Source organism: Musca domestica, unplaced genomic scaffold, assembly GCF_030504385.1.
Source record: "Musca domestica strain aabys unplaced genomic scaffold, Musca_domestica.polishedcontigs.V.1.1 14, whole genome shotgun sequence".
NCBI lineage: Eukaryota > Metazoa > Arthropoda > Insecta > Diptera > Muscidae > Musca > Musca domestica.
The window spans coordinates 11,439,970-11,584,148 of NW_026712192.1; the positions used below are offsets into that span (position 1 = coordinate 11,439,970).

Below are 144,179 nucleotides of genomic sequence, written 5' to 3' on the forward strand. Positions count from 1 at the left end.
TAAGATGTAAAATCACACTATTGGCGAAGTCGTCGGCCAAGTTTTTTTTTTTATTTAAATTGAGAATAAAGACTTTTCGTGGAATTTCAATACACTTTTAATAAATTTATTAAAATTAAAAGAATTTAAATTAAATTAAAAATTGATTTTTATAGCAAATCTTTTTTAAAAATATTTATGGAGATTTTTAATAAAAAAATAAATATTTTAATAATCAAAACTTTCAATTAATTTTAGTATATTGAACTTCATTCAATTGCAGTTTATTTTAATTTACTTTATTCTCTTTTTGGTTTCACTTTAAAATTGTTGTGTTCCATTGCAAAACACAGGAATCTATTTTTTCTCTGTAATGTATTTGAAATTTGTTAATAAAACTATTTTGGAAGTATCATCATCCTCGTTCTTAACATCATCATCATCATTATCGTTTGCATGATTATAATCAAGGACAACGATATCGTAGAACATAGAACAGAAATTGACAGAGTGAAAGACAGACAGAGAGACAACATTGTTTGAAGTACCACTACACCACACAATACTTGATTCATTTTCTATGATACACATACACATACATGCTAACATCGATTTCAGGGTAATAAATTTTAGGTACAGTGAACGAAATTTAAATGGGGACACAATACAATAATATTTTATTTTAACTCAACTCCAATCAGTTGTCATGAAAAATCCATCAACTGTAACCTTTTTCGATTGAAAAGTTGTCAAAATATTATTTGTTATTGAAACAATAACCAAACAAACAAATGAAGTTTTTGAAAAATACACAATGAGTCAAGTTTTTAAAAAGCTACAGAATTGGGCATTCTCAAAACGTTAAAACACCTTTATAAATAAATTTTAAAATACAGTCTTTAATTAAAAAGAAAAAAAATTTTAGTATGGGTTATAGAATTGACCTTAAAAGTGATTGTGGGCCTATGACCGGTTCGGGAGACATATGACAAATTTTTCAATTTTATTTAAAAAAATTAAAATTTTGAAAACCACACTTTCTTTTCGCATGCTTTTCTTTCACAATATTCATTGAAGACCCCATAAATCATGTATATTTTTGATTAGCGTGATATTTTAAGTAGAATTACCGATGTCCCTCCATATAACAACTCAGAGTAATTTTCGGCCCTAAATGTTGGATAAATCGGCATAAAATTTTACGTTGATCATAAATATATATTTTATGGGGCCTACAAAAACCCAAACCGGCTGACCATCAACAACATGGTGTCTTTGTGGGTAGGGTCCTTGAAATGGATAACAATTTTCCAAAACTTTATTAAATTTTGAGAGGAGATAATCTATCTACGAAGTACCCAAATTATCAAATTAGCTTATTTGGTTGGAATTTGAGGCAAATCCCTTCAAAATTCCGAAAATCAGTGGGTGTCGCTGTGTGTTGCTATATCTAAACGAGGATCAATTTATTACATTTTCAATACCAAATGGATGAAAATTATCCGAAATTTCATCGGATAAAATCATCTCGACCGATGAGGTCCATTTCCACCTCGAAGGCTACATCAACCAACAAAATTGTAACATATGGGGCTAGAAAACCCAAAGGTTATTGTTGATATGCCTCTCCATTCTCAAGGTGAGATGGTTTATGGTTCGGTGCGGACATATGCCTTAAATATTGAATTCGTTAAGTTATCAAGTTATACGCACACCACAACAATGATATTTTTACCTGATATCAGATACAGCTCAGAAATACCTCTATATATCTTTACCCGATTTCAATAATATTCTGCACCAAATGTGTAATGTCAGCTAAAATTTACTGGATTTTGGCATATTCGACCGAAGTCAGCCTAGAAGTAAGTATGTCAAATATGGTGAAAATCGGTAGCGAAATATTCAAACACACGTTTCATCAGAATTGGTGTTTAAGTCCCTCACGTTCGCAATATCCCTCACATTCGCAATAAACTCTAAAACCACGATATTTGGTAGAATCATATAGCTCAAAAATACTTTCAGATTTGGATATAGTTAATATATATATCTTTATCCGATTTAGGATTTTTGTACACCAAATGGTTAATATTATCCCAAATGGAATGGATTTTGGCACATACGACCGAATGCAGTCTAGAAGCAAGAACTATTAATTTCGTTACAGCTCCCGTATATATGTTTCATACGATTTGGTGTTTAAGTCCATCACATTCGCAATACACACATCCAAAACGATGACATTGAGTACAGATACAGCTCAGAAATATCTCTGCAAATGTTATCGAGACCGATTTAGATTTGCATATAGCTTCCAGAAATATCTTCACGGTTATTGTTCACCAAATCTATTAAAAAATAAACGTTATTTCAATCAGACACATCATGACCTTATCAAATGAAATATTCCTGTTGCCAGAAGGCTGAGGATATGAGAGACCTTTTTATGTGGTCTTCAAAAATATAAGATTTTTATACCTCAACCATACGGCTACAGAGGGTATATATCATTTGATACGGTCAAAAAGTGTCTCATCGAAATAACGTCCTTAGGCCCTAAGTCTCATTGGACCAAATCCATTTCAGGATATTTGGAGTCGATCTAAAGGTGCCTTTTTTTCTGTCCGGCTGGTGCGCGCGATAACTCTCGATGGAGTATTCGATTTGGTACATCGTAATATTATCGTCAAACTTAGATCGAGTTCCGAAATGGGCAATATCGGTCCACTCCTTCTGGTACCTCCCACAATAGGTCGAAATTTAAAAAAATAATAACAATATTTTACCACACAGAAAGGGACAGGATACTCCGAATTTGCTCCAACTTTGCAAATTCTAATATTTGGAGCAGTTCTAGGTCAGGTGCTAAAATAGACAATATCGGTACTTCCCCACAAAGGGTCGAAATATGGAATAATTAAAACACTTATAAAATATGATGTAAGAGTCTGATTGCCTTTAAATGACGAGGTATTAAATTGCCTCGAAATATACATTTTAGACCCCACAAAGTATATATATTCTCGAACAGCATAAAATTCTATGCCGATTTAGCGACTTCCGCCTGTCCGTCTATCCGTCTGTGGAAATCACTCTAGCTTCCGAACGAAATGAAGTAGATTGATAAAATTTTACTCAAATGATTATTATCTGCTGGACTTTTGGTATTGAAAATGGGCCATGTATTTAGTATAGCCCCCATCTAACGGTAGCTCCCGATATTCGGTATTTTGATGATTTCATCGACATTATTCACCGGAATTGTTTCAAATTTAGTATTTGAAGTTCGTAATGGATACTGCAGCCCAAGGCAGAAAATTGTCTGTGCAGGTCCACATTTTGGTATAGCCCTCATATAATAGTACCTCCCCATATTGATGATTTTAGTTACATTTTTCACCGTTTTTTTTTCTTCAAATTTCGCATTTGAATATTGTAATGGCTTATGACAAAAGTTGCTTATGCAGGTCTACGTCGTCGTTTAGGCCATAATGGCTATATTTGGTATTTTTAAGATTTTAAGAGAATTTTTAAGGGATATTTCTTTCAAAATTGCTAAATTTGTTCCAAATGGTGGAGGGTATTCAAAGTTCGGCACGGCCGAACTTACAGCCTTTGTACTTGTTTTTTAATCGTACACACCATCCAGGCAAGCTTTATTTCAATTAAACTCCTCTCGGCCTTAACAAATGATGTATTCCTACAGTTATAGGCCCGGGGGTTTAAGGACACCTTTTTATGTGGCCTTCTAGAAAAAAGTTTTTTTTTTGGTGTATTCTAAAAGAAAATCTCCTTTTGAAAGAATTGTGTGTCCCTATTGAAATTTCGTTGACTGTACCACAACTACTGTTCATTTGATAAATGTACTTAAAACTGTATAAAAGTATATGTATGTAGTATATCCATGCATGTAGCTATATATGTTTGTGTATGGATGGATATATGTTTGCATGTCTCTTCTAAAGGATTTTTGTATCCGTTTTGTAAACACTTTAGCCGATGCTGTTGCTGCTGTTGCTGTGTTGTTGCTGCTGCTACTGCTGTTGGTTTAGTTTATTTTGATTGCTGTTGTTAATGCTGGTTGACAGCTGCAGCAGCAGCAGTTGTTGTTGCTACTGTTACTATTATTATTACTGTTGTTGTTGTTGCTGCTGTTGACATTTTTAGGAAATTGCACAGGAATTACGTTTGCTACCCAAACTGCGTTCCTGTATTCGCTGCAAATGCTGCAACTGGGCCGCTGTTGGGGCATGGGCTGCGGCTGCACCACCATAGGCGGATGACGACGAGGCAGATGAGTGCGCTGACTGATGATGCTGGTGATGATGTGACGATGGATGGTTGTGGTGTGTCGGTGTGCCGGGGCCATTATTGCCCACTTGTTGTGGTAGCGATTGGCGGCGTCGACGTAATGCTGGACTCAAATTGTACGTGATTTTCGCCTGTGATAATAGCTCTTTGAAGACCTTTGTTTTGCAAACCAATGCACAGCCACACGCACACACATGGACAATTGGATGAATGTTTGTTGGGAGGGAGAGGCAATATTGAAAAGAAGAGAAACCAACAGTTAGACATGTGTTTGTTTACATATTTTATTAAATAACAGTAATCGCTATTATGTTGTCAGTTTAATGTCATTGGTGTTGGTGTTGTTGTTGTTTTCGTTTGTGTCATGAGCTCTACTTACTTGAGTGATATTTTCATTTCTTGCCGCCGACACTTCAGCGAAACCATTTTCCCAGTCTACTGTTACAACCGATTCTGTGGTGGCATATTCAACCTGCAACCAAACAAAACGAAGAAAAAAAAGATAGACGTTGAGTAGGAAGAAATTGATTTATGATGTTCTGTTATTCGACATGATAAAGCTATTATAGTCGAACACATTATAGGAAATTGAATATTCAGATTTTGTTTTTTATGATACATGTTGTCAGGCGGCTTTATGTACGTACGTTAATCCATACAATTTATATGGGAGGTGTGGTTTTTATACCCTCAGCCATATGGCTAAAGAGGGTATATATCATTTGATACGCCCAAAACGTGCCTAGTCGAAATAACGGTTTTAGACCCTAGGTCTCTTTGGACCAAATCCGTTTCAGAACATTTGGAGTCGATCTAGCGATGTCCGTCCGTCCGTCCGTCTGTCTGGCTGGCTGGCTGGTGCGCACGATAACTCTCGAAGGGAGTACCCGATTTGGTCCAAATTGGGTACATCGTAATATTTTTGTCAAACTTAGATCGAGTTCGGAGATGGGCAATATTGGTCCACTCCTTCTGGTACCTCCCCCACAAAAGGTCGAAATTTTCAAAAATATATATATTTTGCACAGAATGAGAATGGATAATCCGAATTTGCCCCAACTATGCAAATCCTAATATTTGCGTCAGTGCTAGGTCAGGTGGGAAAATGGACAATATCGATCCACTCCATCAAGTACCTCCCCCACAAATGGTCAAAATTTTGAATAATTACAACTCTCATAAAATCTGATGTAAGAGTCCGATTGTCTTTAAATTTCACACATCCCAATATTTATATTAACTCAAGGTCTGGTGTTAAGACGAACAATATCGGTCCACTCCTTCTGGTACCTCCCCCACAAAAGGTCGAAATTTTCAAAAAATATATATTTTGCACAGAATGAGAATGGATAATCCGAATTTGCTCCAACTATGCAAATCCTAATATTTGCGTCAGTGCTAGGCCAGGTGTGAAAATGGACAATATCGATCCACTCCATCAAGTACCTCCCCCTCAAATGGTCAAAATTTTGAATAATTACAACTCTCATAAAATGTTATGTAAGAGTCCGATTGTCTTCAAATTGCACACATCCCAATATTTATATTAACCCAAGGTCTGGTGTTAAGATGAATAATATCGGTCCACTCCTTCTGGTACCTCCCCCACAAAAGGTCGAAATGTTCAAAAAATATATATTTTGCACAGAAAGTGAATCGATAATCCGATTCTGCTCCAACTTTGCATATCCTAAAATTTGCGTCAGTACTAGGTCAGGTGTGAAAATGGACAATATCGGTCTACTCCATCAAGTACCTCCCCCACAAATGGTCAAAATTTTGAATAATTACAATCTCATTAAATGTGATGTAAAAGTCCGATTGTCTTCAAATTTCACACATCCTACTATTTGTTACATGGTTGAAATTTTGAATACCGATGAAGCTCATAAAAGGCCAAATTAACATCCGATTCCATTTAGACTTGGCACATCTGTCGCAATATTTATATCATATTTTTGGGTCCGATAGGAAATGGGCATCGGACCCAATCCTTCAGGACCTGCTCCATAGAGGGTCAAACGTTTGAATAATCTTAACACTAACAAAATATATTTAAATAATCGAACATAGGCTGAGGGTATATATCTGGCGGCAATACCGACTGATACTTTTTAACTTGTTCTTAATGGAATAAGTATTTGTGGATATTAAAGTCAAGTGTATTGAAGTCGGTATAGGTGGATAAAAAGTGGCAGGCTATAAAGGGGATTTACAACAAAAACGGATCGGGGTAATTCCCTGAAATAATTAAACAAATTTATATACCCTACAGGACATAGTGGTAAGGGTATTATGTCTTTGTGCATTTGTTTGTAATATGGAGAAGGAAGCGAGATTGACCTAAAGTTAATTTTGAGGATCTTCATAGAAACACTTTCTGAGTCGATTTATGCATGTCAGTCCGTCTGTCAGTCAGGTCGCATTTATTATCCGATTGAGATGAAATTTTCTAAACAATATTTGAAACCTATTGAAGCTCCCTGCTCCCATATATTTTCAACCGATTTCGGGTTAATTGTGCACCAAATGGCCAATATAAGTCCAAATGACCTGAATTTTGACACATCCGACCGAATTCATTAGTCGGGAAGAAAGTACATCATATTTGGAGAAAATACCTTCAGATATAGCTATAGCTCCCATATATATGTTTCATCCAATTTGGGGTTTTACGTCCCTCACATGCGTAATATGCTTTTCGCAAGAATTATATTTGGTACTGAACATCAGATACTGCTCGAAATTATATCAAGATCGGTTTAGATTTGGATATAGCGATATCACGTTATTTGTGCACCAAATGGCTAATATCAGCCCAAATAAATTGAATTTTGGCAATTCCGACGGAATTCATTCTGTAAACTTGAACTTTTTTTTAGCTATAGCTCCCATATATATTTCATCTGATTTGGGGTTTAAAGTCCCTCACAGATCATTCCACTGATCTGCTACAGCTCTAATCTGTCTATCTGTCTAGATCGGTTCAGATTTGGATATAGGTCCCATATATATCTTCAACCGATTTCGGGTTCATTTTGAAAATAATGACTAATATCAGCCCAAATTGTGAATGAATTTCCGGACGTACGTTACCATTTTGTGAAACTCGGTTCCGATATATATTTTTTAATATAATCCTTCTCGTAGTGATATTATGTGCTCTATAGCTGTATTTTTATTAGTTCCCTCTGAATCCAAATTATAAATTGCTCTAAAGCCAAAGGTCGATAGGTGGAGCTCCACTAAATATGCATAGTGGTGTAGGGTATCATAATTATAGTACGCATTTCCAAACCCACCTACCTATCTTAAGCACGGACACCAACAATGAATTGGATATAGATTATCGAATTTCAGGATTTCAGCTGTATTCCATTACTCACTTTTCGTAAAATTATGGTACACATTTCCAAAATCACCTCCATATCTCAATTCCAGATACCAACAGAGACTTCTATATGAAATTTTGGGATTCTAACTCTATCCCTTCACACACAACCAAATTTAGTACCCCATAATACTTTTCGTACTCATGGATTATATCATATCGAGCGGTTTCAACTAAACGGCCTCCACGACGACTTAACGAACAATCTCGGCCTGGCAAATAAACAAAGAGTGACCCGAGTCAGTTGGAACTTTAGGAGGAGGAATGTTTGAGAAACCAAGTTGGGATGATCTCTGACCTAAGGGGTCCTGTATCGGCAGTAGCCGATAAATCGAAGATGAAAATAAGTCGAAAGGTGAATCATCATCCAACGCAACCAATGGCATTGACGCTAAGCAAGTTTGATATACAAAAATCTTTAAGACTTTACCCTGGTTTAACCAAATGCGAACATTTGGCAGACAAATATCCGGAAAATAGGGCTGCTCGCACCACAGTATAAAGCAAATCCGGAAACTCAGGAGAGTAAACCGGCTGCGTGTACGCCTTAGGGGTCGGGATTGCTAAATAGTATATGACTGCTTTTAATCCGACGATCAAAAGAGGAAAAAAAAAACGCACGAGATGACGGCTCCAATAACATCAAAAGACAACTTTCGACTAGCAAATCATGTGAAACCTTGAAACCAACTGTTATTTCAGGATTCTTCTCTCAAAGCTTTATACCAACCTTTATATCAAATTTCGGGATTCCAGATGTATGCCTCCCCATTTAGTACCTCTAAGTACTTTTCGAACAATTATAGTACGCATTTCCAAACCCACCTACATATGTTTCCCGCAGACACCAACAGTGACATCTATATCGAATTTCAGGATTTCAGCTGTGTTCCATTACTCACTTTTCCTTAAATTATAGTACACATTTCCAAAATCACCTCCATATCGCAATTCCAGATACCAACAGAGACCTGAATATCGAATTTGAGGATTCCAGCCTATCCCTAAGTATTACCAAAATTAGTACTATTTAGTACTTTTCGAACAATTTTAGTACACATTTCCGAAACGACCTCCATATGTCCAGGCTACACATAAATACCTTAATACCAATTTCCAGATTTCAAGCACTATCTGTTTCCCCAATGCCAAATTGTTCCGAATATAGAACTATATAGTACTTTTTGTGCAATTATTGTACATATTTCCAAAACACAACATTCATATCTCAATGCTAGATACCAACAGAGACCTCAATATCAAATTTCAGCATTTCTTACCTATTTCTTCAGTATTACCAAAATTTAATCCCATTTAGTACTTTTCGTACATATATGGAGCGCATTTCCAAAACCACCGCCAAATCTCAAACACAGATACAATCAGTAATCTAAATATAAAATTTCAGAATGTTATCTCTACTTCCTCGCCCAGTACTTCCTCACCCAATACAGTATCATTCAGTATATTTCGTACAATTTTGCTACACATTTCAGAATAGGCACATAATAAGAAATTTTAGATTTCAAGCACTATCTATCACCCAATACAAAATCATACCGAATATAGCAATATTTAGTACTTTTCGTATAACACATACACATTTCCAAAACTACCTGTATATCTCAATTCCTGATACCTGATACCTCAATATAAATTTTCATGATTTCAGCTCTATCCCTTTATCCAATCTACCCAATTTAGTACCATTTAGTACTTTTCGTACAACTGTAGTACCCAATTCCTCCCATTCCAAATTAAATCAGAATTCTGTCTCATTCCGTTTGTCCAAACAAAGTATTAAATTTGTAGTACATTTTTGTACTTTTCGCACCATTTTAGTATCTTTTCAGACGACTACGCACTAAGACTCGTGCAAAATTTCAAGATTCTAGCTTCAGCTGTTTCATTCAGGCGTTAATTCTAGATCAGTCGTATCGGGAAAAAAACGCAGTCATCTACGAGAACTCCTTCATCGGGCCTATTTGAAAGGATCAAAATATTCTAACAAAAGTAAGTAGTTCTGGTAAAGTAAAATGCATTCATCTACTATTTATTTCTTAAACTTATATTATTTATTTATCTTTTGCAGGAACTTTAAAATATGCAAATATTTTAATTGAAATTTGAGTTCTTGGATATTGCTCACTTTCAATACTCGAAATAATACCAACAAAGCCGATTATATTCTCTCTTCTGCTTGTTGCTACTTCACTTTATTTGTTACTTTATTAAAATGCCTTCGAGTAGTTTGTAAATAAAATATCGCCATTATAATCTTGATGCTACGATATTGAAATATTAATTTCGTATTATTTACAATTTTCTTTTAAAGTATCTTGAGAAAGGCAAATAAGAAAATCCCATTTTATTGGTTCGCCTACAAAATGTTTGTCAAGTACTTTGCTCGATAGCGCCCAGTCCATAGACAACTTGGCTTAATATTGGAAATATTAAGCTTTGTAGTTGCCATTGAGGTTGTTTTTGTTGTTCTTGTTGCTTTACTAAGGACAAAAAAGTCAAGATGTAAAATTAAAAATTGTTGTTATATTTAGATCAGAGATATCAAATGATTTCTTATTATTGGAAGCAAGAAAATCCTGCTAACACACTTCAGACGTTTTGTGATTGGATAACAAGAAATGGGAAAATAGAGAAAATGAGAAAATCGCGAAAGCAATTGACAGATGCGTAAAACGACACGACGACACGACAAAGTTGTTTCAATCAACAGATGGACAAGAAGAAAAAAATGAAATTTTTTGGTCCAGAAAATTCGAAAGAAAAAAAACAGAAATGCAAATGTAGGGTGGGGCATGCAATGTTTTTATGGGGAATTTGTGAGAATTAAATCATATCAACTATGATTATAGTTATAATTTAAAGTGCAAAGGCACTAATATATGAGAGGAGTATCCTCCTCTGAATAGATTTCTACTAAATTTGCCGAGATATTTGCTCCTTTTCAATTCGGGCTTGCATTACCCATTTGGTGCGCAATTAACTTGAAATCGGAAAGATATATATGAGAACTTTATCCAAATTTGAATCGATCTCGATAAAATTTGACAAATATATTTCTGAGCTGTATTTGATATATTTCCCTGAATATCGCTGTTACAGAGTGCATATTACGGTTCTAGGTAAAAAATATAACAAATCGGATGAACAATATATATGGGAGCTTTAGCTATATCTGAACCGATCTTCACCAAATTTGACATACAAGCTTCTAGACTCAATTCGGTCGTAAGTGCTAAATTCCATCCTATTTGGACAAGTAGCACAATAAAAGTTAAATCGGACGAAGTTATATATGGGAGCTATATCCAAATCTGAACCGATCTCGATTAAATTTGGCAAAGATATTTCCGAGTTTTATTTGATATATTTCCCTGAATATCGTTGTTGCGAAGTGCATATTACGGTTGTGGGTAACAAATATAACAAATCGGATGAATAATATATATGGGAGCTGTAGCTATATCTGACCGATTTTCACCAAATTTGACATACTTGTTTCTAGACTCAATTTGGACGTAAATGTAAAATTTCATCCCATTTGGGCAAATATTAGACGTTTGGTGCATAATAAAAGGCAAATCGGACGCAGATAGATATGACAGCTATTTCCAAATTTGAACCGATCTCGATAAATTTTGGCAAAGGTATTTCTGAGTTTTGTTTGATATATTTCCCAAAATATTATTGTTACAGGGTGCATATTACGGCTGCCGAGGACTAAAATAACAAATCGGATGGACAATATATATTGGAGCTATAGCTATATCTGAACCGATTTCGATCAAATTTGGCATACTTATTTTCAAGCCTAATTTAGTTGTATGTGCAAAATTCCATACTATTCGGGCTGATATTATACGTTTGGTGCACAATAAAAAGCAAATCGGACAAAGATATATATGGGAGCTATAACTAATTTTTTACCGATTATCTCCAATTTAGGATCGTCGATAGGGATCTTCCTTGGGCTAAACAAATGTTGTTTGGAAAATTTCATCTCAATCGGATAATAAATGCGACCTGCATTTTGTTCACAAGAATACATGGACAGACGGACGTACAGACGAACTGACATGCATAAATCAACTCAGAAAGTGATTCTATGGAGATCCTCAATAGTAAGTATGGGTCTATCTCGCTTCCTTCTCCATGTTACAAACATATGCACAAAGACATAATACCCTTACCACTATGTGGTGTAGGGTATAAAAAGCAGATATGCAAACGTAGTTCAACGGTTGGGTGGGGGACACAGTGTAATAGGAGTCGCCAGTTCGAATCTCCAAAAAAGAAAGTACGAAGAGTGTTCCCAGTATTTATTTAATCGACTTTTTGTTGCTGGAAAATAACTACTCACTACTCATTAGTTTATTCAGAGTCATTGTAAGGCATCGGCTGCCGAACTCCAGCTAACCCCTTCGGCGTCAAATATCGATGTCACCATCGTTCAGAAGCCTATCTGTTTACAAATATGGTTAAATGGCAAGAACTATACGGTATCCTCAAATTGGGACAAAATGAGGACGGTGTATATTTGCGAAAAGAATCTTATATCTACTTCTTCTATCCGATTTCAGAAAACGAGACTAAGTGTGGATGGAGGTAGTAGTAGTAGCAATTGGAAGGTATCTGAAAAACGCTCTTTCTCAGAACATGAGATAATATTCTTTCAGATGGCTAAATGCAGTGCCATATAGAAATCTTATGTGAATCCAAGAAGAACAGACTCTAACGACAGAGTTGAAACGCCCAGAAAATAAATAAATAAACTGTCCGAGTTTGGTCCGATTTTGAACCGAAAATCGGATGAAACTTCCGATTTGGGATGAGTATTCAGCCCGACTTTAGATTGAAAGTTATATGGAGTGGTTGATGTGTTGTCGGACCGAAGGGTCAGATGAATGTCTAAAGTTTTAGCCGACTTTCGAACTGAAGTCGGATCGAAATTCATGGGAAATTCGGAAAGAAAACAAGTAAAAAGCAGTAAGTTGGGTTGGGCCGAGCTTTCATCATTTGGAAGAAATTTGGAAATTTTCATTAAAAAGCGTTGAGAAATACTGTTAAAATCATAAAAATGCCGAATAACCTTTATTCGGAGTTATCCTTATATTGGGGTCTATACGATAATGCGGACTTACATAGGCTCATTTTCTCATATGCCATTACAATATTCAAAAACGAAATTTGAAACAATTTAGGTAAATAATGTCGTAGTTATACGAATACCTGGACCTGTCACAGGCTGTAGTACCCGTTACTAATTGCAAACACGAAATTTGAAACAATTCCGGTGATTAATGTTGCTAAAATCATAAAAATATCGAATATAGGGAGGTACCGATATTTAGGGGCTATTGGAAGACCTGGATCTGTAGTACTCATTAGGAACTTCAAGTATTTAATTTAAAACAATTATATCTGTCAAATTTTATGGAGATCGGCTCAGATTAGAATATAGCTCCCATATGTCTTTATCTGACATCAGGTTTATTGTGCACCAAATGGCTAATATCAGACGAAATGGACAGAATTTTTGCAATTACCACAGAATTCATCCTATAAACCAGTACTTCAAATTTGGTGTAAATCGGCCCAGATATAACTATAGCTCCCATATACATGTTTTAAAGTTCCTCATAAGCGGAATATGCGTTCCACAACAATGATCTTTTTTACCAGATATCAGATACAGCTCTAAACTAAGTGTATCAAAATGTTGTCAAGATTGGTTCCGATTTGGATATAGCACCCATATATATCCGCAACCGATTTCGGGTTAATCGTTCACCAAATAGCCAATATAAGTCCGAATGACCTGAATTTTTGCAAATTCGATCAAATTCAGCCCAGAAGCAATAACTTCAAATTTTGGTGGAAATCGGTTTAGAAAAAGAAGTAGATTGATAAAATTTTACTCAAATGTAAATTATGTCTGGAGGATTTTTGGTATTGAAAATGGGCCATGTAGGTCCACGTTTTGGTATAGCCCCTATACAACGGTACCACACGATATTCGGTATTTTGATGATTTAAGCGACATCATTCACCGGAATTGTTTCAAATTTGGTATTTGAAGTTCGTAATGGGTACTACAGCCTAAGACAGAAAATTGTTTGTGCAGGTTCACGTATTCGTATAGCTCCCATATAACGGTACCTCCCGATATTCGGTATTTTGATGATTTTAACGACATTATTCACTGGAATTGCTTCAAATTTGGTATTTGAAATTCGAACTAGATACTACAGCCTAAGACAGAAGTTTGTCTGTGCAGGTCCATGTCTTCGTATAGCCCCCATATAATGGTACCTTCCGATATTCGGCATTTTGATGATTTTAGCGACATTATTCACCAGAATTGTTTCAAATTTGGTATTTGAAGTTCGTAATGAATACTACAGCCTAAGACAGAAAATTGTCTGCGCAGGTCCACGTCTTCGTATAGCCCCCGTATAGAGGTACCTCCCGATATTCGATATTTTGATGATTTTAGCGACACTATTCACAGGAATTGTTTCAAATTTGGTATTTAATGTTCGTAATGGATGTTACAGCCTATGACAGGAGATTGTCTGTGCTGTCTTCGTATAACCCCCCCACCCTCCCTACACCGGTACCTCTAAAAGCTCATGACAAAAGTTTCCTATGCAGGTCGACGTCGTCATATAGACCCTAATATAACGGCTAAATTCGACATTTTTAAGATTTTAAGAGAATTTTTAACGGATTTTATTTTTTTTGAAAATTGTCAAATTCGTTCCAAATGCTGGAGGGTATTTAAAGATCGGCCCGGTCGAACTTCCGGCTTTTTTACTTGCTTAAAATGAAATCCTTCTCGAAGTGATATCATGCACTCTATAGCAAAGTTTTATATAAATGTTAGTTTCCTCTGAATCCAAATGATCACTGCTCTAAAGCCAAAGGTTGATAGTTGATCTACTAAATATGCATAGTGGTATTGGGTATCATATAGTCGGCCCCGCCCCACTTTTGACCTTCCTTTACTGGTTACTATGTACGAACTCCGTTTCAAGGGAGTTTTTAAGCATGTCTCAAAAAAAAAAAAAAGACTAAAAAGACCCCATTGCCGACTCGCTTGAAGATTAAAATTTTCGACCAAATAATTCTCGTGTTTTTATCTGCAATAATGCCGAAGACACCATGTGCCTAAAAACAGCAGATTCCAAGGAATCGTCATCCGAATATTTCAAAAAATGTGGAAAAGTGAGGATCTCGTCCCCTCTATTTAGTTTACGCCGATACAGGTGCCTTTTATGTGTAACTTTCATATTTTGCTGGATTTTCCCTGTAATAATTGGGAAAAAAATCTGCATTTTGTCGCACATTGAAGGTATAAGTCTCACAAAAATTCAAGAAAATTGGTCGATTACTTTCTTTATCTTCGCACAATGCCTTAGGCTTAATTTGTCAGCAAAACGGACTGATAGTTTTAACTTTTTTATATGTAGCCTATACACAGAAGACCTCCTGTGGGTTTTGGAAGAAAAATTCTACATATATTGGGCCTTCTGTGGATCTCAACTTTTTCACAAGGCTATGCTCATTTTTTTTCAATATTTTCAAATTTCATTATTTTTATTTTTTCAATATTTTCAAATCTCTAACACGAATATTATTTCCAAGAAAATGTCATATTTTTTCGAATCACATTGACACAAATACAAGTAAAGTGAGTTTTTAGTTCACTTGTATATGTATATATGTGTGTGTATATCGTGTGATTGTATTATTATATTATAAGCGAAAATATTTTATAATAAAAATGCAAATTCTCGGCACTCCCGCTCAGCCCCTTTCTTTGCCTCGGCTCGTCTTTATTAGTTTGTGTAGAATCACAGCATCAACAGACATAAAAGAAAATATGTATTTATGTGTGTGTGTGCGTTCGTATTTACCACCACCAGGATAAATGGTAACCTATTGTAATCCTGCTTGATTTGCTCGTTCCACAAAAAATTCAGATTTTTTTGGGTTATAAAAAAATATATTAGAATATAAATTGAAATGCTGGAGTATGCCTTTCAATGGGCGGGAAATGCGGCAACGAAAAATGCAAAAGAAAATCTCTTCAAGTGTCAGCATGGCATGGGTAAAAGTAAATGACCCAGATGTTGAAGAACATTTAAACTTTTCTGACATGTTTCCCCTTTTTAGTGTTGGTGATGGTGCTGCTCCGCTGCTACTTTTATTTGATAGAGTGCCAAAAGCAACGCTTATTTCTTCAAAATGGCGTCAACAATAAAATGAGTCGTTGAATATGGAAATGAAGTTTGTGCTGCTGAGTGCCTGATGTCTTCGTGGAGTTTTTTGGCTTTTTAGGTGAGACGACTATCAAAGAATTCAATTTACAATTTAACAGATCTAAATATGTAACCCCCAAACTTTAAGGAACTTTGGATGTTTTTGGAAGGGGTAAAAAATTCCATTTTCAAACAATTTGCAATTCGGGAATCTCATTTCACGCTATTTGCATTAAAATACTTCAGTTTTCAAAGTAAGCGGCTTTGTTGAGGTTGTCAGTGTGTTCTGGAGTTATTTACCTTAGAGGCAAACAGGCGTAATATGCATTCCACAACAATGATTTTTGGTACCAGATATCAGATACAGCTCTGAAATAAGTGTATAAAATTTTTTTAAGATCGGTTCAGATTTAGATATAGCTCCCATATATATATTCAACCAATTGCGGGTTAATTGTGCACTAAATGGCCAATATAAGTCCAAATGAACTGAATTTTGCCAAATCCAACCGAATTCAGTCTATAAGCATTCAGAGAAGAATTTGGAGAAAATCTGTTCAGATATATCGAGAGCTCTCATATATATGCTTCATCCGATTTGTTATTTTTGTCCTCCGCAATCGACTCAGAATGTGATTCTATGCAGATCATCAAAAGGAACTATGGGTTTATCTCGTTTCCTTTTGCCTGTTACAAACAAATGCACAAAGACATAATACCCTGACCACCTTGTGGTGTAGGGTATAAAAATATAAAAAATACCGGAGTATACATCCTAAGCATACGATATTTATGTTTATATACCAACCATATAGGTCCAAAGATATGGTTTGACCATGTGTAAAGTTCTGGCTAAATTGTCAATTTTTATTTCAATATTTTCAGGATGAGATGAAAAAACTGCAATCAACTTCAGACTGCTGTCATTTCTAACGCACTCGTCCGACAGCTGTTAAAATTATTCCAGTGACAGCTCATTATATTTACAAGCGTACAAAAGCATTGCTTCGCTTGGGCGAAAGTGGTGAACTGCCGAATTTGGTTTTCTCCGATGAGAAAATATTCATGGTCCAGCAGTTTGTAAACAAACAAAATGATCGTGTTTACTTGCCAAAGAAGTCAACTGAACATGTGCACCTTCGGTTGGCCACCAGAACTCAAGTGCCGGTCATGGTGATGGTGTGGGCCGCCATAAAAGCCGATGGTCGCTCTCCGCTCGTTTTAATCGACCGTGGCATCAGAATAAATGCCGAATATTATCGGGAAATTATTTGGAGGGTGTATTAAAGCCTTGGGCACGCAAAAATTTTAGCCGCAGACCTTGGACATTCCAACAGGACTCAGCACGTGCCGCCCAAGAATGGTTACAAAATGAGGTTCCATCAAAATCTCCGGATACCAATCCGTTGTACTATTGTGTCTGGAGTATTTTGGAAAGCAAGGTTGGCACTAAAAAATACCTAAGTGTCGATCACCTCAAGCAAGCACATCGCCGGGAATGGGTCACAATACCGCAGAGCAACATTCCGGCAACGTGTTGGCCGTTTGGCCGTTTGAAGGCCATAATTCGTGACAAAGGTGACCAATTCGAACAAATCTAACTTATTCTACAATTTGATACTATTTCCTACAATTTTTGACAATTGAGCTGAAATTTTCCAAACAATATTTCTTTGGCCCAAGGACGAACCCCATTTAAATTAGCGTTAATCGGATCAGATTAAGATATAACTCTCATAAATCTTTAACCGATTTCGGGTTAATTGTGCACCAAATGGACAATATATGTCCAAATGACCAGAGTTTTGGCATATCCGACCGATTTCAGTCTAGAAGCAAGTACATCAAATTTGGTGAAAATCGGCTCAAATATGCCTGTAGCTCCCAAACATATGTTTCATCCGATTGGGGGTTTAAATCCCTCACATGCGTAATATGCATTCCAGAAGAATGATATTTGGTACCGGACATCAGATACTGCTCGAAAATGCCTCTGTCAAATTTTATCGAGATCGGTTCAGGTTAGGATATAGCTCCCATCTTTGGTACCACATATGAGATACAGCTGTGCATCAAATTTTGTAAAGATCGGTTTAGATTTGGGTAAAGCTCCCATATATATCATCAACCGATTTCGGGTTAATGGTGCCCTAAATATCCAATATCAGTCCAATTCACCTGATTTTTGGCACATCCAACGGAATTTAGTCTAGAAACAAGTACATCGAATGCGGAGAAAATCGGTTCAGATATAGCTTTAGCTCCCATGTATATGTTTCATCCGATTTGGTGTTTAAATCTCTTACAATTGTAATATGCATTCTACAATAATGATATTTGGTACCAGTTATCAGATACATGCCTTAAATACCTCTGCCAAATTTTATCAAGATCGGTTCAGATTTGGATATAGGCCGAGTTCCGATTCCGATTTAATTGTATACCGGGTTGATTGTACACAACATTGCCAATTTCAGTCCAAAAGTCCTGAATTTTGGTACATTCGACCGAATTCAGTCTAGAAGCAAGTACATCAAATTCGGAGAAAATCTGTTCAGATATAGCTATATCTCCCTTATATATGTTTCATCCGATGTGGTGTTTAAGCCCCTCACATTCGTAATATGCAATGATATTTGATACCGATCGAAAATACCTCTGTCAAATTTTATCGAGATTCAGATTAGGAAAGAGCTCCCATACATATCTTTATCCGATATCAGGTTTAATATCAGCCCAAATGGTTTGAATTTTTGTAATTCTGACTAAAATCATCCTAGAAGAAAGTACTTGCAGTTTGCTGTAGATCGATTCAGATTTAGCTATAGCTTCCATATATATGTTTTATCCGATTTGGGGTTTAATGTTCCTCACAAGCGTAATATGCATTTCACAACAATGGCCTTTGGTCCTAGATATCAGATACAGCTTTTAAATAAATGAATCAAATTCTTTCAACCGATTTCCGGGTAATTTTGCACTCAATTGGCCAATATCAGTCCAAAAGTCCTGAATTTTGGTACATCCGACTGAATTTAGTCTAGATGAAAGTACATCAAATTCAGAGAAAATCGGTTCAGATATAGCTATATCTCCCATATATATGTTTCAGCCGATTTGGTGCTTAAGTCCCTCATATTCGTAATATTGTCCATCAACTAAATGCTCTGATAATCCCAAAATTTCATGAACTACTACCATATACGTCGAATTTAGCTTTCCCTGAATATTTTTAATCCACCCAGAGAATACTCCTTATATGTTGACCGGCCGCCCTCATGTCCTTGAAATTGATTGAATAGCCTATCATATGTAAAGTCACATAATACTTCCAATATTTTTTTCATTTTTTATTCTGGCTTCTCGTAGTCCTCGTATGAAACCACATAACTATTGCGACACAAAAATGTCTCCTTGACATTATAAAACAAATAAATACAGTTACCCCCTTCCTTCCCCCCATACACCCAGTGCGGTTAACCGTTGTTTGGGTAACCGCTGGTTTTCCATTCAGGCGTGTCTTTTTTCGTTTCTGGAAAATGTCATTTTTGATGAAAAAAATTAAAAAAAAAAAAAAAACTCATGGACCCTTGTCAAACCAAAAAAAGGGAATAGCTGAGACGACAAGAATCAATTTTCTTTCATTTAAAAATTGTTGCCATAGTTATGTTGTTGTTTTTTTTCTTGTTGCTGGTGTTCCATAATGGGATTGGTGGTTATGGATGATATTGAGTCGCAGATGAAAATAAAAAAGCTCCCATTCGAACACGACACGCTCTCCATCCGTGTGGAAAGTTATTTTCCCCAATTTCAAGTATGGACTGGTCATGCAAACAGAATTTACATCCAAAAAGAAAATCAACAACTTTTGCAAAAAGGACATTGGATTGGCTGAGTAGGCTTGAGTTTATTCGGTGTGAGATGTTTTTTTCCTATGAAGACCAACATTTTTTTGATTTTTGTTGCTTTCTTTTGCGTTGGAATTCTGCAAAGGTAAAATACGCAAAAAATCATGATCCAAATGGTGATGGAATGCCTAACACATTCTAACGTCCATTTCTTGTTTGTTTAGTGATTGTTGTGTTGGTATTTGTGTGAATGTGTGGGACGACGTTTGCAAAGGATCCAAAGAGGTGTTAATATTTGTCTTGGGGCAGAGTTTTTTTGTAGCTGGTTTTTTTCCCATTAATTTGACTAGAAAGACGCTTAAGTAAATTGCGACCAGGGAGGGCAATACTGACGCACTTGAAATTGGAGTTAAGGGCTGAAATGAAGTGGCATTCACTTTAAGGCTATAGTAAAGTACTAAGGAAAAATAGTTTTATGGCATTTGGATTAATGGTGGTGTTTGGTCAATTTAAACCTTCATTTTCGTCAAGTCATTCATTTTTATTGTTTGTATCCATTAGATAAGAAATCTTGCTTTTCTGCTTTTTCTAGGAGATATTAAAAACACTATACGATATAAGTCTACGTTTTGAAAAAAAAAACTCGACACGATATACCGCCTAAGTGTCTGTAATTTAAGATTTTAAGGTTTCAATTGGTAATGTACCCTGTATCAAAAACTCTTCAAAATGGAACCATTTTGATAAGAGAACCTGAAAATTCTGGTTAGATATTGAAAATTCTCTTATTTCACATTTTATAAAAAATATAATTTTTCAAAATTTTGAGCTTTTGTGGGGGAGTTACTTGATGAAGTGGGCCAATATTGCCCATTTTCGCACCTGAACTAGCACTAAAAAATATATCATTTTATACGTCATCGAAATAACGGTTTTAGACCCTAGGTCTTTTTGGACCAAATTCGTTTCAGGACATTTGGAGTCGATTTGGCGATGTTCGTCCGTCGTCTGTTAGTCTGTCTGCCTAGCTGGTGCGCACGATAACTCTCGAAGGGAGTATCCGATTAAGTCCAAACGTGTTCGGAGATGCACAATATCGGTCAATTTCTTCTGGTATTTCCAACATAAAAGGTCGAAATTAAAAAAAAAAAATCTGCACAGAAAGAGAAAGGATAATCCGATTTTGCTCCAACTTTGCAAATCCTAATATTTGCATCAGTGATAGGCCAAGCGCGAAAATGGACAATATCGGTACACTCCATCAATTACCTCCCCACAAAACGTCAAAATTTTGAATAATTATAACTCTTATAAAATGTGATGTAAGAGTCCGATTGCCATCAAATTACACACATCACAATAATTTTCAATAATTACAACTCTCCGATTTTTTTCAAATTAAACACATCCCAATATTTTATTACCCAAGGTCTGATCAGTGTTGCCGTTTTGGGCATTTCCGTCCAAATTTGGGCGGAAAAAAGATAAATTTTGTGGTTTGGGCGGATTTTTTCCATATTGGGTACAAATTTATTTTTCATTGTTTATTTTTACGTAATTTATTTTTTTTTATTACTAACTGAATTTTATATTTTTTATTGAGATGAATCATTATTTATTTTATAGATTTTTGTTAAGTTTTCTAATAATATATATATAATACATTAGGCTATAGTCGTGCGGGGCCGACCATGTGATACCCTACAACACTACAATATGTTAGAAGCCCCCTCATGTCCAAATCCATTTTGGAAGATTTCGCTTTTGAAATTATGTCACGGAGCACTGCCCAGATATTACCCTTAGCATTTTGACCAGGGACATTTTGCTGTTAGTATTTGTGGTTCATTTTACGGCTAAATATATTCCAATTGTCATCCAAAATGCCAGAATTCTTTGAAAACAATAGGCTAAGCCCTTCTGAGTCTAACCCTACCTTTTTGTGAGGATCGAACGATAATTACAATCTGTATATAAATAATAACCCTAACCTGTGTTGTAAAGTGAAAAAATATTATAAAACAAATACTTCAATATCAAAAAATAAAAAAATGTCACAAAATACTACAAAATCTATATGAACATCATTATTGGTATCTTTTTATGGGATTTTTTAGTATTTATACTTTAATGCCACAAGGGCATTCTAAATTGACAAAATTTGTCAAAATCGCTCCAGCCATTCTGAAGATATAAGCATTCTAGCTGACATCCCCTTCCTTTGTCTATATATATTGTATATATATTTCTCTATATATATCCGATATTTTTACTATCGGCATCTATGTAACGGTCAGAATTGACCTGTTCGTCTATTTGAGATTTCGCCGGCAGTAAAAATATTCGCGGAATAATGGAAAATTTGACTTTTATTTATCGCAAATGCTATGGTCTACTAAACCACTAAATATTACCCGATGACCATCGAAATCTAGCCCCATGCTAAATTTCGCTTCGATTGGTCTATAATTGTGACCTGTAGAGCAACTGCAAAATCAGGAAATTTTTCAGTTTTTGGTCCATTTCAACCCCTAAATATTATGCGATAATCTCCAAAAGAAATAGGGTTCTATTCTGACCTTAACCCCAGCTACATTCTAAATTTCGTGAAGCTCGGGCCATAATTGCGATCTATAGAGTGATTACGAATTAACATGAACAGACGGACGGACGGAAATACATAGCTAGATCGACTCAGCTCGGCGAGATAGGAAGATCAATATATGCTTTCCTATGTGGGAAACCAATATTTCGTGATGTTACATAATTTTTGGCCCAATCAAAGTTATAATACCCCCAACACATAGTGTTGTAGGGTATAAAAACCTGGTTAATAATAATTACTTTAATGTATTTAATACATTGAATTCTTGTATTATGTTACTTTTTCAAATATTATATATAATATATATATATAAAAAAACTTGAAGAAAAATGACATAAAATTTTTATTTTCTCTAATGTATTTAATACATTGAATGTAATAAAACTTGAGTACCTTTTTTATGTATAGTGTAAAATTTTCAATAAAATTTACTTGAATACAAACTACATATAAATTATTCAACTTTTAACAGTTTGGGCGGATATGGTCGATTTTGGGCGGTTTTTAGAAAAAATTTGGGCTGAAATAAAAATTTCAAACGGCAACACTGGTTAAGATGGAATATATCTGTCCACTCCTTCTGATAAAAACGTCGAAATTTTCAAAAAAAAAAAAAAAAAAAAAAAAAACAAAAAGAGTATGGATAATCCGATTTTGCTCCAACTTTGCTCCAAATCCTAATATTTGCATCATTGATAGGCCAAACGCGAAAATGGACAATGTCGCTACACTCCATCAATTACCTCCCCCACAAAGCGTCAAAATTTTGAATAATTATAACTCTTATAAAATGTGTTGCAAGAGTCCGATTGTCTTCAAATTACTCACATAACAATATTTATATTAGCTCAAGGTCTGTTGTGAAGATGGAATAAATCAGTCCAATCCTTCTGGTAGCTCCCCCACAAAGGGTCAAAAGTTCAGAATATCCATGAACCTAATATAACGCGAAATTAACATCCGATTCCATTCAGATTTGGCACATCTCAATATTTCTGTCAACAAAAGATCTGTTATAACGTCAGTAGAGATCGGACCATTTCCTGTGGTACCTCCCCCACAAAGGGTCAAAGTTTAGAATTGCCAAAACGATTACAGGGTGAGATAAAAAACTACAACAATGTTTAAAGCCATAATTTCAACATTTTTTTAATTTTATTAAATGATAGCAAAAAATGTCGGAAATAGCATCAAATTTTAGAATAAGTTTTGAATAAGATTTGTTCGAATTGGTCACCTTTGGCACGAATTTGGCATTCAAAGGCCAATGAAACCGCCACACGCTGCCCAAATGATACTCTGCGGTATTTTGGCCCATTCCCGCTTGCTTGATCGGGATCGACACTTAGGTCTTTTTTAGTGTCTACCATGCTTTCTAAAATACTCCTGACACAATAGTCCAACGGATTTGTATCCGGAGATTTTGGTGGCCATTGTGTGCTGGAAATGATGCGAGGAACCTCATTTTGTAACTTGGGTGCTGAGTGCAATGGTGCTGACTCCTATTGGAATGTCCAAGGTCTGCGGCCAAAATGTTTGCATGTCCAAGGCTTTAATACACCCTCCAGAATATTTTCGCGATAATACTCGGCATTTATTCTGATGCCACGGTCGATTAATACGAGCGGAGAGCGACCTTCGGCTGTTATGGTGGCTCACACCATCACCATGCCCAGCGCTTGAGTTCTGGTGCCCAACCGAAGGTACACATTTTCAGCTGACCTCTTTTTCAAGTAAACATGATCATTTTGTTTGTTTACCAACTGCTGGACAACAAATGTTTTCTCATCGGAGAAAACCAAATTCGGCAGTTCACCATTTTTGGCCAAGCGAAGCAACTCTTTAGCTATTTTATGTCTATTATTTTTCTGTTGCGGTGTAAGTTCTTGGACTTTTTGGAATTGTAATGACTCGGGGAAGGAGCTCATTTTTCAATATTTGCCGAATGGAATATTGCGATATGTTCACCTCACAAGCCATTTTTCGGCCACTGCGACGCGGGTTTCGATCAAGTCGCTTCTTTACTTTTCGAACCATTTCTGCTGATGTTGCTGTTTTCTTCCGTCCACTTCCTTGACGTCGGGCTACGCTAGCAGTATTACAGTAATGAGCGATGGTACATGACACTAAAGATTTATTCACATTTAAATGCTGGATTGTTCTAACGATAGCCACTTGTGGTTTTCCAGCCAAATATAAAGAAATCACACTATCACGCTTGAATTCCATCAGGAATAACCTTTTTTCTGGAAAATTCTCATCAAAATGCTTTTGTACGACAATGCACCATATACACTTCATAAATCTCTTACAGTGGTTAATAATTTAAATATTTCAGGTTTGAGTAACTTCAATCTTTTCACTCATACCCCTGAAATGACATAGACAACATCTGCCGGTTCGAATTTTTTCGGTGGTAATTGGTGAGAGCAATTCTTCGTCTATATTCTTATTAGTCTATGCTATATATATATATATATATATATATATATATATATATATATATATATATATATATATATATATATATATATATATATATACCACTTACCACCGAAAAAATATATATACATATAAATTTCACCACTTACCACCGAAAAAATATATATACATATAAATTAAAATTTATCAAACACTTACCTCTCTGAGATCACTGTTTTCCGTTAGTAAATCTATTTTATTACCCACAACCACAATTGGGACAGCTGAGGTGCCCTTAGTCTCATGAATTTGATCACGGATCATGCGTACTTCTTCGAACGTTGTTGCATCTGTAACATCATAGACCAGAATGAAAGCATCTGCCGAGGATATGGAGAGGGCTCTCATGGCGGGGAACTGTAAAGAAACAAATAATCAAAGGTAAAGGATGAGTTGATATCGAATTATTCTTATGACCACACAGAGTATTAGCATTATTAAAAAGTATACGTCAGAACATTCCGTGTTATTTTCAGATACACCCAAGTATTTTTGTTGTTTAAAAAATCGGGTTATTTCTAATATTTAATTACAGTGTAACACAAAAAAACAAGTAAAAACACATTAAGTTCGGCCGGGCTGAACTTTTAATACCCTCCATCCTAGGGTAATGGAAACATTAGATATAAATTTGACCGTCAAATACCAATTTTTACACATATTCGTGGAAAACGTGGCAAAAATCATCAAAATACCGAAAATCGGGAGGTACCGCTATATAGTGCTATACAAAAACGTGGACCTTTACATACAATGTTTCACCATCCCATTATGACCAACTAATTCCTATTTTTAGACAAATCCGTGAAAAAATGCGACAAAAACCATCAAAATACCGAATATCGGGAGATACCGTTATATGGGGGCTATACCAAAGCGTGGACTTAAACATACAATGTTTCGCCACACGAACTAGGACCCATTATGACCCACAAATACCAATTCTCAGACAAATCCGTGAAAAAATGTGGCAAAAATAATGAAAATACCGAATATCGGGAGGTACCGTTATATAGGGGCTATATCAAAACGTGGACTTATACATGCAATGTTTCGCCACCGGAGCTAGAACGCATTATGACCAAAAATACCAATTTTTAGACAAATCCGCGGAAAAATGTGGCAAAATATGGGGTCTACGGCGAATATTTAGACATGTTACAATTGGAATGACAATCCAATTGATCCTTTCCAAGGTGGAGGGTATAATAATTGCAGCGGAAATTTAGCAGATTATGAAAGTAGAGATTTACATCGAATTTTTACATCGCAAAGTAACCCTAATAGTGGGAAAAAAATCCTCTTTTGACATTTTTTGAAATTTTCGAATTAAGATTCCTTGGAGATTTTAGGTACATAGAGCAGATAAAACCGAGTTTTATTTTGTTCAAAAATGTTAACCCTCAAGCCAGCCAATAAGAGACTGCTTTATTGGCCTTTTTATACCCTCCACCATAAATAGGAGGGTACATTAAGTTTTCCATTCCGTTTGTAACACCTCAAATATACATTTTAGATCTGTCTATCCATCTGTCCATTTGTGGAAATCTAGCTTTTGAACGAAATGAAGTAGGCTAATAAAATTTAGCACAAATGTATACTATGTCTGAAGGATTTTTGATATTGAAAATGGGCCATGTAGGTCCACGTCTTCGTATAGCCTCCATACAACTGTACCCCCCGATATTCGGTATTTTGATGATTTTAGCGACATTATTCACGGGAATTGCTTCAAATTTGGTAATGGATAATACAGCCTAAGACAGAAATTTGTCTGTGCACGTCCACGTTTTGGTATAGCCACGGTACTTCCCTATATTCGGATTTTTCAATCAAATTTCAACTCTATCTCTTCACCCAATATCAAATTTAGTAACATTTAGTACGCATATCCAAAACAATCAACATCTCTCCATCCTAGACACCAACAGTGATTCAAAATTGGTAGCATTTAATACGTTTCGAACAATTATGGTACTCATTTTCAAAAACCACAACCAAATACAAACCAACCTTTACACAATACCGAATGCAGTACCATTTACTACGTTTCATATATAATACCAACAAAGCTCCAATTTCAAATTTCGTGATTCCAGCTCTATACCTTCACCCAAGACCCACTTTTGTAACATTTAGTACTTTTCGTACAATTATGGTGCACATTTCCAAGACCACCTAAAAAAACTCAATTTCAGATACATAAAATTTCGGTATTCCAGATCTATCCCTTCATCCAATACCAAATTTAGTACAATTTAATACCTTTCTTAAAAATATAGGACACATCTCCAAAACTACATCTATATCTCAATTCCAGATGCCAAAAGAGACCTCAATATCTAATTTCGGGACTCCAGCTCTATTCCTTCTCCCAATACCAAATTAAGTACTATTTAGTATTTTTCGTACTATTACGCTCTACATTTCCAAAACCATCTCCATATATTAAACACAGATACCAACAGTGACATCAATATCGAATTTGAGGATTTCAGCTCTATTATTTCGCCCAATTCCAAATTGTACCAAATTTAGTATCACTTGGTATTTTTGTACACATTTCCAAAACTGACTTACATGTTAACTTTATGTGTTCACCCAAAACCAAACTGCTCCATATTTAGTACCATTTAGTACAGTTCGCACATTTCTAAAATAAGAATTTCGAAACTTTATAAAATTTTGTCCAAGTTCAATGTTCCGAGTTTATATGTTTTGGAAGCATCACTTTAATAATTGAATTGTATCTAAGTGGTCGTTGACTTTATCAGCATAATGTAGCAGACTATTACATATATATATATATCGCATACATGTAAGTTTAACTTACCAAAAGGGACCATTTCATATTTGTGAAATATGTGAGAATACTCCTGTTCAACAAGTTATGACAATTGTCTCTTGGGTTTAGTGAACAGTTTAAGAAGTTTACAAACATTTTTTGACACCATACTAAAATACATAAAAAACACAGACAGGAAAGGTCAAAAGTTGGGCGGGGCCGACCACATAATACCCTACACCACTATGCGTATCTAGTAGAGCTCCCAACTATGAACCTTATTTGAATGCGTATCATGGCTTTAGAGTAGTCACAATTTGCGAACAATATTCAACTCTGAATCTATGTTCAATAAATTTGAAGGAGGTTTTTGTTTAACTTTGCTGTATAGTGCGGCTTTGATAAGAATTATATTAAAAAATACTTATTGCAGCAATAGAGATCCCGGACCGAGTTTCATCAAATGGAAAAATTTGGTTGAATATGAAACAAGCAAAACAGCTGTAAGTTCGGCCTGGCCGAAATTTGAATACCCTCCACCATTAGAAAAGAATTTGACAATTTTCACAAAAAAAAAAAATAAAAAAAAAACAAATAAATAAATAAAAAAAAAAAATAAAAATAAATAACTAAATAAAAACGGTTGAAAAATCTATTAAAATCTTAAAAATACCGAATGTAGCCGTTATATTAGGGTCTATTCGACGACATGGACCTGCATAGGTAACTTTCCGGTAAATAATGTCTCTGAAATCATCAACATACCCAATATCGCGAAGTACCGTTATTTGGGGGCTATACGAGGACGTGGATATGCACAGACAATTTTTTGTCTTAGGCTGTATTATTTATTGCGAACTTCAAATGCCAAATTTGAAACGATTCCGGTGAATAATGTCATTATATGGAGGTTTTACGAAGACGTGGACCTGCACAGAGAATTTTCTGTCATATGCTGTAGTATCCGTTATGAACTTCAAATAACAATTTTGAAACAATTCCGGTGAATAATGTCGCTAAAATCATCAAAATACCGAATATAGGGAGGTAGAGTTATATGGAGGCTGTACGAAGACGAGAACTTTCATGGCCCATTTTCAATACCAAAAGTTCTGCAGATACAATATACATTTGAGTACAATTTTATCAACCTACTTCATTTCGTTCGGAAGATACAGTAATTTACACAGACGGATAGAAGGACATACGGATAGACGGACGGACATCGCTAAATCGACATAGAATGTTATGCTGATCAAGAATATATATACGTTGTGGGGTCTAAAATGTATATTTCGAGGTGTTACAAACGGAATGACAAACTTAATATACCCTCCATACTATGGTGGAGGGTAGAAAAATCTATCCAGTTTGGGCTGATATTACATATATGGTGGATAATATCCGACCGATCTTGACAAAATTTGAAACAGTTATTTCTGAGCTGTATCTCATATCTGGTACCAAATATTACTGTTGTGGAGTGCATATTACGCATATGAGGGACTTGAAGCCCAAAATCGGACGAAACATATATATGGGAGCTATAGCTGAAACGATTTTCACCAAATATGAAGTACTTGTTTCTATGATGAATTCAGTCGGAATTGCCAAGATTCAGTTTATTTGGTCTGATATTAGCCATTTGGTGTACAATAAACCTGAAATCGGGTAAAAGGTATACATGGGAGCTACATTCAAATCTGAACAATCTCGGTGAAGATTGGCAAAGGTATTTCTAGACTGTATCTGATATCTGGTACCAAACATCGTTCTTGTGGAGTGCATATTACGCATGTGAGGGACTTAAAACCCCAAATCGGATGAAATATATATATGGAACCTATAGCTATATCTGAACTGATTTTCACCAAATTTGATGTACTTGCTTCTACACTGAATTCGGTCGGATATGCCAAAATTCAGAAAATTTGGAGTCGATCTAGCGATGTCCGTCCGTCTGGCTGGTGCGCACGATAACTCTCGAAGGTAGTATCTGATTTGGTCCAAACTTGGTACATCGTAATATTTTTGTTAATCTTAGATCGAGTTCGGAGATGGGCAATATCGGTCCACTCCTTCTGGTACATTCACCACAAAAGGTCGAATTTTTCAAAAAATAAATTTTTTACACATAAAGAGAAACGATAATTCGATTTTGCTCCAACTCTGCAAATCTTAATATTTTCGTTAGTGCTAGGTCAGGTGTGAAAATGGACAATATCGGTCCACTCCATCAAGTACATCCCCCACAAAGGGTGAATAATTTTACAACTCTTATAAAATGTGATGCAAGGGTCCGATTGTCTTCAAATTTCTCACATCACAATATTTATATTAACCCAAGGTCTGGTGGTATGACGGAATATATAGGTTCACTCCTTCTGGTACCTATATTTTCTGCACAGAAAGGGAAGCAATAATCTAATTTTGCTCTAACTTTTCAAATCGTAATATTTACATTATCGGTCCATGCCATCAAGTACCTCCCCCGCAAAGGGTCAAAATTTTGAATAATTACAACTCTTATAAAATGTGATGCAAAGGTCCGACTGTCTTCAAATTTCACACATCCCAATATTTTTATAAACCCAAGATCTAGTGGTAACACGGAATATATCGATCCACTCCTTCTGGTACCTCCCCCACAAAAGGTCAACATTTTGAATATCCATTAGGCTCATAAAACACGAAATTAACATCCGATTCCATTTAGACATGGTACATCTGAATATTTCTATCAACACAGGATCTGTTGTAAAGATGGTAGAGATCGGATCATGCCTACCCCACATAGGGTTAAAGATTTTAAAAAACCAAACGCACAATTTTCAATACTTGTATCTATCATAACTTGCGAAACAAGTTAGCGATTTTTTACAACTATATCTTAATATTTTTCTCAACCAGAAACCTGCGAAGAATATAGAATTTATGATTTCTTTTAACATTTTTTAAAAATTAGCAAATACCTCATTTAAAGTGAATGAAGCAGTCGATATACAGGGTTGCCCATATTCGACGGACCCATGACTCTTTGGGCCCATTCCAATCGAGGACGAGGCTTGTCCGCAGGCAACATTCTTTGCGTCAATTGAATTTTGTACGGGAACAAATGCAAATCAATACGAATAATCCGTTGTAAAGTGGACCGAGCCATGCCCAACTGCTGAGAACGGCGTACGGCAGCGATATTCTCGGCCGATCGCCTTGGTCGACTTTTATATGGCCTCTTCGGATTAGAAAGAGCCTTACCAGTCGAAAATTTTTCGTATAAACGCTTAATGGCGTTCTTAGAAGGCGCACTTCTCACATTTTTATACCCTCAGCCATATGGCTACAGAGGGTATATATCATTTGATAGGTCAAAACGTGCCTAGTCGAAATAACGGTTTTAGACCCTAGGTCTCTTTGGACCAAATCCGTTTCAGGACATTTGGAGTCGATCTAGCGATGTCCGTCCGTCTGTCTGTCTGGCTGGCTGGTGCGCACGATAACTCTCGAAGGAAGTACCCGATTTGGTCCAAACTTTGTACATCGTAATATTTTTGTCAAACTTAGATCGAGTTCGGAGATGGGCAATATCGGTCCACTCCTTCTGGTACCTCCCCCACAAAACGTCGAAATTTTGCAAAAATATATTTTCTGCACAGAAAGAGAAATGATGATCCGATTTTGCTCCAACTTTGCGAATCCTAATATTTTTCTCAGTGCTAGGTCAAGTGCGAAAATGGACAATACCGGTCCACTCTATCAGGTACCTCCCCCACAAAGGGTCAAAATTTTGAATAATAACAACTCCTATAAAATGTGAAGTAAGAGTCCGATGGTTTTCAATTTTCACACATCCCCATATTTTTATTAACCAAAGGTCTGGTGTGAAGGTGGAATACATCGGTCCACTCCTTCTGGTACCTCCCCCACAAAAAGTCGAAATTTTCCAAAAAAAAAAATATATTTTTTCTGCACAGAAAGAGAAAGGATTATCCGATTTTGTCCCAGCTTTACAAAACCTGATATTTGCAACAGCGCAGGGTCAGGTGCAAAATTGGCCAATATCGGTTCACTCCATCAAGTGCCTCCCCCACAAAAGGTCGAAATTTGCAAAAAATATATTTTCTGCACAGAAAGAGAAAGGATGATCCGATTTTGCTCGAACTTTGCGAATCGTAATATTTGCTTAAGTGCTAGGTCAGGTGCGAAAATGGACAATATCCGTCCTCTCCAAAAATGGCCAATATCGGTTCACTCCATCAAGTACCTCCACCACAAAGGGTCAAAATTTTGAATAATTATAACTCTTATAAAAAGTGATGTAAGGATCCAAACTTCTGGTACCTCCCCCACAAAATGTCGAAATTTTGAATGCCCATGTGGCTCATAAAACGCCAAATTAACATCCGATTCCATTTAGACTTGGCACATATGAATATTTCTATCAACACAAGATCTGTTATAAAGATGGTATAGATCGAACCATTTCTTCTGGTATCTCCCCCATATATAGGGTTCAAGATTTTGAAAAACAAAACGCTCAAATAAAGCGAAATAAGCATCCAACTCTCTGCAAATTTCAAACATACAAAAATGTTTGTCGTACAAGATTTGTCGTGAAGTTTATATATATCTTCGAACACCTTCAGGCACTTCACCCACATAGTGTCACAATTTTCAATAATTTTATCTGTCATAACTTTCGAAACAATTTAGCAATTCTTTACTAATTGCTATGCCCAAATATTTCTCTCAATAATAAGCCTGATATGAATATGAAATTTATCGGAATTTACGATTTCGCATAAAATTGGATATAAATATACTTTCTTGTAATTTTGCCCAATATAAAAATGGAATATTTCGGTAGACTATATCTGGTACATCGCGCACATTTTAACAATTTCTACAATCATTACATTTTTTATATAAGGTGAAGGTGTAAGTCGATATAATCCATACCAGGAACGTCGCAATATTTAGATCATATTTTTGGGTCCGATACGAAATGGACAATATAGGCCCATTCATTCGGAATCTGCTGCATAGAGGGTCAAACCTTTGAATAATCGTAACACTAGCCAAAATATATTTAAATAATCTAACGTTGGCTGAGGGTATATATCTGTCGGCAATACCGACTGATACTTTTTAACTTATTTAATGTTTTAAAAGCACGTTGAGTTTTCACAATTGACTTCTTGTAAATTTCAACTATTTCAGACCGCTCGCGTGGCGTGTATTGGTTCATGGTAAAAATCTGCTTGGACTGACGCTTCAAACGCGGTATGTCATTAAGCGATGTGACATCTCTGTCAAAAGTTATGGCGTTGCCAGATGGGTGCGCCGAATATGGACAACCCTGTAGTCCAAACATGGCACGTCGCAATATTTATATCATATTTATTTAGATCCGATACGAAATGGACAATATTGGCCCATTTCTTCGGAACCTACTCCATAGATGGTCAACAATTTGATTAATGATAACAAAAGTGAGAATATATTTAAATAAACAAACATTGGCTGAGGGTATACATCTGTCGGCAAAACCGACTGAAATTTTCTAACTTGTTTTTTCTTTTTTTTTAATTTTGCCTTATTATTTTTTTATTTGAATTTTAATAAACTTCATTGCATCAACATTCTGCAAATATAAAGTGTCCCATCTACAAGAGAAAAAAAAAGTAGTTCACAAAATGAAAAAAAAAAACAACAAATTGCAAAATATGTTCGCAAGGACATGAAGAAGAAAAAAATGTTGTTGTTGTTGTTCTTCTTCTGATCTACATTTGTTTTCTTCGCCTGCAGTTGTTGTTCTTATTGCTGCATTTATTGTTCTTATTCTACTCCACACAACGATATACCGCTGAGAAATCAGCATGACTTTGCCTCCACACTTCATCCACATCCTTGTTCGGGCAATCCACTTGTGATTGCCAACCCAACAAAGGAGCAATCTTCAAGCATTGACACCAAACCGAATATGGTGAGATATGAATTGGTTTTGTTTTGCAGCATGCCAAGGCTTATATATCCAAATAACCCATAAACGATATGGTGCATAAGCGCACACAATGGCGAACATATTCATGTGAAAACTGGTATTCGTATTGAAATTGGAAATTGTTGGTAACGGCTATTCCGTTGCGAGAATTAAAGTTCAAAACTCAATGTCAAACTCGGCTGTGCGTGTGTGTGTGTGAGTGAACGAAAAAACATCATACATAGTTTTAAAACTTGCAACACAACAATATTTTTCCCTTGGGTAATTTGCGAGATTATAGCTTGTCACTCAGCTTCTTATCTTTGTTTGGAAACAAAACAAAAAAAAAAAACAACCGTTCGAGTTCGAATGAGTTGTCAGTAATAATCCAAATGGCAAATTGTATCGCAAAGTGTCATGTGAGCAATATTAATTGGAAGAGTTGAAAATCAGCAGGAACTCTCGTTTTGATCCTTTGAGGTCAGAGGAATTTTATTTTTATGAAACTAAATTTAAAATGGAATACGTTTGCTGTAACACCAAATTTGAAACAATTCCGGTGAATAATGTCGCTAAAAATACCGAATATCGGGGGTTCCGTTTTATGGGGGCTACATGAAGACGTGGTCCTGCACAGAAACATTTTTGTCATAGGCTGAAGTATCCGTTACAAACTTTAAATACCAAATTTGAAACAATTTCGGTGAATAATCTCGCCAAGGTCATCAATGTTCCGAATATTGGGAGGTACCTTTGTATGGGGGATATACAAAGACGTGCACATAAAATTTTCTGTCGTAGGCTGTAGTATTCGTTACGAACTTCAAATACAAAATTTGAAATAATTCCGGCAAATAATGTCGCTAAAATCATCAAAATACCGAATATCGGAGGGTACTGTTATATGGTGGCTATGCGACGACGTGGACCTGAACAGACAATTTTCTATTATAGGCTGTAGTATCCGTTACGAACTTCAAATACCAAATTTGAAACAATTCCGATGAATTTACTAGTACACTATTGGTGTCTGTGGTTAAAATATGGACGTGGTTTTGGAAATGCCTGCTATATTTGTACGAAAAGTACTAAATCTTACTAAATTGGGTATTATAGCTGGAATCCCGAAAATTTACATTAAGATATCTGTTTGTATCTGGAAATGTGATATGGCGGTGGTTTAGCTGATGAAGTAGCGGGGCACTTACGATATTGTGGACTTATAAAGACGAATCTATGTCTGCGTGTAAAGTACTCACAAGGAACTCCTTGTGTGGATTTTCAGATAATTCCATTCCAAAAAGTGGCTAAAATCATCAAAATAACGAATATAGGGGAGTACCGTTGTATTGGGGATATACGATATTGTGGACCTACATAGACAATTCCGTTTCAAGGGTAAAGTGCTCACAAAGAACTCCGTGTGTGTATTTTCAGACAATACGATTGAAAAATGTGGCTAAAATCATCAAAATACCGAATATCGCTGGGTACCGTTATATGGGAGCTATATGTTATCGTTAACCTATATAGAGAATTCTCTGTCGGGGGGTAAAGTGCTCACAAAGAACCCCTTGTGACCATTCCGTTGAAAAATATGGCTAAAAACATCAAAATACCGAATATCGGGAGTACCGTTATATGAGGGCTATACGATATCGTGGACCTATATAGATAATTCTCTGCCGAGGTATAAAGTAACCACAAGGAACTACTTGTGTGGATTTTCAGACAATTCCATTGAAAAATGTGGCTAACATCATCAAAATACCGAATATCGGGGGTACCGTTATATGGGGGCTATACGATATCGTGGACCGATATAGCCCATCTTCGAACTTGACCTGCCTGCAGACAAAAGAGAGATCTGTGCAATATTTTAGCTTCCTATCTTAATTCGTTTAGACTGTAGCCTGATTACAACAGACGGACGGACAGGGCTAAATCGTCTTAGAATTTTACGCTGATCAAGAATATATATACTTTGTTGGGTCTAAAACGATTATTTCGATGAGTTACAAACGGAATGACGAACTTAATATACCCTCCATACTTTTTTTGGTGGAGGGTATAAAAGGCCTAATATGGGAACTAAATTAAAATTTTTAGTTCTTTTATGTACAGATGGGTTGAGGTGCCTTATTTAAATATAAAAAAGGGAAACTGATTTTTTTCTTAAAATTCTCCCACTGTGGAAAAGTTCAATGCTGACCACATTTATGGCATTGCATGAAAATATATTTGGTAAATTGAATTATGGACTTATGTTCGTTGACTTTATCAAAGGCAAGCGTGTACTGGTACATACACCACATGGTGTTTACTCGCTATCCCCGACAACATAAATCATAACAGCTCACAAAGCATAGTTACAACTACAGTTCAAGGAACAGAATAAAACACCGACCATTGGCGTTGGTATTTAGAGAACAGTTAGAACAAATTTAGAACATTTTTCGGAAACTTTAATAAATCATCTGAGAAAATAGGTTACAAAACGGACAAACTTTCGTTTTATTTTTGTTTAAGGACATTGAAGAAAGTGATATTATTTTCTGGAGTTTAACAGTGAGTTGAAAGTTTTCTGGGAATTATTAAGGTAACATAGGGCGTATAAATGTTGGCGTAATGTATACGCCATCCGTGGTTGGAGGAAGTGTCATATTGATATGTAATATAATTTAGTGTTTTAAATTCGGAAAACGGATTTTTACATTTTGTTGTGAGTATTCAACATCAATAAACATTTGACCTGCTATAGAATAAAAGTTTTGCTAAAAAGAATGAAAGAAAATTCACATAATTAAAAGAAATATTATTCCCATATTGTGGGATATTGCCTGGTCCAGGTTTGGACTATATCGACTACTTCCTTCACTTTATATGAGATATGCGATCATTTTTATAGAATGTTAAAAGGGGCGTGAGGTACCAGATATACTCGTTTCCGTCCTTCATCTAATACAGATAAAACCAGTAAATAAAGTCTTAAAGTCGGTCGGGCCAACTTTATGATACCCCACAACACTTTGCATATTTAGCAGAGCTTCACATAAAAAATTTTATGGGCATTTTGTAAAAATTATATCATACCAACCATTATTGTTATAATTTTAAGACGATTAAAAAAACAAGTTAAGAAGCAGTAAGTTTGGCCGGTCCGAACTTTGAATTCCCTCCACCATTTGGAACAAATTTCGAAATTTTTAAAAAATAAAATTTTAAGAATACCAAATATAGCCGTAATGTTGGGTTCTATACGACGTGGACCTACATAGGACTTTTTTGTCATAAGCCGTTATCATATTTAAATTCGAAACTTGAAATAAACGGTAAATAATGTAGCTTAAATCATCAAAGTATCGAATATAGGGAGGTACCTTATATCGGAGCTGTGCGAAGACCTGGACCTGCATTCGATCACAGGCTGTAGCATCCATTACGAACTTCAAATACGACATCTCAAACAATTTCGGTGGGTATTGTACCTAAAATCGTCAAAATACCGAATATAGGGAGGTACTGATATCTGGGGCCTTTACGAAGACCTGAACCTGCATTGACAATTTTCTGTCGCAGACTGTAGTTCCCATAACGAACTGTAAATACGTAGTTTGAAACAATTCTGGTGAATAATGACGCTAAAATCATCAAAATTCCGAATATCGGGAGGTACCGTTATATGGGGGCAATACGAAGACGTAGACCTGCACAGACAATTTTCTGTCTTAGGCTGTAGTATCTATTTTGAACTTCAAATACCAAATTTGAAACAATTCCGGTAAATAATGTCGCTAAAATCATAAAAATACCGAATATTGGGAGGAGATATACCTAAATTTTTACCGATGATCCCTAATTTGAATGGGGTCGCCGTTGGGTCAAACAAACGGTAGGACAATAAATATGACTTGTACTTTGTTTATAAAAATTCATGGACAGACGGACGGACATTCTAAAATCGACTCAGAATGTGATTCTATGCAGATCATCAAAAGGAACCATGGGTCTACCTCGTTTCCTTTTGCCTGTTACAAACAAATGCATAAAGACATAATACCGTGACCATCATGTGATGTAGGGTATAAATATTGGTATTAAAAAAATACAGGAAAATCGAACATTTATATCCAATTTTATGCGAAATCATAAAATCCATATGAGCTTCATGGATATTCAAAATGTTTACCCTTTGTGGGGGAGGTACCAAAGGGAGTGGATCGATATATCCCATCTTCACTGCAGATCCTTTTTGTTAGCAGAAATATTGAGATGCGTGAAATTTGAAGAGAATTAGATGCTCATTTCGCAATTTATCAGCTTCAAGGCTATTCCAAATTCTTACCCTTTGTGGGGGAGGTAACAGAAGGAGTAGATCGATATATTCCATCTTTACAGCAGATTTTATATTAATGAAAATAATGGCATGTATGAAATTTGAACAGAACCGGATGCTTATTTCAGGTTTTATAATCGTTTTGGTAATTCAAAATTTTGACACTTTGTGGGGGAGGTAGCAGAAGAAATGGTCCGATTTCTACCATTTTTATAATAGATCTTTTGTTTATAGAAATACTGAGATTTACCAAGTCTGAATGGAATCAGAAGTTGATTTCGCTTTTTAGGAGCTTCATGTATATTCAAAATTTTTACCCCTAGTGGAGGAGGTACCAGAAGGAGTGGACTCATCTTCACAGCAGATCTTGTGTTAGTAGAAATAATGGGATATGTGCAATTTGAAGAGAACCGGATGCTTCTTTTGGATTTTATAATCGTTTTGGTTATTAAAAAACTTTGACCCTATGTGGAGGAGGTACCAGAAGGAGTGGTCCGATCTCTATCATCTTATTAACACAACTTTTGGTGATGAAAATAATGAAATGTACCAAGTCTGAATGGAATCGGATGTTTATTTCGCGTTTTATAAGCTTCATGGATATTCAAAATGTTAATCCTTTGTGGAGAAGGTACCAGAAGGAGCGATCCGCTATACTCCATCTTTACACACGATTTTATAATGGTAAAAATATTGGTATGTGAAATTTAAAGAGAAGCTGCATTGCATTTTAGCGTTTTAGATATTCCAAATTCGTACCCTTTGTGGGGGGAGGTTCTAGAAGAAGTAGTCCGATCTTGTCGATTCTTGCACCGAATTTTGTGGTAATGTAAATATCACGATTTTAAAAGTTGGAACAAAATTAGATTATCCGTTCTCTTCATATGCGGTAAATAATTTTCTATGAAATTTTTGACCTTTTGTCGGGGTGGTACCAGAAGGTGTAGACCGATATTGTTCATTTTTACCACTAATGCAAATATTAGGATTTCCAAAGTTGGAGCAAAATCGGATTATCCTTTTGCTTTTTGTACAGTTAAATATTTTGTGCGGGAGGTACCAGAAGGAGTGAGCCGACATTGCCTATCTTCGAAGTCGATCTAAGTTTGACAATAATATTGCGATGTACCAAGTTTGGACCAAATCGGATAATCCCTTCGAGAGTTATCGTGCGCACCCAGCCAGGAGATAGACAGACAGACGGACGGGCGAACCACGCTAAATCGACCCCAAATGTCCTGAAACCGACTCCAAAGAGACCTAGGGTCTAAAACCGTTATTTCGATGAGACACTTTTGGTCGTATTAAATGATATATAGGCTCTCTAGCCATATGGCTAAGGGTACAAAAAGCAATTGAGCTAAAATTGTAAAATAGTCATCAAAAATCAATCAATTCCAGTTCAAAATATTTTCCAAGATCTTCAATTGATTTTCGATTTTTATACCCTACACCACAAGGTGGTCAGGGTATTATGTCTTTGTGCATTTGTTTGTAACAGGCAGAAGGAAACGAGATAGACCCATAGTTCCTTTTGATGATCTGCATAGAATCACATTCTGAGTCGATTTATGCATGTCCGTCCGTCCGTCTGTCCGTCCGTCCGTCTGTCCGTCCGTCCGTCTGTCCATGTATTTTTGTAAACAAAGTACAGGTCGTATTTATTGCCCGATCCAGATGAAATTTTGCACAGATCATTTGTTTGGCCCAAGGACGAACCCTATTGAAATTGGAGATAATCGGTCAAAATTTAGATATAGCTCCCATATATATTTTCGTCCGATTTGCCTTTTATTGTGCACCAAACGTGTAATATCAGCCCGAATTTTATGGAATTTTGCATATACACCCAAATTAGGCCTGAACATATGTATGCCAAATTTGATCGAGATCGGTTCAGATTTGGATATAGCTCCCACATATAACTTCGTCCGATTTACTTTTTATTGTGCACCAAACGTCTAATATTTGTCCAAATGGGATGGAATTTGGCACTTACGACCGAATTGAGTCTAGAAGCTAGTATGCCAAATTTGATGGAAATCGGTTCAGATATAGCTATAGCTCCCATATATATTGTTCATCCGATTTGTTATTTTTGTCCACTGCCGCCGTAATATGCACTCCGTAACAACGATATTCAGGGAAATATATCAAATACAGCTCAGAAATATCTTTGCCAAATTTTATCGAGATCGGTTCAGATTTGGATATAGCTCCCATATATATCTTTATCCAAATGGCAGTACAATTCCGAATTTAAAAGATACATATGCTTCGGCATATTTAGTCTTTTGAACTTTAAGTTATAATTATAATCATAGCGTGTATGATTGAATTCTCCCATAAAAACTTTTAATTGTTATGTGTAGCTCTACTAAATTAGCAAAGTGGTGTAGGGTATCATAAAGTCGGCCCCGCCCGACTTTAAGACTTTCTTTACTGGTTTCTTATATTTTCCTTCCCTAATGGGCGTTTCAGTTATTTTCTCATCATGGCCATGCTATGGCACAGCAGTTGCACTTTGGAATAAAAAGCAAGCAATTTTGCGAACGTTAACTACAAAGTGGCTTTTTTAAATTTATGCACAGTTGGTGGCTGTTGCCAGCTTGGGTTTTTTTCGAGGAGCAAAACTTAATAAAAACATAAACTGTAAAACTTTCTAAATGACCCATGAAAATGATGCTGCCAAGAGTGGCATCTATAATTTGTAGCGTAAATTAGCATTTTATAAAGATATATCACATGGGTAGACTAATGGTGTCTGTAATGGTTTGTTGCTGTTTTATTTCCATTTATTTAGGAGTGAAAAAGGTAAAATGAATTAAATCCTGCCGCAAAATGTTTCTTCAACACCGGAATTTGTGAGTTTGTAAACAGATGCCCCCAAACAGTCATTATGGCGGTTTAAATGACGGATATATTAACCTTTCTATTAAACTCAACTCAGTGTGCCATGTGACGAATACGTAATGACACAAGTTATACGTCACAAGGGTCTAATGATTTATAGTAACAAAGGGTAAGTTATATCTTTGGGCTACGACGGACAGTGATTCAGAAAATCTTAGACATTTTTATATTCTCAGCCAAAAGGCTACAGAGGGTATACAATATAATTTGATACGGGAAAAAGGTGTCTTATTGATAAAACGGTTTTAGACTCTAGTTCACTTTCTACCAAATTCGTTTCGGGACATTTGTAGTCGATCAGACGATGACCGAATGTCTGTATAAGTCTGTGCTATTGGAGGGGTGCTAGTCTCGTAAAAATTTTGAACATGCTATTATTGCCATCAAGCTTAGGTTGGGCTTGGACATAGGCGAATGAGTGTGCCATTCTTCGCTACGTCCCAACAAAATGTTTTTAATGAAAAATTAACACAACAAAAATAATTATGGGAAAAATTCGATTTTGAAAGTAGAGCTTAAAATAGAAGACGTGATTTGAGGATAGAGGAGCCAAATCTTAATCCGAAAATAAACAAAGTGAGATTTTAATTAATATTAACAAGCAAAAAAGGCCGGACTGAACATTTAATACCTTCTAAATTTGGAAGGAATTTGAAAAAATTAAAAAAAAAAACAGTAAATAAAGTCTTAAAGTCGGGCGGGGCCGACTTTATGATACCCTACACCACTTTGCTAATTTAGTAGAGTTCCACATAACAATTAAAAGTTTTTATAGGAGAATTCAATCATACACGCTATGATTACAATTATAATTCAAAGTTCAAAGGTCTAAATATGCCGAAGCATTTGTATGTTTTAAATTTGGACTTGTATTGCCCATATGGTGCATATTTAATTTAAAATCGGATAAATATATATATGGGACCTATATCCAAATCGGAACCGATCTCGAAAGTTTGGCAAAGATATTTCTGAGCTGTATTTGATATATTTCCCTGAATATCGTTATTACGGAGTGCATATTACGGCTGTGGGTAACAAATATAACAAATCGGATGAAAACATATATGGGAGATATATCTACATCTGTACCGATCTTCACCAAATTTGACGTACTAGCTTCTATACTCAATTCGGTCGTAAGTGCCAAATTCCATCCCATTTGGACAAATATTAGACGTTTGGTGCACAATAAAAGGTAAATCGGACGAATTTATATACGGGAGCTATATCCAAATCTGAACCGATCTCGATAAAATTTAGGAAATGTATTTCTGAGCTATATTTGATATTTCCCCAAATATTGTTGTTACAGAGTGCATATTACGGCTGCGGAGGACAAAAATAACAAATCGGATGAACAATATATATGGGAGCTATAGCTTCATTTGAACCGATTTCGATCAAATTTTCATCTGGATAGGGCAATAAATGCAAACTGTACTTTGTTTACAAAAATACATGGACAGACGGACGGACAGACGAACGGGCATGCATAAATCGGCTCAGAATGTGATTCTATGCAGATCACCAAAAGGAACTATGGGTCTATCTCGTTTCCTTTTGCCTGTTACAAACAAATGCACAAATACATAATACCCTGACCACCTTGTGGTGTAGAGTATAACAATACCTTGAAAAATACCGCTTTAATGAAAACCGTTATATAGGAAATATACGACGTGGACCTGCATGAATAATTTTCGGCCATAGGCTGTAGTACCCATTCCGAACTTCAAATACGAAATTCGAATCAATTTCTGTGATAATGTTGCTAATATCATCAAAATATCGAATAAAATGTGGTACCGTTTATGTAGTTTATACGAAGACGTCGACCTGCATACCAATTTTTGTCATATGCTATAGTTTTCCAATGATTCTAATATAAAATTTGAAATAATTCCCCCGGAATATAATGTCGCTAAAATCATCAAAATACGGAATATCGGGATCTATCGTTTTATGGAGATTATACAAAAATGTGTGTAAGTTTGGATTTGTTCGAATTGGTCACCTTTGGCACGAATTATGGCCTTCAAACGGCCAATGAAACCGTCACACGCTGCACGAATGTTGCTCTGCGGTACTTGTGTCCATTTCCGACGAAACGCTTGCTTGAGGTGATCGACACTTTGGTACTTTTTAGTGCCAACCTTACTTTTCAAACTGCTGGACAACGAATGTTTTCTCATCGGAGAAAACCAAATTCGGCAGTTCACCACTTTCGGCCAAGCGAAGCAACTTTTTAGCTCTTTTGAGTCTATTTTCTTCCTTTTGCGGTATAAGTTCTCGCACTTTTTGGAATTTCAATGGCTTTACCCCGAGCTAATTTTTCAATATTTGCCAAATGGAATATTGCGATATGTTCAGCTCTCGAGCCATTTTTTGGCGACTACAACGCGGGTTTCGATCAAGTCACTTCTTTACTTTTCGAACCATTTCTGCTAATGTTGCTGTTTTCTTCCGTCCACTTCCTTGACGTCGGGCTACGCTACCAGTATCACGGTAACGAGGAAAGTTACGAGACACAAAAGATTTATTCAGATTAAAATGCTGGAGTGGTCTAGCGATAGCCACCTGTGGGTTTCTAGCCAAATATAAAGAAATCACACTATCACGCTTAAACTCCATCACGGAACTCCATTCTGGAAAATACACCAAAATTTCGCTTCTCCAAAATTGTACGCTTCTTAACAATATAATGAGCTGTCACTGGAATAATTTTAACAGTTGTCGGACGAGTGGCTTAGAAAGAAACAGCAGTCTGAATTTGGTTGCAGTTTTGTCATCTCACCCTATACGTATAGGTTGTGAAAGTTTATAATCAAAGGAACCTAAATAGAGGAGTCGAATCTTTATCCGAAAATAAACAAAGTGAGAAAATTAATATAAACAAGTAAAAAGTAGCTAAGTTGGGCCAGGCCGAACTTATAGTACCTTCCAAAATTTGGAAGAAACTTAATAAATTTAAAAAAAAATCCGTCGAATAATACCGCAACTTTCTACAATATGCTGTAATACCGATTCCGAACTTCAAATACGAAATTTGTAACAATTCTGGTGAATAATGTCGCTAATGTCATCAAAATACCGAATATCGGGAGCTATCCTTGTAAGGGGACTATACGAAAATGTGGACCGACATGGTCCATTTACAAACTTAATGTGCAAAATTTTTGCCTTAAGGATATCGTGATAACAGACGGATATCGCTAAATCGACTTGGAATTTTACTTTGATTCAGAATATATTTACTTTGTAGGGTCTTACATGAGCATTTCGAGGAGTTACAATTATGAAAGTCGAGTTAAAAATCCTTTTTTCAAATTATGAATGAAAACTCTCTTAAAACAAGTCAAAATATTCTACAAGTTTATCAAGCACGTCTGATTAAAATATCACAACGTGCCAGATTTGGACCATTTCGACTATTTCCTTCACTTATTATAAGGCATGTGAGAATTATTTATATTTTTATCTAGTGCTTATAAATAATATTAGGGTGTGCAAAATTATAGAAAATCGAGCATTTATATCCAATTTTTTGCAAATAATATTTAATCACAATGGTAACCATTTGTCAAGAAGGTACGAGTGGGCCGATAAATTCCACATTCGTATCAGATCTCTGGTTGAGAAAAATATTTTGATATGCCCAGTTTGAGTAAAATCGCTGACTCGCTGGTAGGCCGATATCTTTTATCTTTACACCTGATCTTGAGTTGATGGAAATATTAATATTATAAGAATGTTAAATATTCTAAATTTTGAGGGGAGGTACATACCGGAGTCCGATATTATCCATTTTTATAACCTACACCACATAGTGGTAAGGGAATTATGGCCAATATCAGTCCAAGTGACCTGAACTTTGTCATATCCGACCGAATTCAGTCTAGAAGCAAGTACATACAATTTGGTGGATATCGGTTCAGATATAATTATATCTCCCATATAAATGTTTCATCCGATTTGGGGTTTTAAGTCCCTCACATGCGTAATATGCACTTCACGAGAATAATATTTAGGACCAGGTAACTTATAGAGCTCAAAAATAACTCTATCAAATTTTATCGAGATTGGATCAGATTTGGATATAGCTACCATATATATCTTCAACTGATTTCGGTTTAATTGTGCGCCAAATGGCCAATATCAGTCCTAATAACCTGAATTTTGGTACATCCCACCGAATTCAGTCTGGAAAAAAGTACATCAAATTTGGTGAAAATCGGTTCAGGCTATAACTCCCATATTTACGTTTCCTCCGATTTGGTCTTTTTAAGTCCCTCACATTCGTAATAAGCATTCAACAGCAATGATATTTGCTATCAGATGTCTTATAGAGCTCGGAAATACATTTCCCAAGTTTTATCAAGATTGGATCAGATTTAGATATAGCTGCCACATATGTCTTCAACCGATTTCGGGTTAATTGTCCTTCAAATGGCCAATATCAGTTCTAATGACCTGAATTTTGGTACATCCGACCGAATTCAGTCTGGAAAAAAGTACATTAAATTTGGAAAAAAACCAGATTTTTAAGTCCGACCGAATTCAGTCTAGAAGCAAGTATATCAACTTTGGAGAAAATCGGTTCAGATATAGCTTTAGCTCCCATATATATGTTTCACCCGAGTTGGTGTTTTAAGTCCTTCACATGCGTAATATGCACTCCACAACAATGATATTTGGTACAAAATATCTTATAGAGCTCCGAAATACTTTTTCCAAATTTTATCGAGAACGACTAAGGTTTGGATATAGCTCTCATTTATATCCTTAATCCGATTTCAGGTTTATTGTGCAAATAATGACTAATAACAGCCCAAATGGAGTGAATTTTGAGACGTACATTTCCATTTTGTAGAACTCGGCTCCGATATATATTTTTTTAATATAATCCTTTTCGAAGTGATATCATGCACTCTATAGCAATGCTATTGGGTATAAAAGATTAAAATGTATCCGTCAAATTTAGTGAAAATCGATTCCGAATTGGATATGCCCTCCATATATTATTTCCCTCTGAAAACAAACTATAACTGCTCTAAAGCCAAATGTTGATGGGTGGCATAATCTACTTCAAAAAATTCTTTTGTTACGAGAGCTCTACTAAATCCGCATAGTGGTGTAGGGTATCATATAGTCGGCCCCGCACGACTTTTGAACTCTCCTTTAAGTTTTTTTGTCATCATCACCCAAGGTCAAAATTTGCATCCCAGACATATCTCATTAAAAGTTCATATGACATGTCATATGACGTGTAAAGGTTTCTTAGACGTGGAGGTGAAATCATTAACGTTCAACAAGCATTTTTATATCCTCCACCCTTGGTATGGTGGAGGGTGTATTAAACGTAACTTGTGGCATAATTTTTTCATATTTGCACACCTTCATTATCATTTCCAGAAACAGATAATAAGTTTTCTGAAACTTTATTCGATGTTTCTCTTACATTTCAATTGCAGCATTTATTGTGTGATGTCAATATTATTTTTTTGTCTCATAAGAAAAAAAATCGGAACTTTGTAGACATGGATTTGACACTTTTCGAAAACCCAAACAACTTTTCTTGTTAATTCGTGAAAAGTATTTGATAAAAAAAAAATTAAATGCGTTTTTTGGATTTTTTTTGAACATGAAGTTTGGAATTATTTTCAGCCTTCCATTTTATTATATTCCATCCAAAGGAGAGGTTATATAAGAATTTTTAAAGACTTGACTTTGTGACAGGTAGGTAATATTAGGCCCAGCGCTTCAGCGTTAAAATTAAAGAAAATTAATTTTCTTGTATCCATGGAGGGAGAAGGTGATTAGAATACAGATTAAAGGTGGTAGTTAATAGTTATGGTCCAATAGTCATGGGTCCCTAAACCAACGACCGACAGGAATTGACCATGTGCGGAATAATTATCCTCCACCATAGTATATAGGGTATACTAAGTTCGTCATTCCGTTTCTAACCCCTCGAAATATACATTATAGACCCCACAAAGTATATATATTCTTGATCAGCATAAAATTCTATGTCGATTTAGCTGTGCGCGTCCGTCTGTGGAAATCACTCTAGCTTTCCAATGAAATTAAGTAGATCGATAAAATTTTACTCAAATGCATATTATGTCTGCCGGACTTTTGGTATTGAAAATGGGTCATATATGTCTACGTTTTCGTATAGCACCCATACAATGGTACCTCCCGATATTCGGTATTTTGACGATTTAAGCGACATTATTCACCGGAATTTCTTCAAACTTTGTACTTGAAGTTCGTAATGGATACTACAGTCTATGACAGAAAATTGTCCACGCCTTCGTAGAGACCCCATATATCGGAACCCCAGATTTTCGGTATTTTGACGACTTTAGCGACATTATTCACCGGAATTGTTTTAAATTTGGTATTTGAAGTTCATAATGGATACAACAGCCTATCACAGAAAATTGACTGTGCAGGTCCACGTCTTCGTATAGCCCCCATATAATGGTACCTCCCTATTTTCGGTATATTGACGATTTTAGCGACATTATTAACCGGAATTTCTTCAAACTTTGTACTTGAAGTTAGTTATGGATACTACAGCCTACGACAAAAAATTGTCTGGGCAGAACTACGTTTTCATATAGCCCTAATATAATGGTACATCCCGATATTCTAGAACAGAAAATTGTCGGTGGAGGTCCACGTCTTCGTATAGCCCCCATATAATGGTACCTCCCGATATTCGGTATTTTGATGATTTTAGCGACATTTTTCACCAGAATTGTTTCAAATTTGGTATTTGATGTTCGTAATGACAGCCTATGACAGAAAATTGTCCGTGAAGTGTCCGTATAGCACCAATATAACGGTACCTCCCGATATTTGGTGTTTTGATGATTTTTGCGATATTATTCATCGGAATTATTTCAAATTTTGTGTTTGAAGTTCGTAATAAATATTACAGCCTAAGGCAGAATATTGTCTGTGCAGGTCCACATTTTATAACTCCCATGGTACCTCCCTATATTCGGAATTTTGATGATTTTAGCTACATTATTCACCGATTTTTGTTCAAGTTTCGCATTTGAATATTGTAATGGTTTATGACAAAATTGCCTATGTAGGTCCATGTCGTCGTAGAGGCCATAATATAACTGCTACATTCGGTATGTGATTTTAAAAGAATTTTTAAAGGATTTGATTCCTTTTGAAAATCGCCAAATTCGTTTCAAATGGTGGAGGGTATTCAAAGTTCGGCCTGGCCGAACTTATAGCTTTTTTATTTGTTTTTTTACTTAACTTGTTGAAGCAATGATTTGCCTTTACAGAATAAGAATTTTTTGGATTTTCAAACTGCCTTAAGTATTTCCACATACATTCGCAAAGTGTATTGCATGCCTCAACATGCGGTCCTGCATGCCTACATTTTATCCTTAACCAAAAGCATTTCCTTTTCGAAACTAAAAATAACAACAAATGTAGCAACACAATTTTGCTCACCCCTAATTCGATTTGTCAAACCGAAAACGAACTAATCATTCCTATGACATTCCTTTCGGATTGATTTTGTTGGACATCTTTGTGTGTGGGTGTGTATGTGAAAGCCTATATGAGTTCGAATCAACTCTCCTAAGGCCATTCATATGATTTTCGAATCAAAAATAAAAACATCAAAATGTTGGCAATATTAAATACAAAATTATTTGCAGGCCTGTAGTTTTGGGTGGCTTATTTGCATCATAATTCTATTTAATAACTGAAGCAGAAAATATTCACCGGACCTAATGTTAAAATTGAAATACTTGTGTGTCCATGCCCACGCCCAATTAAATTTAAATGGGGATTTTCGTTGTGAACCAAAAAAGGATTGACCATAAGTTAGGTTTGTATGTGTGCCTATGTGTGTATGTGTGAGCTAAGCTGTTTTTATTTCAATTATTGACGGTTTTTATTTTGGCATTTAGGCAGCAATCAAATGAGGAGATATGTAACGGGGCTTTTATTGGATTTTAATAATTTTTTGGGAAACGTTTAGCTGATACGATTACCCTAACCACTAAGATGGTCAGAGGGGAAAAATAAATAAATTAATTAATAAACATATTACTAAATAAATAAATACGTAAATAAATCCATAAATGAATAAGTAAATATGAATAAATAAATTAATAAATAAACAACAAAAAAGTCAAAAGTTGGGCGGGACCGACTTTATGATATCCTACACCACTATGTATATTTAGGGAAGCTCCATGACAAAATAATTTATTTGAAGTATCATACCATCTATTAATATTTGGCTTTAGAGCAGTTATAGTTTGGTTTCAGAAGCAACTAATATATGGGAGGCATATTCAATTTTGAATCGATTTTCACTAAATTTGACGGAGATATTTTAATCTTGTATACCCTCCACCATTTGGAACGAATTTGGCAATTAAAAAAAATAAAATCCTTTGAAAATTCTGTTAAAATCCTCAAAATACCGAATGTACCCGTTATATTAGGGTCTATACGACGGCGTGGACCTGCATAGGTAATATTTGTCATAAGCCATTACAATATTCAAATGCGAAACTTAAAAAAATCGGTAATAATGTAGATAAAATCATCAAAATTCCCAATATCGGGCGGAACCGTTATATGGGGGGCTATACGAAGACGTAGACCTACATGTCTGTCTTAGGCTGCAGTATTCATTACGAACTTCCAATTCCAAATTTGAAACAATTCCGGTAAATAATGTCGCTAAATCATCAAAATACCTAATATCGGGAGGTACCGTTATATGGGGGCTATACGAACACGCGGACCTCCTTCCAATACCAAATTTGAAACAATTCCGGTAAATATGTCGCTAAATCATCAAAATGCCTAATATCGGGAGGTACTGTTATGTGGGGGCTATACGAAGACGTGGACCTACATGGCCCATTTTCAATACCAAGAGTCCTGCAGAGATAATACACATTTGAGTAAATTTTTATCAACTTACTTGATTTCGTTCGGAAGCTGGAGTGATTTCCACAGACCGACAGACGGATAGATGGACATACGGTCGACATTGCTAAATCGATTTAGAATTTTATGCTGATCATGAATATATATATATTTTGTGAGCTCTAAAATGTATATTTCGAGGTGTTACAAACGGAATGACAAACTTAATATGCCCTCCATGCTATGGTGGAGGGTATAAAAAAACACTAAAAAAGGTCAAAATTAAGTGGATCGACATTATGACACCCTACGCCACAATGCATATTTAGTGGAGCTACACGTTACAAAAGTTTATATTGGGAATTAATGAATCGTACCACTTATGAACTTTTACATACCCTACACCACATAGTGGTAAGGGTATTATGTCTTTGTGCATTTGTTTGTAACAGGGAGAAGGAAGCGATTTAGACCCATAGTTACTTTTTAGGATCTTCATAGAATCACTTTCTGAGTCGATTTATGCATGTCAGTCCGTCCGTCCATGTATTCTTGTGAACAAAATGCAGGTCGCATTTATTATCCGATTAAGATGAAATTTTCCAAACAATATTTGCTTGGCCCAACGACAAACCCTAGCAAAATCAGCAGAAATGGTTGTAAAAGTTAAGAAGCGACTTGATCGAAACCCGCGTCGCAGTGGCCAAAAAATGGCTCGTGAGCTGAACATATCGCAATATTCCATTCGGCAAATATTGAAAAATGAGCTTTAGATACAGCCATTGACATTCCAAAAAGTGCAAGAACTTACATCGCAACAGAATCAAAATAGACTCAAAAGAGCTAAAGAGTTGCTTCGTTTGGCCGAAAGTGGTGAACTATTGAATTTGGTTTTCTCCGATTAGAAAACATTCGTTGACCAGGAGTTTGTAAAAAAACAAAATGATCGTGTTTAATTTCCAACGAGGTCAGCTGAAAATGGGTACCTTCGGTTGGCCACCAGAGCTCAAGCCGATGGTCGCTCTCCGCTCGTATTAATCGACCGTGGCATCAGAATAAATGCCGAATATTATGGCGAAAATATTCTGGAGTGTGTATTAAAGCCTCGGGCACGCAAAAATTTCGCCGCAGACGTTGGACATTCCAGCAGGACTCACCACCATCGCTCTCAGCACGCGCCACCCAAGAATGGTTACAAAATGAGGTTCTTCGCTTCATTTCCAGCGCACAATATCCATCAAAATCTCCGGATACCAATCCGTTGGACCATTGTGTCTGGAGTATTTTAGAAAGCAAGGTTGGCACTAAGAAATGCCAAAGTGTTGATCACCTCAAGCAAGCGCTTCGCCGGGAATGGGCTGTAGCATCCATTACGAACTTTAAATGCCAAATTTGAAAAATGTCCGGTGAATAATGTCGCTAAAATCATCAATGCACCGAATATCGGGAGGTACCGTTATATGGGGGCTATACAAAGGCGTGGATCTGCACCGACAATTTTCTGTCTTGGGCTGTAGTATCCATTACGAACTTCAAATACCAAATTTGAAAAATGTCCGGTGAATAATGTCGCTAAAATCATCAAAATACCTAATATCGGGAGGTACCGTTATATGGGGGCTATACGAAGGCGTTGACCTGCACCGACAATTTTCTGTCTTGGACTGTAGTATTTATTACGAACTTCAAATATCAAACTTGAAGTATTTCCGGTGAATAATGTCGCTTAAATTATTAAAATACCAAAATCGGGAGGTACCATTATATGAGGGTTATACCAAAACTTGGACCTACATTACCCATTTTCAATACCAAAATTCCTGCAGACATAATATACATTTGAGTAAAAATGAAGTATTTAATATTCTTAAAATTTAAAAATTAGTATATCAGGTTATTAGAACCTATCATATTCTTAAAACCTAAATAAATAAAACCTTTCTTCTAACACTACCTGGCTATAACCAAACACAAAAAAACTTAAATTCTTCTCCACCTTCTAATATTCTCTATAAAAACACTTTAACAGATATTCAGTTTTTTCCGTATCAAATTTTCACCTTCCGTGACTATAGCCTTTAATTGCCAGCTATTTTTTCTGATTTTTATACCCTACACCACAAGGTGGTCAGGGTATTATGTCTTTGTGCATTTGTTTGTAACAGGCAAAAGGAAACGAGATAGACCCATAGTTCCTTTTGATGATCTGCATAGAATCACATTCTGAGTCGATTTATGCATGTCCGTCCGTCCGTCCGTCTGTCCATTTATTGTCCGATCCAGATGACATTTTGCACAGATCATTTGTTTGGCCCAAGGACGAACCCTATTGAAATTTTAGATAATCGGTCAAAATTTAGATATAGCTCCCATATATATCTTCGTCCGATTTACTTTTTATTATGCACCAAACGTGTAATATCAGCCCGAATTGTATGGAATTTTGCAAATACACCCAAATCAGGCCTGAAAATAAGTATGCCAAATTTGATCGAAATCGGTACAGATATAGCTATAGCCCCCATATATATTGTTCATCCGATTTGTTATTTTTGTCCTCCGCTGCCGTAATATGAACTCTGCAACAACAATATTTGGGAGAATATATCAAATACAGCTCAGAAATACATTTGTCAAATTTTATCGATATCGGTTCAGATTTGGATATAGCTACCATATATAACTTCGTCCGATTTACCCTATATTGTGCACCAAACATCTAATATTTGTCTAAATGGGATGGAATTTGGCACTTACGGCCGAATTGAAGCTAGAAGCTAGTATGTCAAATTTTGTGAAGATCGGTTCAGATATAGCTATTCCATATATATTTTTCGTCCGATTTGTTGTATTTGTTACCCACAACCGTAATATGCACTCCATAACAAGGATATTCAGGGAAATATATCAAATACAGCTCGGAAATATCTTTGCCAAATTTTATCGAGGTCGGTTAAGATTTGGATATAGCTTCCATATATATTTTTATCCGATTTTAAATGATTTGTGCACCAAATGGGCAACACAAGTCCGAATTTAAAAGATACAAATACTTCGGCATAACTTTAAATTATAATTATAATCATAGCGCGTATGATTGAATTCTCTCATAAAAACTTTTAATTGTTATGTGGAGCTCTACTAAATTAGCAAAGTGGTGTAGGGTATAATAAAGTCGGCCCCGCCCGACTTTAAGACTTTCTTTACTGGTTAATTTTAAATTCCAACAGCAGCAGCAGTCATTGTAATTTCCTTTTTGTTGTTTTTTTTTTGTCGTAATAACCGCAAGCCAGCCAATTGCCAGGTGGTTTTTGTGTATTGAATAACCTGAATTCTGGTTACAGGATTTTATATCCTGTAGCATATTGCAGCAGTGGAAATGTGTTTCTATTACGTAGCCGGTATCTCCCTCCCCCCTTATTCATCCCATTATTTTCGAAAGCATTTGTGTGTGTGAAAGCATTATACAATGGCCATTTATTCCAGTAAAAACACAGACAAAAAATGGAGGACAAAAAAACTTTTCAATATGAATGGCGAACATTAATTTCCGCTGCAGTGGTGAATTGAATTAAAAACAAAAATAGAGACGGAGACAAAAAAGGAATCTAAAACTGAATGTTTTTACAGTTACTTAGGCAGTAATGCGAAAAACGAGCGATGTTTCATAAGAAAGGCTATTGGAAATGAAGGAAGTTTTTTTTTTCTAAAGTCGTTACAGACAAGACAGTACACAGTAGGCGGTTTTTTGTTGAATACATTTGAAATACAAGATAGATTCCAACATCTGTTTTGTGCAATAACTAAACTAAACAGACTTCTACATAATTTAATTTTGGGGAAGGAAGAAGAATTGATCGATTCTCCGAAGTATCTAAAACTGGGGAAATGTCTTCAGGAGGAATAATATGCAAAGTTATATATATAGAGATATAGATGGGCGTGATCGACAGTGTAGTACCATATAACACTAAATTTTTATTAACACCATTTTCAATTCAATTTTGCAATTTTCAAAAAAAATAAAAAAGCTATAAGTTCGGCCGGGCCGAACTTTTAATACCCTCCACCATTTGGTACAAATTTGGCAATTTCCAAAAAATAAAACCCGTTAAAAATTCTGTTAAAATCTTAAAAATACCGAATGTTTATACGACGACATGGGCCTGCATAGGCAACTTTTGTCATAAATTATTACAATATTTAAATGCGAAACTTTAAAAAAAAACTGTTTATAATGTAGCTAAAATCGTCAAAATACCGAATATGGGGGGTACCGTTATATGGGGGCTATACGAAGACGTGGACCTGCACAGACAATTTTCTATCATAGGCTGTAGTATTCATTACGAACTTCAAATACTAAATTTGAAATAGTTCCGGTAAATAATGTCTCTAAAATCATCAAAATACCAAATATCGGGAGGTACCGTTATGTGGGGGCTATACGAAGACGTGGACCTACATGACCCATTTTCTGTCTTAAGCCGCAGTATCTATTACGAACTTTATATACCAATTTTGAAACGATTCCGGTAAACAATGTCGCTAAAATCATCAAAATACCGCATATCGGGAGGTACTATTTTATGGGGGCTATACCAAAACGTGGACCTGCACAGACAATTTTTTGTGATAGGCTGTAATATCCATTACGAACATCAAATGCCAAATTTGAAACTATTCCGCTGAATAATGTCGCTTAACATAACGAATATCGGGAGGTACCGTTATATGGGGGCTATACGAAGGCGTGGACCTGCACAGACAATTTTCTGTCATAGGCTGTAGTATCCATTACGAACTTCAAATACCAAATTAGAAACAATTCTGGTGAAAAAATGTCCATGAAATCATTAAAATACCGAATATCGGGAGGTACCGATACATGGGGGCTATACGAAGACGTGGACCTGTAAAGACAAATTTCCGTCATAGGCTGTAATATCCATTACGAACTTCAAATACCCAATTTGAAAAAATTTCGGTGTCGCGAATGACGGTAAAATCATCAAAATACCGAGTATCGGGAGGTGCCGTTATATGGGGCTATACGAAGGCGTGGACCTGCATATCGCTTAAATCACCGAAATAGCGAAAATTGGGAGGTACCATTATATAGGTGCTATATCAAAACGTGGAAATACATGGCCCATTTTCAATACCCAAAAAAACTGCAGAACAAACGCATGTTTGAGTAAAAATTTATCAACCTACTTCAATTCGTTCGGAAGCTAGAGTGATTTCCAGAGAAGAACAAGCGGACTACATAGAATTTTATGCTGATCAAAATGATCAATGCTGATGAACCTTTGACTGATGAGACGATGGCTCGGCACCCAAAAATAGTCAATACTCTGGGCTGGTACCCACATAAGAAGAACCGCCGAACGCTGGGGTGTTATGGGACTATATGGCCATCAGGGTAACGAATGCAGAACACAATATTATACCTCGAAATATACGTGTTGAGGTTAGTAGAATTAATGAAATATCTACAGTAATGTGGTTTCCTCGTCGGCTGAGGTAAGCTCAGAAGTATCTAGGGTCTCCATAAAGCTGTTCAATTGGCCATCGGGAATCCGACGATCGGAAAAGTCTTGTAGGCAAGAAGGTAAACGATTTGGGTTGTTTAAAACTGGTACTCAGTGTGTAGTGTGATTAGCCGACGATTCAACGGTACACATGGGTGACCGTCAGATGTAGATAAGTGAGGAAGATCAGGAATTACGTTTTTTTTGTGTTCGGCATTCACAATGTTGACGATTTTAAGGTAATCGGGTTCTTGTGGATGATCGACAGACGTTGATTAATGGGAAGATCGAAAATTACAATGTTGCGTTCGGGATGGAAGGGAACTTTTGGTCGTCGGCTTGAATGGTATCAGGAAAAATGAGGTTAGTGGTCTAAGTGACGTCGACTTTCGGGTGGGTGAAGATTTGAAGGAAATTGGGAACATCAGTAAATGATCATAGGTCTGATGAGTGGTGGATAATCGGGGCTTAAAGGCAGGTTGGCAACTAGTGGCATAATCGTTAGAGAGCGGCTGTCCTGGTCTTCTAAGATGGATCGGGATTCGTTCGGATTCGTTACTCACTGTGGATATGCTCGGAAGCCGATGTCTATACCTTCACAGATTTATCGGGGCTCATTCGGATTCGCCAGCGATTTTGTTAGTCAGAGGACAGAAAATGATTAATGAAATCACTAACTATCATTTGGCAAGCCTCCCTGCATTAACAAGCCTGTCTCATTTTGAACGGCACAACAAAAGTTTATGAGAATTATTTGCCCTTTTTCCTTGCCACTTCTTTAAACAAATTATTGTACTAGCAAGCTGTATATATCTTTGCATATCCTGTAGTCTTCCTTGAAGAATACGGTGTAAGTCCTTAGACATCCTTCGTAAGTCCAGTGCGTCCTTTTATTATCCTTGAATATCCCTGTAGTCTACTTGGAGTCTCTTGCAACCATAGCCTTGAATTTCCTTGTGTTCCTCCGTAATACCTATAGCTCAATTTAGATATAGCTCCCGTATATATCTTCAACCGATTTCGGGTTAAATGTGCACCAAATGGCCAGTATCTGTCTAAATGACCTGAATTTTTGCAAATCCGAATTGAGTTTAGAAGAAAGTACATAAAAGCAATTCAGATATAGCTTTAGCTCCCATCCGATTTGTGGTTTGTGTTTCATCCGATTTCTGGTTCTTCTGGTCCCTCACATATGTAATATGCACTCCACAAGAATGATATTTTGTACCGGGCATCAGATACTGCTCGAAAATACGTATGCCAATTTGTATCGAGATCGGTTCCGATTTGGATATAGTTCCCATGTATATCTTTAACAAATTCGGGTTGATTGTACTCGAAACGGCCAATATCTGTCAAAATTTTTGAAATTTTGGTACATCCGACCGAATTCAATCTATACGCAAGTGCATGAAATTTGGAGAAAATCGGTTCAGATAAAGCTATAGCTCCCATATATATGTTTCATCCGATTTGGTGTTTAAGTCCCTCATATTCCTAAAATGCATTCGACAACAATGATATTTGGTACCATTTAGTACCTTTGCCAAATTTTATCGAGAGCGGCTAAGGTTTGGATATAGCTCCCATATATATCATCAATCCGATTTCAGGTTTATTTTACAAATGATGGCTAATATCAGCCCAAATGGAGTAAATTTTGGGTCGTACGTTTCCATTTTGTGAAACTCGGCCCCGGTATATATTTAAACCCTACACCACAAAGAGGTCAGGGTATTATGTCATTGTGCATTTGTTTGTAACAGGCAAAAGGAAACGAGATAGACCTATAGTTCCTTTTGATGATATGCATAGAATCACTTTCTGAGTTGATTTATGCATGTCAGTCCGTCTGTCCGTCCGTCCGTCTGTCCATGTAGCCCAAGGATGGCCCAAGGACGAACCCTATTGAAATTGGTGAGAATCGGATCAAATTTAGATATAGCTCCCATATATACCTTCGTCCTATTTGCCTTTTATTGTGCACCAAACGTGTAATATCAGCCCGAATAGTATGCAATTTTGCACATACAACCAAATTAAGCCTGAAAATAAGTATGTAAAATTTGATCGAAATCGGTACAGATATAGCTATAGCTCCCATATATATTGTACATCCGATTTGTTATTTTTGTCCTCCGCAGCTGTAATATGCACTCTGTAACAACAATATTTGGGGAAATACATCAAATACAGCTCAGAAATACATTTACTAAATTTTATCGAGATCGCTTCAGATTTGGATATAGCTCCCATATATAACTTCGTCCGATTTACCTTTTATTGTGCACCAAACGTCTAATATTTGTCGAAATGGGATGGAATTTGGCACATACGACCGAATTGAGTCTAGAAGGTAGTATACCAAATTTGGTGAAGATCGATTCAGATATAGCTATAGCTCCCATATATATTGTTCATCCAATTTGTTGTATTTGTTACCCACAACCGTAATATGCACTCCGTAACAACGATATTCAGGGAAATATATCAAATTCAGCTCAGAAATATCTTTGCCAAATTTTATCGAGATCGGTTCAGATTTGGAAATAGCTCCTATATATATCTTTATCTGATTTCAAATTAATTTTGCACCAAATGGGCAATACAAGTCCGACTTTCAAAGATACAAATGCTTCGGTATATTTAGTTCTTTGAATTTTAAATTATACGTACAATCATAGGGTGTATGATTGAATTCTCCCATAAAAACTTTTAATTGTTATGTGGAGCTCAACTAAATTAGCAAAGTGGTGTAAGGTATCATAAAATCGGCCCCGCCCGACTTAAGAACTTTATTTACTGGTTTTTAATATAAATCCTCTCGAAGTGACATCATGCACTCTATAGCAATGTTATTTGATATAAAAAAGATAAAGATGTGTCCGCCAAATTTAGTGAAAATCGATTCAGAGTTGGAAATGCGTCCCATATATTAGTTCCTTCTGAAATCAAACTACAACTGCTCTTAAGCCAAATATTGATAGATGGTATGATCTACTTCAAATAAATATGCATTGTGGTGTAGGGTATCATATAGTCGGCCCCGCCCGACTTTTGAGTTTTCCTTACTGGTTTCTTGTTATTATTTTGACTGTTAGGGTGAAAGGACTCAATCGGATTCTCTCTTTAATAATAAATGTGCTCAGTAGTTAAATATCTCAAAATATATTTTGCCCATCGAGCCATTGGGTGCGACACTCATTAACAGTGGTAAAAGATATGTTCCCTAATTAGCTGTTGGCCTGAAAGTTTTTCTATTGGAGGAGAGGTTGGATTTTGTTTTTTGTCGCGTGCCTTAAAAGTGAGAATATGTGATGACTGCTACCTTGAAGCGACAGAAGATGTCAAAATATCGCTTACGTTTTTATGATAATCGTGTAAATGTACCAATCGCTTAATGTTAAAGCAAATTGAGTAAAAATGTCAAATGATAATGCCCAATTATTTTCAAATGTTTGCTCTTTTGCACAAAAAGATATAACCTGGAATTGGAGGAGAAAAAATCACCTTTTACTGTTCGCCATACCGACCCTCATTAATTTATAACATATATTTCCGCTGTTTGTCAGCATACACTTATTTGTGTCATTATTTTCAACGTTCGTTGATGGCTTATTTAAAAGCTTGTTATCAGAAATACTAATGGCAAGTGACCAGCATCAGCGACAGCATCCCGTTTCCGCATGGCCTGCTGATAGATATCCTGTGTTTCTCCTTTGCCATGAATTGTTATGACAGCTGACATAACAGGCCGGAGGTGGTTTTTAACAAGCAATAATTCTGTCTATTTGGAAAGATTTTACTCATTGTTATTTTTATATTCTTCCTCTCTTTCCTTTCTTTGTTGAGTATTTCTTTCACTTGTTCGAATGTAGCTGCCTGCCGCCTAGTTCATGTGGAGAACCGGCAAAATTTAATGATGGATGGCTCGACAACAAAAAAAAAAAGGTTGTAACGATTATTTTTATATTTTTATGTGGCGACCGAAATAAAATGAAATGCTTGAACATACATACATATATGCATATACTCTTTTTCACATATTTATCGGGAAGCTGTTTTTAACCTTTACAAGGGGTATTAATAAAACTAAGTTCATTAAAATGATACCAAGGTATGAAAAGAATAAAAAAAGTAAATGTGTGAGTGTGTGTGTGTGTGTGCAAGAACAGCAGGATATCATCATCATCATGACCTTCTTCTACAAATGATGCCGGAGCATTGGGAAACATTTCAATTTGTGTTAGAATTTTGATTTATTTGGCAACCTGTATTATTTGTGGTCAAACATTGGAAATCATTCAAATAATTGGAATGTTTGCGTTTGACAGTATTTATTTTGAATAAATCATCATATATTTCTATAATAACATTTTCTTTTGACTCGTAGGCGGGATCTTATCGTTTATTTGATTGTTAGCAATATTTTGGGAACATATGCTGTCTCAAGCGATTTTTCCGTTTTTTATAAGATGTGGAGACTGGAAGTTAAAAACTACCAACTATAAGAGCCAAACTGGTTATATCATAAGGTAAATTTTCATTATTTCAACTAAAACTATTAAAGAAAAGAAATGATAAATGTTGAGTCCTTGGTTATATACGTTTATATTGGGAATTTGCGTAAAGTAACTCATACCAACCAATTTTCAATCAAATTGCACTAAATTTGATTTGAGTATTTATAACCTACAACACTATGGTATTATAAGTTTGATTGGGCCAAAAAATATATAACACCTCGAAATATCCGTCCGTCTGTCCATGTTAATTTGTAATCACTCTACAGGTCGCAATTATGGCCCGATCTTCACGAAATTTAGAATGTAGATGGGGCTAGGGCCAGAATAGAAGCCTATTGCTTTTGGAGATGATCGCATAATATTTAGAGGTTAAAATGGACCAAAAAATTTTCCTGATTGTAAAGTTGCTCTACAGATCGCTATTATAGACCAATCGACGCGGAAGTTAGCATGGGGCAAGAGCTTAGGGCTGGGTAGAAGTCTTCTAATTTTGATGGTCATCGAGTAATATTTAGTTGGTGAAATAGACCATAATATTTGTGTTGAACAAAAGTCAAATTTTCCATTATAGACGAACGGGTCAATTCTGACCGTTGTGTAGATGCCGATAGTAAATATATCGGATACATATAGCGAAATATATACAATGTGCATATACAAAGGAAAGGGATGTAAACTAGAATGCTTATATCTCAAGAATGGCTGGACCGATTTTGACAAAGTTTGTCAATTCAGAATGGCCTCTTGGCATAAAAGAATAAATGATTTTAATATAGATTTTGTAGCATTTGTGACATTTTTTTTATTTTTTCATATATTTTATCGCATGCGATTTTTTCAATTTGACTTGGATGACCGTTGGATTATATTTAGCTGTAAAATGGACCACAACAACTAACAGCACGACGGAGTGCGTAAATATTAGGCAAATGTCCCTGGTCAAAATTCTAAGGGCAATATCTGGGCAGTGCTCCGTGATATAATTTAAAAAGCGAAATCTTCCAAAATGGATTTGGACATAAAGAGGCTTCTAACATATTGTAGTGTTGTAGGTTATCACATGGTTGGCCCCGCACGACTATAGCCTTTGCTTACATGTTTTAGGATGTATGCGATTACTGGTACCAAATATCATTGCTACACAGTACATATTCTCACCTTGGAAAGATTTTTGTATGCCAATTTGGCTTGGAAGTTGATTGCATGATTCCAATTTCCATCTTAAGTTCAAAAACATCACAACCAGAGAATCTCATAGCTCAATAATAAGTTCATTAACAACTTACACAACTTAAATCAACGTAGCAGCATCCTAACTTTATTTAAGCGCGACCATGTCATTAGAAGAAAGTTATGAAAACATTTGCTTTTAATTTCACCATTTTTATACCCTCCACCATACATAGTATGGAGTGTATATTAAGTTCGTCATTCCGTTTGTAACTCATCGAAATAATCATTTTAGACCCAACAAAGTATATATATTCTTGATCAGCGTATAATTCTAAGACGATTTAGCCATGTCCGTCCCTCTGTCCGTTTGTTGTAATAACGCTACAGTCAAAATGAATTTAGATATGAAGCTAAAATTTTGCATAGATCTTTCTTTTGTCTGCAGGCAGGTCAAGTTCAAGATGGGCTATATCAGTCCACGGTATCGTATAGCCCCCATATAACGGTACTCCCCGATATTCGGTATTTTATGATTTTAGCCACGTTTTTCAACGGAATTGTCTAAAAATCCACACAAAGAGTTCCTTGTGGGTACTTTATCCCTTGGAAGATAATTATCTATATAGGTCCACGATATCGTATAGCCCCCCGATATTCGGTATTTTGATAATTTTAGACACATTTTTCGATGGAATTGTCTAAAATTCTACACAAGGAGTTCATTGTGCGCACTTTACATCCTAAAAGAGAACTCTCAATATAGGTCCACGATATCGTATATCTCCTATATAACGGTACCCCCGATATTCGGTATTTTGATAATATTAGACACATTTTCCAATGATTGTCTGAAATTCCACACAAGGAGTTCATTGTGAGTATCTTATCCCTTAGAAGAGAATTATCTTTATAGGTCTACGATATTGTATGGCCCCCATATAACGGTACTCTCCGATATTCGGTATATTGATGATTTTAGCCACTTTTTAACTGAATTGCCCGAAATTCTGCACAAGGAGTTCTTTGTCAGTACTTTACCACCAGACATAGATTTGTCTATATAGGTCCACAATATCGAATATACCCCCCCCCCCCAAATATCGGCAACTTCCGATATCCGGTATTTTTAAGATTTTAACAGAATTTTTAAGCGATTTTATTTTTTGGAAAATTTCCTAATTCGTTCAAAATTGTGGAGGGTATTCAAAGTTCGACCCGGCCGAACTTACTGCTTTTTTACTTCTTTAACATGGGCATGTCATAGGAAGTGAGTATTTACCAAAAACCACCAAGTTGTTGGTAGGTTAGAAAAAAAAAACAGTAATTAAAGGTCAAATATTCTGGCGGGCCGACTATATGATACCCTACACCACTATGCATATTTTGTGGAGCTCCCGTAACAAAAGAATTTATTTCAAGTAGATCATACCATATATCAATATTTGGCTTTAGATCAGTTATAGTATGCTGTAGAGTGCACGATATCATTTGGAGAAGGATTATATAAAAAATTATATTGGATCCGAATTCCACAAAATGGAAACATACGCCCTGAAATTCACTCCATTTGGACTGATATCAGTCAAATAATGGCACAATGAACCTGAAATCGGATTAAGAATATATATTTGATCTCTATCCAAATCGGAGCCGATCCCGATAAAATTTGGCAAATGTATTTTCGAGCTCTATAAGATATCTATTACCAAATATCATTTTTGTCAAAGGCATATTACGAATGTGAGGGACTCAAACACCAAATCGGATGAAACATTCTGAACCGATTTTTATCAAATTTCATGGTCTTGCTTCTTGACTGAATTCGGTCGGATGTACCAAAATTCAGGGCTGATATTGGCCATTCGGTGAACAATTAACCCGAAATCGGTTAAAGATATATGTGGATGCTATATCCAAATCTGAGTCGATCTTTATAAAATGTGGCAGAGGTATTTCTGGACTGTATCTGATATTTGGTACAAAATATCATTGTTGTCGAATGCATATTACGAATGTGTGGGACAAAATAGTGGTCGACTTTATTCTCCGGTTGAAATGAAATTTATATGTTTGGCCCCAGGGCGAACCCTATTGTCATTGGTGATAATCGGATCACATTTAGATATAGCCCCCATATATCTTCGACCCATTTTGGGTTAATGGCCAATATAAGTCCAAATGACCCGCATTTTGGCACATCCAACAGAATTCTAGAAGTCTAGAAGAAGTCGAGAAGCAAATTCATTAAATTTGGTGGAAACCGGTTCAGATATAGCTATAGCTCCCATATATATGTTTTATCCGATTTTGGGTTTCAAGTCGCTCACATGCGTAATATGCACTTCACAAGAATGATTTTTTTGTACTGGAAATCAGATACTGCTCGAAAATACCTTTGTCAAATTTTATCGAGATTGGTTTAGATTAGGATATAGCTCCCATATATATATTCAACCAAATTCGGGAAAATTGGGCAACATCATGCATAATATGCATATCAGTCCAAATGACCTGAATTTTGGCATATTCGACTGAATTCAGTCTAGAAGCAAGTACATTAAATTTGTTGAAAATCGATTCGGAATTGGATATGCCTCCCATATATTAGTTCCCTCTGAAACCAAATTATATCTGCCCTGGCCATAGGTTGATAGGTGTAATGATTTACTTCAAATAAATTCGTTTGTAACGGCAGCTCTACTAAATATTCATATTGCTGTAGGATATCATATAGTCGGCCCCACCCGAATTTTGATTTTCCTTACTGTTTGGTATTACTCCCATGTAAAGTAAACCCCGACTCCATGTATTTTTTACGGTTTAGTTATATTTTACAATTTATTTACCTATAATCGGAAAACTGGTCAAAAATTCAGAAAGAGCCTTAAAGGACCTATACTTTAAAATGTCGAAGATAAATTAAAGAACTGTGAACCACATCAAAATATGAACCTGTTGTTTTAAATTCCATTTGGGGGAGTCCACTTTCAAAACCATCTCCGAACTCGATCTAAGTTTGATAATAATTTTGTGGAGAATTTTCCAGAAAAAAAGTTATTCGAAATGGAATTCAAGCGTGATATATATATATATATATATATATATATATATATATATATATATATATATATATATATATATATATATATATCACGCTTGAATTCCATTTCGAATAACTTTTTTTCTGGAAAATTCTCCACAAAATTATTATCAAACTTAGATCGAGTTCGGAGATGGTTTTGAAAGTGGACAAATCCCTATTGAAATTGGAGACAATCGGTCAAAATTTAGATATATCTCCCATATATATCTTCGTCCGATTTGCTTTTTATTGTGCACCAAACGTGTAATATCAGTCCGAATAGTATGGAATTTTGCACGTACGATCAGATTGGACCTGAAAATGAGTATGCCAAATTTGATCGAAATCGGTTCAGATATAGCTATAGCTACCATATATATTGTTCATCCGATTTGTTATTTTTGTATGATTGAATTCTCCCATAAAAACTTTTAATTGTTATGCGCAGCTCTGCTAAATTAGCAAAGTGGTGTAGGGTATCATAAAGTCGGCCCCGCCCGACTTTAAGACCTTCTTTACTGGTTTTAAAGTTGGCACAGTTAGAATCATATTAGCATATAAAAGCTACGATATGAAAAACGTGTAGCCAAGTTACTTAATTCGTGTGAATATATGATTTATTGCATTAACTCACCTCATATGAACCAGCTGTGTCAAGAATATCCAGCGTGAGACTGACACCGGCTATGGAGAAGTTGCCCTGATGCATCTCTTCGATGGTCCTCTTGTATTTGGTCGTAAATGTGTTGTAAAGGAATTGTGTAATTATTGAGGTTTTGCCGACTTTGGCAGCGCCCATGACAACGATTTTGTGACGGGCATTTGTCGGGCCGATGGCATCGTCCACAGCATTATTCCGGCCAACTCTGGAAAACATGACAACAAAATAAAGTTTGAATGCACATTGTTGTTGATGGTTTTTGGGGTTTTTCTAAAAGGGTGTAATGGAAATCTTCAGAATGTTTTTTTTTATTTTTTGTAGGATAATGTGAGACATAAGGATAACCAATGGGCTCTTAAAGTTTGACAATGTTTTTATACCCTCCACCATAGTATGAAGGGTATATAAAGTTTGTCATTCCGTTTGTAACACCTCGAAATATACATTTTAGACCCCACAAAGTATATATATTCTTGATCAGCATAAAATTCTATGTCGATTTAGCAATGTCCGTCCGTCTATCCGTCTGTCCGTCTGTAGAAATCACTCTAGCTTCCGAACGAAATTAAGTAGGTTGATAAAATTTTACTTAAATGTACATTATGTCTGCAGGACTTTTTGTATTGAAAATGGTCCATGTAGGTCTTTGTATAGCCTACATATTTGGTACCTCCCGATATTCGGTATTTTGATGATTTTAGCGACACTTTTTACCGGAATTGTTTCGAATTTGGTATTTGAAGTTCGTAATGGATACTACAGCCTATGCCAGCAAATTGTCTGTGTAGGTCCACGTCTTCGTATAACCCCCATGTAACGGAACCCCCGATATTCGGTATTTTGGTGATTTTAGCGACATTATTTACCGGAACTATTTCAAATTTTGTATTTGAAGTTCGTAATGGATACTACAGCCTATGCCAGCAAATTGTCTGTGTAGGTCCACGTTTTATAACCCCTATGGTACCTCCCAATATTCGGTATTTTGATGATTTTAGTGACATTATTTGCCGGAAATTTCAAATTTGGTATTTGAAGTTCGTAATAGATAATATAGAATAAAACAGAAAATGGGCCATGTAGGCCCACGTCTTCGTATAGCCCCCATATAACGGTACCCCCGATATTCGGTATTTTGATGATTTTAGCAACATTATTTACCGGGATTGTTTCAAATTTCCCAGTTGAAGTTCGTAATGCATACTACAGCCTATGACAAAAAATTGTCTGTGCGGGTCCACGTCTACGTATAGCTCCCTATAACGGAACCCCCGATACTCGGTAGTTTGATGATTTTAGCGACATTATTTACCGGAATTATTTCAAATTTTGTATTTGAAGTTCGTAATGAATACTACAGCTTATGCCAGAAAATTGTCTGTGCAGATCCACGTCTTCGTATGGCCCCCATATAACGGAACCTCCGATATTCGGTATTTTGATTATTTTAGCGGCATTATTTACCGGAATTATTTCAAATTTTGTATTTGAAGTCCGTAATGAATACTACAGCTTATGCCAGAAAATTGTCTGTGCAGATCCACGTCTTCGTATGGCCCCCATATAACGGAACTCCCTATATTCGGTATTTTGATGATTTTAGCGACATTATTTACCGGAAATGTTTCAAATTTGGCATTTGAAGTTCGTAAGGGATATTACAGCCTATGACAGAAAATTATCTGTGCGGGTCCACGTCTTCGTATAGCCCCTAATAACGGAACCCTTGATATTCGTTATTTTGATGATAAGTCTTAGACAACAATACCAATGGGAAACTGTTTTTACTGTTTGGAATCTGATCCAATTTTTAAGGCCATATGATCGGTCCACTAAATTTTTCCAAAGAACTACAAATTTTTTTTTCCAAATAACTCTTATACCCACACTCTCTCACACATATATTACTGTACAAGGATAACCGAAAAAAACCAGCTAGCTGCTGGCTGTCTAGGCACATCATCTGTTACATATGTCTGTATGCATGCATGTTTCCCGTCCATAATAGAGATTGATGTTCACTTGGATGAATGTCCTCCCGAGTTACATGTTAATGTGGGTGATGGCATAATGACTGCCAAAGAGTAGCTAAACAGCGAGCGACAGAGATAGAGAAAGAGAGATTGACTTCGGCAACTGCAACCTTGATGCATTGGCAGCAGCTGTTCGTTCAATGGGTTCACCGAGGTGTGCATCGTTGAGCGTTGAGTGTTGAGCTGTGGTATGGTGCGGTGTGGTGTGGTTCGGTGTTGTTGAATGGTTTCATAATGGATTTAGATTGTTTTCACTTTGTTGGTTGGTTGTACGTTGTCGTTCTCAGACAGAGTAGATGTTGTTGTGGGTTCTAGCTGGCGGTAACTGTGGCATGTTGTTGCCGCTTCCCTATGCCATACAAAACAAATTCAATTATAATTGTTGTCATCGTCGTAGATACATGTGTATGTATGTGTATTTGTGTTGGTGGGTGTGTGCGTATTTAGTTCTGTTGGGTGGTTAAATAAATTTATAATAAAATAAAACTAGTCGGAGAGTGGGAGGGTGGGACAGATGTACAAGAACAAGTTTAACCCCAAATGTGGTTTGTGCCATTTGCTTTGGTTTTGAATCACCACCTAACTGGATTATCGAAGAGAATTAGTTATGGTCGTTGATGATTGCATTAGATGGCAGAATTTTCTTTCACTCGGAATGGTTATCGAATAGTAGTTTCTCGTTTGAAATCAAATTATAAGGAAAGGGAAAATTTAGCAGAACTAGAAATGTTTTAATAAAAATTTATATTTTCTTGAAAACCTTGAAAATTTAAGGGATACTATAGTACGATTGCCCGATATTATCAAATTTTTGCAAAACGCTATATTTGTCAGATTTGAAAATTGACCTAAACTATTTTTCTCGTACCTCCCCCACAAAAAATGAAAATTTTTAGTTACGAAAATCGACATATGGTGACAGCAATTTATTTGGATCAACGCAAAATTCTAAGAATATTTAGCCCTCTCTGTTAGTCTGTCTCTTGCAATCACTCCATTTTCCGATTGAATTAAGAAACATATTCTTTGGTGTGAAGGGTTTAATTATCTCCTACCGATGTTTACAGTGATTATTTGAGTACCAATCTATGATCGGTATTTAAATGACTTTATCGATTGTGGTTGATAAAAACCGTTTCAGAACATTCTACCTAGTCATAACCATCGGCCCTGCCGTCTAGTATGGTGTATATGGTGCATCGTAATATTTTTACTAAACTAAGGCCAAACGTGCTGATCTAAATAACGGTTTTAGACCCAGGTCTCTTTGGAAGACATTTGGAGTCGATCTAACTAAGTCCGTCTGTCTCAATATTTTCATTAACACAAGATCTGGTGTGAAGATGATAGATATCGGCCCACCCCTCCTGCTACCTCCCTAGGAATAACAAGTGCAAAAAAGCTGTATACCCTCCACCATTTGGAACGAATTTGGCAATTCTAAAAACAATAAAATCCGTTAAAACTTCTGTTAAAATCTTAAAAATACCGAATGTAGCTTTTATATTAGGGTCTATACGACGACATGAACCTGCGTAGGTAACATTTGTCATAAGCCATTACAATATTCAAATGCGAAACTTAAAAAAATCGGTAATAATGTAGATAAAATCATCAAAATACCGAATATCGGGAGGTACCGTTATATGGGGGCTATACGAAGACGTGGATCTGCACAGAAAATTTTCTGTCGTAGGCTGTAGTATCCATTACGAACTTCAAATATCAAATTTGAAACAATTCTAGTGAAAAAGGTCCCTAAAATCATTAAAATACCGAATGTCGGGAGGTACCGTTTTATGGGGGCTGTACGAAGAGGAAGACCAGAACAGACAATTTTCTGTCTTAGACTGTAGTATCCATTACGAACTTTAAATACCAAATTTGAAACAATTTTGGTGAATAAAAACGCTGAAATCACAAAATACCGAATATCGGGAGGTACCGCTCTACGAAGAAGTGGACCCTCACATACAATTTTCTGTCTTGGGCTGTAGTATCCATTACGAACCTTAAATACCAAATTTGAAACAATTCCGGTGAATAATGTCGCTAAAATCATAAAAATACCGAATATCGGGAGGTACCGTTATATGGGGGCTACACCAAACCGTGGACCTACATTGCCCATTTTCAATACCAAAAGTCCTGCAGATATAACATACATTTGAGCAAAATTTTATCAATCTACTTCAATTCGTTCGGAAGCTAGAGTGATTTCCACAGACGAAGAGACGGACGGACATCGCTAAATCGACATAGAATTTTATGCTGAATATATATTCTTTGTGGGGTCTAAAATGTGTATTTCGAGGTGTTACAAACGAAATGACAAACTTAATATACCCTCCATGCTATGGTGGGGGGGAGGAGGTGGGGGTCTAAGAAATGCTCATAAAATGTGAAAAAAGTCCGATTCTCTTTGAATTTCACACATCCCAATATTTTCACTAAACGAAGATCTGGGTTAAAAATGGGATGTATCGGTCCACTCTTTCAAGTACTTTTCCCCAAAGGGTTAAGCAATTTTGAAAAACTATTTCTCTCAAAAAATGCGAAAAAAAGCCTCTGATTTCTTCTAAATATGACTTTGTGCATTTGTTTATAACATGGAGAAGCATGCGATATGGACCCATAGTTACTTATGAGGATCTTCATAGAATCACTTTCTGAGTCGATTTATGCATGTCAACCCGTCTGTCCGTCCGCCTGTCCATGCATTCTTGTGAACAAAATGTAGGTCGTATTTATTATCCAATTGAGATGAAATTTTCCACACAGTATTTGTTCGGCCCTAGGACGAACCCTATTGAAATTGGTGAGAATTGGTTCGAATTTAGATATACATATATTCAACCGATTTCGTGTTAATTATCCACCAAATTGCCGATATCAGTCCAAATGACCTGAATTTTGGCACATCCAACCGAATTTACTCTAGAAGCAAGTAAATCAAATTCAAAATCGGTTCAGATATGGCTGTAGCTCCCATATGGATGTTTCATCCGATTTTGGGTATCAAGTCCCTCACATGCGCAAAGATAATATTTCACTCCGCAAAGATAACATTTTGTACCATATATCTTATGAATCTCAAAAATACCTCTGTCAAATTTTATTGAGATCGGATCTGATTAGGATATATATCTTTGTACAATATCAATGCACCAATCGTCTAATATCAACCCAAATAGATTGAATTTTGGCTATTCCGACTGAATTCAGCCCAAAAACAAGAGCTACAAATGTTGGTGAAAATCGGTTCAGATGTAGCTCCCGTATATATATGCCTCACCCGATTTGCGGTTTTAAGTTCCTTACATGCGTAGTATGCACTCCACATGAATGATGCTTGGTATCAGATATCAGGTACAGCCCAGACATACCTCCGCCAAATTTTATCAAGATTGGTTAAGATCTGGATATAGCTACCATATATATCTTCAACCGATTTCGGATAAATTGCACACCAAATAGCCAATATCAGCCCAAATGACTTGAACTTTGGCACATCCGACCTAACACAGTCTATTTGGTGAAACTCGGTTCAGATATAGCTATAGCTCCCATATGTTTAGTCCGATTTGGTTATTAAGTCACATTCGCAATATGCACTCCACAAGAATGATATTTGGTACCAGATATCTTTTAGAGCTTGGAAATACCTTTGCCAAATCAAGATCCTTTCAGATTTGGATATAGCTCCCATATACAGGGTGAGATACAAAAAACTGCAACAAAGTCAAACGCCATAATTTTTACATTTTTTTTTTAAATTTTATTGAATGAAAGCAAAAAAATGTCGGAAATAGCATCAAATTTTAGAATATGTTTAGATTTATTCGGATTGGTCACCTTTGGCACGAATTATGACTTTGAAACGGCCAATGAAACCGTCACACCTTGCCCGAATGTTGCTCTGCGGTATTTTGGCCCATTCCCGGCGAAGTGCTTGCTTGAGGTGATCGACACTTTGGTATTTTGTAGTGCCAACCTTGCTTTCCTAAATACTCCAGATACAATAGTCCAACGGATTGACATCCGGAGATTTTGGTGGCCATTGTGCGCTGGAAATGAAGCGAGGAACCTAATTTTGTAACCATTCTTAAGTGGCGCGTTCTGAGTGCGATGGTGCTGAGTCCTATTGGAATGTCCAAGGTCTGCGGCCAAAATGTTTGCGTGCCCAAGGTTTTAATACACCCTCCAGAATATTTTCGCGATAATATTTGGCCTTTGGCTGTTTTCTTCCGTCCACTTCGTTGACGTCGGGCTACGCTATCAATATCATGGTAACGAGCGATGGTACGAGACACAAAAGATTTATTCACATTTAAATGCTGAAGTGCTCTAACGATAGCTACTTGCGGTTTCCCAGGTAAATATAAAGAAATCATACTATCACGCTTGAATTCCAATACGAATAACTTTTCTTCGGGAAAATTCTCACCAAAATGCTTTTGTACTCTTGTACATAATATAATGATCTCTCACAGGAATAATTTTATCAGCTGTCGGACGAGTGGCTTAGAAATGACAGCAGTCTGAAGTTGGTTGCAGTTTTTTCATCTAATCCTGTATTTCTTCAACCCATTTCGGGTTAATTGTGCACCAAGTGACCAATATCAGTCCAAATGATCAGAATTTTGGTGCAGTCGACCGGACTCTGTCTAGAAGCAATTTTGAAAATCGGTTCAGATGTAGCTATAGCTTCCATATATATGTTTCATCCGATTTGGTCTTTAGGTCACATTCGTAATATGCCCTCCAGAACAATGATATTTGGTTCCCGATTTCTTATAGAGCTCGGACATACCTTTGCCAAATGTTATCAAGATCGGCTCAGATTTGGATATACCTTCCATATATAAATCCGAATTCACGTTTATTGTGCAAATATAGGGTAATATCAGCCCAAATGGAATGAATTTTGGGACTTACGTTTCCATTCCGATATATATTTTTTTAATATAATCCTTCTCGAAGTGATATCCTGCACTCTATAAAAATGTTATTTGTTGTAAAAATGTCTCCGTCAAGTTGAGTGAAAATCGATTCAGAATAGGATATGCCTTCCCTCTAAAACAAAATTATAACTGCTCTAAAGCCAAAGGTTGATTGGATGGTTTGTTCTACTTCAAAACAATTGTTTTCTTAAGGGGGCTCTATTAAATACGCATAGTGGTGTAGGGTATCATATAGTCGGCCCCGCCTGACTTTTGACTTATCCTTACTGGTTTTATTATACCTGCTTCAGTAACATCATTGAGGTTGATCTACGTATCTAAAAATAGCTAGAAAATTTATCTCAATTCTCCCTTTTTAGGTATGCCTAAAAGGCATACATATTGCTACCGCCCCTTTAATTAAGAATACATTTAAGTAACAATCCTGGCTTCTTAAAATACCAGGATTAAAGGGCAGATAATAAAACGAAAAATCTTCTCATTTTATGCATTGACAAAATTACGCTTCCTTTCCAATTTTCTAGTTCACTGCACATTCCAATCCCCAATTTCTTTTTTCTTGCATTTTTTTTTAATTTTTCTCTGAAAATGACAAATTACAGTCATCAATTTGATGTTGTTCGCCATAAATAAACACGACATTTACCCACACTGAAGCAACAACAACAAGGACAACGATAACCCCATGCTTCCTTCAATGAAAATGGCAATGAGCCAAAACGCCTTGCAATGATTCAGAAATCAACCTCTTAAGCACATTCTATCCATTTTCATGATCATACTGTAATTAATTAAACTGTGTGCGGTTAGAGAAGGGGATTCTCTCCCCTTTTGTTAAAACCATTCTGCTAGTCACCGTGGTGGCATTTAAAAGTTAAGGTTGTCGATGAAACAATTTCTCATAAAGTTAGCCATTGTGCTATTTTTACGTCATTAAACATGGCTTTGGGGCGATTTGCTTAAGGCGATGTCATTACAAATAGATGCAAAAATATATATTAACAAAAATTGTTGAGCATTTCAATTCTGCAAATAATTTGCGCTGTAAGGTTAGGAAAAGTTCTAAAATGGTACTAAACTTTTAAAATGATACCATTTGCTATTATGCCAACAATACGTTATGTGATGAACGTTATGTGATAGAGCTAAAAACTTGAAATTTAGTATGAGAATCAAGGTTTGAATGTATGTTTGATATATAAATTGAGTACTTAGTGTGCGAACTGTACTAAATGGTACAATATTTCTAATAGTTTGGTTTAGGGTGAACGAATGAATCTAGAATTTTGAAATTTTGTATTAGGGTCCCTGTTGACGATAGGTTTGTGATACAGAGATGGTTTCGGAAATGTGTACTAAAGGTGCACGAAAAGTACTAAATATTAACTTATAGTACTATATTTGTTATAATTTGGTATTGTGTGAACAGAGATAGTGCTTGTACTATAATTGTACGAAACCTACTGAATGGTACTATATTTGGTATTGGTTGAGGGGATACAGATAAATTTCTAAAGTTTTAAATTCAGATTACTGATGATGCTTCCTATATTGTACAAAAAGTACTACATGGTAATAAGGTAGGCATTGATTGAACGAATACGAATACGGCAGGAAACCTCAAATATGATAGAGATATGGATGTTTCGGAAATATGTACTATAATTATATGAAAACTACTAAATCGTACTATATTTGGTATTGGGTGATGGGATAGAGTAAAGTTCTGAAGTTGAATATTTAGATTGCTAATGGTAACTGTGTTTGAGGTTTATAGGTGGGTTCGAAATGCGTCCTTTATTTGTACGAAAAAATGGTACTAAATTTGGTATTGCTACCTCAAATTTTATACTAACGTCTCTGTTAGTTTCTGAACTATAGATATGGTTTTGGAAATGCATACCATAATTGTAAGAAAAGTACTAAATGGTACTATATTTGGTACTGGGTGAAGGAGTAGCGATAAAATTCTGAAATTTAATATTTATAATACTGATGATATTTTTGTTTTTGAGATTTGTCGGTGGTTTGGAAATTCGTCCTATATTTGTACGAAAAGTACTTAATTTGTTACTGGGCGAAGAGATAGAGCTGAAATCTTGAAATTTGGTTGAGACATGAAGAATATTTTTGAAATGTGTACTATAACTATACGCAAAAGTACTAATTGATACTAAATTGTGTATTGGATAAAGGAATAAGGCTTGAAATCTCAAATTTGATATTAAGGTCTATATTGGTATCAGGAATTGAAAGAAATTGAGATATGTAGGTGATTTTGGAAATGTGTGCTATAATTGTATGGAAATAGTACTAAATTTGGATCAAGGGATAGCGAAAAGTACTAAATTTGGTACAATTTGGTATTGGGCGAATAGATAGTGCTTGAAATCTGAAAATGTATATTAGGGTCGCTGTTCATCTGTAGGCTGGACATATAGAGATGGTTTTGGAAATGTGTAATATAATTGTATGAAAACTACCGAATGGTAGTATATTTGGTATTGGATGAAGGAATAGGTCTGGAATTCTCAAATGCGATATTGAGGTCTCTGTTGGTGTATGGAGTTGAGATATGGATACTGAATTTGGTGGATAGACCTGAAATCCTGAAATTTTAAGATATTGAGATGGTTTTAAAAATGCATAATATAATTGCTCGAAAAATACTAAGTGGTACGAATTTTGAATCTAGGATGGAGAGCCGCAGGTTGTTTTAAATATACGTACCAAATTTATTGAAGTGAAGGGATAGAGGTGAAGTTCTGAAATTTGATATTAAGGTCATTGTTGGTTTCTAGGGTTTACATGTGGAGACGTTGAAATAGTTTTGGACAGAAAAATTAGATGTGGGTCCATTGTGCAAGGGTTTAACTAATAAGCTCTTCGTTGACTTCAAAATGAAAGACTTTTTGGAGTAAAAGTAAAACAAACTTCTATTATTCTTTCCGAAAATGGAAAACCCTGAAAGTCTGAAAATTTAGACGATGAACGAAGAACGAAGATTATATTTTGTTAAACTGAACAAATTGTTCATTTTGAGTACTAGGAAGTAAAAACGAGTTTATCTTCCACCATGTGGTAGAGAAAACCTTTAAAAATATAGTGATCGTTGTTGAATATTGGGTCCATTGCCAATGATATCGGTTGACAGAAGGACTTAAAAATGGCGTAAGGACGATGGCACCGGTTTCCTGTTTACTGGTTTTTTATCTTTTCCGAGTTTCAAACTCCAAATTGAAAAACCAAGTAAAAGAGAAGCTAAGTTCGGCAGGGCTGGGGAGAAAGCATCAAAAAAAAAAATATAATAATAATAATAATAATAATAATATAATAGTAATATAATAATAATAATAATAATAATAATATAATAATAATAATAATAATAATATATAATAATAATAATATAATAATAATAATAATATAATATAATAATAATAATAATAATATAATAATAATATAATAATAATAATAATAATAATAATAATAATAATAATAATAATAATAATAATAATAATATAATAATAATAATAATAATAATAATAATAATAATAATAATAATAATAATAATAATAATAATAATAATAATAATAATAATATAATAATAATAATAATAATAATATAATAATAATAAGAATAATAATATAATAATATAATAATAATAATAATAATAATAATAATAATAATAATAATAATAATAATATAATAATAATAATAATAATAATAATATATAATAATAATAATAATAATAATAATAATAATAATATAATATAATAATAATATAATAAAATAATAATAATAATAATACTAATAATAATAATAATATAATAATAATAATAATATAATATAATAATAATAATAATAATAATAATAATAATAATAATAATAATAATAATAATAATAATAATAATAATAATAATAATAATATAATAATAATAATAATAATAATAATAATAATAATAATAATAATAATAATAATAATAATAATAATAATAATAATAATAATAATAATAATAATAATATAATAATAATAATAATAATAATAATAATAATAATAATAATAATAATAATAATAATAATAATAATAATAATAATAATAATAATAATAATAATAATAATAATAATAATAAAAATATAAATATTAAAAAAAATAAAAAAATAATCCGTCGAAAAGTACCGCTAAATTAAAACCCTTAGACAAGACTGCATAGACAATTTTCGTCATAGATTGTAGTACCCATTATGAACTTCAAATACGAAATTGACGCAATTCCGGTGAATAATGTTGCGAAAATGCTGGAAATACCGAATGTCTCGGTGTAGCATTATATGGGTGCGTAGACCTATGTAGACAATTTTCTTCCAGGGGGTAAAGTTCTCAGAGGATACTCCTTGTGTGGATTTATAGACTATTCCATTAAAAAATATGGCTAAAATCATCAAACTACCGAATATCAGGGGCACCATTGTAAGGGGCTATACGATATCGTGGATATATATAGAAAATTTTTCTTTTTCGGGGGGTAAAGGACTCACAGAGAACTCCTTGTGTGGAAGACCATTCCATTGAAAAATGTGACTAAAATCATCAAAATATAGAATACATGGGTGTACCGTTAAATGTGAGCTATACGATATCGTGGTCCTTATGGACAATTTTCTTCTCCTTGTTTTGAATTTCTGACAATTCCATTGAAAAGTGTGGTTAAAATCATCAAGATACCGAATATCTGGAGGTACCTTTATTTGGGGGATGTACGATATCGTGTACCTATATTGACAATTCTCTTCTAGGGGGTAAAATACTCCGATGGAACTCCTTGTGTAGAATTTCCATTAAAAATTGACTAAAAAAATGATCAAAATTCCTAATATCGAGGGGAACCGTTATACGGTACCGATATAGCTCATCTTCGAACTTGACCTCCCTGCAGACAAAACAACTCTATGAAAAAGTTGAGCTTCCTATCTCATGCCGTTTGGACTCTATCGTGATTAAAACAGACGGACAGAAGGCCAGACGGACAGGGCTAAATCGTCTTAGTATTGTACGCTGTTTAGGTCTAAAGGTCTAAAATTATTATTTCAATGAATTACAAACGGAACGATGGACTTAATATACCCTCCATGCTATGTATGGTGGAGGGTATAAAAATTGTTATAAAACGTAGAGGACGTAGAAACCATTACGAATCCTAAGCAACGAAGTTGAAATAATTTCGTTAGAAAATAAGCCTTAAAACATCTGAATATTAGAAGGTATCGTTACATGGGGGTTTTAGGAAAATGTGAACCCGTACAGACAATGTTCTGCCACAGGAGGGGAACCCGTCAAAAAATCTATGTAACGAGTTTTAAACAATTATTTTAAAAATTGTGGCTTGAATCGTCAAAATATCGAATATCGGTAACTACATTGATATCGCATTTGTATGTGGACCGGCCTGGCCCACTTACGAACTTAACCTGCCACTGACAAAATACACTTGTGTGCAAAATGTTAGCCTCCTATCTCAATTCGTTCGAAAGAGAGCGTGATCAAAACAGACAGATGGATATGAGTAAATCGACTCAGAATTTTATGCTGATCAAGAATATACATTCGTTGACGAGTCTATAATGGGTATTTCCAGCTATAAACGGAACAACAAAGTTAATATAGCCCCACAGTATAACCAGTAAAGGAAGTTTTAAAGTTTCAAAGGACTAAATATGCCGAAGCATTCGTACCTTTTAAATTCGGACTTGTATTGCTCATTTGGTGCACAATTAATTTGAAATCTGATAAAGATATATATGTGAGCTACAACGATATTTCTGAGCTGTATTTGATATATTTCCCTGAATATCGTTGTTACGGAGTGCATATTACGGCTATGGGTAACAAATATAACAAATCGGATGAAGAGTATATTTGGTAGCTATAGCTTTATCTGAACCGATCTTCATCAAAATTGACATACTAGCTTCTAGACTCAATTCGGTCGTATGTGCCAAATTTTATCCCATTTGGATAAATATTAGAAGTTTGGCGCACAAAAAAGGAGAATCGAACGAAGATAGATATGGGAGCTATATCCAAATATAAACCGGTCTCGATAAAATTTAGCTAAGGTATTTCTGAGCTGTATTTGACATATTTCCCCAAATATTGTTGTTACAGAGTGCATATTACGGCTGCGGAGGACAAAAATAACAAATCGTATGAACAGTATATATGGGGGCTATAGCTATATCTGAACCGATTTCGATCAAATTTGGCAAAACAAGTGATTTGTGTAAAATTTCATCTGGATAGGGCAATAAATGCGAACTGTACTTTGTTTACAGAAATACATGGACAGACGGACGGACATGCATAAATCGACTCAGAATGTGATTCTATGCAGATCATCAAAAGGAACTATGGGTCTATCTTGTTTCCTTTTGCCTGTTACAAACAAATGCACAAAGACATAATGCCTTGACCACCTTGTGGTGTAGGGTATAAAAATGCCTAATCCGAATTTTTGGAACGAATAATTTAATTTCAAAAATTTCATTTCAAAATTTCGTTATTTGCAAATTTAATATAATATATCAATAAATATTTGAAGTGTATGTGTTTGTGTTTGTTTGTGATTGTGTGTGTGTGAAGCCCTTTTAATTAACTCTCAGTTTAGAGAGTAAAGACAATCTAAATCAAGGAATAGCAACAAAATAATTTACATTAATTCTACTTAAAATCCAATGAGTTCTGTAATCATTCATTAGTAATCAACTGTATCCCCCATTTTGCGAAAGGACATGGCTAGACAGAATACATTTAAACAAGCAAATGATTGATTTTAGTTGCCATTCCTGCCATTGGCTTCACTTCACTTCAGCCATGTATCCACCCATCCACTGTCCCAGGGACTGACCGATTGAGACAATAAAATGTCATTGGTGCTTCCGAAATTAATTAACATTTGACCTTTTATCCCATTTCGTATTCCCCCAACTGTGACAGAATCAAGGGGGTTGGGGGACTAAAATAAATAACTACAACTAAATTTATCCATCAACAGGATACCACAGATACCCAAAACGGGAGAATACGATGTTTGTATGTGGAGAGGGACAACAAGAAATTGAAATAATGTTATTCACATCAACAATGGAATATATTAAAGGCAAAAAGTTTTATGCGACAAGCACAAAAGGGTCCTTTTCAATCAAATCATTCACTCACACACACACACTCGTTACGTCTCCCTCCTTAACAAGCAACAAATGACAGTCTGCTCATTGGGATAGTTGTGAATGCATAAAGAATTGATGATGAATTACCGACTAGCAACACTCTCTGTTGATTTAATGGACTTGAATAAATTATTAACGAAATAATCTGAATAATAAGAACAATGACATGGACTTTTATCATTCGTTGGGTGGTAACCTCTTGCCAGGGAAGGAACTTAAAAGATTATTTGGAATGAAATTGTCATTTTTGTTTTAATTGTATTTTATTTTGGAAAAACCTTCTAGAAATTGGAGAGTAAAGTGTTCAGTTCTTATATAAATAATTGGGAATAACCTTGTGCTCTTCATTCTGATTTAGAAACTAAAAAAGTAAAAACAGTAAAGAAAGTCTTAAAGTCGGGCGGGGCCGACTTTATGATACCCTACACCACTTTTCTAATTTAGTAGAGCTCCGCATAACAATTAAAAGTTTTTATGGGAGAATTCAATCACACACGCTATGATTATAATTATAATTTAAAGTTCAAAGGACTAAATATGCCGAAGCATTTGTATCTTTTAAATTCGGAATTGTATTGCCCATTTGGTGCACAATTAATTTGAAATCGGATAAAGATATATATGGGAGCTATATCCAAATCTGAACCGATCTCGATAAAATTTGGCAAAGATATTTTCGAACTGTATTTGATATATTATCCTGAATATCGTTGTTACGGAGTGCATATTACGGTTGTGGGTAACACCTATAACAAATCGGACGAACAATATATAATATATATGGGACCTATTGGTATATCTGAACTGATCTTCACTAAATTTGACATACTAGCTTCTAGACTCGTTCGTGAGTGCCAAATTTCATCCCATTTGGACAAATATTAGACGTTTGGTTCACAATAAAAGTAAATCGGACGAAGTTATATATGGGAGCTATATCCAAATCTGAAACGATCACCACAAAATTTAGCAAATGTATTTCTGAGCTTCATTTGATATATTTCCCCAAATATTATTGTTACAGAGTGCATATTACGGCTGCGGAGGACAAAAATAACAAATCGGATGAACAATATATATGGAGCTATAGCTATATCTGAACCGATTTCGATCAATTTTGGCATACTTATTTTCAAGCCTAATTTGGTTGTATGTGCAAAATTCCATACTATTCGGACTAATATTACACGTTTTGTGCACAATAAAAGGCAAATCGGACGAAGATATATATGAGAGCTATATCTAAATTTTGACCGATTATCTCCAATTTCAATAGGGTTTGTCCTTTGGCCAAATAAATGTTGTTTGGAAAATTTCATCTCAATCGGATAATACATGCGACCTGCATTTTGTTCACAAGAATTCATGGATAGACAGACGGACTGACGGACTGACATGCATAAATCAAGTCAGAAAGTGATTCGCATCCTTCTCCATGTTACAAACAAATGCACAAAGACATAATACCCTTACCACTATGTGGTGTAGGGTATAAAAATCCGTTAAAATTCTGATAATGTCTTAAAAATACCGAATGTAGCTATTATATTAGGGTCTATACGACGACATGAACCTGCGTAGGTTATATTTGTCATAAGCCATTACAATATTCAAATGCGAAATTTAAAAAAAAAAACGGTTATAATGTCGATAAAATCAAAATACCGAATATTGGGAGGTACCGTTATATGGGGGCTATACGAAGACGTGAACCTATACAGACAATTTTCTGTCGTAGTATCCATTACGAACTCCAAATATCAATTTTGAAACAATTTTGGTGAAAAATGTCCCTAAAATCATTAAAATACCGAATATCGGGAGGTACCTTTATATGGGGCTTTACCAAGAGGTGGACCTGCACAGACAATTTTCTGTCGTAGGCTGTAGTATCCATTGCGAACTTGAAATACCAAATTTGAAACAATTCCGGTGAATAATGTCGCTAAAATCATCAAAATACCGATTATCGGGAGGTACCGTTATATGGGGGCTATACGAAGACGTGGACCTGCACGGACAATTTTCTGTCTTAGGCTGTAGTATCTATTACGAATTTCAAAAACCAAATTTGAAACAATGCCGGAGAATAAATTCGCCAATATGATCAAAATACCGAGTATCGGGAGGTACCGTTGTATGGGGGCTATACGAAGAGGTGGACCTGCACAGACAATTTTCTGTCATAGGTTGTAGTATCCTTTACGAACTTCAAATACCAAATTTGAAACTATTCCGGTGAATAATGTCGCTAAAATCTTTAAAATACCGAATATCGGGAGGTACCGTTATATGGGAGCTATACCAAAAACGTGGACCTACATGGCCAATTTTCAATACCAAAAGTCCTGCAGACATTACATACTTTTGAGCAAAATTTTGTCAATCTATTTCAATTTGTTCGGAAGTTAGAGTGATTTCCACAGACGAATGGACGGACGGAGTTAAATCGCTCAAAATCTGTTGTGAAACTGGGATACTTCGGCTCACTCCTTCTGGTACCTCCCTCACAAAGAGTCAACATTTTTAATATCCATGAAGCTCATAAAACGTGAAATTAATATCCGATTTCCTTCAAACTTTGGAAAATTTCAAAATATTTATCAGGAAAATATGTGGTGTGAAGATGAAATACATTGGACTACTCTTTTTGGTACCTCCCCCACAACAGGTCAAATTTTTGAATAATTTTATCTCTCATGAAATGCGAAATAAGCATCAGATTCTCTACAAATTTGCCACATACCGATATTTAATTTTTTTTTAATTTATGATGACCGGATATAACAGATCTGGTATTTCTTCTAACACAATATCAGCTGTGAAGATGGAATATATCCTTCTGATATTTCCACCCACTACGGGTCAACATTTTGAACAATTATAACTCTCACAACATGCAAAACAAATCAAAAAACTTTTTAAACTTTGTTTATCGCAACACTTTTTTCAACCAGAGATCTGATGTGAATTATGAATTTATCGGTCCACTTTTTCTGGTATCTTTCCCTCTGTCGGTCACAATTTTGAAGAATTATGACCCTTATATATGCGAAAAAGTTGTCGATTTTTTCAAACATGTTGTAACTCAATATTTTTATCAATTAGAGGATATGCCGGGTCAAATATTTATGGTAACTCCCCACAAAAGTTAAGCATTTTCAGATATCTCTTGTAAAGTATAGGAAGTATTCGATATGGTCCAGTATCAGATGCGAAATGGACAATATTGGCCCACTCCTTCGGTACATCCGCTAAAAAGGCCCAACATTTTGAATTATTATAACGCATACAAAAATATATTTCAAATTATTTACTATTATTACTTATATATTACTTTAAATATCCTCCACCATTTCGAACGAATTTGGAAATATTCAAAAAAAAAAAAAAAAATGATACTTTACACCACTATCCATATGTAGTAGAGCTTCCGTAACCAAAGAATTTATTTGAAGTAGATCATACCACCTATGAACATTTGGCTTTGGAGCAGTTATAGTTTTCTATAGAGTGCTATCACTTCGAGAAGGATTATATGCACAAAACGCAAACGTTCGTCCTGAAATTCACTCCATTTGGGCCATTATTTGCACAATAAACCTGAAATTTATCAGAGGTATTTTAGAGCGGTATCTGAGGTCCGGTACCAAATATTATTCTTCTGGAGTGCATATTACGCATGTGAGGGACTTAAAACCCCAAATTGGATGAAACATAGATATTGAAGCTATAGCTATATCTGAACCGATTTTCTCCAAATTTGAGTCACTTGCTTCTAGACTGAATTTCGACTTATATTAGCCATTTGGTGTACAATTGACCCGAAATCGGTTGAAAATATATGGAAGCCAATTCTAAATCTGATCCGATTATCCCCAATTCCAATAGGGTGCGTCCTTGGGTCAGACAAATATTGTTTGCAAAATTTCATCTCAATCCGGAGATTGTTTTAAATTTCGAATTTGAAGCTCCTATGACAGAGAATTGTCTATGCAGGTCCAGGTATTTGTATTGCCCCCTTCCTATATTCGGTATTTAGAGGATTATAACTACATTATTCTTCAGAATTGTTTAAAATGTCATAATAAATGTTTGTATTAAGTACTACAACCTACGACAGAAAATTGTCTATCCAGGTCCACGTCTTCATATAGCCACCTGACACCTCCCGATATGTGGTTTTTGTATGATTTTTGATACATTATTCACAGGAATTGTTTCAAATTTGGTATTTGAATTTTGAAATGAATACTATAGCCTCTGACAGAAAATTGTCTGTGCAGGTCCACGTTTTCGTATAGCCCCCCATATAACAGTACCTCCGGATATTCGGTTCTTTGTTGATTTTAGCGAAATTATTCACCGGAATTCTTTCAAATTTGGTATTTGAATTTTGAAATGAATACTATAGCCTCTGACACAAAATTGTCTGTGCAGGTCCACGTCTTCGTATAACCTCCATATAACGGTACCTCCGGATATTCGATATTTTGTTGATTTTAGCGACACTATTCACCGGAATTGTTTCAAATTTGGTATTTGAAGTTCGTAATGAATACTACAGCCTAAGACAGAAAATTGTCTGTGCAGGTCCACGTCTTCATATAGCCCCCATATAACGGTACCCCCCGATATTCGATATTGTGAGGATTTTTGCGATATTTTTCACCGGAATTGTTTCAGATTTGGTATTTGAAGTTCGAAATAAATACTACAGCCTATGACAGAAAATTGTCTGTGCAGGTCCACGTCTTCGTATAGCCCTTATATAACGGTACCCCCCGATATTCGGTATATTGATGATTTTTGCGACAATATTCCTCGGAATTCTTTCAAATTTGGTTTTTGAAGTTCGTAATGGATACTACAGCCAAAGACAGAAAATTGTCTGTGCAGATCCAGGTCTTCCCAATAAAACGGCTATATTCGGTATTTTTAAAATTTAAACAGAATTTTATAAGGATTTTATTTTTTGAAATTTTGAAAATTCGTTCCAAATAGTGGAGGGTATTCAAAGTTCGGCCTGGCCGAACTTACTGTTTTTTAACTTGTTTTTGGTTCATTTTAGTAATTTTTGTACCATTTTTGGACTGACTGACACTAGTGCAAAATTCTCATCCCACTATGCGTCGGTACTTGGCAAAATTTTGTATATTTTTATTTTATGTTTAAATATTGTTCCTGATGATATCTTCCATCGAAATATTTTAGTAAACTTACATTTAAAATACTTTGAAATAAAGGTCGAATAAAATAAATAAAAATTAAAAAGTTAAATTATATTAGAACAATCGGCTACATTGTCAAATATATAATAATTTTCACCGCCAATCTCAACCTAGCTAGCAAATTCAAAGATTTTTCCAAAAAAAAAATCATAATCATGGCATACCACAAAACCATAACAAAGTTTACTGACCACAGAGCGTGGCCAATGGTGCCATTCATTGTCAATGACACTGAGCCGCTGGCATTATTATTGTCTTCGATGTAAGGCCATTGAAGGCTTGCCATTTGTTTTCAATTACATGAAATGAATAAATAATAAGTAGCATAAAAATATTCTGCATTGTTTTGTATTATTTTCTGTTGCTTTTTGTTATTTATTTGCAACAATGCTATACTTCCCCCCATCCGTTTTCACTCCTTTGATATTTATTACCACGGTAATGTAGCAGCATTCAATTCACACACAAAATCTATAGACAATAAGACCAGTTAAGAACCGAGAATAGTCCTTTTTTTTGGTTTATTATTTCTAAATATGTAAGCCCTCCAACTCGTCCTCCCCCACCCTTTCTGCAAAGAAAAAACAAACTTTGCTCTTAGCTGTTGTGGTCTGATTTCAAGCATAATTTATGAGCTTGATTTTTCGGTTATTATTTGCCAAGCGACTTTGGCTGGCTGGCTGGGTGACTGCTCGGTTGGTTGGGTGTCTAACCCACAACAAAAGAAAGTAACTCATATTTCGCCCGGGCGCCTGGCTTCCATTCGAGATTCGTAGATTCCAGTTTTTCTCTCTTCCATTAGAATTCTGTGAATCCTATGAACAATAAACACCCAAATTAATTGCTACAAATTGTGGCATTAACATTCAACAGGGACAATAGCAGCAGTAGAAGCAACAACAACAACAACGGTTTTGAAGGTTACTTCAAGGGGATGCCTGCCTAGATATATACACACACTTCCCAAATTAAGAGGGAGCTGGCAGGAGGAAGGAAGTGAAATTCAAATGGGTATTAAATGAAATCCCACCGTAATTCCAACGACAACGTTAGAATCGTGGGGACAATTTAATGCCTCGTGTAATTATTTAAACCAAAGTGGGCGGTAACAACTAATCTAACTAAAACAATGATAACAATGGCACAAACGCCTCAAGTGGATGGGAGGAGTGCAGAGAGTATCGTTGAAAGCAAGTGTTGCACAAAATTGTGATTTTTGATACAAACGGCGAAAGTTGGCGGCTTTGGGGTTTGGGGGATTTTTATTTTTAGAAAATAGTAATTCAAAAAATTAAAAAAGAAGTCTGTACTATTTATGGGCAACCAACTTCAGATTGCAGTCATTTCTAAGCCACTTGTCCTACAGCTGCTACAATTATTCCAGTGACAGCTCATTATATTATTTACCAGCGTACAAAAGTGTTTTGGTGAGAATTTTCCAAAAAAAAAAGTTTTTCGTGATGGAATTCAAGCGTTATAGTGTGATTTCTTTATATTTGGCTGGAAATCTACAAGGGCCAAAGGTTAGAGCACTCCAGCATTTAAATGTAAATAAATCTTTTGTGTCTCGTGCCATCGCTCGTTACCGTGATGCTGGTAGCGTAGTCCGACGTCAAGGAAGTGGACGGAAGAAAACAGCAACATCAGCAGAAATGTTTCGAAAAGTAGAAGCGACTTGATCGAAAACCGCGTTGCGGTGGCCGAATAATGGCTCGTGAGATGAACATATCGCAATATTCCATTCGGCAAATATTGAAAAACGGGCTCGGGGTAAAGTCATTGAAATTCCAAAAAGTGCATGAACATACACCGCAACAGAAATAAAATAGACTCAAAAGAGCTAAAGAGTTGCTTCGCTTGGCCGAAAGCGGTGAACTGCCGAATTTGGTTTTCTTTGATGAGAAAACATTCGTTATTCCGCAGTTCGTAAACAAACAAATTGATCGTGATTACTTGCCAAAGAGGATAGCTGAAAATGTGCAACTTCGGCTGGCCACCAGAACTCAAGCGCCGGCTATGGTGATGGCGTGGGCCGCCATAACAGCCGATAGTCGTTCTCCGCTAGTATTTATCGACCGTGACATCAGAATAATTGCCGAATATTCTGGAGGTTGTATTAAAGCCTTGGGCACGCAAACATTTTGACCAAAGACCTTGGACATTCCAACAGGACTCAGCACGCGCCACGCAAGAGTGGTTACAAAATGAGGTTCCTCGCATCATTTCCAGCCCACAATGGTCACCATAATCTCCGGATACCAATCCTTTGGACCATTGTGTCTGGAGTATTTTGGAAAGCAAAGTTGGCACTAAAAAATACCAAAGTGTCCATCACCTCAAGCAAGCGCTTCGCCGGGAATGGGCCAAAATACCGCAGAGCAACATTCGGGTAGCGTGTGACGGTTTAATTGACCGTTTGAAGGCCATAATTCGTGCCAAACTTATTCTAAAATTTGATGCTATTTCCGACATTTTTTGCTTTTTATACCCTACACCACAAGGTGGTCAGGGTATTATCTCTTTGTGCATTTGTTTGTAACAGGCAAAAGGAAACAAGATAGATCCATAGTTCCTTTTGATGATCTGAATAGAATCAAAATCTAAGTGGATTTATGCATGTCCGTCCGTCCGTCTGTCCATGTATTTTTGTAAACAAAGTACAGGTCTCATTTAGTTCCCCATCCAGATGAAATTTTGCACAGATCATTTGTTTGGCCCAAGGACGAACCCTATTGAAATTGGAGATAATCGGTTAAAATTTAGATATAGCCCCCGTATATATCTTCGTCCGATTTGCCTTTTATTGTGCACCAAACGTGTAATATCAGCCCGAATGGTATGGAATTTTGCACATACAACCAAATTAGGCCTGAAAATAAGTATGCCAAATTTGATCAAAATCGGTTCAGATATAGCTATAGCTCCCATATATAATGTTCATCCGATTTGTTATTTTTGTCCTCCGCAGCGGTAATATGCACTCTGTAACAACAATATTTGGGGAAATATATAAAATACAGCTCAGAAATAAATTTGCTAAATTTTATCGAGATCGGTTCAGATTTGGATATAGCTCCCATATATAACTTCGTCCGATTTTCCTTTTATTGTGCACCAAACGTCTAATATTTGTCTAAATGGGATGGAATTCGGCACTTACGACCGAATTGAGTCTAGAAGCTAGTATGCCAAATTTGTTGAAGATCGGTTCAGATACAACTATAGCTCCCATATATATTGTTCATCCGATTTGTTATATTTGTTACCCACCACCGTAATATGCACTCCGTAACAACGATATTCAGGAAAATATATCAAATACAGCTCAGAAATAAATTTGCTAAATTTTATCGAGATCGGTTCAGATTTGGATATAGCTCCCATATATAACTTCGTCCGATTTTCCTTTTATTGTGCACCAAACGTCTAATATTTGTCTAAATGGGATGGAATTCGGCACTTACGACCGAATTGAGTCTAGAAGCTAGTATGCCAAATTTGTTGAAGATCGGTTCAGATACAACTATAGCTCCCATATATATTGTTCATCCGATTTGTTATATTTGTTACCCACAACCGTAATATGCACTCCGTAACAAAGATATTCAGGGAAATATATTAAATACAGCTCAGAAATAAATTTGCTAAATTTTATCGAGATCGGTTCAGATTTGGATATAGCTCCCATATATATCTTTATCCGATTTCAAATTAATTGTGCACCAAATGGGCAACACAATGGGCAAAGATACAAATGCTTCGGCATATTTAGTCCTGTGAACTTTAAATTATAATCGTAGCGTGTATGATTGAATTCTCCCATAAAAACTTTTAATTGTTATGTGGAGCTCTACTAAATTAACAAAGTGGTGTAGGGTATCATAAAGTCGGCCCCGCCCGACTTTAAGACTTTCTTTACTGGTTTTTCAATAAAATGTAAAAATTATGGCGTTTGACTTTGTTGCAACTTTTTTATCTCACATTTTGGAAATGTGTACTATAACTGTCCGAAAAGTACTAAATAGTACTATATTTGGTATTGGGTGAAGGAATAGAACTGAAACTTGATATAAATGTCTCTGGTGATTTCGATTATTATGATATGGAACGTTTTGGAGGTGTTTTTGGAGATGTGTACTATAATTGTACGAAAAGTATTAAATTCGGTATTGGGATACGGAAAATCGCAATATTTGATATAAATGTCACTGTTGGTGTCTGTGGTTAATAAAAAACTGGGTTTTTTAATTGTACTAAATTCGGTAATGGGGGAAATTAAAGATCTGAAATCCTGAATTTCTGTATGGATGTCACTGTTGATGTCTATGGCTAACATATGGATGTGGTTTTTCTAAATATTTACTATAATAGTACCAAAAGTACTGAATTGTACTGTATTTGGTATTGAGTGAATGAATGGAGGCGGAATTCCGAGATTTGATATTGTTGTCTCTGTTGATATCTGGTTGTGGGGTTTTCCAAATGCGTACTATGATTGTTCGAAAGTTGCTAAATGGTACTAAATTTGACTCACTGGTGTCTAGGATGGTCTAGGATCCTGAAATTTGATATTAAAGAGCCTGAGTTAACATAAGGAGGCGTTGGAATAGTTTTGTATAGATCAATTAGATGTAAACTACAAAATGAAAGGTTTGGATGACTTTTTGGTGTAAAAGGTAAACATCTTGTGCATTTGGAGTACTGAAAAGGCCTAACACGAACTGTTGGGTCGAATCTAAAATTTTAAGATGGACTTTTCGTTGACGAAGCTACGGGCATGTACGCCATGACTATGACCACTTTAATATCTCGTCTGTAATTGATTTGTAGCAATACCAGGTTAACTTTATGTTATAGACCACCCGTCGTCTAACGACTGCGTCCATCGTCTCCCGATCAAAAATCGAATTTTGGCCACCCCGTACACCCACCTACTACCCATTGGAGATAGAGTGGGCAAACATTCATAATCACAAAATTCAAATTCAAAATCACAAAACTTAAGAATAATATCCTTAAAAAAATCATTTAAAGCATTACTTACTTGTCACGTTTGGTTTTATCATCGGCATGGTCATCCTTCATAAAGGATGGCTGTAAACTGAAACGTCTACGTAAATGGCGGCCTCTCATTTTGTAATATGTTTATGTATCAATGTATGGCGTACTTAAATTTTTAACGAATTCTTCGTTGCTGCTACAATTTTCTCCCGTTTTTCTTGGACAAAATTTTACTCTTCAATCTCGAGATTTAATAATAATACGGTTGATGATGATGGTGGTGACAATCCGCACGGTTAGGAAGAGGGGAAATTTTGTCTTTTGTCTTGCAATAAATTAATCTTGCAATAATCGTGTAAAATCTTTTCTTGACGTGTTGGATTATTCGTTCTCGGTGTCGTTTTTTTTTTCTTCTTTTTTTTAAATTTATTTAGAACATTTTTCTTGTCATTCGCATTGGAGGCAAGAGATGGTTACTTGGCTTTGTTGTGTCGGCAGCACCCTCTCCTGTTGCTCTTGGATGGTGAGTTGAGTTGAGTGAAGCCAAGGTTGTTGGTTGGACTTAATGCACTAGCAGTAGAAGCAGCACCACCACCACCACTACAGCCACAAATGACGTATTATCCTCTGGCGTTTATCTTTCACTTACTTAAATGAAGACATTGACAAAGTTTCCTTTTCTAAGCAATTTAGTGTTTTCTTGGCGGCTCACGGGTTTCTTTGCCGTATTTAATGTCCTGAATTTTGAGCTCTGAAAAAGTGGAAGAAAAAAAAATAAGGAAAATCATTTATCAAAAGTTTGTTTTTGTGTTAGTTTGACAATTTTATAAAAGTTTTTTTTTTTCTCTAACAAAATGTCATTTGTTTTTTTTTAAGAAATTCCGTTTTAATAAATTTTAAAATGTAATTTATCTTGTGAAGTAAATTGAAAGTGTTTTTAGGAAGCATTTAAGACTTTGTAAATATTTTTTAATTCAATAATATTTATTTTAGGTTAATTGATTTTCAGATGATTGTGTCTATGGTCCAAAATCATGAAATTAATCATTAAATATGCAGATGAAATGTAAAAAGGATAATGGAAACACTTTCATAAAGTGAGGAATGAGTACACATCTTATACAGGGTTGCCCATATTCGACGGACCCATGTTTTTTTTTTTTAAATCAAAGAAAAAAATAAAAATTTGGCGGTTGGCAATGTTAATCATTTAATTTGTTCCAAATAGATTTGTTCCCATCAATTTTTGAATATGATATCTCTCAAATGGCCGCCTCTGGCGTTGGTGACGTATTGTGCCCTTTTTGTTGCATTTTCCATCGTTTTTGCCAACATTTCGGCCGAAATAGCGGCTATTTCTTCACGAATGTTGTCCTTGAGCTCTTCTACGGTCCTTGGCTTGTTAACGTAAGCCTTTGACTTCAAATATTCCCACAAGAAGAAGTCAGGCTGCGTCAAATCGGGCGAACGCGGTGGCCAGTCCAAATCACCACTTTTCGACATCAAACGGCCCGGAAACAAATTCTTCAGAAAATCTATTGTTATTCGACTTGTGTGCGGTGGAGCGCCGTCTTGTTGAAACCAGAACTGCCTCATACGCTTTCGACGAATAATTGGAATCACAAAATTGGTCATCATGTCGCGATAACGCTCCTGATTGATGGTAACAGCATGGCCATTTTCATTTTGGAAGAAAAACGGCCCAATGATCGTTTTCGCACTAACCCCGAACCAAACTGTGACTTTTTCATCATGAAGAGGCACTTCTTGAATCTCCTGAGGATTTTCAGTGACTCTTTGGGCCCATTTCAATCGACGAGGCTTGTCCGCAGGCTACATTCTTTGCGTCAATTGAATTTTGTACGGGAACAAATGCAAATCAAAGCGAATAATCCGTTGTAAAGTGGACCGAGCCATGCCCAACTGCTGAGAACAGCGTTTTTGGGATGTTCTTGGGGACCTCTCAACACTGGCTCCTACGGCAGCAATATTCTCGGCCGATCGCCTTGGTCGACTTTTATATGGCCTCTTCGGATTAGAAAGAGCCTTACCAGTCGAAAATTTTTCGTATAAACGCTTAATGGCGTTCTAAGAAGGCGCACTTCTCACATTTTTTAATGTTTTAAAAGCACGTTGAGTGAATTTCAACTATTTCAGAGCGCTCGCGTGGCGTGTATTGGTTCATGGTAAAAATCTGCTTGGACTGACGCTTCAAACGCGGTATGTCATTAAGCGATGTGACATCTCTGTCAAAAGTTATGGCGTTGCCAGATGGGTCCGTCGAATATGGGCAACCCTGTATTGAACTTACGTGCCCATGGAGTATTTATCTTCTCTGTTAAATATGTCGAAAGAAATACTAAATCTTAGGAAAGCCAACATGTTCCCACCGATTTGGTCCAAAAAATTGTATTATGTATTTAAGCTTAGCTTAGATTTGAAAATTACTAATATCGACTGACACGTTTTTGTACCTGTTCCACAGAGAATTAAAACCCGAAATTACAATGTGCAATACAAAAAAATTAAACAAGTAAAAAAGCTGTAAGTTCGGCCGGGCCGAACTTTGAATACCCTCCACCATTTGGTAAAAAGTTGGCAATTTTCAAAAAATAAAATCCGTCAAAAATTCTGTTAAAATCTTAAAAATATGGAATGTTGCCGTATATTAGGGTCTATAAGACGACGTGGACCTGCATAGGCAATTTTTGTCATAAGCTATTACAAATGCGAAACTTGAAAAAAATCTGTTTATAATGTAGCTAAAATCATCAAATACCGTAATATAGGGAGGTACCGTTATATGGGGGCTATAGGAAGACGTGGACCTGCACATACAATTTTCTGTCATAGGCTGTAGTATGCATTACGAATCTCAAATACCAAATTTGAAACAATTCCGGTCAATAAATAATGTCGCTAAAATCATGAAAATACCGAATATCGGGGGTACACTTATATGGGGGCTATACGAAGACGTGGACCCCATTTTCAATACCAAAAGTCCTGCAGACATATACACATTTGGGTAAATTTTTATCAACTTACTTCATTTCGTTTGGAAGCTAGAGTGATTTCCACAGACGGACGGACATTGCACAATCGACGTAGAATTTTATGCTGATCAAGAATATATATACTTTGTGAGGTCTAAAATGTATATTTCGAGGTGTTACAAACGGAATGACAAACTTAATATACCCTCCATACTATAGTGGAGGGTATAAAAAGGGTAATGGAATAACTCTCATAAAGTGGGGTATAGGTATAAATTTTACATTTTAATATTTAGAAAAACAAGTTAAAAAGTATAATTCGGGTTTGCCGACAGATCTGTACCCTTTGCCAATGTTCGCTTATTTAAATATATATTGACTTCTGTAATGGTTATTCAAATTGTTGACCCTCTGTGGAGTGGGTTCTGAAGGAATGCACCACCTATTTCGCATTTTACCTGAATAAATATGACATAAATATAAATATTTATTGCCTTCATTTTATATGAGATATGTGATAATGTGCGTGAGGTACTAGATATAGTCAACCGAAATATTTCATTTCTATACTTCATCTAATACAGATAAAAATATTGTATGGACAAAGTTACAAGAAATTCGAAAAATTTTGACCAATTTTAGCGATGTCCGTCCGTCTGTAGAAATCACTTTTGCTTCCGAATGAATTGAAGTAGATTGATAAAATTTTACTCAAATGTATGTTATATCTGCAGGACTTTTGGTATTGAAAATGAGCCATGAATGTCCACGTTTTGGTATAGCCACCCTATAACGGTACCTCTCGATAGTCGGCATTTTGATCATTTTAGCTACATTGTTACCGATTTTTTTTAAGTTTTGCATTTGAAAATTGACAAATGTTACCTATGCAAGTCCATGTCGTCGTATAGACCCTAGTATAACAGCTACATTCGGCATTTTTAAGATTTTAACAGAATTTTTAACGGATTTTATTGTTTTTGAGAATTACCAAATTCGTTGCAAATGGTGGAAGGTATTCAAAGTTCGGTCTGGCAGAACATACAGCTTTTTTAATTGTTTTTTTTTTTAATCTTATTATTATTATTATATTATTTTCCTCTTAACAGCCAATATTTTATTTTTAATTTCTTGCCGAGCCTCCTTCAAGTGTTCTTTGTAACAGCAAGAAAATAGCCAGCATTTCATTTTAATTTTTATTGAAGCACTGATGCCTGTTTAGCAATCGTTTATCGGGGCCCTCTTATGGCCCCATTTTATTATCCGGGATAATGAAATGTTATTCTAATTGTTATTGCTGCTACTACTGCTTATTATCATTTCTCGGGGAACATTTATAATAAATGGTGTTGTTGTTGTTGTTATTTTCCAAAGTACACAACAACTCATTAAATGAGTTCTATAAATAATGACGTTGTCTTTATGGCATAAAAACATACCCATGTTTTTTAATGTTAATTTGCAAAACAATTAATTTTGTTTGAATGTTTGCTTTGTTTTCGTTTGTTATTCTTCTTTAAATGCTGGTTTACAACAAATGAAGAGGGTCGATATTTTGTTTACAACAAAGTATTGGACGCAGATAAAGAAGCCTTCAATGTGAGACAAATACTGCAAATAAGGGCTCCATGAAAAAAAAAAAATCAACAATTAATTATCGAAAATGAAACCCTACAGGACTTGTTACTTAGGATTGTGTGTTTAGGAAAATTAATTTATGTTTTTTAATATTCTATTTTCAATATAATATTCGAGCATTAGATGATGTAAATTATAATTCGAAATTGTAGTTAATTGCGTGCAATCAATAAATAATATAAACAAATATTTTTGATTTAAAATATTTAGCAAACATTTGTGGAAAAACGAATTTGTTGAGTAATTTTTGTGGTCAGTATGTTCAACATTAAATATTTAAATAAAATAGATTTAAAAGCATTTCTAACACATTGTGTGTTACTTCAAAAATAAGAGCAAACAATTATAAAAACTGTGGTTTGGGCACCCTGGGCGTATGAATAACATTTGTTTTTAATAAAATGATCATACGCCACCTTTATATATTTCTTTGTTTGCAAAACAAAATAAAATACAGTCGATTTTTAAACGATTTCGATTCCGTTTGTAACTCGTCGAAATAATAATTTTAGACACAATAAACTATGTATATTCTTCACCAGCGTAAAATTCTAAACCTAGCCCTGTCCGTCCGCCTGTTGTAATCACGCTAGAGTCAAAACGAATTAAGATAGGGAGCTAAAAATTTGCACAGTTCCGTTGACCTGAAGATGGATTATATCGGTCTTCGATAATCGGACTATATCGGTCCACGATATTCGGTATTTTAATGATTTTAGGCACATTTTTCAATGGAATAATATTAGCGACATTATCCAACGGAATTGTTTCAAATTTCGTATTTGAAATTCGGAATCGGTACTACAGCCTATGACAAAAAATGACTTGTCTTCGTATTGCCCCATATAACAGTTTTCATTTAAGTGGTATTTTTAAACTTTTTTTTTATTTTTTAAAGATCTTTCAAATGATGGCGGGTAATAAAAGTTCGGCCCGGTCGAACTTAGCTGCTTTTTTACTTGTTTTTACAACGCGCTGTGTTTTAAAATTCCTATTTAAAAAACCCCCCACTTTTGTCGTCATCAATTTCCAAATTATTAATCGGATTCTATTGTAAAAATATTTAAAAAAGATTAAAGGTAAATCGAAACTAAACCGAGATTATGACGTTGCTAGCAATTGGAACGATTACGGTTTGTAGCTCAAAACCCAAACAGCACATGGGTTCCCAAACCAAACTTCGTTCAGTCGCTTAATATACAGTGTGAGTTGAAAAAACTGCAACCAACTTCTGACTGTTGTCATATCTAAGCCACTCGTCCTACGGCTGTTAAAATTATTCCAGTGACAGATAATGAGCTGTCACTTGCTTACAAGCGTACAAAAGCATTTTGGTGAGAATTTTTCAGAAAAAAGTTATTTGTGATGGAATTCGAGCGTGATAGTGTGATTCTTTATATTTGTCTATAAAACCACAAGTGGCTATCGTTAGAGCATTCCAGCATTTAAATGTGAATAAGTCTTTTGTGTCTCGTACCATCGCTCGTTACCATGATACTGGTAGCGTAGCTCGACGTCAAGGAAGTAGACGTAAGAAAACAACAGCATCAGCAGAAATGGTTCGAAAAGTAAAGAAGCGACTTGATCGAAACCAGCGTCGCAATGGCCGAAAAATGGCTCGTGAGTTTAACATATCGCAATATTCCATTCGGCAAATATTGAAAAATGAGCTCGGGATAAAGCCATTAAAATTTCAAGAAATGCAAGGAAGAAAAAAAGGACCCAGCACCATCGCACTCAGCACACGCCACCCAAAAATGGTTACAAAATGACGTTCCTCGTTTCATTTCCAGTGCACAATGGCCATCAAAATCTCCGTATACCAATCCATTGGACTATTGTGTCTGGAGTATTTTGGAAAGCTAGGTTGCCACTAAAAAATACCAAAGTGTCGATCACCTCAAGCAAGCGCTTCGCCGTGAATGAGCCAAAATACCGCAGAGCAACAGTCGGCCAGAGTGTGACGGTTGCATTGGCCGTTTGAAGGCCATAATTCGTGCCATAGGTGATCAATTCGAACAAATCTAAACTTTTTCTAAAATAGAACAGTGTTGGCTTGTTTATTCGGGATACCATAGTATTTTGTTGTTGTAAAATGGCCAGGCTTAATCCCTTTATTGTTGTTTTTATAAAAACAATGTTTGTTTATTAGTGGAGAACGATGGTAATGTTTACAGGGGGTAAGGCGGGAAATACCTAGGTTTCGGAAAGAGCCACCAATCCTCATCAGTTCCCTTGTTTTTTTGTCTGGGATATTCTCCCCAGAAGTTATTTTAAAAATAACTTCTATGACAAAAATCATTTTTTACCCAAGTGACGAGATCGTAAGCTCAGTGGAGAAAGATGTAAATGTTTATAAGTGCGGTTGTAAGATTTAGTAGGTTTTCCGAAAGAATTTTAGTTTTATTTAGTTCTTTGGTTCCTCTTCTATTGAGCTTACGACCTCGTCACTTGGGTAAAAAATGTTTTTTTTTTGTCATAGAAGTTATTTTTAAAATAACTTCTGGGGAGAATATCCCAGACAAAAAAACAAGGGAACTGATGAGATTGGTGGCTCTTTCCGAAACCCCTCCCCCTGGTAAACAATACCATTGTTCTCCACTAATAAACAAACGTTGTTTTTATAAAAACAACAATAAAGGGATTTAGCCAGACCTTTTTCTCTAAAATTTGATGCAATTTCCGAAATTTTTTGCTTTCATTTAATAAAATTGAAAAAAAAAAAAATGTAAAAATTATGGCGTTTGACTTTGTTGCATTTTTTTATCTCACCCTGTATATTTTTAAGATAGTTTATATTTTGAGTAGAAATTACACATCCACTGAATGGTCTGCAGTGGTCGATTGATAGATTTCAATTGTTTTCCCAGTTTATGGGACCACTTAAAAAAAACTCTCTAATGGAGAACCTTAGAAGCACAGCTTTCTCCTGGGGGAACCTGCCGAGGCAGTGTCCATAAAGTAAATCATCATCCGTAATTGAGTAAGTTAGGGTAGTTGAGCTGGAACACATTAAATTTTAACATTACCCAATGAAAATTTAAAATATCTAATCTTTGTAATATTCTTAGGAAATAAATTAGGATTTCTGGAATTTGTAATCAATATGGTGTTCAATTTTAATTTATCTTCAACAAACTGTAAATATGATGTGTTTTATTTTATATGACCTAAAAACAAATTTTAAACAATTTTTAAATAAAATCAATTAGAATATCTCAAGTAAAATGAGATTTGTTTGCAACTCGATTCCTGCATTTGTTCATTTTCAACCCACACCCATGTGTTTTACAAAATCGTTTTCATTTTATTCAAGTTATTGTTACAACAGCTGTTCACATTTTAATTGCAAAATATAAATCGAATTACAAAACTAGTGTTTTTCTCCATTTGTCATTGCAATATCAAATGTTGTTATTTATTGAAGCTTTTAACATTTTATTGTTATCATATTTTATGATTGTTTGCAACGAAATATCTCATTTCAAGTGGAGCAACAAAAAAGTGAGCTATTTGACAATGGTAAAAAATATTGTTTTACTCAAAATAACTAAAAAAGTTAAGGATGACAAATTATTGAGCTGCAAAAAATACGTTTTCTTTATAACAAGTGATTCAATTTGGAGTAGAATATCCTGAAAATATTATGGGTAAGTAAGCAAAGGCAATAGTTGAGAGGAGCCGATCACGTAATACCCTAAATCACCATAATTTTCGGTAAAGCTAGTGTAGTTCTGATACCCTTACGACTGAAATGAGCGAACCCCTTAAGGCATTGGGATAAATAATTGGACTACTAAAGAAAATAATTAAAAAAGAGTAGTAAAATAACTGACTGACTGATTGGCCTAGAATCAACGCTCAGTTATAATCAACGGCTGAAGTTAGAATCTAAAATTTAAATTTTTCTAAGGTGAGGGTAACTTGATATCATGGCAAGGCATATTAATGTCAAATTATAAGTAAAAACGATGACAGGATTCGAGTGCGCCTCTGTCATCCCTTTATGATAAGACACAAGTTATGCCATGCGAAGACTTCAAGCTGCTTATGTACCCGCACCTTAAGTTTAGACGCGTAGGCGTATTATAAGGCTTTTTTGAAATTTGTGCTACAAGTGTCCAGAAATACAAAAATGTACTAAAAATTTAATAATAATTTGTATTGTACAAACGGAATGAGCTAGAATTCGGAAATTTGAAGTGAGAGTCGCTGATGGAGCGCAGGGTAGATTTACTAAAGAAAATTTGAACTTTAAGTTAAAGCAAAGTTCCACTCGTAAAATGGTACTGAAATTCTAAAAAGTACCATTTGGTATTGTGTGAAAGGATAGAGCTGAAATTTGGTATGAGAATCAGGATTCGAAAGAAAGTTTTGTATACGAAGCTGGGTTTGGAAATGTACACTAAGTGTGCGAATTGTACTAAATGGTACTAAATTTGTAAAAGTTTGGTTTAGGGTGAACGGATGAAGCTGAAAATTTCAAATTTTGTATTGGAATCCCTGTTGGTGGTAGGTTTGTGATAAGGAGGTGGATTTGCAAATGAGGACTATAATTGCACGAAAAGTACTAAATAGTACTATATTTCGTACAATTTTGTATTGGATGAACAGATAGTCCTTGAAATCTGAAATTTGGAATTAAAGTCGCTGTGCATGCGTAGTCTAGACATATGGAGGTGATTTCTAAAATGTGTACTACAATTGTACAAAAATTACTAAATGGTACAATATATGGTATTGGGTGAAGGGGAAAACAGTGTTCGAGATTTGGCTTTGCGTTCTTTATCGGTATGAAAAGTACAAAATTGTATTTAATTTGGAATTGTGTGAAGGGATAGAGCTGGAATTCTCAAATTTCATATAGGTGTCACTGCAGGTGTGTATGGGTAAGAACGGAGGTGATTTTGGTAATGTGCACTACGATTGTTCGAAAAGTACTAAGTGGCACTAAATTGGATGTGGGGTGAAGGGATAGCGCTGGAATCCCGAAATATGATATTTAGGTCTCTGTTGGTATTTGGGATTCATGTGTGGAGGTGGTTTTGGAAATGTGTACTAGAAATGTACGAAAAAATACTAAATGGTACTAAATGTTGTATTGAGTGAAGGAATAGGGCTCGAATCCTCAAATTTGATATTAAGGTATTTGTTTCTATCTGGAATTGATATATATGGAGGCGTTTTTTTTTTTTTTTTTTTTTTTGGAAATGTGTACCATAATTGTACGAAAAGAATTTAGTGGTACTAAATTTGGTATTGGGTGAAGTAATAGTGCTAAAATTCTAAAATTTGATGTTGAGGTTTCTGTTGATATTTGTGGTTAAGACTGCGGTTAAGACAGGTGTCGATATGTATGTCCAAAAAGTACTAATTGTAACTAAATTGGGTATTGGGTGAAGGTATAGCGCTGGAATGCTGAAATTTGATGTTGAAGTCTCTGTTGGTATCGGGTTTGAGATTTGGAGGTGTTTGCAATGTGTGCTATAATTGTACGAAAAGTACTAAATATTACTAACTTAGTTATTACTGGGTGAAGGAATAAAGCTGAAATCCTTAAATTTGATATTCAGGTCACCGGTGGTGTCTGCGGTTAGGATATGGAGGTACTTTTGTAAATGTGTACTAAATTGTTCGAAAAATACTAAGTGGTACAAAATTGGGTATTGGGTGAACGAATAGAGCTGGAATCCCGAAATTTGGTATTGGGGGAAATCCTAAAATTTGAGTTTTGGAGGCGGTTTTGGAAATGTGTACTATAACTGTACGACAAGTACTAAATGGTACTAAATTTTGGTATTGGCTGAAGGAAAAGAGTTGAAATCCTGAAATTTGTTGTTGAGGTCTCTGTTTGTATCTGGGATTGTGACATGGAGGTGTTTTTTTTCGGAAATGTGTACTACAATTATATGAAAAGTATTAAATAGTACTACATTGGGTACTGGGTTAAGGGATAGAGATGGAAAACTGAAATTTGAAATGGATGTCACTGTTGGTATCTGTGGTTGAAAGAAGGAGCTGGCTTTGTATAAACGTATTGTAATTGTACTAAATTATACTTCATTTAGTAATGGGAAAACTTACGGAGGTGAAATCTTAAAATTGGGTATAGATGTCACTGTTGTTGTTTTTGTTTAAGATATGGAGGTTTTGGAAATGGGGACTATAATTGTTTAAAAAGTATTAAATAACACAAAATTTGGGTATTGAGTGAAGGGATAGAGCTGCAATCCCAAAATTTGATATTGAGGTCTTTGTTGGTATCTGGGTTTGAGATATGGGGGTGTGTTTTGAGTAATGTGTACTGTAATTGTACGATAGTACTAGTACTAATTGAGCTAATTAGTACTAAATTGGGTACTGAGTGAAGGAATAGAGTTGAAATTTCGACATTTGATATGGATGTTACTGTTGGTGTCTGCTGTTAAGAGAAGGAGCTGGTTGTGGATATGCGTATTGGAAATTGGTGGATACTAAATGATACTAAATTTGGTAATGGGGGAATTCACAGAACTGAAATCCTGAAATTTTATAATTAGATAATTAGATCACCGTTGGTTTCTAGGGTTTACATATGGAGACGTTAAAATAGTTTCGGACAGAAAAATTGGATATGGGTCCATTGTGCAATGGTTTTACTTAAACTTAAAAATGAACGATTTTGAAGACTTTTTGGTGTAGAAGGTAGACATTTTCCTATTATTCTTTACGAAAAAGGAAAAACTTAAAAAAATATAAAACCTTTATAATTTTGATAATTGATAATTTCTGATAATTTTGAACAATATATGAAGAAATTGTGCATTTTGGGTACTATGAAGGCCTAACACGAATTCTTGGAACGAATCAAAAATTTTAAGGTGAAATTTTGGCTGATGTATAAATATCTAGTGCAAGAGTCGGATGTTATCATTGTGACGTTCCACTACTCTAACTATCCTGCATATGTATGTTTTGGTCCATTTTATTCTTGAAAAAATGTCATAAGTATTATATACCTTTTGGACCGCATCCATGAGTCCATAAAAAAATTTCGTGGTAATTACACCTTCTGCCGGGCCGATGAGAATTCAAGGCAATATTTGAAAATTTAGAATTTCGTTATTTTTTATACGAAAGTTATGGTCCATTTCATCCGCTAAATATTTATCCAATGACAATCCAAAATTGTGGGCTTTTCTCTGTCCTAAGCTCTAACTTCATAGTTCAAGTTCCGCATTGATTAATTTATAGTAATGACCTGTTGAGTGACTACTAAATTAGAAACAATTCTGTTTTTGGTCCATGTCATTTCTTAAATATTTTGGAAACATATCCAAAAGCATTTGACTTCTTTTCTAAACCTAAGTTCTTGCAAAATTTCCTTACAACCTGATTATAATTGCTAGCTGTAGATTGTTTACAAAATTAATATGGACAGACAGATAGATGGATAGACTAAGTTTGGGAAGAGAGGATGATCGATTTACTACGTGATTAATCTAGTACCAATATTTCGAGGTGTTATAAACTTTCTGGTCCAATCAAACCTTTATCACCCTGAAAACATAGCATTGTAGGGTATTCTAAAGTTTTTCGCTATGTATTCATTTTTCCCTACCGTATTTACAGCTGATAAGCTATTTGACACTGTAATATTTATAATTTGCAGAAACAAAAAAAAAAAAAAAAAATATTTTTACCCATGGGAATTAATAATGGGTGTGTGTGTATGTGGCCTTTGCAATTTAGAAACATTTTCAACATTTAATTTACCGAGGTTAAGTGGAAGCAAATTACATTTGACAAAATATTTATGAAAATAAATATAGCTTTGGGAAAACCAGCACCAAAATGCATTTATTTAGTATTTCTGTTTGTAATATGAATTTTCAAAATAAACGTAATAAAATATTAATTATTTGAAGAGTTATTTCATTTTTATTTTGCAATATTTCGATCAAGAGTAAACATGAAATTAAATTTATAGTTGAAATTGATTGAAGTAAAGTTATGGTATCATAAAATTATTTGAAAATGTGTTAGTTTGGATTATTGTTGAGAATAATACATAAACAAATTAAATATATATTTGCATTGCATCGACATGCATTCGATTTTAATTCAATTAATTCGGAAGTACTAAAATCAAATTAAATTTAACGATTTTATCTTACAAAAGTGAAGAAGACAGAAATGCATTTCGGTGGATATTGAAGGGCACTGAAATCGTAAAAATTAAAATATTGTCAAATAATGTTGACACAAGTAAGCAAAGGCTATATTCAGCAGGGTTGTCCATGTTATGTCTTACACCACTACATTTTGGGGTAAAGTTTTTGCAGATTTTAATCCGTTTTGAGTGGAATGAATCTTTGTACTTATGAGATCTCGAAACGGAATTGAAATCTGTAGACTTTTGTGCATATTAATCTACCAGCAAGTGACCGCTACTTCGCCAGCAAAAAGTCCACCTTAAAGTTTTAGGTTCGTCCCAAAAGTTCGTTTTGAGGATTTATATACTATTTAAGTTTTTTCTCTCATTTTGAAGTTTACCGAGGAGGATATTAGTAAAAACATCGCACAATGGACCGACGTCCAATTTTTCTATCCAAAACTATTTCAAATATGAAAATCGTAGAAATCAACAGTGACCAGAATGTCAACTTTCAGGATTTCAGCTCTTTAATTTTCCATGTTACCAAATTTAGTAGCCTTTAGTACAATTATAATACGCATATCCACCACCAGCTCCATATCTCAACCACAGACACCAACAGTGACATCCATATCAAATTTCAGGATTTCAGTACTGTTTCTTCAGCCAATACCAATTTTTAGTACAATTATAGTACACATTTCCAAAAAAAAAAAAAAAAAAAAAAAAAAAAAAAACACCTCCATATTTTAATCTCAGATACCAGCAATTACCTTAATATCAAATTTAGGGATTCCAGCTATATTCCAACACCCAATAGCCAATTTAATACCACTCAGTACTTTCTTCCTATACTATCCTTCTATACTATAGTACGCATTTCCAAACCACCGCTTAATCTTAAAAACAGGTTCCATCATCAACATAAATATAAAATTTCAGAACCAGTACTTATCGTTCAAATATAGGACGCATTTCCAAACCACCGCCAAATGTCAAACACTGATGCCATTTGTGATCTTAGTACAAAATTTTAAAAATGTATCTCTAACCCTCGAAAATATACATTTTAGACCCCACAAAGTATATATATTCTTGAGCAGCATAAAATTCTATGTTGATTTAGCAATGTCCGTCCGTCTAAGCGTCTGTCCGTCTGTGGAAATCACTCTAGCTTCCGAACGAAATAAAGTAGGTTGATAAAATTTTACTGAAATGTGTATTACATCTGCAGGACTTTCGGTATTGAAAATGGACCATGTTGGTCCACGTCTTCGTATAGCCCCCACATAACGGTACCCCCCGATATTCGGTATTTTGATGATTTTAGCAAAATTATTTACCGGAATTGTTTTAAAATTGGTATTTAAAGTTCGTAATTGATACTACGGCTTAAGACAGAAACTGGGCTATGTAGGTCCACGTTTTCGTACAGCCCCCATATAACGGTACCTCCCGATATTCGGTATTTTGATGATTTTAGCGACATAATGTACCGAAATTGTTTCAAAATTGGTATTTGAATTTCGTAATAGATACTTCATCATAAAACAGAAATGGGCTATGTAGGTCCACGTCTTCATATAGCCCCCATATAAAGGTACCCCAAGATATTCGGTATTTTGATGATTTCAGCGACATTATTTACCGGAATTATTTCACATTTTGTATTTGAAGTTTCGAAATAGATACTACAACCTATGCCAGAAAATTGTCCATGCAGCTCCACGTTTTATAACCCTTTATTCGGTATTTTGATGATTTTAGCTACATTATAAACAGATTTTTTTTCAAGTTTCGCATTTGAATATTGTGAATAGCTTATGACAAAAATTGCCTATGCAGGTTCACGTCGTCGTATAGGCCCTAATATACGGCTACATGCGGTATTTTTAAGAGTTTAACAGAATTTTTGACGGATTTTATTTTATTTTTTTGAAAATTGCCAAATTTTTACCTAATGGTGGAGGGTATTCAAAGTTCGGCCCGGCCGAACTTAATGCTTTTTTACTTGTATTAATATAGATTTAGATATTATAGTTATTAAATTGTGGGTCAGCGAAATAGGCATCAATGTGCATATCAGGGGTTCCACTTTAATGTAATACGTTCTTCTGGAAAAAAAAACTGTTAGCAATTTCCACAAAGTTTTAAAAAAACGTTCGGATAAAACGAATAAAAGAAAATTTAAAAAATTGTAAGTCCAGAATTTCTCCCTAAATTTTAATGCATAGAAAATTTAATTACAGAATATTGCTAATAGAGGTCCCCTTTTCCAACTCCCATATATGAGGTAACACATTGAAGAGTTTAACACTTTCTTTGTAACCGCATGTTTTTCTGGTTCACATGCTTTGAAATAATGGAAATTCAGTTGAAATATTTGAACCCTAGATTTCCAAATCTATAACGACCCTTCAAATATTTACCCTTTTCCTTAATTAATTTCTAAAATTTGACAAAATTAGAATTTCATTGAAATGTTTTTTTTTTTATAAATATGCTAAACTTCCTTCAATACTTTATGATTGACTGTGGGCAGCTCCATTACACAAGAAAACAAACTCAAATCCTCTCTAGGGCTTATGCCATTATTAGCCCATGTTAATAGAAAGACATACATTCCTACAAAGATTTCTCAAATATCTTTTCCGTCTTCCACATTTCTCCTCTCCCCATTGAATTCTTTACTCTTTGGCTTTATTTTTCTTTAGGCCTCTGGGGTTCACACAATGTTTACTTTTGTCTTAGGCCAGGAAAATCCAAGGAAAATGTAAGAATGCTGCTGCGGCTGCTGCTACTTCTTACTGCCATGCCATGGAATACAACTCCCTACCATGTTCGTTCCTACAGAGACAATGCCAACTAAGGATAATACGAATTCATCTGAAGGCAATGAATGTGTAACTCTTCGTTAATGAGATGCCTTCCGCCAGCATTCCAGCGAAGAGTTCTTCGACAAAAGTTCTTTCCTCCCTTGTGCATTGCATTCTCTTTTGCGATGGGTTTTAAGAAAAAAGAAAAACAAAAACGTCCCAAACAATGACAACAAAATCGAATCGAAATGCCTTAGCAGAAGGACAATAATGGTATTTAGTAAGTAAGCCTAGCAAATAATTTCCACAACAATCGGAATGTGTAACTAATTTTAATATTCTGGGAAGGACATCCAATCCACCTTGAGGAAATGTTAGTTAGCTACTATAAATTTTTATGTTCGAGTAGTGAAGTACGTGATGGCTTCTTTACGTTATTGTTTTTTTCTTGTGTATTGTGTTAGGCATTCCGTGCTATTGAGAGGGATAAAGACCTTCCCAATTAAGCTCATTTACAAAGCTGAGAACTTTTCAAAAAAAAAAAAAAAGGGAGAAGGGTAAATAAATATTTACGACAATTGCAGGGATACTATATCTTATTATACCCTCTACCATAATATTAAGGGTATATTAAGTTTGTCTTTCCGTTTGTGACTTCTTGAGAAAAGTATTTTAGACCCCAAAAAGTATATACGAATCTTCAGGTTGATATGAAAAAACTGCAACAAACTTCAGACTGCTGTCATTTCTAAGCCACTTGTCCGACAGTTGTAAAATTATTCAAGTGACAGCTCATTATATTGTTTACAAGCGTACAAAAGTATTTTGGTGAGAATTTTCCAGAAAAAAACTTATTCGTGATGGAATTCAAGTGAGATAGTGTAATCTCTTTATATTTGGCTGGAAACCTGCAAGTGGCTATCGTTAGAGCACACCAGCACTTAAATGTGAATAAATCTTTTGTGTCTCGTACCATCGCTCGTTACCGTGATACTGGTAGTGTAGCCCGACGTCAAGGAAGTTGACGGAAGAAAACAGCAACATCAGCAGAAATGGTTCGAAAATTAAAGGAGCGACTTGATCGAAACCCGCGTCGCAGTGACCGTAAAACGACTCGTGAGCTGAACATATCGCAATATTCCAAAAAGTGCAAGAACTTACACCGCAACAGAAAGAAAATAGACTCAAAAGAGCTAAAGAGTTGCCTCGCTTGGCCGAATGTGGTGAACTGCCGAATTTGGTTTTCTCCGATGAGAAAACATTCGTTGTCCAGCAGTTTGTAAAGAAATAAAATGACCGTATTTACTTGCCAAAGAGGTCAGCTGAAAATGTGCACCTTCGGTTGGCTACCAGAACTCAAGCGCGGGCCATGGTGATGATGTGGGCCACATAACAGCAGATGGTCGCTCTCCGTTTGTATTAATCGACCGTGGCATCATAATAAGTGGCGAATATTATCGCGAATATATTCTGGAGGGTGTATTAAAGCCTTTGCAAACATTTTTTGGCATGCAAACATTTTGTCCGCTGACCTTGGACATTCCAGCTGGACTCAGCACCATTGCACTCAGCACGTGCAATCCAAGAATGGTTACAAAATGAGGTTCATTTCCAGCGCACAATGGCCACCAAAATCTCCGGATACCAATTCGTTGGACTATTGTATATGGAGTAGTTTGGAAAGCAAACAAAGCAAGCGCTTCGCCGGGAATGGGCCAAAATACCAGAGCAACATTCGGGCAGCGTGTGGCGGTTTCATTGGCAGTTTGAAGGCCATAATTCGTGCCAATTCGAACAAATCTAAACTTATTCTAAAATTTTCATAAATAGAATCTATGACTTTTTTTACTTTCGTTCAATAAAATTAAAAAAAAAAAAACAAGTAAAAAAGCAGTAAGTTCGGCCGGGCCGGGAGAATTAGAAAATTTTCAAAAAAAAAAATAAATAAATAAATAAAATTCTTTTAAAATCTTTAAAAAAATAGGAAGGTGCCGATATGGAGGGATATTCGATATTGTGGACCTATAAAGACAAATCTATGTCTGCGTGTAAAGTACTCACAAGGAACTCCTTGTGTGGATTTTCAAAATACCGAATATCGCGGGGTATCGTTATATGGCAGCTATACGTTATCGTTAACCTATATAGAGAACTCTCTGTCGGGGGGTAAAGCGCTCACAAAGAACCCCTTGTGTACAAAGAACCCCTTGTGACCATTCCGTTGAAAAATATGGCTAAAAACATCAAAATACCGAATATCGGTGGTACCGTTATATGGGGGATATACGATATCGTGGACCTGTATAGACAATTCTCTCTCAGGGGGTAAAGTACTCACAAGGAACTACTTGTGTGGATTTTAAGACAATTCCATTGAAAAATGTGGCTTACATCATCAAAATACCGAAAATCGGGGGGTACAGCTATATGGGGGATATACGATATCGTGGACCTATATAAACAATTCTTTTTGAGGGGGTAAAATGTCCACAAGGGACTCCTTTTGTGGAATTTCAGACAATTCCATTGAAAAATGTGGCTAAAATCATCAAAATACCGAATACCGTGGGGGTACCGTTATATGGGGGCTATACGATATTGTAGACCTATATAGATAATTCTCTGCCGAGGTATAAAGTACCCACAAGGAACTCCTTGTGTGGATTTTCAGACAATTCCGATGAAAAATGTGGGTAAAATTATCAAAATACCGAATATGGGGGTACCGTTATATGGGGGCTATACGATATCGTGGACCATCTTCGAACTTGAGCTGCCTGCAGACAAAAGAGAGATCTGTGCAAAATTTTAGCTTCCTATCTTAATTCGTTTAGACTGTAGCGTGATTACAACAGACGGACAGACGGACGGACAGGGCTAAATCGTCTTAGAATTTTACGCTGATCAAGAATATATATACTTTGTTGGGTCTAAAATGATTACTTCGATGAGTTACAAACGGAATGACGAACTTAATATACCCTCCATACTTTTTTTGGTGGAGGGTGAAAAAAATTAAATTATGCCGTTTGACTTTGTTGCAGTTTTTGTGTCTCACCCTGCAGATGTACCAAAGGGTTTTTGATAATTCTAGAATGGTACCGTTTGGTACTAAAAACTTGAAATTAGATATAAGAATCAAGGTTGAAAGGTACGTATGATATATGAAGGTAGTTTTTGAAATTTTTACTAAGTGTGCGAACGGTACTAAATTGTACTAAATTTGAATCCATAAGGTTTAGGGTGAACGGATGAAGTGGGAATTTTGAAATTTTGTATCGGAGTCCTGTTGGCGGTTGGTTTGTGATAAAGAGGTGATTTTGGAAATGTGTACCACAAGTGGATGAAAAGTACTAAATTGTACTATATTTGGTACAATTTGCTGTTGGGTGAACAGATAGTGCTAGAAATCTGAAATTTGGTATTAGGTTCGCTTTTTATGCATAGCATGGACATATCGGGGTGGTTTTGGAAATATATACTATAATTGTGCGAAAAGTACTGAATGGTACTATATTTAGTATTGGGTGAAGGGAAAGAGTGGAAATCCTGAAATTTTATATAGATGTCAATGTTGGTGTTTGTAGTTGAGAGAAGGATATGGTTTTGGATAAAGGTACTACAACTATACTAAATGGTATTAAATTGGGTATTTGGTGAAGAGATAGAGTTGGAATCCGGAAAATTAGTACTGGGATCTCTGTTGGTATCTGGAACTAAGATATGGACGTGGTTTTGGAAATGTGTACTAGAATTGTTCGAAAAGTACTAAGTGACATTTAATTGGGTTGTGGGTGAAAAGATAGAGTTGGAATCCGGAAATTTAATATTGAGGTCTCTGTTGGTATCTGGAATTGAGATATAAGGTTGGTTTGGAAATGCGTCCCATATTTGTAAGAAAGGTACTAAATTTGGTTGTGGGTGAAGGAATAGAGCTGAAATCTAGAAATTTGATATAAATGTCACTGTTGGTGTATGTGGTTGAGAGAAGGAGTTGGCTTCGGATATGCGTATTATAATTGTACTAAATTCGGTAATGGAGAAAGTTGCAAAGCTGATATCCTTAATTTTGGTATCAATGTCACTGTTTGTGTTAGTGATTAAGATATGGAAGTGGTAGTGGAAATGTGTACTATAATTGTACGAAAAGTACTAAGTGGTACTAAATTGGGTATTGAGTGAAGGGATAGGGCTGGAATATCCAAATTTGATATTGAGGTGGTTTTGGAAATGTGTACAACAATTGTACGATAAGTAGTACTAAAATTGTCATTGGGTCAAGGAATAGAGCTGGAATTCTGATATTTCATATAGATGTCAGTGATGGTGTCTGTTGTTAGGATATGGAGGTGGTTTTGGAAACGAGTACTATAATTGTTTGAAAAGTACTAAGTGGTACTTAATTAGGTATTGGGTGAAAGAATTGAACTGGAATCGTGAAATTTGATATTGGTGTCTCTGTTGGTATCTGGGAATAAGGTATGGAGGTTGTTTTGAAAATGTGTACTATAATTGTACGAAAATTATTTAATAGTATTCAATTTGGAATTGGGTGAAGAGATACAGTTGAAATCCTTAAATTTGTATCGAGATCACTGTTGGCGTATGTGATTGAGAAAAGAAGCTGGTTTTGGACACATATAGTATAACTGTACGAAAAATATGGTTATAAATTTGTGATTAGGTCTTAAAATTAAGCTGGAATTCAGAAATTTGATATGGAGGTCAATGTTGGTATATTGTTTTGAGAGACGGAGGTGGATTTGGGAATGCGCACTATAATTGTTTTAAAAGTTTTAAATGGTACTAAATTTGACGTTGCGAGGATAGATAGATAAATTCGATATTGAGTTCACTCTTGGTTTCCAAGCCTTGAAACTGAAAATTTTTTTTACCGAAAAAGTGGATGTGGAACCATTGTGCAAGTGTCAAAACTTATATTCTTTTCGGTTAACTTCAAAACGAAGAATTTTGAAGTCTTTTTGGTGTAAAAAGTAAAAAAAATTCCTAGAGCTTTTAAATTTGATACATGTAGAATCTATAAGGCCGTGCCCCGATTTCAAGTATTTTTTTTAAATGTAAATATATCTTTCATATTAATTTTGGCAAATTTTGATATTTTGAGCTCTTAGTAAGAAGAAACCATCCTTGCAGAAAATTATCAATATAGGCCCACGTTTTGGTATAACCCTCATATGAAGGTATCCCGGATTTCAGCTACTTTCGGTGTTCTTGACTACATTTTTCCATTGATTTCGCCCAAATTTGGCATCTTAGTTTCTAAAGGGAGTAGAAAACTTCTTATCAAAATATGTGCAATGTAGGTCAACGTTTTTGAGAGGCGCCGCCTGATTTTACCTTTTTCGAGGGTCTTTCTATTTAATTGGGGTAATATTTTTTATTCAGGCTACTATGGGGGTAGAGAGCCACCTTAAAGAAAAATTTCAACGGAGGTATGAATTTTGGTATAGTCCCACCTAACGGTATCTCTCCGGTCCACGTTCCATATTGTAATATATGCTAAACTATTTCATTATTAGAGGTGGCTTATTGGTGGTGACTCTCAGTGTGAGGCACTCTAAATGCATTAAATGGATTTCGAATTTTAAAAAATTTAAGATAACCTATATTTTGTGAGTTCGTAAAGTCATAAATATGCTCTGAGTCTTGACATTCAGGCCCTGTTTCCACATTTGAAAAAATTCCCAACATTTGTAAAAACAAATATATGTTTCATTCAATTTATTTTCCTTAGGCTTCTTCCCCGACACAAAATCCCTGTGTGTTGATGATGATAGTTGTTGTAGTTATGCAAATGTCTTAAGAATGTGTGACACCCATAAAATGTTTGTCTGTTTGTGTGGATGGTTTGCTTTTATTATTACACTATTTATGTTGTCTGTCTGGAGCAGATGTGATTTTATGTTAGCTTGTTTAGTTGTCAAGATATTAGCCAAATGTTTTATGGACCAACTGTTCAGTTGAAAATGCAGGAGGATTTTTTTTTTTTTTTTGAATATCTAAGAAGGGATATTTTATTGCTTTGCCATTTATTTTTGGGATATTTGAGTAAATTGGTAATTTGTCTGGTTAAAGCCCAAAATTGTAGATTTAATGAAAATACAAGTTACAAAGCTGTAAGTTCGGCCGGGCCGAACTTTGAATGCCCTCCACCATTTGGTACAAATTTGGCAATTTTCAAAAAAGAAAAAAAAAGAAAGAAAGAAAGAAATAAAATCCGATAAAAATTCTGTTAAAATATTAAAAATACCGAAAGTGGTCATATATTAGGGTCTATACGACGACGTAGACCTGCATAGGCAACTTTTGTCATAAACCATTACAATATTAAAATGCGAAACTTAAATAAAAAAGTTTGGCGAATAAGGTAGCTAAAGACATCAAAATTCCGATTATAGGGAGGTGCCGTTATATTGGGACTATACAAAGATTTGGACCTGCACAGACAATTTTCTGTCATAGACTGTAGTATCCATTACGAACTTCAAAAGCGAAATTTGAAACAATTCCTGTAAATAATGTCGCTAAAATCATCAAATACCGAATATCGAGGGGTACCGTTATATAGGGGGGCTATACGAAAACGGTGAATAATGTCGCTAAAATCATCAAAATACCGAATAACGGGAGGTACCATTATATGGGTGCTATACCAAAACGTGGGCCTACATGGCCCATTTTCAATACCATACGTCCTGTAGACACAATATACATTTGAGTAGAATTTTATCAACCTGTTTTATTTTGTTCGGACGTTAGAGTGATTTCCACAGACGGACGGACGTCGCTAAATCGACATAGAATTTTATGCTGATCTAGAATATATATACTTTGTGGGGTCTAAAATGTATATTTCGAGGTGCTACAAACGCAATGACAAACTTAATATACCCACCCTTCTATGGTGGAGGGTATAATAATAATAATTATGACTTACTAGCCGAATATTATACCTCCACTTGGAATTTGCTATGAATTATCATAAACTCTTCTTGACCCATTCTCTTATGCCTATGGTGACCCTCGTGTAAAAGTCAAGATTCAAACTTATTGTTTCTATCTGGTCGTTTGAGTCAAATAATAAATCAATTAATTTCAATAGGTTGATAAGTTGGGGCTTTGGATAAGAAATCAATATCTGTTTTTTTAAAGGGCTTCTTTGAAATGTTTTTGTAAATACAACTTTAGAATGTATCTGCAATACAAATTTGATAAATCCCAATGCAAAATATATTTTATTTTTTTTTTCTACATTTCAAGGAATATTTACCAATACCTAAGTAAATTCAATTTACTTTCTTTAAATCTGAGTGATTTCTCTGTCCGCTCCTTTGTCGTACCTTATTCGCATCCAATTTCTTATTTAAATGCGAAATAAACCTCTTAATGCAAAAGTAAAAAAAATCACTTTCAAAGTTCTCAAGTTGTTTGCAATTGTATTTAACTTTATTGTTTAGCTTCAGCATTTTTATTTGCTTAAGCTGTTTCTCTCTTTCTCTGGCCTGTCCTCATTTAAATGCTACTCGGCATTGTCTTGTCATTGTTTTTGTTCTTGCGGTGGTGGCGTTTTTTTCGCTCAAAACAAAAAAAAAAAAAAAAAAAAACAATTTGAACAACAGTTTTAGCCTTAAACACGTTTCGGTCAAATAAACGTAACAAAAGTTTTCGTATTCCTGTCTAAAATAACATTACCAACATCCGACCAACTTTCACCAGCTATGGATTAGAAGAACCGAATTAAATTGGCAAAATTAATATTCATTCAGTTGTTCGTTTGCAAATTGTATTATTTGGAAACAAAGAACAACACAGAATCACGAATAAGCACAAAACCTAAAAAATACCAATATTTAAAGTTGCAAAAACCAAATGATGACGATGATGAGATTAGATAGGAGGAGCGGTTATAGGGTAATGGAGTAAGTATCATTGAATTTACGAGGTTACACACACTTGCTTTTTTGATTGTTATTCTGCAAATTTCAAAAGAAAAAATCCTTCCGATTATAAAAGTAGGGCTAACAAGTAAAAAAGCTGTAAGTTCGGCCGGGTCGAACTTTGAATACCCTCCACCATTTGAAACAAATTTAGTAATTTTCAAAAAAAAAAAAAAAAAAAAAAAAAAAAACAAGTAAAAAAACATTAAGTTCGGCCGGGCCAAACTTTTAATACCCTCCACCCTAGGGTAAAAGAACATTAGAAGAAATGTGGCAAAAAACATTAAAATGCCGAATATCGGGAGGTACCGTTATATAGGGGCTACACCAACACGTGCACATATAATTACAATGTTTCGCCACACGAACTAGGACCCATTATGACCCACAAATACCAACTTTTACACAAATCAGTGAAAAAATGTGGCATAAATCATCAAAATACCGAATATCGGGAGGTACCGTTATATGGGGACTATACCAGAACGTGGACCTATACATGCAATGTTTTGCCACACGCTCAGGGACCCGTTGTGACCTACAAATACCAATTTTCAGACAAATCCGTGAAAAAATGTGGCATAAATCATCAAAATACCGAATATCGGTAGGTACCGTTATATGGGGGCTATACCAAAACGTGGACCTATACATGCAATGTTTTGCCACACGCTCAGGGACCCGTCATGACCTACAAATACCAATTTTCAGATAAATCCATGAAAAAATGTGGCATAAATCATCAAAATACCGAATATCGGGAGGTACCGTTATATGGGAACTATACCAGAACGTGGACCGATATATCTCATTTTCAATACCAACCATCCTAGGGACAATACACACACTTGTGCCATATTTCAAAGGTCTACGTCAAATAATGTGGGCTCTATCGTGATTTCAACAGACAGACGGACAGACAGACAGACAGACAGACAGACGGACAGACAGACGGACGTCGCTAAATCGTCTTAGAATTTTATGCTGATTATGAATATATATACTTTATGGGGTCTACGACGAATATTTAGAGGTGTTACAAACGGAATGACAAAGTTAATATACCCTCCTTTCCAAGGTGGAGGGTATAAAAAAAAAACATAAAATCCGTTAAAAATTCTATTAAAATCTTAAAAATTCGGAATGTAGCCGCATATTAGGGTCTATACGAGGACGTGGACGTGGACGTGAATAGACAACTTTTGTCATATGCTATTACGATATTAAAAGGCGAAACATGAAAAAAATCTGTTTATAATGTAACGAGTATCGGGGGGTACAGTTATATGGGGACTATACGAAGACGTGGACCTACACAGAAATTTTTCTGTCATAGAATGTAGTATCCATTACGAACTTCAAATGCGACATTTGAAACCATTCCGGTAAATAATGTCACTAAAATAATCAAAAATACCTAGTATTGGGAAGTACCGCTATAAGGGGGCTATACGAAGACATGGACCTACATGGCCAATTTCATGTCTTAGGCTACAATTCCGGTGAATAATGACGCTGAAATCTACAAAAAAAATATCGAATATTGGGAGGTACTCTTATATGGGGGCTATACGAAGACGTGGTCCTGCACAGACAATTTTCTATCATAGGCTGTAGTAATTATTTCAAACTTCAAATGCCAAATTTGAAAGAATTCAGTTGAATAATGTCGCTAAAATCAACAAAGAACCGAATATCCAGACGTACCGTTATATGGGGGCTATACGAAGACGTTGATCTGCACAGACAATTTTCTGTCTTAGGCTGTAGCATCCATTTCGAACTTCCAATACCAAATTTGACACAACTCCGACGAATATTGTCGCAAAAATCATCGAAATACCGAATATAGGGAGGTACCGTTACATATCTACATATCTACTTCAATTCGTTCGTAAGCTAGAGTGATTTCCACAGACGGAGAGACGGACAGACGGACGGACATCGCTAAATCGACATAGAATTTTATGCTGATCAAAAATATATTTATATACGTTATATATTTATATAAAATGGTACAAAAAGCACTAAAATAGACCAAAAATTGAATAATTTGTATTGGACAGAAGGAATGAGCTACAATTCTGAAATTTTGAATGACAGTCACTGAGGGAGTGCAGGAAAGATGTATTAAAGGGTTTTTAGGAAATTGCAACTTTCAAGTTACGAAAAGTTCTAAAATGGTACCATTTGGTATTATGTAAAAGTATATAGCTTGAAATTTGGTACGAGAATCAAGTTTGATATGTGAAGGTGGTTTTGGTACTAAATTTAGAAAAATTTGGTTTAGGGTGAAACGATGAAGATGGAATTTTGATACTTTGTATTGGGGTCCATATTGTTGGTAGGTTTGTGATATAGAGGTGGCCTTTGAAATAGGTAGTTCAAATGCACGAAAAGTACTAAAAAATGCTATAGTACTAAATAGTGCTACAATTTGATATTGGGTGAAAAGCTAGTGCTTGAAATTGGGTATCAGGGTCGATGTTTCTCTGTAGCCTGGATATATCGAGGTGGTTTCGGAAATGTGTACTACAATCAAATTAAAAGTACTAAATAGTTCAATATTTGGTCTAATTTGGTATTGGGTGAAAATATAGTACTTGAAATCTAAAATTTAGTATAAGGGTCGCTGTTCATGTGCAGCCTGGACTTGACCTGAAAATGATTCCGGAAATGTGTACTACAAGTACTAAATGGTACTATATTTGGTATTCGGTAAAATGATAGAGCTTGAAATCTGAAATTTGACATTAGGGTCGCAGTTCATGTGTGGCCTGGCCACATGGTGGTGGTGTCGGAAATGTGTAGTATAATTGTATCAAAAGTACTAAATGGTACTAAATTTGGTATTGGGTGAATAATTATTTTGTCCTTACCTATGTATAGCTCTCTAAAATTAACCCTATTCACATTCTAATACGCATTTTGAATATGTCTACTAAATATTAAATATTTGTTTTTTTTTTAACGAAATATTTAACTTTGCTCCTGAAAAGACTAACAAAAAATACGCACAGGCAAGCATGCAGACAGACAAACTCATCCACTAGAACAACAATGTACCAATAAAATAACAAATGATAATGCCATGTAAAACAAATCTCAAACGACAATTCATGAACAATTTTTTTTTTCAAATTCCATTATTACACTTAAACATACGTCGAGATGAATCTAAATGTCTTTTGGCCGTTTCATTTGATTGTTCCAAAGCAAGGGAGCATAAATGTGGAAAATAATAATTTACATTATAAATGAATTGAAATAAGAGAATTTAAATCAAGTACACAATTTAACATTTTCACATTTTATTTCAATGAAAATTGTGAATAAATACAAATTTGTCTGGAAATCAGCTCTGTGGTTATTTTTGCCAGAATAAAATAAGATTGAGTCTATATTTACGTCATCTTGGCAAAATTTCAAAGCAATTATCTTCACAAAATGTTAACTAAGATTGAAACTTTTGAATTGCATCAAATTGATTTGTAGACTTCTAAAAGATATGTAGGACGTCCTCTGACAGAAAGAATTCGTTTCAAAAAGTTTTCTATTGATAGACGAATTTTCTACAGATTAAAAGGAGTCATTTAAAATGTTCGATTTATAAAAATTTTATTTTATTTAATAGATTTATAGTATTAAAAAAAAGCAAAACATATATATAAAATATAAAATAAATAAATATGGAACCTGTTCCAAAAAACATAAAAATGTCTATACGTAAACATGACTTTAGATGGACTTTAGACTTTAGATGGAGGTATCCATTACAAATTCCATGCGCTGAATCTTAAATAAGTTCGCTATTAAATGTCACTTAAATCATCGAAATACACAATATCGGTAGGTCCATATCATTTTAGTCGATTTCTTTAAATTATGCTATACAGTCCTGCAAAAATGTTACCTTTCGTCGATGACATTTGCCTTTTTTTACGCCCTCTGTTGTACTGATACGCATTCAAATAAATTTCACACAAAAGTTGTGGTCCATTTTAACCACTATTACTGCATTATCCGAAGGCCAACAAGAATGTCCTAAATTCTAGTCCCATGCGAAATTCACAAAATCAGGAAAATTGACAGATTTTGATCCATTTCTACTCCTAAATATTTTGTGAATATCTTCAAAACAAATAGGCTTCTATTCTGACCATAACCCAACCCTCTTGAGAGATTTCCCCAGGATCGGACGATACTTGCTACATGTATATGAAATTCCCAGCACATAGTGTTGTAGGTTGTAAAATATTACATATTTTACAATTTAATATTGTACTAAAATGTACTATATTTGAACTTAAAACTTGAAATTTGGATTGGGAATCCATGTTGAGGAGAGGGGTCCATCTAAGAAGGAATTTTGGAAAGTGTGTACTCATATTTGCGAAAAGTCCTAAACGGTACTGAATTTGGTACAATTCGAATTTTAGAGGAATGGATAGAGCTGGGATCCTGAAATTTGGTGGATTGTTGGATTGGGGATAGGGGTAGTTTTCGAAATTTGTACTATGTACAGGAAAAGTACTAAATGGTTTTAAATTTCGTACAATTTCGATGGGCGAATCAATAGAGCTGGAATGCTGAAATTTAGAAATAAGTTTGCTATTGCATTGAACGATTGGGGAGTGTAGGAAATTTTAGAAAATAGTGTATATGTGAACTAAATGGTACCAAATTTGGTACAATTAAAATTTTGGGAGAATCTGTAGAGTTGGAATCCTGAGATTTGGAAATAAGATTTCAATTGAGCTGTATGATGTAGGTAGTTATGGAAATTTGTACTTGTGTGTACTAAATGGTGCTAAATTAGGTACAATTTTGATTTGTTGACATCCGATAGAGCTGGAATCCTGAAATTTGGAAATAAGTTTTCTATGGGATTGTATGATTGAAATTTGAAAATTCGAGTTTTGGAGGAACAGATGTAGATGGAGTCCTGAAATTTAAAATTAATATCACTGGAGGAGTGTATGATTGGGATATGATGTAGTTTTTGAAATTTGTACTTATGTGCAGGTACTTTTCCTGCCTTAATGGTTTTAAATTTCGCACAATGTCGATTTGGGTGAACCTATTGACCTGGAATGCTGAAATTTGGAAAAAAAGATTACTATAGCAAAAATTACTTTAGCTATAGCAAATTGTGGCACAGTTTAAATTTTGGGTAAATCGATGGAGTTGGAATTCTGAAATTAGGAAATAAGACTTCTATTGGCTTGTATGATGTAGGTACTAAATATGGATATGATGTAGGTACTAAATATGGATTTGGGTGAACCGATAGCGTTAGAATCCTTAAATTTGGAATAAGACTATGGAGGTAGTTTCGGAAATTTTGAGTGTAAGATTGGGGTATGTAGGGAGCTTTAGTAATTCGTACAAATGTGCACTAAATGGTACTAAAGTTTGTACAAATTGGATTTGGGTGAACCTATAGATCGTGGGTCCTGAAATTTGCAATTATTTTTTGGAAATAAATACTAGAATAGTACAGAAGATAATAAATGGGTATTGCTAAGATAATGAGTTGGGTTCTAAAATGAGTTCTGCAATCATACGAAAGGTACTAAATGGTACTAACTTTGGTATTTCGTGAACGGATACTGCTTGAAATCTGAAATTTGGCATTAGGATCACTATTAGTGTGTAGGGCTGGGATTTAAAGGTGGTTTTGGAAATAAGTACTAAATAGTACTAGTTTTGGTATATGGGAAGAGAATGGAGCTGGAAAACTGAACTTCGGAGTGAAAGTCTTTGATGTTGTGGAGGAAAGCAAACTAAACGGGTTAGTTCGAAATTCTTACAATATCATGTACCAAATGTACAAACTTGTACTAAATTCGGACAGTTGGAACAGTTTGATATTGGGTGAACAGATAGTGCTTGAAAGCCGAAATTTGGTATTAGGGCCGCTGTTCAGTGTAGCCTGGACATATGGAGGAGATTTCGGATATGTGTGCAATAATTGCACGAAAAGTACAAAATGGCACCATATTTGGTATATGGTAAAGGGATAAGGTACAATTCTTAAATTTGATATTGACACTACTGATTGTATTTTTTTTTGAGATTTCGCGGTATATTTGTACGAAAAGTACTAAGTGGTACTAAATTGGATATTGGGTGAAGGGACTAGGTTGAAATCCTCAAATTATATATTGAAGTCTCTGTTGGCATCCGGCATTGATATATGGAGGTGGTTTGAAAATGTGTACTATAATTATACGAAAAGTACTGAATGTTACTATATTTGGATAGCTTGAAGGGATAGAGATAAAATCCTGATATTTGTTAGTTCGATATCTGAGATTGAGATTTGGAGGTAGGTGTGGATATGCATACTATAGCTGTTCGAAAAGTACTAAATTGAGCTGAATTTTGTATTGGGTGAAGGGATAAAGCTGAGGCCGTGAAATTTTATACTGCGATAAGTGTTGGTGTCTACGTTTTAGATATGAAACTTTTGCGATGACCTTATTACTATACTCATAGCTAAACTTCAAAAAAAAAAAAAAAAAAAAAAAAAAATTGAATACTTTTTGGTGTAAAAGGTAAATATCATGTCATTACTGTTGCAACAAATCTAAAATTTTAAGGTGGACTTTTCGCTGACGAAGTAGCAGGATCTTGCTAGTAACTAATATTGGGTCTACTGCCATTAAACTGTGGGTAGAAAATAAAACGTGAATGTTTGGATTACTATATTATGGGTTTCCCTTTCAATGGTCAAGATTTTTGTCAAAATTTCCAAAAAAAAAAAAAAAAAAATGCCCTCCACAATTTGGAAATAAAATCCTTAAAAAATTCTGTTAGAATTTAAAAAAAAAACGAATATAGCCGTTATATTGATGTCTATACGACCTGGATCTACATAGGCATTGTTTGTCAAAAGTCATTACCAAATTCAAATTCAAAATTTGAAATAAACGGTGAATAATGTAGCTAAAATCATCAAAATATCGTATATAGGGAGGTACCGTTATATCGGAGCTGTGCGAAGACCGGGACCTGTAGCATAGACAATTTTCTGTCATAGGCTGTAGCATCCAATACGAACTTCAAATACGACATCTCAAACAATTTTGGTGGGTATTGTAGATAAACTCGTCAAAATACCGAATATAGGGAGGTACTGGTATATGGGGCATATACGAAGACCTGGACCTGCATAGACAATTTTCTCATTACGAACTCTAAATACGTAATTTGAAACAATTCCCGTGAATAATGACGCTAAAATCATCAAAATACCGAACATCGGGAGGTACCGTTATATGGGGGCTATACGACGACCTGGACCTGCACGGACAATTTTTTCTCACAGGCTGTAATATCAATTACGAACTTCAAATGAGAAATTTAAAACAATTCTGGTGAATAATGAATATAAAATCATCAAAATACCGAATATAAGGAGGTATCGTTATATGGGGGCTATACGAAGACGTGGACCTGCACAGACAATTTTCTGTCTTAGGCTGTAGTGTCCATTACGAACTTCAAATACCAAATTTAAAACAATTCCGGAGAATAATGTCGCTAAAATCATCAAAATAGCGAATATCGGGAGGTACCGTTACATGGGAGCTATACGAAAACGTGGACCTACATGGCCCATTTACAAACATAACGTGCCTACTAGAAAAATAAACATGTGTGCAAATTTTTAGCCTTTTATCGCAATTCGTTCGAAAGATAGCGTGTTTACAACAGACAGACAGGCGGGCAGACGGACAGACAGACGCCCAAAAACAGTGTTGCCATAAACATAAGGAACTATTGCACCCGTACTTTTTTTTGGCAATTACAGCAATGTGGACACTCTTAACAACCACACTATAGCTCCGGCAAGAGCAACAATAGCCACAATAAAAAAATCATATTTGTGTATATCAGCCGAAGAGCTTAAATGCCACTGGGAGGCATTAAATGATGCGTGCAAAGTGGATAACCTTTAAGTTTGGTCGGTATGAAGTTGGGTAGTTAACTAACCAAAGAATATTGGACATTAGGGGCGGTGAGTGGATGGAAGTTGACTCTAAAGTCAATGGGTCAGTGTCAGTTGTGTTGGTTAGTGCGTCGTAAGCCATTAAGATAATTTACTCTGCAATGGCTGAGTGAAAGCTAATGATAGTCATAATTATGAGAAACATGTTGCTTATACAAAGTGTTTGGTATAAGGTTTAAAACGGATTACTTTGATGAGTATATAGGTAGGAAAATAATATTCCCAAATTTTTCTAACGGATGTTATGCCCATAATATTCATTTTTTTTCGCCAACTTACTTCCACCTATTCCATTTACAGTTTTTATTGGCTAGATTTTTTTTTGTCTGGCAAATAACTAAGCCCAATAATTGTAACATTATTCGCTGAATTAGATTTAGAAGCTTTCAGATGAAGTTCCCTTGAGGAAGGGCTTAATCTGTGGAAAATTTGTAACATAGATCCGCAATTGGATCTTTCTAATTTGGAATTTTAGGTTCTCTTTGGATAAAATCTATCCCCACGTAAAGTTTTCAATGTTTTGAAGATAACATTTTGAAGCCCTCCACCATATATAGTATTCCGTATTCGTCATTCCATTTGTAACTTATCGAAATAATTTTAGATCTAACAAAGTATATATATTCTCGATCAGCGTAATATTCTAAGACGATTTAGCTCTGTCCATACGTCTGTCCGTCCGTTGTAATCAGGCTTGAGTAAAAACGAATTAAGATGGGAACCTAAATTGAACAGACAAGTCTTTTGTCTGCAGGCACGTCAAGTTCGAAGATATATCGGTCCACGATATCGTATATCTCCCATATAACGGCACCTTCCGATATTCTGCATTTTTTGCCATATTTTTCAATGGAATTGCCTGAAAGTCCACACAAGAAAATCATTCTGAGTATTTTACCCCCTGGAAGAGAATTGTCTATATAAGTCCACAATATCGAATATTGGGCATATAACAGTACCCCCAATATATAATTTTATAAGTTAAGCGACTTTATTATTTCAAATATTGTATTTGAAATTCGTAATGGGTACTTCAGTCTATGACAGAAAATTGTTTGTGCAGGTCCACGTCTTCGTATAGCCCACATATAACGGTACCTCCCAATATTCGGTATTTTCATGATTTTTGCGACATTATTCACCGGAATTGTTTTAAATTTTGGTATTTGAAGTTCGTAATGGATATTACAGCCTAAAACAGAAAATTTTCTGTGTATGTCTACCTCTTCGTATAGCCCCCATATAACGGTACCTCCCGACATTCGGTACTTTGATGATTTTAGTGACATTATCCACTGGAATTGTTTCCAATTTGGTATTTATAGTTCGTAATGGATACTTCAGTCTAAGACAGAAAATTGTGTATACAGGTCCAAGTCCTCGTATAGCCCCCATATTTCTAATTTTCTGATAGCTACTTCAGGCTAGGACAGAAAATTGTATGTATTGTTACGCCTTTGTGCGTTTTTTTCATAACATGGAAAAGGAAGAGACATAGACCCATAGTTACTTTTGAAGATCTTCATAGAATCACTTTCTAAGTCGATTTGTGCATGTCCATCCGTCTGTCTATGTATTCTTGTGAACAAAATGCAGGTGGCATTTATCATCCGATGGAGATGAAATTTTCCAAAAAAATTTGTTTGGCGCTGGACGAACCCTATTGAAATTTGTGAGAATCGGTTCCAATTCAGATATAGCTTCTATATATACCTTCAACCGATTTCGATTTAATTGTGCACCAAATGACCAATATCAGTCCAAATGACCTGAGTTATGAAACATCCGACCGAATTCAATCAAAAATCAAGTACTTCAGATTTTAGTGAAGATCGGTTCAGATAAAGCTATAGCTCCCATATGCATATTTTTTGCGATTTGATGTTAAAGTCCCTCACAAGCATAATATGCGCTCCACAACAATGATACTTGGTCTCTAAAATTTTGTCAAATTCGGTTCAGATTTGTATATAGCTCCCATATATATCTATATCCGATTTCAGGTTCCGAACTTAGTCTAAAAGCAGGTACATCAAATTTGGTGAAAACAAGTTCAGATATACCTATAGCTCCTATATACAGGGTGAGATAAAAAACATGCATTAAAGTCAAACGCCACAATTTTTATTTTTTTTTAAATTTCATTGAATGAAAGCAAAAAATGTCGGAAATATCATCAAATTTTAGAAAAAGTTTAGATTTGTTAGAATTGGTCACCTTTAGCACGAATTATGGCCTTCAAACTGCCAATGAAACCGTCATATGCTGCCCGAATGTTGCTCTGCGGTATTATGGCCCATTCCCGGCGAAGCGCTTGTTTGAGGTGATCGACACTTTGGTATTTTTTAGTTTTCAAACTACTCCAACCACACAAATCCATCGGATTGGTATCCGAAGATTTTGGTGGCCGTTGTGCGCTGGAACTGAAGCGAAGAACCCCATTCTTTAACCATTCTTAGGTAGCGCGTGCTGAGTGCGATTGTGCTGAGTCCTGTTGGAATGTCCAAGGTCTGCGGCCACAATGTTTGCGTGCCCAAGGCTTTAATACACCCTCCAGAATATTTTCGCGATAACATTCGGCATTTATTCTGATTTATGGTGGCCAACCGAAGGGGCTTGAGTTCTTGTGTCCAACCGAAGGTGCACATTTTCAGCTGACCTCTTTGGCAGGTAAACACGACCATTTTTTGTTTACAAACTGCTGGATAACGAATGTTTTCTCATCGGAGAAAACCAAATTCGGCAGATCACCACTTTCGTCCAAGCGAAGCAACTCTTTAGCTGTGGTGTAAGCTCTTGAACTGTTTTAGAATTCCAATGGCTTTACCCCGAGCTCATTTGTCAATATTTGCCGAATGGAATATTGCGATATGTACAGCTCACGAGCCATTTTTCGGCCACTGTGACGCGGGTTTCGATCAAATCGCTTCTTTACTTTTCGAACCATTTCTGCTGATGTTGCTGTTTTATTCCGTCCGCTTCCTTGACGTCAGGCTACGCTACCAGTATCACGGTAACGAGTGATGGTGCGGGACACAAAAGATTTATTCACGTTTAAATGCAGGAGTGCTCTAACGATAGCCACTTGTGATTTTCCAGCCAAATATAAAGAAATCATACTGTCACGCTTGAATTTAATCACGAATAAGTTTTCTTCTGTAAAACTCTCACCAAAATGCTTTTGTATGCTTGTAAATAATATAATGAACTGTCACTGGAATAATTTTAACAGCTGTCGGATGAGTGACTTAGAAATGACAGCAGTTTGAAGTTGTTTGCAGTTTTTTCATCTCACCACGAGATGTATAGGTCCACGATATAGTAAATCCCCATAAACGGTACCCCCGATATTCGGTATTTTGATGGTTTCGGAGACATTATTCACCGGAATTGTTTCAAATTTCGTATTTGAATTTCCTAATAGGTTCTACAGTCTATGACAGAAAATTGTATATGCAGGTTCAGGTCTGCGTATAGCCGCCATATATCGGTACCTCTCGAAATTTGGTATTTTTATGCTTTTGGCAACCTTATTCGCCGGATTTTTTTTTTTCAAATTTCGTATTTGAAGTTCCTAATAGGTACTACAGTATATGACAAAAATATTGTATATAAAGGTCCAGGCTTTCGTATAGGCCCCATATATCGTAACCTCCTTATATCCGGTTTTCAGCGATATTATTTATCCGATTTTTTTTTCAAATTTGGTATTTTAAGTTCCTAATTTGAACCTCAGTCTATGGCAAAAAAATGGTCTATTCAGGTTCAGGCTTTCGTAGAAACATCAAAATAACGAAAACTCCCTATATTTGGTGTTCTTAAAATTTTAACAGCATTTTTAACGGATTCTTTTTTTTTGAAAATTTCTAAATTCATTCGCAATTGTTCGCCCGAACACACTGCTTTTTTCTGAGTCGATCTAGTTTCCTAAACATGAAAATCTCCACATGAGCCATAAAGAGTAACATTCATTTTTTCAGTTCAATTTCAATAATTAACGTTTCGACCATACCCTCGCTACCGAAAACAAAATGTTACAGTTTTTATTACCAGATAATGAAGCACTATCCATTTGACTATGATTGTAATTATCAAAGTACCCAACTCATCAGAAAATTAATGAGTGGTAGCTACCCCTTTTTTGTGTAGCTCGAGGAATGTTATTGAACTAACAGCTCCTCTATTTTTTGCTGATTAAACATATTTATGTACTTAGCGTCTGACATTGACTGTGGCGATTAAAAGCCTGCTGACTGTGGGGACCAAATGTCGAGCCAAGTGAGCGAGTTGTAATTACCGCCGTGAGTAATTTTAATATTTTTATTTTTTATTTGAGATTTCATACGCCCCAAAACTAGATGTTGAATAATTACTAACAAAGATCTGCTCCTAATTGCTATCAAAAAATTTTTTGCAGCCTCGTTCAAATGGCATGGGGTGTGTGCCTAATGCTAATTGGGGGATAAAACAAACAAATTGCTGCGGGTGTTCATTCTTTCATTTGAATTTGAAATTTTTTGACACCATTTGCATTTGTTGAACTTTTTGTTGTGAGAAGGGTCGTGGGGATGATGGGGGTTCGCAAGGGGGCGGCGAAATACACATAGGCATAGTTTGTTCTACTGTTATAATTACATTTGACTTTAGACACATTTTCTAATTTGGAGCGGAGTATTTGTTTTTTTCGAGTAGAGTTTGGATGGGAATAACAAAGTGGCATTAAGTTGCCTCTGGGGGACTAGAGGATTTTTAATTAGAATTATTAAATGTGAACAAATGTTAACAAACGTAAATAACGAACTCCAAACATTTGCACTAGAGTCTGTCTGAAATAAAATGATTGGAGAATTATTTTACAAAAAATTAGCATATTTGATGAGTTTAGCGATGAATATGATGACTTTAACATTCATAGTTATGAAATCTAAAATTTAAGAAAATTTAAGTTTTTTCAAAAACTTGTCAGGATAAAAGGACTATAAAAATATTAAGTAGTAGAACAGTGTATTTTTATACCCTCCACCATTCTATGGAGGGTATATTAACTTTGTGATTCCGTTTGTAACTCCTCGAAATATTCATAATAGACCCTACAAACTATATTTATTCTGGATCAGCGTAAAATTCTAAGACGATCTAGAGATGTCCCATATAACGGTACATCCCGATATTCGGTATTTTTGATTTTAGAGACATTATTTACCGGAATTGTTTCAAATTTCGCATTTGAAATTCGTAATGGATACTACAGCCTATGACAGAAAATTGTCTGTGATGGTCCACGTCCCATATAACGGAACCCCCGATATTCGGTATTTTGATGATTTTAGGGACATTATTTACCGGAATTATTTCAAATTTAGTATTTGAAGTTCGTAATGAATTCCGAAAAATGGGAATTTATCTTAATGTGGGGGTTAATCCTAAACGTGGACCCATATAACCCATTTTAAATGCCAATCAGCCTGCACATAAAATACAGGGTGAGATGAAAAAACTGCAAGCAACTTCACACTGCTGTCATTTCTAAGCCACTCATCCGACAGCTGTTAAAATTATTCCAGTGACAGCTCATTAAATTGTTTACAAGCATACAAAAGCATTTTGGTAAGAATTTTCCAGAATAAAAGTTATTCGTGATGGAATTCAAGCGTGATAGTGTGATTTCTTTATATTTTGGCCGGAAAACCATAAGTGACTATCGCTAGAGCACTCCTGCATTTAAATGTGAATAAATCTTTTGTGTCTCGTACCATCGCTCGTTACCGTGATACTGGTAGCGTAGCAAAAAGTAAAGAAGCGACTTGATGGTTGACCAAAGAGGTCAGCTGAAAATGTGCACCTTCGGTTGGCCACCAGAACTTAAGCTCCGGCTATGGTGATGGTGTGGGCCGCCATAACAGCCAATGGACGCTTTCCGCTTGTATTAATCGACCGTGGCATCTGAATAAATGCCGAATATGTATTAACGCAAAAATATTCTGGAGGGTGTATTAAAGCCTTGGTCACGCAAACATTTTGGCCGCATACCTTGGACATTTCAACAGCACAAAATGAGGTTCCTCGCTTTATTTCACAATGGCAACCAAAATCTTCGGATGCCATCCGTTGGACTATTGTGTCTGGAGTATTTTGGAAAGCAAGGTTGGCGCTAAAAAATACCAAAGTGTCGATCACCTCAAGCAAGCGCTTCGCTGGGAATGGGCCAAAATACCGCAGAGTAACATTCGGACAGCGTGTGACGGTTTCATTGGCCGTTTGAAGGCCGTAATTCGTGCCAAACCAGTAAAGAAAGTCCTAAAGTCGGGTGGGACCGACTTTATGATACCCTACACCACTTTGCTAATTTAGTTGAGCTCCACATAACAATTAAAAGTTTTTATGGGAGAATTCAATCACATACGCTATGATTATAATTATAACTTAAAGTTCAAAGGACTAAATATGCCGAAGCACTTGTATCTTTTAAATTCGGACTTGTAGTGCCCATTTGGTGCACAATTAATTTGAAATCGGATAAAGATATACATGGGAGCTATATCCAAATCGAAACCGATCTCGATGAAATTTGGAAAAGATATTTCTGAGCTGTATTTGATATATTTCCCTGAATATCGTTGTTACGGAGTGCATATTACGGCTGTGGGTAACAAATACAACCAATCGGATGAACAATATATATGGGATCTATAGCTATATCTGAACCGATCTTCACCAAATTTGGCATACTAGCTTCTAGACTCAATTCGGTCGTATGTGCCAAATTCCATCCCATTTGGGGATGGTGCACAATACAAGGTAAATCGGACGAAGTTATATATGGGAGCTATATCCAAATCTGAACCGATCTTCATAAAATTTAGCTAAGGTATTTCTGAGCTGTATTTGCAATATTTCCCCAAATACTGTTGTTACAGAATGCATACTACGGCTGCGGAGGACAAAAATAACAAATCGGATGAACAATATATATGGGAGCTATAGCTTTATCGGAACCGATTTCGATCATTTTCGATGTGCAAAATTTCATACTATTCGGGCTGATATTACACGTTTGGTGCACAATAAAAGGCAAATCGGACGAAGATATATATGGTAGCTATATCTAAATTTTGACCGATTATCTCCAATTTCAATAGGGTTCGTCCTTGGGTCAAACAAATGATTTGTGCAAAATTTCTTCTGGATTGGGCAATAAATGCGAACTGTACTTTGTTTACAAAAATACATGGACAAACGGACTATCAGAATGTGATTCTATGCAGATCATCAAAAGGAACTATGGGTCTATCTCGTTTCATTTTGCCTGTAGCAAACAAATGCACAAAGACATAATACACTGACCACCTTGTGGTATAGGGTATAAAAACCATTAAGTTCGCCCTGCCGAACATTCAATACCTTCATTATTAGGTAAACAAATTAAATAGAATTATCTGGATTCAAACTAGTTCCACTTATAACCGCAAATCCCAGTGAGATCAGGGAAGTCAGTTAAAGTATCAAAAAACAAGAAAGAGAGTGGAATCGTTATATGGAGGGCCATACCAAAATGGGAATCTATATAGATAAAGAAAAAAGAAAAAAATTGGTATCTATTGCGAGTCTCGAACCACAATTTTGAAACAATTCCCCGGAAAAATGTGGCTGGGATTATCAAAATATCGAATATGGGTGGGTATACGAAAAATGTTTTGACACTGCCTGTTGGGCCCCTATTGAACTACAAGTACCGCATTTAAAACAAATCCGAAAGAAAATGTGAACTAAATTGTATAAATACCGAATATAATGAGATAGCGATATATGGGGTCTATAGGAAATGAAATCAAAATACAGGAAATCATGGAAATAGATATAGAAATACAGATGATGTTATACCATAGGAAGTAAAAACCCATAACATTAAAGACCAAATTAAAAAACAAAAAAAAAAAAAAAAAACAAGTAAAAACGCTATAAGTTCAGCCGGGCCGAACTTTGAATACCCTCAACCATTTGGAATGAATTTGGCAATTCTCAAAAACAATAAAATCCGTTAAAAATTCTATTGAAATCTTAAAAATATCGAATGTAGCTGTTGCACTAGGATATGTAAGACGACATGGACCTGCATATGTAACTTTTGTCATAAACCATTATAATATTCAAATGCGAAACTTAAAAAAATAATCGGTGAATAATGTCTCTAAAAACATCAAAATACAGAATATAGGGAGGTACCGTTATATGGGGCTATACGCAGCCATGGACCTGCACAGACAATTTTCTGTCTTAGGCTTTAGCATCCATTACGAACTTTAAATACCAAATTTGAAAGAATTCCGTTAAATAATGTCGCTAAAATCATCAAAATACCGAGTATCGGGATGTACTGTTATATAGGGGCTATACCAAGACGTGGATCTGCTCAGACAATTTTCTGTCATAGGCTGTAGTATTCACTACGAACATTAAATATCAAATTTGAAAGAATTCCGGTGAATCATGTCGCTAAAATCATCAAAATACCGAATATCGGAAAGTATCGTTATATGGGGGCTATAGACGTAGACCTAGATGGCCCATTTTCAATACCAAAAGTCCTGCAGACATAATATACATTTGAGTACAATTTTATAAACCTACTTTATTTCGTTCGGACGCTAGACTGATTTCCACAGACGGGCGGACATCGCTAAATCGACATAGAATTTTATGCTGATCAAGAATATACTTTGTGGGGTCTAAAATGTACATTTCGAGGTGTTATAAACGGAAAGACAAACTTAATTTACTCTCCACACTATGGTGGAGAGTATAAAAAAGGTGCTTTAGTCAAATTTAATGGAAATCCATTCAAAATGTATATAATATGCGATTTCAAATATCAACCGCTCTTAAATCTTAATTCACAATAAGTGGCGTAGTGTATTTCATAGTCCACCTAGACTGACTCCTTTACGTTTTTCACCAGTTTGTTAAAAATTGTGGGAAGCGCCTAAAAATAGGCTATACAATGCTTATAATTAACGTGAAAAAAGTCACTTTACATGTGAGCAAGTCACTCTAACAAGTTGTGTAAACATCTCTTAGCAGATGTGTTCAATTCAATTCCACATAAAACATTTATTCATTCATTGTTTTAAATCTAACAAAGCCTTAGTTCATGGAATTTCTACTCTAGAAGCGTCTGAAAGTAGTTACATCCCCATCTTGATGCTCCATAAACTTAAGCTGATTATGTTCGAATATCTCTCACAAGTCCTATTTATTTAAGTTTATTCTCAAACAACGACATCTATGCCTGCCTCCAGTGGCATGTTCTCAAACTGGAATAGCAGTAATTGTACTTTTGTGTGTTTCGGTGTGTGTATGTGTAGTGCCACTTGAATGTGTGTGCCGCGTGTTGGAGTGAGGTGAAAGTTCAACAGCCCGCAGAGACAGCCTAGTCACTTGAGGGAAGAATATTAGCAAGGAAGAAATTACTTGGTTGCTCATAGGTTATTCCCTGCAATTTGTTATCTCTCTGCTGAAGTGTCACCATTGTTGATTTTGTCCTGTTCCCCCACTAGACATGCCCTGCCAGAGTTTGTGTTTTTAATGAATGTGTCGTGTGCCTCGTATATTTTTATTAGCTGATATCTAATAAGTTTATAAATAAGATTTAGCAATTTATTGGAGGGTGTTGTCGTGAGCTGGTAGTTTTTGGAAAGAGGGTGGAAGCTGGTAGGGAGTAAATAATTTCAAGAATTTTTTGTGGTAAATTTTCTTTGAGTTGAAGGGGATACTTCAGTCCAAGGATGAGAAGGTTTTTAATTCGAAACAAATAACAATGACTTCGATTTGGCTAGGCCAATATTTCGGTAGTTTATAATTATAATACAAAATATAAACAACGATTAGGGGAATAAGAGTTCAAAAAGAAAAAAGCGTTAATTCCATTTATCTGGAGGTAAAATCTCGTTCAAAACTTGCCAAATATTCCATTTGAGATTTCTGATAATTATTGCGCTTAAATATATCGTATGTGTCAATATAACATTTTCCATACCATTATTGAGTTTGTGAGATATATCAATGATGTGCATAACTAAATTAAGTGTGAGTATATGAGCGTAACTGAGAACCATCAAAAATCGCTGACGAAAAGAGGGAAAAGAGAATACACGTATAACCAGTGCAGCTAATGTACGATCTTTGGCAGTTAGGCACATGCTAGAATATACATAATATCTTAAGTTTTCGAATATGCATTTTTGGTCAGTTTTCCCGATTTTTCGAGATATCAACTTAAAGTACTTAAATTTGCTGAAGTTTCCAATTATTAGTAAAATAAGAAATTATTGCTTTTAAAAATCAAATTCTTTTACATAGAAATAAAAAATATAAACTCAAAAATAAACAAGTAAAAAAGAAGCTAAGTTCCGAACTTTCAATACCCTCCAGCATTTTGAAGGAAATTGTAAATTTTCAAAAAAAAAAAAAAATCGAAAACTACCACTTAAATGAAAACCGTTATATGAGGACAATACGAAGACGTGGACCTGTATACGAACTTTTTTGTCACAGGTTGTAGTTCCCATAACGAACTTCAAATTTATTACAATTACGTTGAATAATGTCTCAAAATTCATAACAATACGGAGTATCGGGTGGTACCGAAGACGGGGACCAGCACAGACAATTTTCTGTCTTAGGTTGTAGTACCCATTAGGATTTTCCAGTAGGAAATTTGAAACAATTGCGGTGAATAATGTTGGTGAAACCATCAAAATACCGAATATCAGGAGGTATCGTTATATGGGGGCTATAAGAAGACTTGGACCTGCATACAAAATTGCTGTCATAGGCTGTAGTACCCATTAGGAACTTGCAGTACGAAATTTGAAAAGACTCCGGTGTATAATGTTGCTAAAATCGTCAAAATACCCATTATCGGGAGGTAATGTTATATGGGGGCTATATGCAGACGTGGACCTGCATATAAAATTTTTTGTCATAGGCTGTAGTATCCATAACGAACTTCAAATACCAAATTTGAAACAATTCCGGTGAATAATGTTGCTGAAATCATCAAAATACCGAATATCGGGAGGTACTGTTATATGGGGGCTATACGAAGATCTGGACTTACATATAACATTTTTTGCCGTAGGTTGTAGTACCCATTAAGATCTTCCAGTACGAAATTTGAAACGATTACGGTGAATAATGTCGCTAAAATCATGAAAATACTGAATATCGGGAGGTACCGTTATATGGGGGCTATACAGAGAACTGTCCCTACATACAAACATTTTTGTCATTGGCTGTAGTACTTATTACGAACTTCAAATACGAAATTTAAAATAATTCCGATAAATAATGTCGCTAAAATCATGAAAATACTGAATATCGGAAATATTTAGTAGAGCTCCCGTAACAAAAAAAGTTTATATTGGGAATTTATGCGACGTAGAGCATACCAACTATGGAATCGATTTTCAACAAATTTGTGCGGAGGCCCTTTATGGAGGGGGGGGGGGGTGCGTTGCGAAGCAGTTGGCCAATATTGCCCGATTCCATTAATTACATATCCATATCAGATTTCTGGCTAAGGGAAATATTTAGATATAGCAAGTTGTATGGAATCGCCGACTTTTTTCCAAGTTGTGACAGATATAAGTATTGAAAATTGTGACCCTTTGTGGTTGGGGTACCAGAACGGGTTTGCAGATATTTATCCTATTCACAACAGATTTTGGGTTAGAAAAACATTTAGTACGTGCGATATTTGAAGAGAGTTTTATGAGTGTTTTTGTTTTTCAAAATTTTGAACCCTTTGTGACTTTTGTGGGGGAAGTAACAGAAGGTGTGCACCGATATATTCCATTTTCACAGCAAATCTTGTGTTAGTAAAATAATGGCATGTGTAAAATTCGATGCTTATTACGGATTTTATGATCGTTTTGGTTATTCGAAATTTTGGCTCTTTGTGGGGGAGGTACCAGAAGAAATAGTCCGATCTCTACCATATTCTTATCAGATCTTGTATTGATAGAAATATGAAGATAAGCCAAGTTTGGATGGAATTGGATGTTAATTTCGGTTTTTATGAGCTTCCTGGATATTCAAAATTTTGGCTCTTAGTGAGGGAGGTACCAGAAGGAGTGGACCAATATATCCCATATTCACAACATATTTTTTGTTAGTGGAAATAATGGGATGTGTGAAATATGAAGAGAAACTGATGTTTATTATTTATTTTATGATCGTTTTAGTTATTCGAAACTTTGACCCTTTGTGGGGGAGATACCAGAACGAATGGTCCGATCTCTACCGTTTTTATAACAGATCCTGTGTTTATAGAAATATTTAGATGTGCCAAGTCTAAATGGAATCGGATATTAATTTCGCGTTTCATGAGCTTAATGGGTATTCAAAATTTCGACTTTATGTGGGTGAGCTACCAGAAGGAGTGGACCGATATATTCCATCTTAACACCAGATCTTGGGTTTATAAAAATTTTGGGATGTGTGTAATTTAAAAACAATCGGACTCTTACATTATAGACATAAGAGTTTTAATTATTCTAAATTTTGACCATTTGTGGGGGAGACACTTGATGGTGTGGACCGATATTGTCCATTTTCGCACCCGACGTACCACTGGCATAAATATGAAGATTTGCAAAGTTGGAGCAAATTCGGATTATCGTTCCTCTCTCTCTGTGCAAAAAATAATTTTTGAAAATTTCAAACTTTTGTGGGGGATGTACCAGAAGGAGTGAACCGATGTATTCCATCTTGGCACCAGACCTTGGGTTGATGAAAACATTGGGATGTGTGAAATTTGAAGACAATCGGACTCCAATATCATTTTATAAGAGTTGTAATTATTCAGAATTTTGAACACTTGTGTGTGCGGGGGGGATAGTGGGTACTTGATGGTGTGGACCGATATTGTACATTTTTGGACTTGACCTGGAGCTGATGCAAATATTATGATTTGCAAAGTTGGAGCAAAATCAGATTAGCCTCTCTCTTTCTGTACAGTAAAATATTTTCTTTGAAACTTTCGACCTTTTGTAGAGAAGTTACCAAAAGGGGCGGACCAATATTGTCTATATCCAAACTCGATCTAAGGTCGATGTACCAAGTTTGGACCAAATTGGATACTCTCTTCGAGAGTTATCGTGCGCACCAGCCAGAGAGAGAGAGAGAGAGAGAGAGGGACGGACGGACGAACGGACATCGTTAGATCGACTCCAAATGTCCTGAAACGGATTCGGTTCAAAGGGACAGAAGTATTTCTAGGCTGTATCTGATATCTGGTACCAAATATCATTGTTGTCGAGTGCATATTACGAATGTGAAGGTCTTAAACACCAAATCGGATGAAAAAAATACTGGAGCTATAGCTATATCTGAACCAGCGGTGCTCAAAACCGTGTTCTAGAACATGAAGAGAAAAAAGAGATAATTTAAGAGAAAATTAAAATTCTGTTTTTCTTTATATTTTAGGTTCTATTTAATTGTTTTTAAACACGAATGTTTGCCAAAATAATTTATAAAGCCAATGGATAAAAAAATATTTGTATAAATAATGACTTAACACTGTTTTGTTCTTGATTAAAAGCAGAGAGAAATTTGACTGAAAACAGTTATTTCTTCTTGAGCACCGCTGATCTGAACCGATTTTCACCAAATTTGATGAACTTGCCTCTAGACTGAATTCTGTTGGATATGTCGAAATTCAGGAACTACAGGTCATTTGGTGCACAATTAACCAGAAAGCGGTTGAGGATACATATGGAAGCTATATCCAAATCTGAACCGATCTTGATAAAATTTGGTAGAGGTATTTCTGGGCTGTATCTGATATTTGGAACCAAAGAGCATTGTTGTGGGGTGCATATTACGCTGGATATTACGCTGATGGACTTAAAACCCTATAGCTATATATATCTGAACAGATTTTCACGAAATTTGATGTACTTGCTTCTAGGATGAATTCGGTCGGAATTGCAAAAATTCAGTCCATTTGGACTAAGATTGGCCATTTGGTGCACAATTAACTCGAAATCGGTTGAAGGTATATATGGGTGCTGTATCTAAAGTCGAACCCATTCTCACCAATTTCAATTGGGTTCGTCCTTGGGCCAAGCAAATATCGTTTGGAAAATTTCCTGTCAATCGGATAATAAATAAGCCCTGCATTTTGTTCCCAATAATACATCGGCGGACGGTCGACTCAGAAAGTGATTCTATGAAGATCGTTAAATGTAGCTATGGGTCAATCTCTTCCTTCTCCAAGTTACAAACAAATGCATAAAGACATAATACCACTATGAGGTGTAGGGTAGAAAATGCTGAGGACATTGGAGTTACAAAAAGTTCGAAGTGCAAAATCGTCCTTGTATCGTGGCCATTATACACAAAAACTGCTTCGAACCCATATTCAAGATAATCGGTTGTAAAATGTGGGAAAATTCAAATGGGGGCGATACTCCATAACCTCGAACTGTCTGCAAAAAGTGCATGTGTACGAAATGTTAACTCTCTGTAACGGTTCATAGGATTGCATTATTAACCCCCCATAACATGGTGAAAGAGAGGTATAACAAGTAAAAAAACAGTAAGTTCGGCCGGGCCGAACTTTGAATACCCTCCACCATTTGGAACGATTTAGAAATTTTTCAAAAAAAAAAAAAAAATAAATAAATAAAAAATAAACAAATAAATAAATAAATAAATAAATAAAATTCTGTTAAAATCTTTAAATGATATCGTCGACCGATATAGCCATCTTTGAACTTGACCTGCCTGCAGACAAAAGAGGGATCTGTGCAAAATTTTAGCTTTCTATCTTTATTCGTTTTGATTGTAGCGTGATTTCAACAGACGGACGGACAGGGCTAAATCTTCTTAGAATTTTAGAATTTTACGCTGATCAAGAATATATACACTTTGTTGGGTCTAAAATGATTATTTCCATGAGTTACAAACGGAATGACGAACTTAATATACCCTCCATACTATGTATGGTAGAGGGTATAAAATCGAGGCCAATTTGAGCCGACATTCGCTAGCCATTAAAATTGTTTCAAACGACCACATGATCTCTCCTTGCACATTTAATCTGTTAAGTGCATGGATTTTATTTTTATCGACATTTGCGACACTCACTAAATAAATACTTCTAATCTAATTTTCTCTATCCACTCACACACACACACCCACAACAATTGTTGTTGTTATTTAATGTTGAGAAAACGTAGTCATTAGTGTTTCGCATAATTTGTTTGTCGTACAGTTCTCATTTCAATTGTCATTCCAGCAATTATTATTCTAGTCAAGTACATTAAATGTGATTTTCAGTCCTTATTATTATCCCCATCCTCCGCCAAAGACGAGCAGTGCACAGAATGCAAAATTTGCCTCTGGCATTCGGTGTGGCAGTTGCGAAACTAAATTATTCTGCAAAATACATGCACACATGAGTTCTGCTGAAAATTAACGAATACAGATACGTGTGGATAAGGGACAACGTGGGAAGGGATATGTGCCCCGTGTACATCCTTTTTATTCGAATAACTTTAATAATGACCGTGAACAAAAATACCTAATTTTTGTAACATGGCATGGCATTGAGAAAAGTTTGGCTATGCCATTTACGAATTATATTTTCGATAAATTACATTCACATAAAGGTTTAAAACTGCATTTAGCAGATCATTAGAATAAAAATTACATTACTTCAGCCTGATTCAAAAATGTTCTATCTTTTTATGTTCCTTTACACGAGATAAGAAATATGCCTTATAAATGTTTATATAATTGCAATTCATCAGTGAGTAAAATCTAGTTATAATCTCCACTGAGGAGAAAATTTAAAACTTTATAAACATATTTTGCATACCTAAGTGTACCATAGCCCATTTACTTATTTTGAGAAAAGGGAATTTCAATGTTTGGATCTCGAATTGTTTGGAGCTGACTGAAAATTGGTTTTTTTGGTGTTTGTCTAAAATGATATGTGATGCATGATCTATCCCTGGAAACTTTCATACTCGTATAATAAGTTCGGCTAGGCCGAACTTTTAACATCTTCAAAAAAAAAAAAAAAAAAAAAAAAAAAAAAAAAAAAACAGTAAAGTTGGGCGGGACCGACTTTATGATACCCTACACCACTTTTCTAATTTAGTAGAGCTCCACATAACAATTATAAGTTTTTTTTGGGAGAATTCAATCATACACGCTATGGTTATAATTATAATTCAAAGTTCAAAGGACTAAATATGCCGAAGCATTTGTATCTTTTAAATTCGGACTTGTATTGCCCATTTGATGCAAAATTAATTTGAAATCAGATAAAGATATGTATGGGAGCTATATCCAAATCTGAACCGATCTCGATAAAATTTGGCAAAGATATTTCTGATCTGTATTTGATATATTTTCCTGAATATCGTTGTTACGGAGTGCATATTACGGTTGTGGGTAACAAATATAACAAATCGGATGAACAATATATATGGGAGCTATAGCTATATCTGAACCGATTTCACCAAATTTGACATACTAGCTTCTAGACTCAATTCGGTCGTAAGTACCAAATTTAATCCCATATGAGCAAATATTAGACGTTTGGTGTACAATAAAAGGTAAATCGGACGAAGTTATATATGGGAGCTATATCCAAATATGAACCGATCTCGATAAAATTTAGCAAAGGTATTTCTGAGCTGCATTTGATATATTTCCCCAAATATTGTTGTTACAGAGTGCATATTAAGGCTGCGGAGGACAAAAATAACAAATCGGTTGAACAATATATATAAGAGATAAAGCTTTATTTGAACCGATTTCGATCAAATTTGGCATACTTATTTTCAGGTATAATTTGGTGGTATATGTAAAATTCCATACTATACGGGCTGATATTACACGTTTGGTGCACAAAAAAATCGGAAGAAGATATATGTGGGAGCTATATCTAAATTTTTACCGATTATCTCCAATTTCAATAGGGTTCGTCCTTGGGCCAAACAAATGATTTGCACAAAATTTCATCTTAATCGGATAATAAATGCTACCTGCATTTTGTTCACAAGAATACATGGGCAGACGGACGGACGTATGGACAGACTTTCTAACATGCATAAATCGACTCAGTATGTGATTCTATGCAGATCATCAAAAGGAACTTTGGGTCTATCTCGTTTCCTTTTGCCTGTTACCAACAAATGCACAAGGACATAATACCCTTACCACTATGTGATGCAGGGAGCTATACCAAAACGGGAACCTATATGGACTATTTTATACTTCAAGGATTGTTATTTGCAAAAACTTCTTGATATACCAAATTTGAAACTATTTCGTGGGTAAATGTGACTAGGATTATCATAATACCGAATATCGGGAGGATTCTTTATATGGTCCTATGCAAAAACGTTGACCTATACATACAATGTTCCGTCCAGTCGTTCTTGATTTATAAGCGGTCTACCTATAATCCTCATCTTTGATATATAAGATAATATATATTTTGGTTTGTTTTACATAAAAATTATGGTCTATTTCACCTTCTAAATATTATTCGATGACTATCCAAATTGGTAGGCTTAAAACTCTAGCCCCATGAAAATTTTCGAACCAATCAATCTATAATTCTGACCTCTGAAGCAACTAAAAATCAAAAAGATTTGCTCTTTTTGGTCCATTTCAACTCCTTAATATTTTGCAGTCATCTCCCTCACTAATAGGTTTCTAATCTGACCTTAACCCTACAGGCATTCAAAATTTCTTGAAAATTGCGTAATAATTTCGAGCGGTAGAGGTAGGAAGATCCATATGTAGTTTCTTAGGTCTGAAACCAATATTTCGATGTGTTACGTAATTGTTGGCCCAAACAAACATATCATACCCCAAAAATATATAGTATTGTTGAGTATAACAATATTGACTTTCGATATGAATTTATTTCATATTTGCATTAGGGGTATTGAGTCTTTGTGAAAATATTTGCAACCTGCAAAAGGAAACGAATAACGAGGATCTTCATAGAATCACTTTCTGAGTCGATTTATGCAGGTCAGTCCATCTGTCCATGTATTTTTGTGAACAAAATCCAGGCACTTATTATCCGATTGATATGAAATATTCAAAACAATATTTTTTTGGCCCAAGGACGAATCCTATTGAAATTGGTAAGAATCTGTTCAAATTTAAATATAGCTTCCATACATTCAACAGATTTCGGGTTAATTGTGCACCAAATGACCAATGAACTGAATTTTGGCACTTGCATCGGAAATACATCAAATTTGGAGAAAATCGGTTTAGATATAGCTATAGCTCCCATATTTATGTTTCATCCGATTTGGGGTTTTAAGTCCCTCACATTCGTAATATGCATTCGACAACAATGATATTTGGTACCGGATATCAGCTACTGCTCGAAAATAACTCTGTCAAATTTTATCGCGATCGGTTCAGATTAAGATATAGTTCCCAAATAAACATATCTAGCAAATGGCTAATATCAGACCAAGAAAACCGACATTTGGCAATTCCGACTGAGTTCATCCTAGAAACAAGTACTTTGGTAAAAATCGTTTCAGATATAGCTATAGCTACTATATATATGTTTCATCCGATTTGATGTTTAAGTCCCTCACATTCGTACTATGCATTCGACAACAATGATATTTGGTACCAGATATCTTATAGAGCTCGCAAATACCTTAGCCATATTTTATTAAGGTCGGTTCAGATTTGCATATAGCTCCCATACATATCTTCAACAGATTTCGGCTTAATAGTTCCCCAAATGGTCAATATCAGTCCAAATGAACTGAATTTTGGCAATTCCGAAGGAATTAATCCTAGTAGCAAGTGCTTAAAATTTTGGTGAAAATCGGTTCAGATATAGCTATAGCTCCCATATATATGTTCTATCCGATTTGGTGTTAAAGTCACTCAAATGCGTAATATGCACTCCCAAATAATGATATTTGATACCGGGCACGAAAATACTTCTGCCAAACTTTACCGAGATTGGTTCAGATTTTTATCTGGCTTCGATATATATCTTCATCCGATTTTACGGATGTGTAATATCAGCCCGAATTGGATAGATTTATTCATATTCATTGGTGAAACTCGGTCCGGTATATCTATTGCTTCAATAAATATTTGTATACCCTCCACCGTACTATGGAGGGTATATTAATTTTGTCATTCCGTTTGTAACTCCTCGAAATACTCATGTCAGACCCAACAAAGTATATATATTCTTCATCAGCGTAAAATTCTAAGCCGATTTAGCCATGTCCGTCTGTCTTTCTGTTCGTCTGTCTGTTGTAATCACGCTATCTTTCGAACAAATTGAGATAGAAGGCTAAATTTTTGCAGACGTCTATATTTTGCCAGTAGGCAAGTTAAGTTCGTAAATGGGCCATGTAGGACCAAGTTATCATATAGCCCCCATATAACGGCACCTCCCGATATTCGGTATTTTGATGAATTTAGCTACATTATTTAACGGAATTGTTTAAAATTTGGCATTTGAAGTTCGTAATGATACTACCGCCTAAGACAGAAAATTATCTGTGGAGGTCCACGTCTTCGTATAGCCCCCCTACATTCGGTATTTTGATGATTTTAGCTACATTATAAACAGACTTTTCTTCAAGTTTCGCATTTAAATATTGTGATAACTTATGACAAAAGTTGCCTATGCAGGTCCACGTCGTCGTATAGGTATTCGGTATTTTTAATATTTTAACAGAATTTTTAACGGATTTTATTATTTTTTTCTTTTTTTTTTTTTGGAAATTGCCAAATTTGTACCTAATGGTGGAGGGTGTTAAAAGTTCGGCCCGGCCGAACTTACAGCTTTTTTACTTGTTTAATATAATCCTTATCGATGTCATATCATGCACTATACAGCAATGTTATTTAGTATTAGGAGTACAAAAACCTCTGTCAAATTTGTTGGAAATCGAGTCAGAGTAGGATATAGTTCCCAAATTATGACTACCCTAAAGCAATTATATACATTCAAATTAGGGTTGTTAGGACCCATAAGGAATTTGTTCACCCTGGACTGTCGCAGTGTTGTTGGGGACACACTTCCGCATGATTATGCGATAAACATCCCATTACCTATCTCTATAACTGAAATTTGAATCCCAAATAACACCTCCATTTCTTCTAGCGCTCTAGTAAAGGATCGTCGGCAAAATATAAAATTTGTTTTTGTTTAGCATATTTAGAGGTTTACATAGCATGTCGTAGATTTAGTTGGAGTAGTCTCATATAATCGAAGAAGTATATTTTCAATGGAATGGCCTTTCTTAATTTCATCCAATGCTGTCCCTTCAAAATATTCTAATTTTTGCGAGAAAAAAATTTACTGTATTAATTATTAGTTACAATTAATTTAAATTAATTAATATTAATTATAATTATTATTAAGCAAAGCCACTTTCAATACCACCACCTTCTCTGTTATACTTTTATTCACGTTAATAAATTCAGATTCGCCGTACTTTAACTCACTTGTTATTTATTATATACTGTCAATATAAAAAAGGAAAAAATATGCAATACCGATATTTACCTGTGCTCTGATGAAATATTTAAATTCTAATTCTGAAAATAAATAAAAACGGAAATTAATTTCAGTTAAGCGCGTGAGTGTATAATAACTTAAATAAATTCGTCTTGTATTGTGGTTATTTAATGATTAAAAATCCAATTATTCCAATAATAATAATATACTTTATTTGTGTATAATAATGTACATACTGGCACAGTCATTGTAAAATAAAAATATGAAAATTGTAATTATATATTTTTTTTGAAGGGGAAACCATTCGTTAATGTGTGCATGGTGTGATTGCTGCTTAAAAAATGTATACTTGTGCTGTTAACGAGGCATCAACCGAATGTTGCTACAAATAAACAGCTTTTCATGCATTGTGCCATGGTTAATGCTTTTATTATTGCTGTTGTTGTTGTTCTTGTTGTTATTATTATTCGTTAATTCACGCGAAAGAATCATCATTTGACCATTTTCCCCAACGTGAAACTCGTGCCACAGTAATCCATATTTAATTACTGCCGCCATTGGTGCGTATAATGGATATTAATGACGTTTTGCTTTGCAGATATTACACATACGTTAGTACTGCCACAGGGCAGACGGCATTGAATGCTGCAGCAATGCTTTCATTATTCACTTTTTTAATGTGGAAAAGAATATATATCGGGATGCTGATATTTTGAAGACATTAAGAAAATATTGTAATTTCTTTTTGGGTTTGTCATATTGGTGTGATTTTCCGACCTAACATCGGTTGCCGGTTGCCATCTGCATTAAGATTTCATCGAACACACAATTATCTGTTTCCTATGAAATTGCTCAAGTGGTTTGATACAAATGGAATACAGCCTCATATTAATTGCCTTTTAATGGTACGATATATATGTACAGATACATATTCAAACTTCTCCCCCTGCCATTTGCCCCTACAAATGGACAGATGACCAATTTTGATATTTCTCAAAGGAAAACGTGATATCATAAATACTTAAGACATATTTTAAACCGATTAAAGAATTATATAAATGCAAAAAAAAAAAAAAAACTATTTTTATTATGTGTTTGTGTGTGAGTTGCTTTATCTTGCCTAGTAATGCCGTAAGCGTAATAATAAAGTAAAACAAAAAACTAGAAACTAAAAACATGTGGCACTCGAAATCGTGGGATGCACATGGGGATGCCTTTAGGTTGATATTTTTTTTTATAAAAGAGAGTAAAAAGGACTATTGTTGAGGGTTATGTGATATATAATTCGCCTACATAAATAAATAACAATCAAATATGTAGACTAGCAAAAAGAGCCAAATGAAATCAGATTTCGGACACTTGGAATCGATTAGGTCACATCGGTTAAGGATCAATTGTGGAATTTTAAAAGTATTTTAATACATAATCGTGGATTCTGTATGTGTAAAAAATTAAAATTTATTGAATAACATTGGATTACTAAATATAAGTTTAGACTAATATATCTAATTGTAAGGTTATAAACATATTTTTGGCCTAATTACATAATTCTGATTTAAAAGTACTTGCAGTACAATTAACCGGGCCCAACTTTTAATACCCTCCAACATTGGGTAAAGAAAACATTTTTTTTATAAAAGTATCTGAATTTAAAAGTGTTCCACTTCGAACTATAAATACTAGTAAAGCCATTTGAATAATGCTGTTAAATGTTTCAATAAACCATAAAGTGGGTTAGGCCATACCAAAACGGGAACGTCAATAGAAAAATTTATATTTCAAAGATTGTCATCTTCCAAATTTTCTAAAATACCAAATTTGAAACAAATTCTTGGGTAAATGTGCATATTGTGTTTCGCCACATGAAATACATGATATACAAATACCTATTTTTAGACAAACCCGTGGAAAAAATTGACAAAAATCATCAAAACTCTGAATATCGGGAGGTACGGTTATATGGGGACTATACCAAAACCTGGAATTATATATCTCATTTTTAATACCAACCATCCTAGACACAATACGATTTGTTCTGCCAAAATTTGAAGCTCAAGGTCAAATAATGTGGGCTGTATCGTGATGTCAACAGATATCGTGCGACTTAGATCATGCGACTTAAAATTTTATGCTGATTATGAATATATACACTTTATGGGGTCAATTACGAATATTTAGGTATGTTACAAACGGAATGACATAGTTAATATACCCTCATTTCCAAGTTGGAGGGTATAAATATAATATATAATAAAGTTGCATAACTTTACAAAGGACCTGTTTTCCAAGAACAGTATTAGTAGTTTTGTTCGAGATACCGTAGTTATTTTGTTGTTGCAAAATAGTTAGGTATAATCCCATAATTGTTGTTGTCATAAAAACAACGTTTATTTATTAGTGGAAATATAAATGAAGTTTTTTTATAGGAATTATTTAAAATAACGCCTAGGGAGAATGTCTCCAGATAAAAAGATAAGGGAATTGATAAGGATTGGTGGCTCTTTTCTAAACCATGATATTCCATGCCTTACCGTGGTAAACATTACCGTCTTTCTACACTTAAAAAACGTTGTTTTCATAAAAAAAAAAATTATGGGATTAAGCCTAACTACGTTGAGCAACAAGTATCTTCCTTTACTTTTTATACCCTACACCACATAGTGGTAAGGGTATTATGGTTTTGTGTATTACACTCTTAGTTACTTTTGAGGATCTTCATAGAATCACTTTCTAAGTCGATTTATACATGTCAGTCCGTCTGTATCATGTATATTGTGAGCAAAATGCAGGTCGCATTT

General features: G+C 35.3%; 2 protein-coding genes across 2 annotated transcripts; both read right to left on the reverse strand.

The window, feature by feature from the left end:
- Positions 1 to 4,059: 4,059 nt before the first annotated feature.
- Positions 4,060 to 27,754, reverse strand: LOC101892860 (GTP-binding protein Di-Ras2). The gene is made up of 4 exons (XM_005185998.3): positions 27,737 to 27,754; positions 25,063 to 25,260; positions 4,673 to 4,765; positions 4,060 to 4,448 (listed from the first exon to the last, which is right to left on the reverse strand). Exons 1-4 carry the CDS (start codon positions 27,752 to 27,754, stop codon positions 4,146 to 4,148), a joined length of 612 nt encoding a protein of 203 aa, XP_005186055.1. The 3' UTR covers positions 4,060 to 4,145.
- A 31,244-nt stretch (positions 27,755 to 58,998) lies between these two features.
- On the reverse strand, positions 58,999 to 90,022 carry LOC131801051 (dexamethasone-induced Ras-related protein 1-like). The gene is made up of 3 exons (XM_059119015.1): positions 89,318 to 90,022; positions 64,795 to 65,026; positions 58,999 to 59,166 (listed from the first exon to the last, which is right to left on the reverse strand). Exons 1-3 carry the CDS (start codon positions 89,404 to 89,406, stop codon positions 58,999 to 59,001), a joined length of 489 nt encoding a protein of 162 aa, XP_058974998.1. The 5' UTR covers positions 89,407 to 90,022.
- Between the last annotated feature and the right edge of the window lie 54,157 nt (positions 90,023 to 144,179).

Coding starts and splice junctions, on each gene's coding strand:
- LOC101892860 (XM_005185998.3), bottom strand. Junction 4,766..25,062: donor AAAACAGTGATCTCAGAGAG/GTAAGTGTTTGA, acceptor GTTTGGTTGCAG/GTTGAATATGCCACCACAGA. Junction 4,449..4,672: donor GAAATGAAAATATCACTCAA/GTAAGTAGAGCT, acceptor TGCAAAACAAAG/GTCTTCAAAGAGCTATTATC.
- LOC131801051 (XM_059119015.1), bottom strand. CDS start 89,406: ATGAGAGGCCGCCATTTACGTAGACGTTTCAGTTTACAGCCATCCTTT. Junction 65,027..89,317: donor GATAAAACCAAACGTGACAA/GTAAGTAATGCT, acceptor CATGTTTTCCAG/AGTTGGCCGGAATAATGCTG. Junction 59,167..64,794: donor ACACAGCTGGTTCATATGAG/GTGAGTTAATGC, acceptor CTTTCCAAATAG/ACAGAATTATTGCTTGTTAA.